At 41.5% G+C, this 120,593-nt stretch overlaps 1 protein-coding gene across 1 annotated transcript; it reads right to left on the bottom strand.

The window, feature by feature from the left end:
• Nucleotides 1-10,190: 10,190 nt before the first annotated feature.
• MUC2 (mucin 2, oligomeric mucus/gel-forming) lies at nucleotides 10,191-74,458 on the bottom strand. The gene is given in 49 exon segments (XM_043516367.1): nucleotides 10,191-10,629; nucleotides 12,018-12,147; nucleotides 13,203-13,242; nucleotides 14,139-14,267; nucleotides 14,925-15,023; nucleotides 15,515-15,634; nucleotides 16,276-16,316; nucleotides 16,934-17,038; nucleotides 17,248-17,428; nucleotides 17,799-17,830; nucleotides 17,966-18,066; nucleotides 18,409-18,478; nucleotides 19,204-19,382; nucleotides 20,031-20,232; nucleotides 20,397-20,580; nucleotides 22,628-22,875; nucleotides 24,006-24,174; nucleotides 25,784-28,068; nucleotides 30,069-30,932; nucleotides 32,932-33,109; nucleotides 33,112-33,794; nucleotides 35,795-35,966; nucleotides 38,231-38,288; nucleotides 38,748-38,898; nucleotides 39,756-39,884; nucleotides 41,014-41,170; nucleotides 43,010-43,249; nucleotides 46,090-46,269; nucleotides 46,532-46,639; nucleotides 47,202-47,340; nucleotides 47,919-48,070; nucleotides 48,581-48,699; nucleotides 48,956-48,999; nucleotides 50,064-50,319; nucleotides 51,166-51,292; nucleotides 52,268-52,362; nucleotides 53,488-53,652; nucleotides 54,406-54,543; nucleotides 58,038-58,107; nucleotides 59,211-59,321; nucleotides 61,006-61,144; nucleotides 61,479-61,596; nucleotides 62,444-62,569; nucleotides 63,001-63,217; nucleotides 63,593-63,702; nucleotides 64,366-64,456; nucleotides 65,099-65,213; nucleotides 71,276-71,540; nucleotides 74,389-74,458. Coding segments are annotated over 49 exon segments (10,170 nt in total). The 3' UTR covers nucleotides 10,191-10,361.
• Between the last annotated feature and the right edge of the window lie 46,135 nt (nucleotides 74,459-120,593).

Here is a 120,593-nt window from a genome sequence, read left to right as displayed (position 1 = left end):
TGCTTCTCAATGTGAGTAAGATCATCAGAATCTGGCCCGAAAACATTAAGCCAAGGGGAGAGTCATTCTTGAACCCTGTATGTTTGTGAACGTCTATGGACAGTGATTTCTCTTGCAACAGTTTTCCCTGCTGTTCCAGCATCATTAGGGTCAGAATCACTTTATTCTCAATTAACTCAAGACTGTGTGTGACACTTTACTTATGTACAAATGAATGTGCCCAGGCGCTAATGAACAGAGCTGGGTGAATTTGTTTGACAGAAACGTTTTCAACAAAAAGAATGCAGGTTCGAGGACCCTGAAATATTTAGTGACTGAGTGTTGAATTGTTTCAATCAAAAAAACTAACAAATTTCTGAAAAAAATGAAACATTTAATTCCAACACTTTTGAAGCAAAATATTCTGATTTGAAATGACTTTTCATTTTGAAATTTTCTTTAATTTTATTTCAAAAATTAAAAAACATTTAAACCTCAAAATTGAAATGAAATGCTACAGATTGAACAAAACGTTTCATTCAACCTAAAACTAGGTTTTTTGACTACCGATTTGCTGAAAATTTTGAAAAATTTGGTTTTGGTTTGACCAGTACGTCCCTCAGCCCACGCCACTTCCCGCAGCCTCCATTGGCCGGGCACAGCGAACCGCGGCCAGTGGGAGCCGCGATCGGCTGAACCTGCAGACACGGCAGGTAAACAAACCGGCCCGGCACGCCAGGGGCTTTCCCTGAACAAGCGGTGTCCCAAGTTTGGAAAACACTGATCTAGTCTGTTCTCCTGCACCTCTCAGGCCACAGAACCTCACCCACCCGCTCCTGTAATAGACCCATAAACTCTGGCGGAGTTACTGAAGTCAAACCATGATTTAAAGACTTCAAGTTACAGAGAATCCGCAATTTACTCTAGTTGAAACCAGCAGGTGACCTGTGCCCCATGTAGCAGAATCTGCAACAAATACTTTGTGGGAGCTCAAAATCTGAGATTCTCAGCCCGAACATAAAAGAGGGTACAGTGGTTTTAAATTGGATTTTTTCCCAACATTCATTCTGTTTATATCATTCTATCTATACCATTCATTGTATCTATCAACATGCATTATACCTATAGCTGGATGAATAATTAATCATTTATACTTTGTCAATCTTTCCACTTTCTCTCTTTGCTAATTTTCCATAAACAGATTGTAACTTTCTTATCACACTTATTTGTTGTGCAAGGTTATTTCCTGTGACTAACTCTTGGGCTTGATTTCTTGATGTTAGGACTGATTTACCCTACTCTTCCGGTACAAAACTGCCTTAAAAGCTGGCTTACCTGCTCACTGGAGGATATCCTCAACCATCATAATAGCACTTGTGCTAGCTGCCCTCCCACCCAGCCAATCCCAGCTGCTGAGATGGCGCTGCATGGCATGGGTTCCTTTACAGTTGGCTGCTAGAATGTCTTTTTGGGCCTAAACTTGAGCCAGAATGACCCTAGAATTGGGAAGCATTTTGGCCTCACCCTCATTTAATGCCCCTTAGCCACAGCTCAAGATAGGGGCACATTGACAACACTGAATTAAACTCTTGTTCAGTGTGCAGTGAACAAGTCCTTGTGTACTATGTTATGGATGCTTTACCAGACTCTTTGGCATATACAAAGTTAAGCATCCTAGATCAGGCTCTTTGATTTCTTACTGCAGTTTCCCTGAAAGGTTTATGGGCATTCAGTGAATAACTCACAGAAGTGCAGGTGCAAGTCTCTGCCAGATGAAGAGTTGCTGCTGCTGTTGCTTTTAAGGAAATCCCGCACCAGCAGGTGAGCACATTGTGCAGGACATGACACATGGGTTCACATTACCCCTTTCCCACTGCCTGTGCCCCATTAACTCCATTGTCTGTCAGTCACAATTAAACCAGAGCCCTTTGGGAGGTAAAGTCTGTTCTTGAACCTTTGCCATTTTGGCTGCTGCATAAAGCTGACATTAGATTTGATGGAACCAAGGATGGAACTGCTGGATTTCTCTCCCTTTGCCTTTTAAACACAGCTCTTCTTCTACTCCATGCCCACCTGAACACTTAGGATGTCAAACCACAGAATTCCCGATAGATAAATCAGAGTAAGAGAATATGCGTTAACGGATATTCATATGATCCTAATTCCCCTTTGTTCGATAGGGTACTATTGTAATAATCAGGTTCAGGCTTTGGTCAAATGATGCTCTGAGTGAGCCAGAATTGGATCTCCCCATATGTATTGAAGGCCATGCGACTGCTAGCGGTGATGACATTAGGGAGAGGTGATTAAACCAAGGAGAGACTGTTCCAGACTCAGTGGCTCACACAGACTGATATTTCATGGGAGGAGCTATATCAAAAAAGGTGTGTTTGGCCAAGGGTGAGGAGGGGATGCTGAACTTGGCTGAAACCTCCCCAGTAAGACCCAGAGGCAAAGTCCTGGCATGTTGGTGTAGGCAGGTATTGCCTCCATGGCTACTGCTCAGGTATGCTGCAGTGAGGTGAGGGAAGGAAGAGGAGGGCTCAAGGGGCCAGATTCTCAGCCCTGCTCCTTTCCTTTTATATCGCTCAGGCAATGCAAAGGCAGCAGCAACCTCCCGCGAGCTCCTTGGTGAGGATACCCCTAATGTGGGGGAGCACCCAGCATAATTAGAGCTAACAGAGCTAATTACTGCAGCTTCCGCCCTGAAGCCCCCATGCATGGGGTGTTCTGAGGGCATGTCAGAGATGGCAGAAGGAGTGGATGGTATGTGACTTGCTCCAGCAATCGCCACCTGGTAAATGTTCCCTTGGGAGAATATTGCCAGCTGGCACAAGTTAAAGAAACCCCCACGCTGCTTCTAGGGAACAGGGCTGGGTGGAGAATCAGAGAGCTGTGAGCACTGCCACCCACCTTTGCTGCATTCAGCAAAAAAATTGGCTTAAGTTAGCTGCCATCCTTTCCTGGGAACAGAACAGAAGCAATTTGGAAGGCTTTTACTGCCTCAACAAAAAGGAGACCCTTCTCCCTCTTCTTCCCCTTTTTTCTCTATCTTGTCAGTTTCCTACCTGTGCTTGGGTCCTCTCTGTCTATTTTCTGGGAGCAACATTTGCTGCCAGTGACAGATGAGGATGTTCCATTTCCAGCTCCTCTCCAGAAAGATGCTCTGCCACACTCTCAATAATCACTAGAGTCAGCCACACACTGGGAAGTGATTTCAGGGATGCTGATATAAGGGATTGAAGTAGCTTTTCGTAAGCCGTCTCATACCAGCAAGGAGCCTGTGGGTATACTGAACCCACAGCACTGAACCAATACCACTGCAGGCTTTCAACATATAACTTTTGCCTCTGTAACAATATTAGAATTAATAACATTTCCCTTTATTGGGCCCCCTGGCCTAAGAGGCAGTTGATCTAAGCTTCTTGCTTTCCACAGATGTCCAGCCAAAGTATAATTATCTTGGCCTTTTTACAGCATATTTCATGGATCATTTGCCATTGAAGGGCAATTGTTTTTAGTTAATACAGTAGGTAAATATTAACTCCACTTTTTATCATATACAGAGGAAACACTTTTGTGGGCCAGATTCACTCATGCCTTACTGGAGATTTGCTGGCATGGAACTGGAGTAATGAAGGAATAAATCACATCCCATACCCTTTTCTAGACACTTGTTAATGACACACTTATGCTGATACTTATTGAATAACAGGGAATTAATACCATCCATCTCCAACTGCTTTGGACCACAGTACTTAAGTTCAGCACTTGCATTCATATCATTCAGTTGTACTGAAGGGTAGTCCTGTATGGATTATGTAAATGCTGCAGCTAACCGAGATTTAAGCAATAAAGTACCTTGTAACTTGTGCCATTATGGAAATAGTTTGCATGCTGGTAGGATTCTCACTGAAACCTTCTGACACCCCAGTTAATCTCGGATTAGAGAAAGTGTGGCTTTTTTAACATAAATATCACCATAAAACACTGGGTTTATCCAGTCCTCTATTGGATAATGAAGTTTATTTAATTAACAGTGGAAGGTTAGCCAAGATAGAGTGAGATTTGCTCATAGTCTCATTCCTATGAGTGTAAACCATAAACATAAATTTGGCCAAATCGAACTAGCAATGTCTTTAGGGTAAGTGGTTGTTACATTAATTTTTTTATAGTTAGTTACATTCTAGTTTACCAGTAGTGCACAAGTACAAAATGGGAAGAATTAATCCCTGGTATAATTCCAGGGAATTTACACCAAAGATTAATTTGGCCCACTCTATTTGGGTCCGATCATAATCTCAAGTCCCTGGTATAAAAGCATTTTGCTTAAAGGTGACCTGCAAAGTGCGAAAAAGTGGGGTTGTGTCCTTGTTTGCTTCTTTATGATGAACAAAATAGGAAGGATTTTTTTTAATTTAAAAAAAGAGTTGGGGTTCTTGTTTTTTTGCCTTAGAACATCAGAAAGTTAAAATTCTACCCACTCAGATTTTGCCATAGGGTTTGCTGAATCAGTGATAAGAATTGGGAAACTTCGTTAGCCCTTAACTGGAAGGCTGCTGTCAATGGAATCAGGTCCTCACTTCCGTAAGGAACAAATTCACACAGTATTTTTTTAAAAAGATTTTTTTTTTTACCAATGTCTGTATATAGTAACAATTACATTGTTGGCTGGTGCTGGCATTTGCACGAAAACACCTACAGATCTCAATAGGCTTTAGGCCGTGCTGTGTGAATAATGGATTTTTCAGTTCACTGGCAGTTCCGAAAAAAATCATTACAAATTTGTCCTTTCAGGTCAACCCAAAACCAATTTTTTTCAGAATTTTTGATGAAGCAAAAAAAAAAAAAAAGAAAAAAAATCATTTTGGGTCAAACAAAACATTTGACCCAAAACAAAAACTTTTGTTTTAGATTTTGAATGTTTGATATTTTATAAAATTAAAGGAAATTTTGAAAAGAAAAGTTGAAACATTTCATGTCAAAATGAAACGTTTCAACTTTTTCAATATTTTTAGGGTTGGCTTGTTTTTTTTACCAAAATTGATACGAATTCGCAAAATGTTTTGGTTGACCTAAATCAGCATTTTTTGCTGAAGGACTTTTCAGTTGAAAACTTCTTCCCAACTCTAGTTGTAGCACCTCCCTAAGTGAGGAGAACTCCCAGCACAGGAATCAGTTCCATGAGGAGACTGATGCCTTTTGATCATTTTTTAGCTAGAAGGTTCTATTTAAACTTCCTTTATAAGAAAGACGAAGCATGCAACAAGGCTGAATGAAGAGATGAGCCCGATGACCTGTGCCGGAGTCATATGCTGAAATCAGACTCTTTTTATTTTGCGCAAAATGTTTCTCTAGCCCTCATGGATGTGACGAAGAAGCTTAATAGCATGGCCTGTCTGCATCTGATACCTGAGTTGGCACACAGCCTGAAACAACAGCTCCATCAGTAGCAACCTATTCATCTTGACTGAAAACGGGTGCCGTGCTGTCACCTGGTTAACCGTGCAAAGACAGGCCTGGAACCTGATTGCCTGTATTTCTGGTGCAATGTGATTGTTGTAGCCATGTTGGTCCCAGGATATGAGAGAAATGAGGTAGGTGAGGTAATATATTTTATTGAACCAACTTCTGTTGGTAAAACAGACAAGCTTTTGAGTTCCACAGAGCTTTTCTTCTTCTATTTATGGGGCTCTGTGCCATATTGAGCTCTGAAGCTGAGCACAATGGGCTCCATGATGAAATTCTAACACAGCCAACGTTGTCATTGGTTTAAGTGGGAGTTTTGTCCGGGGAAGACTGTAGGATTTGGCCTACAGGATCCATCAATACAAGGAACTGAACATGGAAACAGAGTACACTAGGTTAAAGCAACCTTATAAACCATAGGTATAGTTTTAAACACTGCTGATAGGTTAATAAATAACCGCAAATAAGGAATTCACTTGATGATTACCTGTTCTGTTCATTCCTGCTGAAGCACCTGGCATTGGCACCTGTCAGAAAACAGGATACTGGGCTAGATGGACCATTGGTTTGACCCAATATGGCCATGTTCTTCTTTCTTAAGCTCTTCCCTCCAAAGAGGAACCTATGATACTGTCCAGCTTCCCCTTCTCTCTAAATGGAATGCCTTCCACCAAACAGGAATCCCTATAATTAACCAAGAGTCCTCCTTATTCCAAATATAAAGAATCCCATTAATCATTCCCACTTCCCCTAGAAAAGAACCCTTATTGATGTGATGAAACCCCAAACTCCCATTACTGCCAAGAGTCCCTCCAAAGAAACGTCCCAGTTACAAACTGTCCCCCCCAAAAAGGGAACCACATTACAGCCAGGAACCCTCCAAAGATGGACCCCCCTTCATTGTCATATCCTCTACAGAGTAAACCCTGTAACAGGCAAAAGCACTCCAAATGGGATAGAGTCCCCAAAGAGATAACACCTGTCTCTCACACTGCAAAAAGGTCTATACCACAGAATCCATTTCCATCCTCAAAAGATAAGCCCAACTACAACCAGTAACCCCACTTCCATAGTACAGCCAGAAATTCTATTACCTTGGTGCAGTAGTTTTCAAACTGGGGATGTGCCCCCCCGGGGGACACAGAACATATTCTGTGGGAGCATAAGCCGTTCTCTGCCCTCAGATCTGGGCAGCCGGACAGCAGCAGCTGCTGGCTAGGCACCCAGCTCTGAAGTCAACGCCACCACCAGCAGCAGCGGAGAAGTAAGGGTGTCAGTGCCGTACCATACCACCCTTACTTCTCCGCTGCTGCTGGCAGTGATGCTGCCTTCAGAGCTGGGTGCCCAACCAGCCACCACTCTCTGCGCTGCCTTCAGAGGTATATGTACTTGTATGGCAGAAGTGGGGGGAGGGGCATGTAAATGACTACAGACCCTAAGAAGGCGGGTATGATCAAAAATAAGTTTAAGAACCACTGCGTGCGTGTATCTTTAATAAGGTCTGACACACAGGTCTGCTGGTAGGAAATGATTTTTTATTTCCTGGCTCCAGTCAGGGTTCTGAAAGGATCTGGTGAGCAAGAATGTTGGACTGCAAAGACCAACAAACTGCGCAAATCTGTATCTCCTATTGCCACGTTTTGCAGAGCCTGCTGTGGGGGTGCATGGGTGTACAGATGAATATCAGGGCTCATTAGAGTCAAAACTTAAACTCCATACTGAGCAAGGGATAAACTGCTTTGTGTCGGATGAAGTCTGTGTGGGCAGCTTGCTTTCTGTCCCTTAAATAATGATGCATTCTTGGCATCAGAATTTCCTGTAATGATGAAGCCAATACCATTAAAGTGAGTCACAAAACTTTGCTATTTAGAAATATTTGTGGTGGGAGAGGAGGGAGTATTTTTTTTTTAGGTGAGGGGAAGAATCAATGCAAATATGAAAGGGTGGCAATGAGAAAAGATGTTTAGTTCTCAAATATAAACTTAGCATGTATTAAATTCAAACATGGTGATGTGGAATATATATATTTTAAAATGACAACTCCTTTTTCCATCCTGTTAGACAAGGGGTGGGCAAACTTTTTGGCCCGAGGGCCACATCGGGGTTGTGAAACTGTATGGAGGGCTGGGTAGGGAAGGCTGTGCCTCCCCAAACAGCCTGGCCACACCCCCTATCTGACCCCTCCAACTTCCCATCCACTGACTATCCCCCTCAGAACTCCCCACCCATCCAACCCCCCCCCATCCTTGTCCCCTGACTGCCCTCTCCCGGGACCCCTGCCCCTAACCACCCCCGGGATCCCCATCACGTATCCCTGTTCCCATCCCCTGACTGCCCCCCCCCCCCGAATCTCCACCCCATCCAACCACCCCATGCTCCCCGTCCCCTGACTATGCCCCGGGATCCCCTGCCCCTTATCCTCCCCGGCCGTGGCCCCCTTACCATGCCGCTCAGAAGAGCATGTCTGGCAGCTGTGCCACCCCGTGCCACATGCTGCCACACTGCCCTGCATGAGCGCACAGCCCCGCCGCCAAGAGCGCTGCCCACGTGGTGGCATAGCTGCGGGGGAAGGGGAACAGTGGGGGAGGGACCAGGGGCTAGCCTCCCATGCCAGGATCTCAGGGGCCAGGCAGGATGCTCCCACGGGCCAGATGTGGCCCATGGGCCATAGTTTACCCACCACTGTGTTAGGGGGAGATAAGCATCTGATCCATGGACTCTGCTTCTCCAATGTAGCCAAGCATTTAAGCCCACAGCTCAATGTACATACGAGTCCTGTACCTCATTTCCTTCTCTTTCTATATGCCATCCTGTAGGCTTCCACACAGCCAAACCAGGTTGTGTATTATATTAATTCATGATGAGTAGGTTAGGCAGATGTTACACAAACATAGCTGGGATAGGATAGCCACTTCTGATGTTGCACAAACAGGCATTACCGACTTTTTCTAACTCCTCACCCCCAATTCAGTGCCAATTAAATTAATGCAAAGACTCCTGATGACTTCAGTGGGAGCTAGATTGATCCTTATGGGAGGCGTGTTGTATGCAGTGTTGTGTAGCTGTGTTGGTCCCAGGATATTAGACAGGCAGGGTGGTTGAGGTAATATCTTTTATTGGACCAACTTCTGTTCCTGAGAGAGACAAGCTTTCTGGCTACACAGAGTTCTTCCTCAGGTCTGGGGAAAGTACTCAGAGTGTCACAGCTAGATGCAAGCTGGGACAGATTGTTTAGAATAAGTAGTTAACGACTATTTCAAGGGACCATTCAAGGTGAAGTGGCTAGTTAATACTGTTGGCATGTTGACATTTCTATCATATCAGGGTTAATCTCAGGACTCCTGATACCCACTGCAGTGGTCTTTTGTAGCTCATCAATGTTCCATTTAAACATCTGGTCCTAAATGTGTAATAAAGTAAAGCAGCGGGGTTTTACCTCCTTATATTGGGCGTCTAAGTAGACATGAAATGGATAATGATATCTTGGCCACATGAAATCGTATCAGGAATGGGACAAAGTTTAACATACCTATTGCCAGTCTAGATGCAAAACCTTTAATTGCATAAATTATTTAAAACATTGTTATGCCTAAAACAATGGAAAGAGATCACCAGCTCTATGTCTTGACATAATTTGAGGTGCCTCTTTTTATAATAGTTATCCCAGAAAATGTCTGGTCTGGGGTAGAATGGTAAGAGAAAGCAGTGTGGGTACGAATGGTGGATTTGCATTTTTTCTCCATGTAATATTTTGTCATGGTATGAGACCCAAGAGAGGGTTAATTTAACTCTCAATGGTTGACGGGTGCCAGTGGCCAGCCCTAGAGTAGAATCTGTCAATGAAACTCTTCTGATGATATAAAGCTTCTGTCTTGTGTCCCATTTACTATACTGTGTATCCTTGGTGATGAATGCCTGCTTAGATGACATGCACTTAGCAGGCCAAAAGATGGGTGGAATAGATGATACATAATAGGATGGAAGCTAACTTTTAGCATACAATACACCATAACTACAGAGGTTGACTTCTATGTCATTAACTCTTCTGCTTTATTTGGCATGGATGCATGTATTTAAACTATGCCCATGGCTGGTATGCACATACAGATTTATTCCAAATTGCTAGGTGGGTAGACTACAATTTCTGCTTACCAATGAGTGTGCACATATTGCCACAGATTTCTGCTAGATGCACTTTTCACACACAATGTAACTACATGGCCCTCAATTTTCAATTTCCTGTGAGTAAGTGCAGCTATTTTTATTTGATGACTGACTGACTACTGGATCATCATTAACCGGAAGCAGCTCTTTGGGCATTTCTAATGCATAAAGAACAAAGTTGAAAACAGAGAGGCCCTGATGATGGGCTACAGAGAATATGTCTGAAAATAACCCCAAATCGTCTCAAAATGGCTGATTTCTAGTAAATTAAACCTGTTCTTTCCCATGTTTTGTTTCAGCAGACATAGCATCATAATCCTGGTACAGTAGAGCCTAGCCTGTTGGGACCCAGAATCTAGACCTCTATAGATTCCATCACTTAGAGAGCTAAAATAGTTATTCAACTGACTTAGAAAATCTGGCACTTTGCTGCTTAGGCCAGGAACAGATCTCTCTTCCCTTTAAAGCTCTGAAGGCTCAAGAGTGCTGGTGAATAAACACAAAGAGCTCTCACGTCTGAAATGAGTCTTTAATCGTGCAAAGCAAAAGAAACTACGTTCAAACTAAACAAAAGAGACTCTCTCTTTTGTACACAAATAAATAGAGCACAGTTACAAATGGTCAGAGAGGGCACAGAAGAGGAGGAAGTGAGAAACGGCAAAGCATTGATTTATTTATTTCTTGGAAAATGGGACTGGTGCAAAGACCCTCCTAGTACTTTTTTCTGTGTGCCATTACTTTTCTCCTCTTCATTTCAATATTTTCTGAATGGCCCGCTTGACACGTTGGATGGTACTCTGTTCTTCACTTTCCTTGGACTGTTCGTTGCTCTTGGAATTTTCTGAGGAGTTGAATTCTGTGCACTTAGTGCCAAGACATTCACAACGGTCCACGTGCAGGTAGCTGTGCATCACAGATTTCCCATTGGGGCATTGCAGAAGAACTTGCCTCTTGCTAGTCGCTGCCTCCCTACAGCAGGTACACTTGTGCTCCATGGAGTTGGCCTCAGCAGAGTATCTGTTTGTTAGTGTGGAAAATGATACCGTTACACTTTGCCATAAGCTGGCATGCATTAGAGAGAGAAAGAGAGAGAGTGAAATGAAGTACAACAAGCAATTTTGGTGAATAAGCTGCTGTAAGGAATTGGGAATAATATGTAAAAGGGGCCCTCTGATGGTGAGAGTTAGGGGAGCTGCTCTTTTAGCTCAGCTGGCAGAATGCTAGGCACCCAGGTTCAAGTAGAATGTAGTCTGCTGTTTTAAAAACCAAGCCATCAAGGGTAGGATTTTGAAAGGGGCTTAAGGGAATTAGGCACTCAACTCCTATTGGAAGTCACTGGGAGTTGGGTGCCCAGTTTCCTTAGGCCCCTTTGAAATCCCTGCCCCAAACCATTTAAGTTGAATACTTTGTGTTCACAGCAGATCAGACGTAGTGTAGCCAGCTGCAATATAACCCTCCCTGCATCATCCTTCCAATGAAACCAGCCCTAACCATCCTATAAGGATCAGCCTAACTTAGACTGTAAACTCTTTGTGTCAAGGGCCGTCTCTTTATGTTTATATACGGTGGCTACCCCAACGGGATCCTGACTGGGGCCTATTGGTACTGCAGCAGTACAAATAAATAATCCCCATGAGAAATTTGTGATTCATTTTCCACATTGACTAAAAACGGGTTTTCCTCCAGATAAGGGCTGCCAATTGTATTCAATGATAGGCTGCAAAGGATCATTCCAGTGGGAAATTCTGGTGATAGACTTAATTTGTCAGATGGTGTTCAGGAGCTGTATTCCAGGTTTCTTGCCAGGTTTTAGCAGCTATACCTCTGGTTTCTTCAAAGTTCTCTCATTCCAGAGCAATAATTCTGACACCATTATTTCAGGAGTCAGAGACAGCCCTTGAGCTCACATCTTTTCAGTTCTTTATCACACAAGTGTCTCCCTCTGAATCCTTCTCACAAAGTGTATTTAAATAAAGCGTCTCTCTCTCTTCCCTCCTTCCGTTATATGTTCATCATTGGAAAGTAGCTTCTCTGCTGTTGAAGTTCAGACATGGCTACCATTAGGATATTTCTTGCAATGGGAATGAACTCAATGCCACATACCCAAGTTGCTCTAACACAAATGACAAATGAGCTGACTCTCGCTTTGTAGGCAATAAAAAAAAATCAACATAGCTCTCTGGAAGCAAAGATGCAGCCCCATTTGTCCCTTTGCTTTGGACTTCATCAACCCTTCAGCCACTTTCACCAAACCAGTTACAAATTTCAGTACTCATGAGCCTGGGTGTCGAGCCAGTTCTCGCTCTTCTACCATTCTTCAGCCTAGCTAGGTATTGTCCCTTTTATAGAAACAGTCTATATGTCAATTAAATTCAGCGTCTCCTTGCCTGATTCACTTTACTTACATTGAGAAGGTTCCACATGATCCTTCACATTGAGTCAGATAGACTTTGTCCACAGAACGGCAGCCCTTATGGGTGATATGGTCCACGATTTGGGTGACAGAACACGGTGATGGGCTGTCTCGAGGTATGCCTGTGGGAGAAAAGAGTGGGAAAACCCTTCAGTCAAATGGCTCCAAAAGCACCATGCTGCTTCATCACAGGCTGTGAGTCACTGATGCTTTGAAATAACTGTATAAAACACAAAAGTAGCCAGAAAGGCCAAACACCTTAGCACTCAGCTTTAGCCCTTAATCTTTAGCTCTCTATTGATTGCCTGGAGAACAGACTATCTACTGAACATGTCCCTTATTGGAGCCGCTAAATGGCAAAGGAAATGATGAAACAAGTGAGGAAGAGAGAGAATGGCTCATTTATCATATATTGTTTAGGTTTACAGAAAATCAAAGTATGTGAGAGTGTTTGGGAGTCTGTGGAGGGAAAAGTGAAGGCTGATTAAATCAAAACAATGATTTCAGAATGATTATTGTTTGGTGCTATCAATGTTACTAGTGTCCAAATTAGTGCTCAAGCCACATGCAGTAGCCAGTTATTAGAGACGTGTCAAATAAACTGCTGGCAGGAATTGTAATATACCAGCTTCCAGGGCAGAGTTTCAAACCCAAGGCCAGAAAGAAAATTCTTATAATTCTTATCTAGATATTTCTATGGCCCACTTCACTGCATTAGGCACTGAACTCAACAATTCAGAAGGGAAAGTACACAAACCCTCCCGAAACATATAAATTCAATAGGTGAGCTACATTAGGAATGTCTTCCGATGCCATTGAGTTAGGTCCTTTCCTTCACCTGCCTTTCCTGTCTCAAAAGGCACTTTTGCTGCAAAGCCCACTGTATGGCAGCATCGATTTATTAATAACAACAAAATCTGCTATGTGATCACATACTCCGCCAAGACTTTTGCTGTGTAAATAATTTACTTTTCTCATCTTAGACTGAAAGCTGCTTGGGGCAGAGTCAGCATCTGACTCTGTTCTGAGCACACTTTATATACTCCACAAAATAACTAGTATGAATTTATTTGCATCTATTTAAATTAATATATATTAGCAATAGCTTTCAGATAGGAAAAAACGGTCCCCATTTTGTTTTGTAGTGACTATATGAACGCTGCGTAATTATACTCACATGTTTTACAGCAACCATTAGGCAGCAGTGTAACAGTGCCCTGAAAACAAATTAGAAAAAAAAATGTTACCTGTATTTTGACATTTTCTGCATGCACAGTGTGGAAAAATAATTTGTTCTATGGCATGAATTACTGGTTGAAATTGGGTGGCCTGTGTTATGAAGATGGTCAGATTAGAGGATCATGATGGTCTTTTCTGGCCTTAATATCTATGAATTCACAATGGAATCTCTTGCAATATGTAATTCTCTGAAGGAAATGCTTGTGACATACAATGGTCACCACTTACAAATTACTGTTTACCATGAATTGCACGCTGTTTTATCTGACATACCACCGTATTTCCTAATACTTTCAATAGGAAATAAGTGTGGGGTAACCCTTATTTATTGCAACCACTGTGTCTACAGGATACTCATGAAAATATGCTGTCTCATACAAACAGGATCCTGCAGACTATAGTGTGATAGGCCCTTATAGCCCACTACTGGTCAATTTTTAAGCCATGGGACACTAATTACCTACTATAAACCTCAGAACCCATCAATAAATATGTAGTATTTGCACCATATGACCCTTTTGTCGGATGGAAGCGTGCTTCAAGTAAATTAGTACAACAAAAAATCATAACCCCCTCCCCCGGGCTTAAATTCTTATCTACTATTTCCCGGAGCCCCTCCACGCCCCTCCCCATTTGGGGCCCTGCAGGAGGTGCCAGGGCTTCCGGCTTCAGACACGGGGCATGCCAGGGCATGCCCCACAGGTTTGAAACTATTTGCCAGAGCTCCACTCCAGACAGCATTGGCTGAATTTGAGCCCCGATAATAACAATTATAGCAGCTTCTCTGCCCAGGGTCTTTTGAGAGTAAGGTGGCTGGATCAAACTAAAATGCATTGCCAAAAGGTATGAGAGTAAATGTCCCAAATTTACTTACAGCTTTACAATTCTCCTCATTGAACGATGGGCAGGTAATCTCTGAGGTGGAGGAGATGAGCTGACCTTTGATTGACACACAGCTATAAACGGTGCAGTTGTTTTTTGGATCGTTTTCCATTTTACCAGGCTGTATACAAAAAGGAAATTCCACATACTCAGAAGGATTCAGAATGGGCTTAGACAGAAATCTTCCTATCTTCTGAAAAAACTCTCCTCATTTCTCAGCATAAAAATACTAGATAAATAACTGGCTTGGTTAGCAGGGTAGTGACTGTATTGTGTGGTCCCATGGGTGGAGGGGATCTTTGGAGCTCCATAAGGAATTTTCCTTGGGAAAGAAAAAATCCGTGTGTGGGACCAAAGGATTCTGGAGCTAAGGAAAAATAAGTGGGTGAGATTTTGATTAGGGATGATGGGTAAACTGGTAGCTATTAAATAGGAATAGCCCTTTACTCAAAAAAGGCAACACAATTGAATCATGTTCAAGCTTTTCTGGCACCTTTCCACTTCTTGGTCAAAAAACTGCAAGAAAGGCTCTTCTCATAGTATTTCTGAGAAAGGTTGGAGATCTTATCAGATCAGGCTATCTTCCAGATCAGAGAAATTCAGATAACTTTCTTTCAGATGAGCAGCTGAACTTTTAAATGCACATCTGAACTTAACCACTGAACCTTTCCTTTCCCCCATCACTAATTGTTATGTCTTTCCTCCCAGTTAACACTTTGAAGAATACAATAGGAATGCTGCAAGTTTGGTAGACTCCTAAGAACAGCAGCACACTTACATTCAAGATGAGGACAGTGTTGTCATTCTTATTTACAACACACTTGGTCTGCACGCATTTTGGACAGCATTCCCCTTTCACATCTTTAAGTTCATATCCCTAGGAATTAAAAAAGCACTAGGTTAAAAGTGTCCTTGAGAAACAAACAAAAATGTAATAATCTGAGCACCAGATTAAGGCTCCCTATAAAAACCCAGATAAATAGCAGCACTGATTATGGTTTTAAGGATAATCTAGATCTGTCGCGTTTTCTAACAGACGGAGATCACCAAGTGAAGAGAAAAGGGATAATGAAAGAAGAAAACAAATGGAGGCAACAAAGGCATTATAATAACTACACTGTGCTTAGATGTCACTTTATCTTCAAAGCATTTTTTAAAACATGGTTAGCTAATCCTCACAACATGACTCTGATTCTCATAAGTATTATTATCATCATCTTTAAGATGCAGAAAATTGATTGCCCAAGGTGAGCCAGTGTCAGAGCTGGAATTAGGACCTAGGAATTCCCACTCATTTGTTTAGAACATACCTTCTCAATCATGGCTACTTTTCAAGAAAATGTGCATGAAAAAAATTTTGTTACTTACTGGCTGGCATACTTTAATGCATGGAATGTGCTTGCATGAGATGACATTCAGACCACTACTGTTCAATTTGTCAGTGCAGACACAATTGTGGCACTTATCAGCAAAGACTGGGGAACCAGGCTAGATTTTTTTTAAAAAGCAAGAGTTCTGGTATTAGCAAGGCATGATGTGTATGAGAGACACATTTCTTAATATCCAATACTTCTTCCCACAAACAAACATCCACTAGGGGAAACACATCATAGACACAGGGGACAAATATTCACCTTATGCATTATGGTGCATACGAAGTGGGTAACTTAATATCTGTCTGTATTAAATAAATAAAATAATTACTTGAGTGAATAGAATTATAGGGGGTGTAAGTCAGTACAGAACGTGGCCCTTACCCATCCCTCTTTATTTGTGACAGCAGGGCCTTAATATTGTGCAGCAAAGTGCTGATGTTAAATGTGCATTAATTTTTTAGGGATATGTACATTGTGTATTAAAAACAAATCTTTATATCCATGGTGCTGCTGCTTAGAACAAGTGCTTCATTCTCTCTTACATGCAGCAACTTCCTCTGAAAAGTGTGATGCTCTGTGTAACAGCTAAATCCCTGACTGCAGCTTGGGGTGTGGGGACGGGGGGAAGATGTCTCTAAAAATGAATTGTACCAAATGCAAACTGCTTCAAAGCAGGTAAATTAAAGGATGCTCTTGGGACTCAAATGTTTCTTGGGACCCAAGAGTCCTTCTCATGAAGAAATGGAAACTTACCAAGTACTCAGCATTCTGAAGCACACAAACCTTCTTGGGAACTGTGAAATAAGGCAGAAGTTGTATGGTTATACATGCAAGGAAAGTGCCAAATTTTATTATCCCAGTCATGCAAATTTCCTCCACAAATAATCACAACAGAAATGTTAAAAGTGTCATGCAGATTCTCTTTTTGCAGTGCAAATTGTGCAATATATGGACACAAATATTATAAGGTACAATCTGCACCCACAAAAGAGAAAGGCTGTCTGGTTTGAATATTTATATCCCAGGTTTTACATCTCAGGATGTCCACTGGACAGTTGTAAACTGTTTCCTGATATGTTTAGTTGGAACTATCCAGGAACGATCATGTGCCTCTCCTATCGCTAAAGTTCATAGGGACAATTTCTTATGGGAGGACTGAAGTCCCGGTCAACAATCCCACTATTCTTACATAGGCATATAACCAGAAATATTTGACCTGTCTAGGGTGAGCTATCTCTCATCCACCTTGCACTACCATTTTCGCAGCTACTACTTGGGCTCGCCCATGGTAGCAACCTAGAATCTAAGCCTGGTTTTGTTGCCTCCGACAAAAGAGAAACAAAGAGTGTTGGCTACCAAGCTTAATGCTCAAGCAATACTGACTGTTCTCATATATTTAAAAGTGACTTACCGCACTCATACGTAGGACAGCACTTGCCAGCGGGAATATCGGAAACAAGTTCGTAACCCAGTTTACATTTAGGAGGAATGGTTGTGCAAAAGGTCACATTGCATCCTGCAAAGGGAAAAAGCCAAGAGAAATGTAAAATACCGGCTACAGAGAGAAATATGCCACTTGGCTGGGCTCAGTCCAAGCATTTAGCTGGCCTGGGCTTCACAGACTAATCTCAATTAATTTAACACAAATGAATAATGCAACCATTATTGCAAAAGAAAGTCTGAGGGGCAATAGAGTGCTGTAAATGAAGCAAATGGGGAACTTACTGCAGGAAGTTATGCTGCAGCAGATGTTGGCAGGATTGACTTCAGTGACCTCGTAAAAGCCTTCATCACTGCAGCTTGGTTTATCCTCTTCTTCTGAACATTTGAGGGGCTCACAGATAATGCCACTTCCACCCTCCAGGCAAATGCATCTCTTACAGTCAAACTCAAACATTTCCCCAAACTGTCATTAAAGAAAGAGAAGAAAGCAATTGAATGAATAGTTAGTGAAGAGAAAAAACATAAATCTGTTGTTTTCAATGGGCTGGGCTGTGTGTTTAAGTGTAAGCATGTGTACATGTACGTGTTAGGAGGGAGCAGAGTGGAATTATAAATTAACTATTTTGTAGTCTGGAAACTGATTATCAGGAGCTGTCTAAAGACAATATCTCCCACTAATGTATAAGTCAAGCTGAGATAAAATCAAGGATTTTCAAAATTCCACTCACCTACCAAATAAGTGTATAGATGAAAACCTAAGAGTCTTTACAAAACAGGACTTGTATGGAGGAGACACAAAATACTTGCAATGGAAAAGCAAACGTGTAACATACCTTTCTTGGTTTATTATCTGGTCCAACACACCCTGCAAATAGAGCAAAATAAATCCATTACCACTGATATGATGACAGGTAGCCAGATTCAGAACTATATAGTATACATGACCTGGCAACAACAAAAATGAAATGTACATACATTTAAATATGGTAACACAACCTACCACAGGTTTTTACACAGACATCCACACCATCACCATAAGGCATTGTTCCATCAGGACAGAAGCAGCCTTCCACATGACTGGTTTGGTTTTGTGCAACTTGGCTGTACAAGACAAAAAAGACCACCATTATCATCAATGACACACAGTGGAAGGTTGGCCAAATATATGTTATCCAGAAATATATGGGCAAAAGAAACTGCATATGTGAAATTTACAAATTGTAAATCATCCTGATTCTAATCTTAGTTTATTCCACTATACAGTGTATTATTCAGTTGTATGAGAGGATACCAGGGCAGATACAACGATAACCAGTTAAAGGCTGTCTCAAAGATTTCTATTTTAAATCAAGATTGTTAAATTGGATATTCCTCACTTCTCTGTGGATTATTGATCAGTGGGTAGTTGCATGGGACCTGACTGGCAGGAAAGTTACTATTTACCTTGACTTACAGGTCACCTCTTCAATAGGACCACATGCTTTGTATATTTTGTGTGATGGGCACTTAAGAGCTTGAATGGAAGAAATACAGAGAAAGAAATATTTCAGCAAGACCATCATAAGCAGACCCAGCAAGTGTACACCTTTGACAATCTTCAAACAAACACTGGAAACAAATAGATTTAAAAATATTTCAGACTCGTTCAATAACATTGAAGGTCCAACTGAGAACCATGAAAATCAAGAAACTCAGATTTAAGAGAGAAAAATCCATCCATGACCCCTCCTGCAAGTAGACAGGTATTGCAGGGCCCCTGGGTGGTAGGTGATTTTATATTAAGTAACATATGCAAAGCAACATCCTATCCTGTTGTGCCAGGGTAAGAACGGGATTTGACCTTCTGAATACAAATACTTCTGTTTGCTAGGGTTTCTTACAGCCACATTTTTGAAGATGGGAATGCCCCCACACTGCACCAGCAAAAAAAAGTTGGTCTCCCATTAAATATGTAAATGCACCCATTGTGCCTGCAAAATCCACATACTGGGCACACAGGCATTTGCTCAAACAGATGTAGAGCATTTCACTCACAATGAAAACACATGCATTTTTACAGGCTCATTTATTTCCCCCATCTTTGAAATCTGGTCTGTAAAATTATTTCAGCAAAGCTTTTGGGGTTTATTACAGTCATTAGCGACTTGGAGTGCCAAGAACCCATTAACAGAAGGGGAATTGAAATGGACCCTACAACTGGTAGTTCAAGTTAAATGGCAGAAAAATGTCTCTACTTACGGCAGGTATCACGGGTATGTCCTCTCCAATCAACACAGACACCCTGGTCTGCGCAGACGGCAGCGTAGCTTTGCAAACTTGCACACTCCAATTTAGAGTTGGGAAGAGCGCAGTTGTCGAAAATGCAGGCTGCATAGAAGTGGTCAGGGTTGACAAAGGGATGGCATGCTTTGAATGGGCTAGAAGCAGAAACATGTATCATCATTAGTTACTGAATGATCCGTGCTCAGTTTAATATGCTGTATGCCATATTTTAGCATGATGGGAGATTTGAACAGGACTCATCAATGATAGATAAACATTTCGCTGGAGTGCAGACTTCCAACACACTTAGACCTTAATCTTCAGACTATCAACCCACTACTCTCTCTCCAAAATACTGCTTTCCACCAAGTAGCTGGAGGAATATAATTGAGTGTTGCCATGAATTAGAGTTGTGGATAAAACTTGATTGGACTTTTCCTCTTTTTGAAGCCACATCCTGAAACTCAATCATGAGATCCCTTTGGGATCTTCAGGGGACCTACATCTACTGCTGAGAAAGCATGGTAGAGGAGCAAAGTGGAAAGAGATGGAGAAGGCCAAGGGAGCCCAGAAGAGTACAAGAGGGCCAAAGAATCATTAAAGAAGGCTGAAAGGCAGTGAGCAAGTTGCAAAGATTAAAACAGATTAGGAGGGAAGCTAGAGAGAATGGAAAAGAGGGAATGGAAGAGAGAAAAGGAGCAGAAGCAGCTGCAAGAGACGATGAAGCAATAGCAAATATTTGCATTTCAGTTTGCCACTGAATTCCAAAATTAAAGGTCTGTACACACTTCTAGTATATTTACCCTTCTTTAATGAGCTTGCAGAGATCAGATGGTTTGCAGGATGGTGGGGTGATAGGAGGTGCCTCTGTAGTAGTTAGGGATGGAGAGCAGTGTGGCTTTTCGGGGTCATCAATCACCCAATGATCTGCCATGGTTTCACAATTACCTATGATCTTTCCACCTGGTAACATGCAGTCATCTGCTGTGTTGTTGGTACAAGTTCCTAAAATTGACAAGAGGAAGAAGAATTCACACACAAATCTTCACTATCAAATAATAATTGTATTTCCATCCATCACAGAGGACCAGCAACACATCTCTCTTACTGCCAGAGCTTACATTTAACGTTTTGTATTTCATTCTAAAAGTAGAAAAATAGATCCTCACCGCACTGTCCTTGGGTGTTGTTGCCAAACCTCTGGTAGGGCAATCTAATTGAGAAAGCCAATCCATTGTAGGTTACGTTTACCCCAAGTCTAGAAATTTCCACTACGTGATTTATGCCTGACTTAAAGACTCTCACGCCGTATTTACTGTAAGGTGTAGACACTTCCTGATTGTTTACCATCACCTAATGTGTAAAGGAAAACGGAAGAGAGACATTTTTTATGATGTTCATAAAAACTATCTATCAATCAATAACTTACATTGGAGATACAATGTAAAGGAAAGTAATGTTATGTTTATATCTCAGACCTTCCTTGCTTTCTATTTCTAATGAGCTATATGTTTTTGCATATGTGACTGAAATGTTGAACTCTCTCTCTAAGGCCCAATGAAGGGGTACATCAGCCTGGGGATACATTTGCAGAATTTTGGAAAAATGAGGATGGAATTTAGAATGCAGCCCCCCTTAAATGTAATAGGAGATGCCTGCTAAATTTTCACTGCACCTGAGCTGAAATTTTCTCTCTCTCCCCAAAATGCTCCAAAGAAAGGAAATGATCTTTGATCTACATTTGTACAAAAATGGAATTGAATGAAATATGGGGAGAAATTTTTTATCATTTACTAGTTCAAAACAAGGTGGTGGGCCTAGTGTAGTGATTCTCAAACTATGGGGTGGTATAGGAATATGTCAAGGGAGGTATGTGGGGACAGAGGGTGTTGTTTGTTTTTTAAGAGCTTGGGCTGTCAACCCTGGGTGGCTGGGGCTTGTGCGGAAGGACTGTGCACACCTAGGAGGCAGGGATAAAGGGGACAGCCAGAGCCCCACTGCCCAAGCTCAGGCTCCCACCTTATCAATCCCTCACTGGGAAGGAGCCCATGCTCACGCTGTCCCCCTGCCCACCCTCCCATCCCTTACATGGAGGTAGTGTGGCTCAGGCTTTCAGCCCTGGAGAAGCAGCACTGCACCTGTCAGCCCCGGGGTGGCGGCAGCAGTGCAGAAGTAAGGCTGGCAATGGGGCACTAAGTCTGCAGTGAAAAGTGATAACAATTATCACTTTTCACATTGTCTCCCTTACTTCTGCACTGCTACACCTTTACTTCTAAGTCTGCTGTGAAAAGTGATATTGACGAAAATCACTTTTCACATTGCCACCCTGACTTCTGTGCTGGTGCAGTGTTGCCTTCAGAGCTGGGTGCCTGGCCAGCAACTGCTGCTATCCACTCTATCTTCAGAGCTGGGTGGCAGTACATGTACTTGTGGGGAGGACACATAAATGACTACAGACACAAAGAAGCTGGACCCGATCAAATAAGTGTGAGAACCACTGGCCTAGTGCATCTCCCTTAAGCTCATTTAGGACTGATAAATTTTGCTCAGTCTCAGAAGGCAATGGGGAATTTAACCATATGTTGTAGTCTTGCAACACTTTACCTGTAGTTGCACCTCTAAAATTCCCCACCTTAATAGTCCAAAAGTCAGCAGAGAGCTGCTGATGGAAAATAAAGAGGTGAAGAATCCTAAAAGTAAGTACTTCCAACACATTTTGAAGAAAACAGATTATATTACATGCCACAGCCTAATCCTTGGAACATGGGGGCTAAACGATGACATAAAACTGATGACAGCCCTTCACTTGAAAAATCAAAAATGGAAGCATCTTAACCCATCTTGAGGTGTGACTACTATCACCAAGCCATTGGCCTGTTGAGGATGTCTTTTAGAAACATTTTGGTCTACCACTTTGATTCCCATCTCTAATTCAAATGTGTGCTCTTGTTCAAACCCCAGAATGATCCAATGCCCTCCCTCAATCCTGCTTTACCAAGACAATGGGATGATCCTTGCTCATTGGATATACTATAACATTTATTCCTGAGCGCTGTTATCTACATTAAAATCCATAAAAGACGTAATACAGTATTAATTTTATGTTGTCAGCTAAAATGGATTCTTCCTATAATCCATGTTTTGAAGGGTCAGGGGATTGTAAAGATCTGAGTTTAGAAATGGGATGAGGGGGATAATCTCTTTCTATATGCAGATGAAGTGGTGTCCCAATAAAACTCCTTCAAAGCAACCCACAGAACAATTATCCCATTTTCCTAACATTGCTGCCACCAAAGTTATCAGGTTTTAGTGCCACTAGCAAATAAAGATGTGAATCCGATTAAGTGAGCGCAAGTGTAGCTGAACATGTACATTTGGTTTATTAGTCACTTTCCAATACCTTTATTTTGAGAGGAATCATTGTGAGAGTCCTTATGTGCACTTCCTGGGTCTCGTGTTTTACGATGAGTGTGCGTGGACAGGACACTCTGTCCTGTGCAATGCAGTGATAGTTGTCAATGTAGACCCCAAAGTTGTCAATCTTTTTGTTAATCTCTTCCACCAGGACATATGTACAATTCCCTTGGTAGCTATAGTAGTGTCCATCAAACGTCACATAATGTGGGTCTCCCCAGCCAGTGCAATAGCCTACCAAGAGATTCAGAGTTAGTTTAGCTGTGTATGGTAACATATAGAAGCAGAGCTGGACTATGAATAAAGTCTTTAGTAAGTGGAAGACCAATTTACCCTACTAGCATTGGAGTCAAATAGGAATGAGAGAACCTGAATGAAGTGAACTATAGATAAGTAAAGAGAATTAATCTAAGACCTCAGTTGGACCCAAATTGGAATTTTTTTCATATTTAAAGAAGCCGATCTTTCTTTCTTTCTTTCTATGTTATATTCTCCATTTTCTGGATCTCCAGATTTCAGACAGGACGTCAAACATTCTCTGAAAAAGGCTGCTGTTCTGCTATTTCCTACCAAGTTGAAATCAGTAAGTGTCATTAATCTCACAAGTAGGCCTGTGCTTGTGAGAGCTCCAGCCCAGTTTCTGGATCAAAGAGTTCAAGATAATTTCAAACAGCTGGCTCAGGATCCAAATTTAGCAGCTTGGACTCATCTTTAACATAATCATATAGGGCCACATTCCACCACTCTTCTTCTGCCATGTAGTACTTTATGCCAAATTATTTCGATGGGACTACTTGTGTAGTAAGCTACCAGTCAACATGAGTAACTAATGCATCCGATGAAGTGAGCTGTAGCTCACAAAAGCTTATGCTCAAATAAATTTGTTAGTCTCTAAGCTGCCACAAGTACTCCTTTTCTTTTTTGCGAATACAGACTAACATGGCTGCTACTCTGAAATCAGGTCTGTGTAGATTATATCATAAAGATAAAATTGCCAGAGCCAAACAATTTGAAGAACAAAATATGAATGCATTTTTTCATTGTTAACCTTAATTTACATCAAGGGTTCATACATATTAATTTGTAATTGAATAATTCAAATAATTTAATAGAATAAAAAGCTAAAATGAAAGACTGAAGAATATAGCATTTCATGAAACATTGTTAAAAGCAAGTGCTGTTGCAGAGCTGGGGGGAACTCAGGACTAAGCTAGCAAGTGGTACTACAGTTAAGACTGAATTGCATTGCTAGGGATATGAAGGGCTAAACTTGCACAGCACTTGCCCCCCCTACAAATATTGTAGCTCTTGTAACTATTATTGGTCCATCAGAGATAAAAATATCCTTCAAACTATATACTCACAGTCACACTCCCAGTGCCAACAGCATTCACCCTGCACCAGCACTGGAGCGAGCCCATTGGTACAACTGGGCTTAGGAGGAAGTTCACATACAGTTGAAACCAGCTCCCATGTGCTGTTGGAAATGCATATTGCCTTGGTGCAGTTACATGGCCAGTAGCTTTCACCTGGCTGGATTTAAGACAGAAGGGGGGCGGGGAATGGTGAGATCTACAATGAAGCACTCAGACTAATAAAAGGAAAAAAAAGGATTTCTGGATATTTTAGACAGCTTTATATTGCCAACATCTTTATTCCAAACAAATATTTGAAAGTGAGAATAAAGCACGCCATTCAGCACTGTCATCAAGGTCTGTAAAATGAGATTGCTGCATTGATAATTATTAACTGTAAAGGATTTATTATGAGCACAATGCCAGTCACCAAGGTTTTATTCTGATTTCCCTTCACTGGGTCACAGTGTAAAATGACAGCTGCACCAGAGGTATTGACTACTAATTGTCTTTTTGGAAAGATTATCATCAGTCCGCCAATAGATGGATCCAAATTTATTTTGTATGTCAGATTTCACATGCCAAAAATAAAGGTGCAGGTGAATATGCTGTGCCTGTAAAAACACTGTACTCTTTAATAAGTCTTTAGTGCAGTGATTCTAACTTTGTGCTGCTGGAGGCAAATACATCCCCGTCAGAGCACTTCATGAGGCGCTAGCTAAATTTATTTGATTTGAGCTCCTCTTGCTATCCCTGGCTTCAGAAACCTGCAGATCAGATGAGTGGTCCCCATGCAACCTGATACATGCAAAGCAGAGCACAGTGGCAAAAAAGAAAATGGACTGGCATTGCCAAGACCCCTCTTTGGCCCTACAAGAAGTGCCTCAAGTTTCTTTCCAAATGGAAATAGAAATGGAAAAAGATTGGAGTAACGCCCTCCTTCCCAGAAAAAAAGAGCCAAAATGGAGGGGAGATCTGATCATGTAAAATGGAATCACAGTGAGACACAAAGTAATTCTGGTGCAATGTCCTGAGATGTTCACATCCATGCACCATGACAATACAGGATGATGTTACATTGTCAGTATGTCACAGCTTGATTATTTTTGTCTCCCTGCAGCTGCATTTGGTTGCTGTCTCTATAAGGCTGTTTTAGAGCAAGACATTTTCAACTGTTTAGAAGAGAGCAGCCATGAGCTACAGATTGAGAAGTTATTGGCCAATCTAGAGAGGGGCTGAGCTATGACTTCAGTGGGAGTTCCAGGTTTTCAACACGTTCTCTATGCTATTCAGGATATGGCCCATTAAATCTAATCAGGGATACAGTTCATGACTGTTTTGGATTGGTAAATGAGTTAGTACTTTGGCATAATCATTCTGACAAATACTAGAAAGATAAAGAGGAAGGCATGGAGGGTGGAATTTGCTTCTGGTAAGAGACCTTGTGGTCACCCTTTCACCAAAGCTCCTTCACAGCTCTGCATTGTGATATAATCCCCTGAAGAAATGCTGCTTGAGAGCTTATTTCAAAGAATTCTATGAGTGTCTAAGCTACCATAATGAGAGAAAGGGTCACTGAGTGCCATGAAAATAGCCAAGAAATTAATATGACTATTAAAATTAATAATAGATGGAAAAATCTTTATATACCCAGCATAACAGAGGACCACTATGTTAATGAACGAATTAAAATATCACCACAAGATAGCATCCTCTACATTGCATATAGAGTTGTACAATATAGTCTCCGTTCACAGACAAATAATAAAAATGTGAAATTTACTTACTTGAATAGTAGTATTATTATTAGGTAAAGTACATGGGGGTATGGCTGGGGTTGAAGTTGTCTCTGGAGTAGTCGCTGATGTCATGGTAGGTGTCTCTGGGGTAGTCGCTGATGTCGTGGTAGGTGTCTCTGAGGTAGTTGTTGCTGTGGTGGTGGTGGTGGTAGGTGTCTCTGGGGTAGTCGTTGCTGTGGTGGTGGTGGTAGGTGTCTCTGGGGTAGTCGTTCCTGGGGTGGTAGGTGTCTCTGGGGTAGTTGTTGCTGTGGTGGTGGTGATGGTGGTGGTAGGGGTAGGTGTCTCTGGAGTAGTTGTTGCTGTGCTGGTGGTGGTAGGTGTCTCTGGGGTAGTCGTTGGTGAGGTGGTGGTGGTGGTAGGTGTCTCTGGGGTAGTCGTTCCTGGGGTGGTAGGTGTCTCTGGGGTAGTTGTTGCTGTGGTGGTGGTGGTGATAGGGGTAGGTGTCTCTGGAGTAGTTGTTGCTGTGCTGGTGGTGGTAGGTGTCTCTGGGGTAGTCGTTGGTGAGGTGGTGGTAGGTATCTCTGGGGTAGTCGTTGCTGTGGTGGAGGTGGTGGTAGGTGTCTCTGGGGTAGTCGTTGCTGTGGTGGAGGTGGTGGTAGGTGTCTCTGGGGTAGTTGTTGCTGTGGTGGAGGTGGTGGTAGGTGTCTCTGGGGTAGTTGTTGCTGTGGTGGTGGTGGTGATGGTGGTGGTAGGGGTAGGTGTCTCTGGAGTAGTTGTTGCTGTACTGGTGGTGGTAGGTGTCTCTGGGGTAGTTGTTGCTGAGGTGGTGGTGGTGGTAGATGTCTCTGGGGTGGTCGTTGCTGTGGTGGTGGTGATAGGTGTCTCTGGGGTAGTTGTTGCTGTGGGTGTGGTAGGTGTCTCTGGGGTGGTCGCTGCAGTGGGGGTGGTGATAGGTGTCTCTGGGGTAGTCGTTGCTGTAGTGGTGGTGGTCGGTGTCTCTGGCGTAGTTGTTGCTGTGCTAGTGGTGGTAGATGTCTCTGGAGTAGTGGTTCCTGGGGTGGTAGGTGTCTCTGGGGTAGTTGTTGCTGTGGTGGTGGTGGTGATGGTGGTGGTAGGGGTAGGTGTCTCTGGAGTAGTTGCTGTGCTGGTGGTGGTAGGTGTCTCTGGGGTAGTTGTTGCTGTGGTAGAGGTGGTAGGTGTCTCTGGGGTAGTCGTTGCTGTGGTGGTGGTGGTAGGTGTCTCTGGGGTAGTTGTTCCTGGGGTGGTAGGTGTCTTCAGGGTAGTCGTTGCTGAGGTGGTGGTGGTAGGTGTCTCTGGGGTAGTCGTTGCTGTGGTGGTGGTGGTGATGGTGGTGGTAGGGGTAGGTGTCTCTGGAGTAGTTGTTGCTGTGCTGGTGGTGGTAGGTGTCTCTGGGGTAGTCGTTGCTGTGGTGGTGGTGGTAGGTGTCTCTGGGGTAGTTGTTGCTGTGGTGGTGATGGTAGGGGTCTCTGGTGAAGTTGTGGGAGTTGGAGACTCAGTGGTTGTAGTTGTCGTGGTTGTTGGTGTGCTGGTTGGAGGCTCAGTGGTAGTGGTGGGAGTGGTTGTTTCTGTGGGGGTTGGAGTGGGGGTTGGGGGCTTGGTGGTAGTTGTGGTGGGTGTGGGGGTTGGGGACTCGGTAGTAGTTGTGGTTGTGGGAGTTGGAGTCTCAGTGGTTGTAGTTGTCGTGGTTATTGGTGTGGTGGTTGGAGGCTCAGTGGTGGTGGTGGGAGTGGTTGTTTGTGTGGGGGTTGGGGGCTTGGTGGTAGTTGTGGTGGGTGTGGGGGTTGGGGATTCGGTAGTAGTTGTGGTTGTGGGAGTTGGAGACTCAGTGGTTGTAGTTGTCGTGGTTGTTGGTGTGGTGGTTGGAGGCTCAGTGGAGCTGGTGGGAGTGGTTGTTTGTGTGGGGGTTGGAGTGGGGGTTGGGGGCTTGGTGGTAGTTGTGGGGGTTGGGGACTCAGTGGTCGTTGGAGTGACGGTTGTAGTTGTGGTAGTGTTGATGCATTTTTGCCCGCAGCAGTAAACCCTGATCTCATAATTGAGGCACATAGGTATCGGCATCATGTCCCCTGGGATTTGGTCTCTATTATTACAGATAAGCCCAGTGGAAACATCACATTTCACTTTTTGTCCTAAACCTTCAATAGGGTAGTCAGGCAATTTCTGAGCTCTGCATGAAACATCTAGTGGCTTCTCACATATCGCTGAGGAGTTCCATTCTCTGATTTTGTCATAGGTTTCATAATCACCACCATCTGGGCCATATTTTGGGTAACTCACATCAATCCAGTCAGACCAACAACAATATACAGTTGATTCTGCAAAACAATAATGGAGCAGAGAATTTAGAAACATGGATGATATGGTAGTGATGTAAGCAGTGCTAAGAATGATGCACTGGATGTTCATTGGTCCAAAACAAATAATTACTGCAACCTACAAAGATTTGGCATGAGAGAAAGATTATGATCTCAACTACCCCCAGTTTAAGTCACAAGTGCTTCAGTGCAAGTCAATAATGAAGTAGCAAAAAGTAGTGCAAGATCAGAATCAGGCTGGGAGTGTGCGGAATTGGTGCTTCTTATGCACAGAAAAAAATGTAGCATAAACAGTTTCATATAAGAGTGGAATGTAAGAGGAAGAAAGAGCAGGTAGGACCTCCTGACTTTATCTCACATCTTCCTGTTAGTTGTTTTTTCAGCCACTTGCATCTCAAGTTCTGTTATTGCTAAAGTGAATTGACCGGTACAGCATAAAGAACCTGAACGAAGTTGCCATAAAGCAGTGATTCAGCCCCCAAAGTAGACCTACAGTGGTTCATCAGGTAAAGGGACACTATGCTGAGGTAATATGTTAACAGGATAGAGAAGTATCCGTGAGGCATAATGAGATATTGCAAGCTCGAGCCTCAGTATGCAATCGCTGTGCCATGCATATATTTAAAATATCATCAGTAAGGCCGGCTGCCAAGAGCCAAGCAACTATTCATTCATGCTTTTATGGAATCAATACTTCTTATAGTGGAACTTGTATTTGTTACTGAGGGATATGATACTGGGTGGGGTGGGAAAATAGATGTAAATATCCAAATAATTTATAAAAACATATTTAAACGTAATAAATATATATGCCACCTGACACACATATTGCTTCCTGTGATAATAAACTACCTGAGAGAACCCAAAATTTGGTAAGTTGTATAAAATACAGACTGTATAGAACATCCCTCATTACAACACAAAGGATTCTATCCCGACCACTAAAGTCAGAGCAATTGCTGCAGAAGGGTGAGGGTGCAACCTGCCTGGATTCCACAGATGCATTCTGGCTGACTCAACTGGAAAGCCACTAGGCATCTGGAGGAGAACATGGCAGACTGGAGGACATAAAACCCACCAAAATAGTGTAGCACCTCCTCCCTATATGCAACCTTGCTCCACTGAACTGTGCGAGGGATGCAGAACAGCAGAACCACATAGTCCTCACTTTGGGATATGTCCAGTGTCAGTGACAGCATTAGACACCTCTGATCTTTGTGACATCGTTCTCTTTTGCCCAGATGTACAAGGGATGATGGATCTCAGTGTCACCAGCCCTATACCTCTTTGTGCACTTTTGAAGGGCTAACCACAGTCTAGGGAGAAAGGCAGCTCTTTGATCTCCACAATACTGCAGCACCACACAGTGTAAATAAGAGCACAGGGATCCTTTGCCCCCTCTAACCTCCTCCATCCCTGCTTTGGTTAGGCACAATAACAATCCTTTCACTCTTTTCAATGAGCAATATCAACTCATCCTCACTCTGCACATTCTACATTCTACATTTTTAAAATTCCACCTTTGCTGCCTGGAGGTTGTGTCTTTTTTATAAAAACATCAGTACTATTCAGTGGAATTCACACTATAGGACAGAAAATCACCTCTAGGATTCGAGGACTGCATATATCGAGGAATACATGCTATTATGATAAATATTATGCATACCCAGGGAAGCAGTAATCATGCTTCCTGCCCAAGCCTTATATGTGGGAGAGAGTGATTTTATTCAGATAATGCCATATTCCATAGAATTTTGTGACATATTCTGGAAGGCGAAAGAAAGTAGAACATATTAAATGAATCTCTGCTAGGGTTGCCGTTGGTTGGCAAGGTTGGTTGGCTGTATTCCTAGAGGTTTCATCACATGACATAATCTTTAATTCCTGGGGACTCCAGGACAATCCTGGAGGCTCCAGCACAATCTTGGAGGGGTGGCAACCCTAATCTCTGCTGTTAAGGCAATTCTGCCTATAGCTTATAGTTGTTATTAAATTCTTACCTGTTGTGGTCCCTGCTGAAGTAGTTGATGTTGGCACAGTGGTAATTGTAGTGGTTGTTGGCGTGGTGGTTGGAGGCTCAGTGGTGGTGGTGGGAGTGGTTGTTTGTGTGGGGGTTGGAGTGGGGGTTGGGGGCTTGGTGGTAGTTGTGGTGAGTGTGGGGGTTGGGGACTCGGTAGTAGTTGTGGTTGTGGGAGTTGGAGACTCAGTGGTTGTAGTTGTCGTGGTTGTTGGTGTGGTGGTTGGAGGCTCAGTGGTGGTGGTGGGAGTGGTTGTTTGTGTGGGGGTTGGAGTGGGGGTTGGGGGCTTGGTGGTAGTTGTGGTGGGTGTGGGGGTTGGGGACTCGGTAGTAGTTGTGGTTGTGGGAGTTGGAGACTCAGTGGTTGTAGTTGTCGTGATTGTTGGTGTGGTGGTTGGAGGCTCAGAGGTGCTGGTGGGAGTGGTTGTTTGTGTGGGCGTTGGAGTGGGTGTTGGGGGCTTGGTGGTAGTTGTGGGGGTTGGGGACTCAGTGGTCGTTGGAGTGACGGTTGTAGTTGTGGTAGTGTTGATGCATTTTTGCCCGCAGCAGTAAACCCTGATCTCATAATTGAGGCACATAGGTATCGGCATCATGTCCCCTGGGATTTGGTCTCTATTATTACAAATAAGCCCAGTGGAAACATCACATTTCACTTTTTGTCCTAAACCTTCAATAGGGTAGTCAGGCAATTTCTGAGCTCTGCATGAAACATCTAGTGGCTTCTCACATATCGCTGAGGAGTTCCATTCTCTGATTTTGTCATAGGTTTCATAATCACCACCATCTGGGCCATATTTTGGGTAACTCACATCAATCCAGTCAGACCAACAACAATATACAGTTGATTCTGCAAAACAATAATGGAGCAGAGAATTTAGAAACATGGATGACATGGTAGTGATGTAAGCAGTGCTAAGAGTGATGCACTGGATGTTCATTGGTCCAAAACAAATAATTACTGCAATCTACAAAGATTTGGCATGAGAGCAAGATTATGATCTCAACTACCCCCAGTTTAAGTCACAAGTGCTTCAGTGCAAGTCAATAATGAAGTAGCAAAAAATAGTGCAAGATCAGAATCAGGCTGGGAGCATGCGGAATTGGTGCTTCTTATGCACAGAAAAAAATGTAGCATAAACAGTTTCATATAAGAGTGGAATGTAAGAGGAAGAAAGATCAGGTCGGACCTCCTGACTTTATCTCACATCTTCCTGTTAGTTGTTTTTTCAGCCACTTGCATCTAAGTTCTGTTATTGCTAAAGTGAATTGACCGGTACAGCATAAAGAACCTGAACGAAGTTGCCATAAAGCAGTGATTCAGCCCCCAAAGTAGACCTACAGTGGTTCATCAGGTAAAGGGACACTATGCTGAGGTAATATGTTAACAGGATAGAGAAGTATCCATGAGGCATAATGAGATATTGCAAGCCCGAGCCTCAGTATGCAATCGCTGTGCCATGCATATATTTAAAATATCATCAGTAAGGCCGGCTGCCAAGAGCCAAGCAACTATTCATTCATGCTTTTATGGAATCAATACTTCTTATAGTGGAACTTGTATTTGTTACTGAGGGATATGATACTGGGTGGGGTGGGAAAATAGATGTAAATATCCAAATAATTTATAAAAACATATTTAAACGTAATAAATATATATGCCACCTGACACACATATTGCTTCCTGTGATAATAAACTACCTGAGAGAACCCAAAATTTGGTAAGTTGTATAAAATACAGACTGTATAGAACATCCCTCATTACAACACAAAGGATTCTATCCCGACCACTAAAGTCAGAGCAATTGCTGCAGAAGGGTGAGGGTGCAACCTGCCTGGATTCCACAGATGCATTCTGGCTGACTCAACTGGAAAGCCACTAGGCATCTGGAGGAGAACATGGCAGACTGGAGGACATAAAACCCACCAAAATAGTGTAGCACCTCCTCCCTATATGCAACCTTGCTCCACTGAACTGTGCGAGGGATGCAGAACAGCAGAACCACATAGTCCTCACTTTGGGATATGTCCAGTGTCAGTGACAGCATTAGACACCTCTGATCTTTGTGACATCGTTCTCTTTTGCCCAGATGTACAAGGGATGATGGATCTCAGTGTCACCAGCCCTATACCTCTTTGTGCACTTTTGAAGGGCTAACCACAGTCTAGGGAGAAAGGCAGCTCTTTGATCTCCACAATACTGCAGCACCACACAGTGTAAATAAGAGCACAAGGATCCTTTGCCCCCTCTAACCTCCTCCATCCCTGCTTTGGTTAGGCACAATAACAATCCTTTCACTCTTTTCAATGAGCAATATCAACTCATCCTCACTCTGCACATTCTACATTCTACATTTTTAAAATTCCACCTTTGCTGCCTGGAGGTTGTGTCTTTTTTATAAAAACATCAGTACTATTCAGTGGAATTCACACTATAGGACAGAAAATCACCTCTAGGATTCGAGGACTGCATATATCGAGGAATACATGCTATTATGATAAATATTATGCATACCCAGGGAAGCAGTAATCATGCTTCCTGCCCAAGCCTTATATGTGGGAGAGAGTGATTTTATTCAGATAATGCCATATTCCATAGAATTTTGTGACATATTCTGGAAGGCGAAAGAAAGTAGAACATATTAAATGAATCTCTGCTAGGGTTGCCGTTGGTTGGCAAGGTTGGTTGGCTGTATTCCTAGAGGTTTCATCACATGACATAATCTTTAATTCCTGGGGACTCCAGGACAATCCTGGAGGCTCCAGCACAATCTTGGAGGGGTGGCAACCCTAATCTCTGCTGTTAAGGCAATTCTGCCTATAGCTTATAGTTGTTATTAAATTCTTACCTGTTGTGGTCCCTGCTGAAGTAGTTGATGTTGGCACAGTGGTAATTGTAGTGGTTGTTGGCGTGGTGGTTGGAGGCTCAGTGGTGGTGGTGGGAGTGGTTGTTTGTGTGGGGGTTGGAGTGGGGGTTGGGGGCTTGGTGGTAGTTGTGGTGGGTGGGGGGTTGGGGACTCGGTAGTAGTTGTGGTTGTGGGAGTTGGAGACTCAGTGGTTGTAGTTGTCGTGGTTGTTGGTGTGGTGGTTGGAGGCTCAGTGGTGGTGGTGGGAGTGGTTGTTTGTGTGGGGGTTGGAGTGGGGGTTGGGGGCTTGGTGGTAGTTGTGGTGGGTGTGGGGGTTGGGGACTCGGTAGTAGTTGTGGTTGTGGGAGTTGGAGACTCAGTGGTTGTAGTTGTCGTGATTGTTGGTGTGGTGGTTGGAGGCTCAGAGGTGCTGGTGGGAGTGGTTGTTTGTGTGGGCGTTGGAGTGGGTGTTGGGGGCTTGGTGGTAGTTGTGGGGGTTGGGGACTCAGTGGTCGTTGGAGTGACGGTTGTAGTTGTGGTAGTGTTGATGCATTTTTGCCCGCAGCAGTAAACCCTGATCTCATAATTGAGGCACATAGGTATCGGCATCATGTCCCCTGGGATTTGGTCTCTATTATTACAAATAAGCCCAGTGGAAACATCACATTTCACTTTTTGTCCTAAACCTTCAATAGGGTAGTCAGGCAATTTCTGAGCTCTGCATGAAACATCTAGTGGCTTCTCACATATCGCTGAGGAGTTCCATTCTCTGATTTTGTCATAGGTTTCATAATCACCACCATCTGGGCCATATTTTGGGTAACTCACATCAATCCAGTCAGACCAACAACAATATACAGTTGATTCTGCAAAACAATAATGGAGCAGAGAATTTAGAAACATGGATGACATGGTAGTGATGTAAGCAGTGCTAAGAGTGATGCACTGGATGTTCATTGGTCCAAAACAAATAATTACTGCAATCTACAAAGATTTGGCATGAGAGCAAGATTATGATCTCAACTACCCCCAGTTTAAGTCACAAGTGCTTCAGTGCAAGTCAATAATGAAGTAGCAAAAAATAGTGCAAGATCAGAATCAGGCTGGGAGCATGCGGAATTGGTGCTTCTTATGCACAGAAAAAAATGTAGCATAAACAGTTTCATATAAGAGTGGAATGTAAGAGGAAGAAAGATCAGGTCGGACCTCCTGACTTTATCTCACATCTTCCTGTTAGTTGTTTTTTTCAGCCACTTGCATCTAAGTTCTGTTATTGCTAAAGTGAATTGACCGGTACAGCATAAAGAACCTGAACGAAGTTGCCATAAAGCAGTGATTCAGCCCCCAAAGTAGACCTACAGTGGTTCATCAGGTAAAGGGACACTATGCTGAGGTAATATGTTAACAGGATAGAGAAGTATCCATGAGGCATAATGAGATATTGCAAGCCCGAGCCTCAGTATGCAATCGCTGTGCCATGCATATATTTAAAATATCATCAGTAAGGCCGGCTGCCAAGAGCCAAGCAACTATTCATTCATGCTTTTATGGAATCAATACTTCTTATAGTGGAACTTGTATTTGTTACTGAGGGATATGATACTGGGTGGGGTGGGAAAATAGATGTAAATATCCAAATAATTTATAAAAACATATTTAAACGTAATAAATATATATGCCACCTGACACACATATTGCTTCCTGTGATAATAAACTACCTGAGAGAACCCAAAATTTGGTAAGTTGTATAAAATACAGACTGTATAGAACATCCCTCATTACAACACAAAGGATTCTATCCCGACCACTAAAGTCAGAGCAATTGCTGCAGAAGGGTGAGGGTGCAACCTGCCTGGATTCCACAGATGCATTCTGGCTGACTCAACTGGAAAGCCACTAGGCATCTGGAGGAGAACATGGCAGACTGGAGGACATAAAACCCACCAAAATAGTGTAGCACCTCCTCCCTATATGCAACCTTGCTCCACTGAACTGTGCGAGGGATGCAGAACAGCAGAACCACATAGTCCTCACTTTGGGATATGTCCAGTGTCAGTGACAGCATTAGACACCTCTGATCTTTGTGACATCGTTCTCTTTTGCCCAGATGTACAAGGGATGATGGATCTCAGTGTCACCAGCCCTATACCTCTTTGTGCACTTTTGAAGGGCTAACCACAGTCTAGGGAGAAAGGCAGCTCTTTGATCTCCACAATACTGCAGCACCACACAGTGTAAATAAGACCACAAGGATCCTTTGCCCCCTCTAACCTCCTCCATCCCTGCTTTGGTTAGGCACAATAACAATCCTTTCACTCTTTTCAATGAGCAATATCAACTCATCCTCACTCTGCACATTCTACATTCTACATTTTTAAAATTCCACCTTTGCTGCCTGGAGGTTGTGTCTTTTTTATAAAAACATCAGTACTATTCAGTGGAATTCACACTATAGGACAGAAAATCACCTCTAGGATTCGAGGACTGCATATATCGAGGAATACATGCTATTATGATAAATATTATGCATACCCAGGGAAGCAGTAATCATGCTTCCTGCCCAAGCCTTATATGTGGGAGAGAGTGATTTTATTCAGATAATGCCATATTCCATAGAATTTTGTGACATATTCTGGAAGGCGAAAGAAAGTAGAACATATTAAATGAATCTCTGCTAGGGTTGCCGTTGGTTGGCAAGGTTGGTTGGCTGTATTCCTAGAGGTTTCATCACATGACATAATCTTTAATTCCTGGGGACTCCAGGACAATCCTGGAGGCTCCAGCACAATCCTGGAGGGGTGGCAACCCTAATCTCTGCTGTTAAGGCAATTCTGCCTATAGCTTATAGTTGTTATTAAATTCTTACCTGTTGTGGTCCCTGCTGAAGTAGTTGATGTTGGCACAGTGGTAATTGTAGTGGTTGTTGGCGTGGTGGTTGGAGGCTCAGTGGTGGTGGTGGTTATGGATTTGGTAGTAGAGGATGGAATGGTTGTTGAAGGACAGCCTGCAAGAAAGAGCTTCTCTGTGAAGTTTTTCTTCTAAGAAATGATCAAGAGCAACAACATGCTAAGACATGTATGAAAGTGCCTAAGGTAAATCTGATCTTTCTGGTTTCAGAGTAGCAGCCATGTTAGTCTGTATTCCCAAAAGAAAAGGAGTACTTGTGGCACCTTAGAGACTAACAAATTTATTAGAGCATAAGCTTTCGTGAGCTACAGCTCACTTCATCGGATGCATTTGGTGGAAAAAACAGAGGAGAGATTTATATACACACACACAGAGAACATGAAACAATGGGTTTATCATACACACTGTAAGGAGAGTGATCACTTAAGATAAGCCATCACCAGCAGCGGGGGGGGGGGGGGAAGGAGGAAAACCTTTCATGGTGACAAGCAAGGTAGGCTAATTCCAGCAGTTAAGAAGAATATCAGAGGAACAGTGCGGGGTGGGGTGGGAGGGAGAAATACCATGGGGAAATAGAAAAGGAGTACCCGTGGCACCTTAGAGACTAACAAATTTATTAGAGCATAAGCTTTCGTGAGCTACAGCTCACTGTAGCTCATGAAAGCTTATGCTCTAATAAATTTGTTAGTCTCTAAGGTGCCACGGGTACTCCGTTTCTTTTTGCGAATACAGACTAACACGGCTGCTACTCTGAAACCTGTCATGGGGAAATAGTTTTACTTTGTGTAATGACTCATCCATTCCCAGTCTCTATTCAAGCCTAAGTTAATTGTATCCAGTTTGCAAATTAATTCCAATTCAGCAGTCTCTCGTTGGAGTCTGTTTTTGAAGCTTTTTTGTTGAAGTATAGCCACTCTTAGGTCTGTGATTGAGTGACCAGAGAGATTGAAGTGTTCTCCAACTGGTTTTTGAATGTTATAATTCTTGACGTCTGATTTGTGTCCATTCATTCTTTTACGTAGAGACTGTCCAGTTTCTGATCTTTCTGAGTGTGTGAGAGGTGCAACTCTAAGAGCTATACCTGAAGCTAAACTATGCAAACATCATTAATTTATATTTGCATTTAGGAGGAAGCTAAGACATATCTAATAAAGCCCTATCTAGGTGAGGTACATAAACTAATTAGCAAGAATAGAAATTTCATTTAGAAGCAGGGTTACTAAAATACTTCCTAATACAGTAGCAGATCTAACATAATAATGAATCTTTTATAAAATATCACATGTTCTTGAGGGTTAAGTGGCTTGAGCTGAAAATTAATAGTTAGGATATTGGGGAAGGGGCATTGTTCTAACACCACCAAAAGAAAGGGGCAATTTTTACACATTGATCTTAAATCAGTCTAATTCACTTATTTGTCATATCCTTAGATGTGTGAGTGATGACTGTGAGGTTACAAAGTGTTACCCAATTTTTCTTTTGTGCAATCCTGGCTAGAGCTGCAAAGAATCATTCAAAATCATTACTAAATCTCCCATGGAGACAGATGGAAGAGATATGTGGAATTCCTTTTCTTTCCCTTTCCAGTTTGCAAAAAGAATAAAATGCAATTTACCTGGGACAGGGCTGCACACAATATTTCCTGGTGAGATGCAGATACTAAAAGAAAAAAATTCAGTCAAAATGAACATTTTTGCAAACCAACAGCAGCCCCTGCAGTAATTTCTCATGAATCCCTGCAATTAATTTATAGCACACTATTTGCAGGGGCTAGGAGTCTAAAAACTTAAAAACAATTTTATCACTCTAACTTTACCTCATGAGACTGGATATTTCTTTGGCAGTTGTTTGCTCTAATATTGACAATTGCTATTTCCTCCCGATACAACTACTGGCTTTCCTTCCTCCAAACACTCTTCCTTGAGATAATTAATTATCCTCCATCAGGAGCAGGGAAAATATAATATGACTAACAGCCACTGCTCCCTTAAACCATTTTGCTCCATCTCTGCTACACAGATCCTTATTACCGATTAGGGGTATACTGAGGAGGGCTGAGGGTGTGAGGGAACATGGCCAGAGACATTTGTACTCCAGTGATCCCCCAGCTGATTCTATCTGGCAACACTTAGAACAGTGTAAGGACTGCGCTAACTTTAATTTCCAGATATGACATTTTAAAAGTAATATTTAATGCCATTATCAAAGGATTTATTAATGGGCCATCATCAACATGAAATACAGTCAATTTCAAAACATGGGTTAAAAATAGTTTCAGGCACTACATCTGCTCCTGAGATTTCCTGACAATTTTTGAAGTTTTACAGCCACATGTTCCTATTTAAAAAAAAAAATCTCTCCTCTGCTGTTGAAGAGACATATATGAAAGACATACATGAACAACAGGTACAACTGACTTTAGTGAATAATTGAAAATGACTATACACAATGTCCTGTTAAATTCACAATGTGAATAAGTTCGAAAAATATAGGTACTTTTATTTCTCTAGTCTCTCCTAGTTATAGCAATCTGTGGAATTACTTCTAACAATTGCAGGTAAAAAAATGCACACAGAGAAATGTGAGTAGAAATAGATGGTGTTCCTTTTAAATCCAACTGTATTGTAACTATGGTGTTCCCCTCACCCACTATTTTTGTAAGGCAAGATCTTCATCTGGGGAAAATCAGCATTTATATGGAGAAGGGCCAATTCACACCAAGGTTCTTGCAGGTAATCTGTAATATTACAGCCTTCATTCAGGAGACCATGACAGCATGGTCTGTTCACAACAGCAGTTAAGCGTGTGCTGAAGTCCCATTGAGGTCAATGGGATTTAAGCATGTACTTAAGTGATTTCCTGAATCAAGGTCTAAATATGCATTGCTCCATCACTTTTGTATTTCCACATACCATTTCAGACAAGGGTCTTCTGTGGGTATTTGTGTGCCATTTTCATAACGAATGTCATTTTCAATATAACAGCCACATTGAACTTCAGTTACACATTTTCTGAGGTCTTCATCAAAAATGGGCTTTTCTTCAGGGCATCTGGGGTAGCAACCTGTTGACCACAAAGGGTCCATTTTGTAGTATTAATACAAAAAACTGTTAACTTAGTGATTACATTCTCATGAGGGACCTGATCTAAGGCCCATTGAAGTATGAAAAGACTCCTTCTGATTCTACATGAGGCCCTGGATGATGAGCACTTCCAAAAGTGGTGAGTTATTCATTGTAAATCCTGAATATTTCCCATTGAGCCATCCATTAAGAGGCCAATATTTACCAGCACTACAATGTCTGAGATATCAGTTATTTCTTTTTGCAAGGATACAGAATGCTGCAGTATGTCAGTTACAGCAATAAGAAAAGCAGTACTTGTGGCACCTTAGAGACTAACAAATTTATTAGAGCATAAGCTTTCGTGAGCTACAGCTCACTTCATCGGATGCATCCGATGTCTCTAAGGTGCCACAAGTACTGCTTTTCTTTTTGCGAATACAGACTATCACGGCTGCTACTCTGAAACCAGTTACAGCAATGTGTAGCTGACACAGAAAAAATAAATAAAAAGTTTAAAAGAAATAATTAAGCAATAAAATTCTACTTTTCTTTACCACAATAAGAATCTTTTCTCCCCCTTGAGGTACTCTTAAAATGGTATTGACCAATGGGGATGGTGGATCGATCTTATACTACAATTCAGGAAAATACTGCATGTGCTTAACATGTGAGTATCATCCCACTGATGTCAATAAACAGTATGTTACACCATACCAAATGCTTGTGTATGATTATAGATTTAGGAATGGCCAGGCAATCAATAGATCTCATTAGCTAATAGTTCCAACTCCATCAAGTAACATTTCAACTAAATCTTCATGATATGCTATACAAAAACAATTAGGAGTCTCTTACCTTCCAGATATGGCAATGAGAAGTTGGAAGTGACATTGTTAATGATCCTGCAGGTCAGAATTTGACGGCCACAAGGCTCGTAGTGCCATTCGCACTCATTACGAGGGTTGTAGTAATCACAAAATATTGCTGATAGAAAACAGAAACTGATCAAAAAAACAGCCGACATAACAGAATCCCATTCCCACCTCTAACCATGCCAGCCAAATGACCCTACACAGTGCACCAGCAGCAATATTTCCCTTGACACTTGGGACGTTTAACACCACTATTGCAGAAAACAAATGTTTGATTAAAATCACACAACTGCTCAGAATCAATTTTGAATTCAAGCTGTCTGTTGAAGTGTTGTGATTTTTTACTTTTTTTATTTTTTTTTTTTTTACTTCTCTGGACATCTGCAAACTCTTAGGGCTGATGGTGTGTGTATGCTGAATTCAAAGTTTCACCCAGATATATCATATGGAGCAGTCACATGGTGTTCCTCCAGTAAACCCACATGGATATGCACAAACTCTTCAAACCTGAACCTTGTTTATGGGTGCATAACAAGATGTGAATGGGGGAAAGCTTAACATATTCAAAACCAAATTTCTCAGACCATATGGCCTATGAACCAGTGTGAATTGCCACATGGCTGCAGAATAAAATGTGCAAGATTTCCAAGATGAGAAGTGATGTACTGTGTGTAAGAACAAGTCCACACTGTGAAAAGCTTAGTTACTGCTCCTACTGGTTGGATTGGTGGAAATGTTACCCATAACTCATTTAGTATGATCACCATCCCAACTTGACTTTTGGAGTCAGTAGCTATATGCAAGAGGCACATACAACAGCCTAAAATGAAGTCAATGGGATTTTATGAGTATAACTTAAACACAGTTTGGCCTAGGGGGACTAATCACAGGCGAGTGTACTATACACAAAATGTAAAAAAAAAAATACTAGTAACAATTCTGGGTGGGAGATTTTGCCAACTAGATAAATATGCTGGGAAGGTCAGACCACCAGTTGGCACACAGAATGGGAAGGATCATTTGAAATGTCATTTAAGGATCAACCCACAGTGACAATTTAAATACACTGAACTCATTATTACAAAAATGGGCAGCTGCTTATACTGAGATGATGAACCCTTTCCACTGTGGGCCATAGCATACAATCCTGTGTCAACACACTGCTGCAGTGATTAAAACTTTGTGATATCGTTCTGATAAGTCCAGTTGTACTCAGTGGGGAATATTTAAAGGTTACTCACGGCATATATCAGGAGTTCTCCAGAAGACACAAGCTTCAGCCTTAATGCACTCTTGGGCATAAGCAGCAACTGCAGAACAGAAGCACTCACAGTCTCCACCAGTGTCGCAGGAGCAGGCATCATGAATACAATTGTCATAGAATGGAGCTGGGTCCACCTGTGGGGGAAACACAAGGGGCAGCTGTTAACACCAGAGCTCTGTTTCCAATTTGGAATCTCAGATGGAAATCCTTTAGACCAGAAGTTGCTTACTGTCTGTCAGGTAGCAGATCTGAGCTAAGTTAATTTCCATTACTTTATCTTAATTTCTTCTAATGTGGTTATGGGGGAAAATGTAACTAAAAGAAGTGTCTTGTGCATTGACCATATCTTCTGATATGCATCATTTTAGTTTAATGACAAAAAAATTATTACTCCCAGCACAGGACCACTGTACCAATGTCAATGCAAAATTTTATTCTATTCTGCATCCTGCATTATCAACACAATTATCAGCTGAGTTCTGAATCCAGACTCTTTATCAATAAATATGATGCACAAAGTATAAAGAAACACTTTATTGAATTTACAAAGCTGGTGATTAGAAAAAAATGTGGTTTGACTGGCAAACTGAACTATTTGGACATGGAAGTTGCTGATGGAGAATAAAAATAAGACAATTTGAGGTCATTTTTACAACTGCTCTTCTAAACATAACCACATTCTGAAAACAATTTTGTTAAGCCTCCCTTCTAAACCTATCTGCTATTAGGATAGTATACTTCAGCTTTCAAAAAAAAAATCCCTGCACTTAAATTATCTTCCTTTTACAAGCGCCTAGCTTGGACACTCTTCAGGGTGCCATAAGTACCTCACTCAGGTTCTCTTTTTCTTCTTCTTTAAAGTGAATTAATCTGCTAACTGTATCACCTTCTCCAATCTACTGTACTTTATGGCTGCTGATACTACTGCTGATCTAAAAGAAAATTTGATTGAAGTCAATGAAATTTTCTCTTCAGTTAGTTAACCAGCCAGGTGGTGTACATCTGCCAGACATACCATCTGGTAGCAGAGAAGAAGCAGAGACAGTTCTATACCTGCCTAGTGTTGGTCCATCCTATCATACATTAGCAAATGTTTTTTTCCACTTTGGATGATCAGAGGGAGAACCCAGACTGGGTTTTATGCCCCCACTGAAAGGGGCATAAAAGAATATGCTAGAACAACAGGAATCACTACTCTTTGTGCTTCTTCCTATACTTATAATGTGTGTAAAGCACTTTGAAAAACTCTGGTAAGTGCAAACTATTATTATTGTTAAATTATTATTACACTTCAATTGAGGGTCATGGCTTAAATAAATTACATAACACTATGTATACCTTGAGCCTAGAACACTGTGTTTTGTTATTATGATTTGGATGCATTTTAATATGAGATAGGGTGATGTAAGCATGCTTAAACTATGAGCTGATTGATACCAATTATCACTTAAAACAAGGAGAATGCAATGCAACAGATGGAAATATCTAAAGTCTGTCCACAGTCAGAACCACCATCTGAAATTGGAGAGGGGGAGGATCCATAAAAACCCAGTGACGTACTGGATAGGGATCCCAGTCTGCACACTAGAAAAGAATCTCCATTCTATATTTAAACAGAGTGTTACTTCTGTGGGGCTCACAAACAATACCACGGCAGGGAATGTCTCCCAAACTAAAAAAAATGGATGCTTCAGTCCAATCTATGAAAACATACCAAATCCCTGGTTTGACTATCCCAAGGGATAGCGCATGCCTGAACATCTTACTTGGAAGTGTAGTACCTCTTCTTATCAGGGGGATGGACCTGATGATCTCAAACTTATTGAGATCCTTATTGAGAAACTTTACAGTTTCTAACTTCTGAGGCTACTATGATTAACTGTTCCCTCACTCAGCTGTGCAAATTCAGCCTTCCTCCTTCTTCTTGCACAGAGGTTCACTTGTAGGTAGTAGCCACCGACCTCTCTACTAACCTTGTCATGACAAACTTTAAAGACATTGCTCCGGATGATACTGCACTCCTTCTCTGCCCAGGACTTGCGGTGAGGTTTCAGATTGCAGGGCAGGATCTCTTCCACCACATCAGGGCAGGAGCCAGACAGTTTCCAAGAATTACCAAACTCCAGAGCTTTGGTCACCAGCAGCCTGCTCCTTGTTGTGAAGTCATTGTTGGACTTGTCATCAAAGTTGCCACATAAACCACAGATTTTGCCCTGAAAAAGCAAAAGTTGTTTGATTTCAGAACGTCATCAGATTTTCAGTTTGCCCAGTAAGTGAGCACCAGTAGAGTTAGAACCAAAACAAAGATACAAAGTGAGGGAACAATTTCTCTCTGTAACTTACTTATTTTCATCTTTACTTCAAAATCATGTGTATAAGTTAAACTTATTTTTGTTTAATGACAGGTTTCAGAGTATCAGCCGTGTTAATCTGTATTCGCAAAAAGAAAAGGAGTACTTGTGGCACCTTAGAGACTAACAAATTTATTTGAGTATAAGCTTTCGTGAGCTACAGCTCACTTCATCGGATGCACTTGGTGGAAAATACAGAGGGGAGATTTATATACACACACAGAGAACATGAAACGATGGGCTGTAGCTCACGAAAGCTTATGCTCAAATAAATTTGTTAATCTCTAAGGTGCCACAAGTACTCCTTTTCTTTTTACTTATTTTTGTGTGTTTATCACCCTGGTTAGCAAGCTACCGATAGCCCAGGCAAAGAACCTGTGTCTTCCCTTTCTGCTACATACAGTATCTAGTAACTATATCTATATTTCTTTGCAGCCTCCCATTCAATTTATAGGGATCCAAACAGTGGCTACACTTCTCTCACCTGACAACAAGCCATCTCTTTACAGCGCATTGTGGTATGCAGCAACTTAGCTGCATAATTCCTATTAATATAAATAGGAGGCACATGACTACATTTTCCCTTACACAATGCACTGCAAATTTAGCCCTACATCTATTAAATGTTAACTGTGAAGAGTTGGCTGATCATCTTTGTCATAAAAATAAAGGGAAGGGTAAACACCTTTAAAATCCCCCCTGGCCAGAGGAAAAACCCTTTCCCCTGTAAAGGGTTCAGAAGCTAGGATAACCTCACTGGCACCTTACCACAATGACCAATGAGGAGACAATATACTTTCAAAGCTGGAGGCAGGGAGAAACTAAGGGTCTGTATGATGCTTTTGGTGGGGACAGAATAGGAATGGAGTCTTAGAACTTAGTAAGTAATCTAGCTAGATATCCGTTAGATTATGATTTTTTTAAATGGCTGAGAAAATTAAGCTGTGCTGAATAGAATGGATATTCCTGTCTTTGTGTTTTTTTGTAACTTAAAGTTTTGCCTAGAGGGATTCTCTATGTTTTGAATCTAATTACTCTGTAAGGTATTTACCATCCTGATTTTACAGAGGTGATTCTTTTTACCTTTTCTTATATTAAAATTCTTCTTGTAAGAAATTGAATGTTTTTTTCATTGTTCTTAAGATCCAAGGGTTTCGGTCTGTGGTCACCTATGCAAATTGGTGAGGATTTTTATCAAGCCTTCCCCAGGCAGGGGAGTGCAAGGTTGTGGTGAGGATTTTGTGGGGAAAGGCATTTTAAAACAACGCTTTCTCAAAAATAAACCCGGTGAGACGTTTGGTGGTGGCAGTGGAAGTCCAAGGGCAAAAGGTAAAATAGTTTGTACCTTGGGGAAGTTTTAACCTAAGCTGGTAAAAGTAAGCTTAGGAGGTTTTCATGCAGGTCCCCACATCTGTACCCTAGAGTTCAGAATGGGGAAGGAACCCTGACAATCTTTAAGACAGATTTCCATCATTTTCAAAGAGTAAGATGGAATAAGGAAGAAATAAAGCATCCTTAAATAAAACTTAAAAGCCAGTACAGTGGCTTCAGTGGGTTTTGATTGGCTGGCATCCTTCTAGTCAAGATGTGTCTGCAAAAAAAATTAGGAATCTTTTGCCTCACTTTTTCTCCTCCCTCCTTTTTTTTAACCCTACTCAAGCTACTTCAAGGTTTCCAGCAAAGTGTCATGAAAACATCTACCCTCTTAGGAAAACAAACTAAGCAGAGTCATAAATGGGCACAAGCGTGGGGTCCTAAAATGTGTGCACAGCACCCAACACTACAAAGGGCTGCTTGAGTCTCTTGTTAAATAAGTCAAATGTTTTATAAGGGAAGATGTCCGGGTTGGAAGCGTTTCATCAATAAAGAACTTTTAGTTTCTTTTCAGACAGGTCCCTTACACAGAGGCTGTGAGATGTTGCCACTCTTTGCACTACTTGAACCACAACTGCATTTCCCCAAGGTAAAATATGTTGCATTATTGTTTGAGAGCTGGATTTATTCTGTGGCAATCTTGTGATTTTTTGTTCTGTCTTCTATTGGGGAATTACAATGTTTTAGCCATTTCTTTGGTATTAAGGGTCATACATATATAAAATACACATGTACACTATACTATTATATATAATGAATAACTTGTGATCTAATAGTGAAATGCCTCCAAATACAAGTTGGCCTCTACCACTGCTTGAGAGATCAAGCCTAGCAATATAGCTCACTGTCTGGAAAATAGGGCCCCTGTTTTGTTTTTCCCTTAATTTACAATATAGAGCAAAGTTTTGGTTTATAATGATGAGAAAAATGATGCCTGGGGTCCCAAGAGTTTATTCTTTTGGGGCCTGATCCAAAAAGCACATAAAAGTCAACAAGAATATTTTAATGAACTTCAGTGGGATTTGTATTAGAGCATTTTAATGTTTACAACTACTGGAAAACCACAGGCAACTGCTCATCCATATTGCAATAGTACACAATACACCCACTGGTATTGTTGCACTGGATCATACCATAAGAAGCAACATACAATGGCACCTGCCATCATGGATAATGCAAGATATATATGAATCATCAACATAAACAAGATTTAGGGACACTATTAAGAGTAACAATTAAACATCATCCATATTTACCTGCATTCAATTATTCATAATCATATCAGCCAATTCCATAATATTTTAGAAAAAAGGCCTGGAGTTGCTCACCTTATAATTAGGAGTCAGCTTTATGAAAATAGTAGTCTTCTTATCCCAGATGAGCATCACGCCATTGCTGGCCTCAATAACAAGATACAGCCCCACTGTACGATTCCAATACCGTACATGATCGCCAACATCTCGCTGAATTTCTACATACTGCTTCTCCTCCAACTTCAATTCGGTTCTCTGAAGGACAGAAAGAGAAGGGATATAACAGCATTGGCTTTATAGTGAGGCAAGCTATTGGAATGATGATGCTGATGGACTTCATTGTGAAACTAAGACTACGAAACCACAGCCTAAATCCTTAGCAAGTGGAAATCACCATAGTTCCATTCACTTTAATGGAGCTATACCAATTTTTAGTTTCAAGGAACATGACTACAAGCAAAGGGCAGTTTTGATCAGCTGCATTCTAGGGCTGAACCCATCCATGGCCACCACTCACCCCTAGAAATACTTTAATAGCCTTTGAGCAGGTGACTCCGGTGGTTCCACATGGAACATTCACTGTGACGATACTAAACGAACCACTGTGATCCTCGCCACAATAATCCTGTTGAGAGTGGAATAAAGAAACATAAGTCAATGAAAGGAACCATATTATTTATTTTGATTTCAATCTAAAATAATTTAAATTTATTCTTCAAATTCCATTACACACACACACACACACACACACACACACACACACACACACACGTGCCATTTAACTCTATGTTTACCAAATACTGGGAAAGAAGTGGGACAATTGAATTAAACAATAGTTATGTCTCAAAATATATGGATATTTATTTTCCAATTTCAGAACCAGCCACTTGTTTTGGAGTAGCATTGAGCTGACAACTTTCATTGTTGAGCTAGCCCAGTTGTGTACAATCTGCAACATCAGCAGAAGAAATGTTCACTCAAGTGCCATTAATTTCCTTGCACAGCTGGGATTTGTTGCAAATATCAAATTTAACTTGGCAGAAGCTGCAGTTGCCACAGAAACGGTGATCTTTAAGAAAAAGGGTCTAAGAGAGGTGGTCCAAGAACCAAACTGATAGCTATGTTGTTGTAGAACTTTTCATTCATTTTAGAAGATCTGTCTGCTCACTGCTCCCATTGGACATTACCTGGGCAGCCACATATTCACAGTGTCCATCAAAGTCATAGTATTTTCCATCAAAGCTGATATAATGGCCACTTCCATATACAGTACAAGTCCCATAGCACACATGATTGGTGCAAGTCCATCTTCCTTTTTGGCAGGTACTAGGGAAAGAATAAAAGAGTTGGATGAAATCTGAAAAGGCAAGTCTGAATGCTGATGTATGCTGCTTTGAAAGCTGCAGGATAAATCACATAGCTGGCTGACACAACATGGAATACATCATGTGCATAATATTATGTTACAGGGTATTATAAGACACCATCTCTTCAACAGTCCCCACGTGGAATGGGCCCACTGACAAACTTATAGCATGGTTGTTAGCTCTGCACAGCTTCCTTTTTTGTTCTCGCATCAACACTACCCAAAAATTACACTATTGCCCAATCAGAGATGCCCCCAACAGAGAGATGGATTCTGAGCTCAGTTACAGTGATCACCCTAAAAACCTGTCAGTTTTGCCTGAGATAAACAGAGACAATTACCTTAATGTTTTAGTATTACCTAAATTTACACAAAGGGAGTCATACCAGGTCACAAAGAAACCAGAGTGGAGCTGAGAATCAAGGCTTGTATACCTATATCCTGCTCATCACAGTGGTATTTAAACCATTTCATTACTATTCATTTACTACAAGAAACATACATCAAAAGGAAAGAAGAGACCTTTACAGCATCTTACCATTTGTTGCAGTCCACTTTTACGTCCTGTCCAGGAGAATAAAACACCTTGTTATGAATACATGGACAGTCCTTCTCCTTGACACAGCCCCCTCTGCCATCATCAATCAGTCCATGAGGACACATGCATCCTGAGACACACTCTGTCTGGAACTAAAGAAGATAAGACAAAAAAATGTATTATTTTATAAGAAAACATGACTTCTCTGTTATCCCACTTCTTCTACAAACATTCATCCCATGTGCTTCATTCCCTGTTTTATAACTCAGCCATTTTTATTTATTTAATTCCATCAGTCTCATCTCTCTAGTATCTGAGTGCCTAAGAATTTCCTTGATATTTTACAAAGATATTAAGTTCAGACTATCTTACTTTTGTTCTACACAGAAAACTACATTGCTGCATTGTAAACAAAATGTCTATCCATCTAACCCATGATTTTCCTACTGAGAAAAGAGAAGACAAATCAGTGAAAAGAGAAAGGATGGCAAAAAGTAGTGGAGAACTAGAACAAAAATGATGAAAGAAAAGAAAGGATGGAAATAAAAGGAAAGAAGAGAGAAAAGACTAAAAGATCATGTTGGTCAGATTTGTACTGCTTCATTTAGGGACTAGGAGAAAGAAGAAGCCATGCCATAGTCAGAGGTAAAATGAAAACGTACATAGTCAGTATCCAGTGTATGACAGCTTAGCTGCAGAGGGGTTTGTGAAGACCAAGACTTGACACTGCTGCAATCAAAGTGAATTTTGGGGGATAGACACTCTGTAAAACAAAGATACCATGTTAGATGGGTGAACTTTGAAGATCAAGAGAACAGAAAAGACATGGAGCGGTATTAGATACTGAGACAGAAACAGCAGTGTGTACCCCTTAAAATAATAAATGAAAATATCGTTTCTAATACAAGGTAAAATCCTTGGCCAAAAGCAAAGTGAAAGGTGGTGACTGTTTCACAGAAGGGAACGAGATACAAGAAGAAAATTCAAATGAGAAACTGAGATGTTTCTCTCTAAAGCATTTCACTTACTGTCATCTATTATCTTCACTTGAGTGCAATGGAGAACTGCATTTCGGCAAACACTACAAAGGGTGAGAAGATAGAAATTCATAGAATGTAAGCCTAATGTTTTCAATTGATAAACATCTGAGAACAATTTGCAGAGGCATAAATGAACAAATGAGATTATTACTTCTGCCAGATAATTATTCTTTTGGACTGTCAAAATTTCCCTATTGCTGTGGTATGTTCTTAGGTGATAAAGTAATAATGAACCCATTAATAATGATCTATTAGTGGAATAATATTTAGTAGTGGCCTTTGTGAAATATGTGCCTTGGGGATGAAGTCCCACATGATTTCAACAGAGATTTCACAGTGAGCTTGGGGAAAAGTTCTGCAGAACTTTTGAATGTTACATTATAAATAGATGGTAAATTCATGATTTTCAAAGAATGGCCACAAATTATCCTGCAAATCCTCAAAATTGTACTTTTTAGCAATCAAGGGAATACACAGTCATACCCTTTCAGAGCATGTCCTTAGCCTCCAATAAATACATGTAAATACATTTCACCATTTTATGCCAATTCCAGTCAAATGCAATAACCTCATTGGCTAGTACTCTTATCTCCTAGTTCTCTCCTCTTTGAAAGGCAAGGAAATATTTTACCATTCACAGCATGAGTCACTAGAGTTCATGCAAAAGACTATTGCTTCTGGGAGCCTGCATGTTGGTTTTGGAACTCCACCATCTTGATTAAATGGGTATCAATTAGTAACGGTTACAATGCAAAATGAAATGGAATAATCTGTTTTCAGTGAGAACTGCTAATTGCTCATGTAGCTTCATTTCCCCATTGCCTAGCAAAACTCCCATTGACTTAAGTGGTGCAGGATCAGGTCCATGGTTACCACAAGAGGCCACCACACATCTCATAAATAAAGAGATATGCCATACATATTAATAAGTTAACTCAAAGCAGTATGATGTTTTGTTCTGCTAGGGTGGTGGCAGGTAATATATACCTTTTATCTACATGGTATCACCATAGATATCAATATATGGTATATTTAATAAGCAAAGATAAAAAGTGGGGACTTTCACCTCCACAATCCACAAATGATAAGCCATAAAATAACCTACCAGCGTTCTTCTTGTTTCACGATGACATCCCCAGGTTCCAGGTATGACCCTTTATAGTAGCATGTACACTGGGAGATGGGCACACAGTTACCCTTCTCATTCATATAGGTGTTATCAGGGCAGCCACAGCCATCAATGGGAATGAAGCCCTCCAAGCAGTGCTTTTCGCCATCAGCAAGGGAGCGACAGGTATGTTGACATGTGGTCAGATTGTAACGAAAGACCTGGGATGCTGGGCAAGAGGACACTTCTTTGTCTGGAGAGGAGGAAAAAGACCAATGGTTGCTATACTGGCAAATAAAAAAGCCCTGATTGGGCATTATAGAATTTAAATATTTCTTTCTGATCTCTGCCCAGGCAGTATATAATAGTAAAAATGAAGGGACTCCCTCCCGTTGTATTATAGAATAAATTATGGCAACTAATAAATAGCGTTGCCTTCACTTTGTCCTACCTTTCAAATTACCATCTAGGAGGTAATACTATTTCTATTCTAAAGGGTATATTCTTCCTTTAATGAACATGCATAATTTCTTTTATTATAAATGGGAGTTGAGTATATAGAGGAAGCAATGAAAAGATCCATTAAATACACGTAGCATTATTTCTTTTTCTTTTCCCTTTAGTTAACTGATCTTTTGCTATTGGAATTTGCTTTCCAATAATAATATCTTTTTCTCTGTTGCTTCATAGCCCTATAACCCTCCAACAGAAGCACAATTTAACAAAGCCCAGTTCCCAGTGTTGATGATACCATTGATAATGCTAGTATACACCCAAGAAAATAAATAAAATGGAAGAGCCACGATGGCTTATATTCCACTGGACAAAGAGAAGACAGATCAGTGTTTGTGAAGTGGTAGAGGAGATGATGATAGGGAAAATAATTGCTCCCCAGTTCATGAAGTTGTCCTATAAACGAAGGACATTTAAAGAATACAGCTTTAACTATTCAAAATTATTGACACTGTCCCCTTAAATTGTATTGGGCATCTCCAAGGCACTTCTAAACTCTTAACACTGAGGTTAATGTAACTGTAGTCAGGTACACTCTGTCCATTCCTATGATTGATTTCAAGGGGATTACAGTGTCATCACTTACTGCAGACGGTTTGTCTCCAGCCCCCAAGCATGATTCCTTTGAAGGCACAGGCCCTTGCATAAGAGGATAGGGCTCCACACAAGCATTCTTCACTGTTCTTACAGCTGCAGGTGTCATATTTACATCTCTGAGACAAATAAGAAGGAGGTTGTTAACAAGCCTGCAGAAGGAGGATTAGAACCATAAAAGGAAGACTGTGAAAACTGGGGCTCCAGTACAGTAACTGTAGAACACCCAGTACCTTCTTTCCCATGTGGCTTTCATTCACTCCCATAATCAGAGAGCACAGCAGATGAGCAGAGAGCTGAGGGACAAACCCCAAAAGGCTCAGAGTGTGTTTGATTAAGCATGAAAAATGTGGATAGTTCACCAGCCCTTATCTGAACAGCCAAACCTTTCGAAAGTCCAATGTTTAGCCAGCTTCCTAACAGCAGCCTTTTTAAAGGGAACTTAGATACTTTTATTTCCTGATCAGTCACAACTCAGAAATGTACAAGCACACAGAAATTAAAAATAATAAAAGCAAATAAATTAGCTGAATGGGTTAAGAGCTTCACAAACGTTCAGCTCAGACCGAATTATAGAAATGAGTAAAAGTGAGGGGGTTCTTTCTTTTCTCCCCAGATTGGTTTGTTTATCCCTCCTCAACAGAACTGAAAACAGAGGGAAACAGACCAGGAATAAAATGACACATAAATGGGTTGTTGTTTATCTCGGGATCAAGTAAACTCAAATTATCGTTTATTAAACCACAAAATAGATTAATGGTTAAGGGCTGGCTTAACATGTGACTGTCATGGCTCAGTATTCCTGCCTCTCTTGAATTCTCATATGAAAATGAGACTCTATAGTGCCCTTTCACCACACACAAGCCCCACCGCCCAAAAAAGCACAATGATTTCCATCTTCTAAATTAGCATTCTATGAGAAAGCCTATTGTAGGAGATCAGGGATGCACTCAATGCCATTGGACAGGTAATCATTACAAAATTTGAACCAATTTTTATGGCCAAGTTACAATAATCCCTTGAACATATGTATATGTATTAAGACTTGTATTAGACCAATGCCAAAAGGTGTCAGTATAGTATAAAATCCACACCTTATAATATTCCACAGGATCAATGACTGAGTGACATCTGGCAAAAGGAGATTCTGAATTTTTCAGTAAGGAACACCAATATTCAGCATAATTTTCTGTAACAAAAGGAGAGAGAACAAATATTTTCCTTGCATCATACCCTGTTTCACCATATTGTCACATTACAGTATGCAAAATAATCTGACCCAAGCAACAAAATGATAAAAATGAGAACCCTAAACTTTTCTGGGAGTGGAGAGATCACACAGAACCACTATAAATTTGGCCCACAGTCTCTGATTCAAATACCTAACGGCAAACACATAGTGGAAATCATATCCTATTAATGTAGTCTGCCTGCACAGAATTGTCTTCCTCTAGCCTCCAATTGTTTGAGAACCCATGATCAGAGGATCACAAATCCAAGCGGAACATAAAAAGAAGCAATAATGCTAAGAAAGGTGCACCACTACTCCAGACATATATTTTAATATATTAACAACTTTTCTTCTGTGTCTTTCAACACAGGGTTGCCCCTGCAATTTCCCACTGAACTGTCCATCTCTTTTATAGAGTCACAGATTCAAAGGCCAGAAGAGGCCATTATGATCATCTAATCTGACCTCCTGTATAACACAGACCATAAAACGTCCCCAAAATAATTCCTAGAGCAGATCTTTTAGAAAAATATCCAATATTGCTTTTAAAATTATCAGTGATAGAGCATCTACCAGGAGCCTTGGTAAATTGTCCCAATGATTAATTACGCTCACTGTTAAAAATATTCTTATTTCCAATATGAATTTGTCTAGCTTCAACTTCCAGCCATTGGATCAAAACCTATGGCCTGAACAGAAAGCTGAACACTGGACCCTCAGATTAAGAATCTGATACATTGCCACGTAAATTCTCCAGAGTCCCATAAATGACTAATGGCATTTTGAAATAACAGTCTTATTTTATATTTATTACCATCTGAAACAGGCAGAGCAAGGACTTAACCTTGGGTCTTCCACAGCCCATTTGCATGCCTTAACTACAGGAAAATCAATTACTCTCAAGGGGAAGCATCTGTTAGCTGGCATGTGCAAGCCCACAGTACATCAGACAAGCACACACATTATTAACTTGTCAGCCTTAATCTAAATAAAGATTATTATTTTGAGACTGCTATTTGATTGACTGTGTATGAGATATAGAATTTGGAGGAAAGAGGATCTATGAAAATGTAGTATTCTTACCGCTTTCAAAGCTGAGAGCACAAGGGTCTTCCAAATGATCCACTTGGTCTTTACAAGTGGCTTGTGCTTTCCAAGTGTTAGCAAAGGCAGATCCTGTAGCTTCTACCAGCCCACCAGCTGTTTTAAAATCATCATATTCTATGCCATTGAAATTCCCACAAAGACCTGTTGAGAAAAAAATGTGTTTTTTAAAAAATATTATTATTCATTCTTCTTCTAAAAGAGCAACAAAAGAGGAAAAGGATGATTTACCACATGACTAACAATCAGAACATCAAACAGACGGCTCCTCCAACTAAGTATTAAAATTGCAATCACAAAAAGTAGGCATTTGGGGGGGTCTCACTTTAAAAATCCAAGTTCTGGGGCAGGTGGTCTTCAACTGGTGTTCGGTGTTTTGGGGGATTCTCCCTATCATTCTTTTATGGAATAGTTTCCCAAGACTGGCCACTTTTAAGTAATTTAAAACTAGACTGAACAAAGGAGTGTGGAATATATTCCCGCGATCCATTCTGCATTGACAGGGGGGTGACGGGTTTATTTAATCTGTAATATCAATAATTCATCTGTAAAATGTGTGAGCTGTGGGGCCATTCTCTCATGAAATTTTGGATTCTGCTCTCATTCTTTCTATATTCAACCAGCTAAGCATTTCTGTCTCTAGAGCCGGTGCCCTTTAAAAAATATGTATCACTAAATATGAAAAAGTGTTCATTCCTTAAGTCTATATTAGTATCTTACAGGCACACAGTTCCCTTAGTATCTTAATTAGTATGGAAGAATTCATTAGCTCACAATTTCTTGCTATGCCAGTCACAGACACATCTCACCATCAATGTTAAGAACACACAGCATTTCAGTTGTAATTATTTTGGCTGCATCTTTCTCCTTTAGAAGTAGACATAAGTAGGCACTTACCTTGCAGTTTTCCTTGGGCAGATTGATCCACAATCACAAACAGCTGCATGATTGGAACCAACTGGATTTGTAGCTTGAGACCAAAATAGGTATGCACAATGAGATGGTATGAAGTTGGCTGGAAAATTGAGAAGCTTGCTGGAAAAGGAAAGAAAAGTCATGTTTCCCTGATTTTTTTTATTTGTTTTTATCACCTCTTTCTGTTATCATCCAGAAATGTCACAGACAGGAAAACATTAGCCTGCTGAAAGCAACACTTTACATGAGCAGCCTGAGTCACCATCTGACCTGAAAACAGCAACAGGCAGAGGACCAAGGATCAGATTCTGATAGATCCAATGCTATGAAAACACGGAATATTCAAAGACTATTGTATCAACTTTATAAATGTTACATTTTTCATTATGTGCTAGTTAGTGATTGTATTCCTGGCTCAAAGGATGCTTCCCACAGGAACTAAAGACACTGGATAGTAATTAATGCAAATCCCCAAGACCAAAACCATGCAGGTAACAAATCTTGTAAAGTTTTGCACCCTCTGGGCAATAGCATCTACTGGTTTGACCTAGTTCAAAAAGTCTTAACAGGCAGAGGACTTGAAACTGTACAAAATGACAGCCCGGACCTGGGAGATATTCTCTCCCACATGATCCAAGAACTTGCATGAGTCTGTGTCCAGAGACAGACTTTGTGAGAGGGCCCAAAATACTTTAAAACCTACCCGAGATTCCATGTGGAAGATGGGTGATTGCTTGGTGAGCCAGACATGCATATAAACTGTTCAGAGTTTTAAAGATAGGGGTTTTTTTTAAATGCTTTTGTTCTGAATAACTAGTACTTGGCTTTATGAGGGCTGGCTGGTCACTATTAACCCTATCCTCACTGTCACTGAGAGAACAGCAGGTGCTGGACTGAAGTCAGATCTGCTGAGGTAATCACAGTTCATTGCAGAAGTCTGCAGCCTAAGACCCCCTCTGAAGGGAGAGGGTTGTGGGGGATCCTGCCCCAGGAAAGGTGATGTCTGGATGCCTGAGACATAAGTGGGGTGCCCTCCCAGAGCAGGAGAAGGTATGAGAGGTACAGTTAACTCAGGACCTGTGACACAAACCTCTCTTATTTTGCTCTGAAGAACACTGACTGCTTAGCTATAGTGCCAGCCCCTCCTATACTAACAACCCAGCTACTTATGATGACTGTGTGGGATCAGGAATCAAACAGATCTCCGCCGCTCTGTGGCATGACGGCTCACAGGGCTGAGTTATATACTGCTGTATTAAAAGCTTTTTCGAAAAATCACTACCTCTGCCTATAACAGTATAACAATAAGTAAGAGTCTCCCTCCCTATGCCCCCCCGCTTAACTACCATTTGTTCCTGTTTCTGTTTGAAGACCTCCTTGTTCTTTCCACTTCCTCCGTGGGCTGGTCTATTTACTTAAGGGTTTGGTGCCTCAGATATCACAATGAATGCTGGGTACAATGAAATGGACAGCAGTGATAGTGACTTAAAGGGGTAACTCCCACTATCCTTTTGAGAGGAGAATGATGGTGACTCATAAGTTTCTGCCACTGTAATGACAAGCTATTCCAGTCAGATTCCTGTTTTAAAACCAGTTCAATCTAACACAAGATATCTGGAGCAACTAATGATAAGACTTTGGATATCCCCCCAAATAGAGAGAGGAATTGCCATACCAGAATAGACCAATGGTCTATCTAGTTCAGTGTCTTCTCTCCGATATTGGCCATGCTGGATAGCTCAGGGAAAGATGTTAAATCCCTGTCATGTGCAATACTACACTGCAGGGAACATTTCTTCTGGACCTCACCCAGTGATCAATGTACGCCCTTAAGTATGGAGACTGAGATTGCTTTCCTCATTTTGTTCTACATCCATAAATCAGTGTAGGAAAGGATTGTATGTCATATTATATCAAATGGAAGCACTACTCAATTGTAAATCTTAAAAAGAAGTAGCTCTTGAATAAAAGTAGCATCCCAAAATTGAACTCCCTATTAAACGTTCCTGGCTTCTAATATACAAGTACTGAACTTAATTGATGCTTGAGTTGAAGTCAAATCCAAAGAACAAAAAGAAGAGTTGTTTTTGAAGCTACCCATATATTTTTTAGCATAGGGTTTTCCAGTCACCTGTATTCCCCAGAACTGGGATTTTCAACCTAAGTCACAAACAGGTTTCAGAAGTCGTAACTACCCTGACCTTCCCATATTGCTAAATGGGAGAGGAGTCCCACTATGGAAAAGAGTGTCACAATATGGAAAGGTTTGAAAACCATAGCTGTTACTGATTGTGGCTGTGGCTATTTATCCCCAGGAACTGAACTGGGTGAATGTTAAACCAGCTCTCAGTATGTGCCAGCTGTTCATAAAACACTCAAAAACAGCTGAACTCTGACACACTTGAAAATATTATATATAGGCAATACAGCATTATCAAGCCTGAGTGGAAAAATCAACAGAACAGCCCTACAAAATAAATAAACTGGAAGAGCCAGGCCCACTGGTGCCTCTGTGATGTTGCCCAGAAAGAGTCGTATGCTAAGGTGAGGCTATTTAATATGTGGCCTGTAGATTATATTGTTCATTCTGTAGAGTACTTTGATCTGGATCCTTTCTACCAGGCAATTACAAACTTCTCCTTCCATGTGTGTCTGTCCTCCCTCCCCTATATCTATGCAACTGAATAGAAGGGGGGCAGTGCCTGAGAAGTGGTGCTGATTATGGAGCTGGTAACTCTACAGTTTAAACATTCACAATAAGCAGCACTAAAAGGATTTACAAATTTGGGGGAGGTTACTTCAAGATCCTCTGTTCTCTGTTTACTGATCTCCCACAACAACCCTCACAGATTCTGCCTCACTGCAAACATCTTTCTAGCGGAAGAAAGCTAAATGTGACTCTTTCTGTGTGCCATCAGCACTGATCTGCGCAACGCCACAGGGTGTTGTTTGACACAAATATAAAGTAACTGCCTCATTAAAGCTCCATACCCAAAATATACCTCCACTGAGCTTTCTATCCATGTCAGCTCAGCGACAGAGAGACCTAAGATCAGTCCCCAAGACCGCCAGCCTTGAAAAGAGTACTTAAAGGGAAAAGAGGAAACAAGAGGAAAAAGATCCTCTTGTTGGAATTTAAGTGATAGATACAAATCAGAAATCTTTTTCTCTCTCCTAACCAAAGTATACGGGTAAAAATTACCTGAGTTAAATATGACATTCCTGGTCCTATACAGAACATATGCTGGCAGTGAAGTTCATTTCTATCTATTTGTGTGAGGCACAGGCAGATTAAGCTGTTTGCCCAACGTCATACGGGAAGTCTGTGCAGAACTGGGGCTCAGGCCAGTGCCTTAATCACAAAACCATTCTTCCATCCTTACTGATTAACCTCTGTACACAGAGCCACCATCTCGTGGTTAGGTCACACATTCCTCCATGTATTTTCTCAAAACCCCTTCCTCTCAAGTTCTTTACATTGCAATCCAGTTCATTCCAGCACAAACATTCAGGAAATGCTCTCTGCCTTTCTTTCATCAAAGGCTCTAACACATAAAGAGCTTGCTTTTTCCTTAACATCAGATGTGCATTGGAGAGGTGGTCACATTCCTTACCTGTAACATGGGGCAAGTGCACTTCCAGTTCATTCAGCAGCACAGTGCCATCTGATCTGAAAACCAAGATCTGTGTGCAAGCAAAGAGAACTTGTTTAAATTACTGCAACTTCACGTATACAGAGGGAAACAGACCACAAACATTAACCTTAAAACTGGGGAGACAAGAAGGGATCACGCTACTTTGTGCAGACAAACTCAATATTCTAGTCACAATTTTTAAAAGGAGCAATCTAATTAGCTACTGAAGATTCTGTCTGCCCTAGCGTCCAGTACATGTACAAAGCTTTGGGCTTGATAGACAACTTTGTAATGTATACTAAAACAGTATCTACTAGAGAAAAAAAGCTTCAAGAAAGTCACTTATTCTGGATACCAATTTTGCCAGGTGGCTGAAGGCATTTGGTGCTTGACAACAGTGTGTGTAGGGATTTGCTATGTGTTATTTCTTACATAATTGTACAGCATTGATAGAATCATAAGGAAGTGCTTCTGGAAATTCTTAATACAAATTTTAGTATGTATTTTTGGGAACATAACTAGTTTCACAAATGTTACTGTCCAGATCCAAGAAGACCAGAACTATATGGCAGGAAAGGAGGAGAAAAAACTCACAGAGGTCTAGATATTATGATGATGGGAGCATTAGAGATAAATTAGAGAGACAGAACAGAAAAAAATAGATTAGGCAGAAGGGCAGATTGAATAAGAGTGAGAACTTCCAATTTCCCCCCTCACTATTAATCATGAGTGAAATTCAAACAGTTGAGAAGCTTGGCTTGATGAGTATTCAAGAGTTTGACTCCTAATCAGAACATCTTAGGTCTGCAAAATTGGACTTAAATCTCAATAAAATAAAATATCAAGGAGTTCTTATTTCCAAACAAACTGGAAATGCCAAGAAAGAAGACTCACAATGCTTCCAGCACTGGGCAGAACCAGAAAGAGCAAAAAGAAAGAAATAAGGAAGAAAAAGTCAAGCAAAAACTTTTAACTCTGAACTTCTTCAGACTGTGCAGTGCCGGTCTGATTTGTACAAACATTTGGACTGATTTTTATTTTTTCTGTATTCAACCATCCTTACTCAGGATCCCCAGAAAAAGATCATCAAAAGGGAGTAGAGAAAGAGGAATCAGAATCCACTCATCCAGCAAACCTCCACACATCACTTACATTTTTCTTGTTGTCTATTAACAGCACAACAGTCTTCAGACAGGTCTGTTTGTCTGTGGAGCCACAGGGAGACAGCTCTGCCAGGAGGGCATGAATGTCATTTATACCTCCCTGCAGTCAAAGTGGAAAAAACATAAATTAGTACAGTATGATGGGTTGTATAAACCCCACACTGGTTGAGAAGGGGTTAACTGGAGCCTGAGCACTCTATTACTCACACATTATTACACCTGGAGTATGTGTCAGGCTCAGGGATGAACAGGGCTGGATTTAGGGGCAGGCAACCTGGGTGACTTCCTGGGGTTCCAGGCTTGGGGTGCTGTTTTTGTTGTACAGATCCTAGCATGCAAATTTACTGTCTTATATGACATGGATAAATCATGCATACAAATTGTGAATCAAAATCATGAAATGGGCTATAAATGCAATAAAAAGTAAGGTATTCAAAATTTTAACAAATGGAGGGGGGGCGCCAAAGACGCTCCTCGCCTGGGGTGCCATTTGGTCTAGGACCAGGTTAAAAGGAAGGAGTTCAGTGTAGCTGGAAGAAGGAGAGAGATGATCTGGACTTCCATCTCTGTGGGAAGGGCCAGGTGGGATCCCCGCAGAGAAAGAACCAGGCGAAGGCTACAAGCATGCAAATAACTCCTAGGGTGAGCCTTGAAAAAGGAGCAGGACTCCAAAGAGACCACCATGTGGATAACAGTTCCACAGGAGAGCGGAGAACTTGGGGAAACCTAAGATAGACTAAAGTCTGAAATGGGTAGAAGTTGCTTAGTTTGTGTTTTGTCTGTTTTTAGGGTTTTACTGGGGGATTCCAGGGAGAAGCCCTGAGACCTTCTGCTCTGGAAGTAAAGTGAGACTGAAGAAGAGTCCAGGTGAGGTGGAAGGCATTATATTTGCTACCATTATTTTGTCAGACATTGTTTGGGACAGTCATACTTCAGAAGGGATGGAACTATAGTGTGACCTGTCTGGAAGGCCAAGTCATCACCAGACCAGACCACTAATGTCCCTAGGAAGAGAGCTAGGTGGAGTTGCTGAAATGCTGTTTCATGCGACACAGGAGCATTGTGGGACAGTGAGTCTATGACACACAGGAAGCTCTTTCATATCCTGAGCTGATTTCTGTCACAGAGGACTGAAATCATTTGTTAATCTAACAAACACTGTACAGCATTGCTTTTGAGAACTTTCTTTCTAGCACCACCACTGGAACTAGGACTTCCTTTCAAAGCTCCAGTGGCAAGCATTCAAGTGTTGGTAAGTCAGATCCTTGTTCTCTGGAGCAATGGGGACCAGGCACTTCAGGGACAAAGCGATGACATAACTCGCTGTGCTCTCCCCCACCCCTCCGATTGATTCAATATCACCCGAACACAAGCATAGGTGTATTACAGATTAGGTAGGACACTTCCAATCCTCATTTCAGATCTATTAGGCAGAGCTGAGTCCTTCAAGTTGCAGGACCAGCCATCTGTTCCCTAGCACCAATGTGCTCCTCTGGACTCTTATAAGTGAGACTGGGTTGGGTAGCATAAACCTGTTCCATAATCATCATGAAATTGGAAATGACTAAGGCAGTCAGAGTCTAGCAGGTGAGCACAAACCCTCACTACCACATCAGTGGACATTGGGGATCATGACTCACTTTGAATTCTCTGGTATAGACTCTACAGTGTCCTCCTTCCCAGGCTCAAAAAGTATAATGAAATAGTGATCTACAGCCACTAAATCAGAAGGCAGATGCATCTATATTTGCTATCTGAAAGAAGAGACCTTTAATACACGATACCTTGGACAACACATAGTAACAGTCTCCGTGGAAGGTGTATTTCTTCCCATCAAAGGTGGTGATGTGAGCACCTCCTTCCACTAAGCATGAGCCTGGACAGGGTAACTGCTTGCACACCCACCTGCCTGAATCACAGGTGCTAGAAACACAAATAAATAAGGAATCAAAAATGGGGTTAGGTGTCAGAGGGATGGAAAGCACTGTAAAACATCTGTATACAGAGTACCATTGGGACAAAGTACCCCTAGGTGCTTTGAAAATTTGTCATTGGCTGCTTATTTAAAACTCTCCTCTTCCACATATTACAGACTCAAGATGCCATAAAATTGGCTCACTATAACATCTTGGCATTGCCACACATGTAAAGGCACCAGGACTTTTGCAGCAGGACATATACAAATAGGTAGCAACTCTACTGACAGACCCATGCACAGCCATTCTGAGAGCAGTGTAGAGTGAATTGTAATCCTTACCATTTTTCACACTCATTGGTGATATTTTGCCCAGGTGAATACAGAGATCCATGCTGTTTGCAGTGACATTGGTTAATAGACACACAGCCTTTCCCATTGATGTCATCATACACAGTTCCTACAAAAACACAACCATAGGTTCTCATAGTTCATGTCAAAATACCTGCACCAACCAACCTAGGAGAAGCTCTTGGAGCAGGCACACTCTCAACCAGACCCAAAATTAATAGTAATTGAGGCTATCAAAAGGGGATTAGGCCACAGAGCTTCCATTGTTTTTAATGCTTAATTTAATATTTTAATGGAAGTTATGTGGATAAATCCCCTGGGCCACTTTGAAAATCTCAACTTAAATCTGCACATTCTAAATGATTGGATTTAAAATTCACCTAAACTATTGTTGTTGTGCTATCTCTGTGAAGGTATTTTCCAAGGTTGGCAAGAGGATCTTGAATATTACATTTGAGCTCATTGTCACATATTATTAATAATATCTCCATGTAGATAATATATATGTAATTATGCCCCTTCTCTGGGTTACCTACAGAGTCTGAATCCAGAAATTCTACATCTAAAAACATGCATGGCTACTGCTTAACCCAAAGGACCAACTCTCAGTTCAGAGACTGTAACAGTCTCATAAACTATGTGGCCTAGCCACAGACAGAAATAAAGAGCCTAACTGGGTTAATGTGAGTTAAATAGAGCCAAGCTAATGCATGACTTTTGTAAACATGCTAGAATTTTATTAATTTACAGGAACAAATTTACTCCACTGGTAAAATGTATTCATTTCTAAAATGTAACTTGCTTTATGCTGAATATTTCAATCCTGAATTTCTTGCTGGTTTTTTTAGTGAAGGTAAAGTATAGATAATACAGCCTTTTTCAGATACATTCTGGAGTATATGAAGAGACTTGAATCCAAACCTATTGTCTCATATAGGACTGAGAGAAACACCTACCTTCAGGGCAGAAGCAGCCATCCATGAAGTGCTCCTCACAAAGGCTGCTGATCTCCAAATGGGAACAAGTGCTTATGCATGGTGAGCTGCTTTCCTGGTAGATCATGTTTCCAGGGCACCTCTTAGCTAAAATAATGAAAGAAAAGATCAGTGACTTGAATATAAACTCTGCGTTCCACAGAAACCAAAGAACATATATTGGATCCAATGAAATCAGTGGAATTGACTCAGCTGCCTGCAATCTGGCCAAATGTATTTAATGTGTTTGATTTCTGAACCGCCTTTTTTCTTCTCTACATTCTTTTCTTGCTTCTTGAACAGAAGACAGTGATCCTAATCATGCTTCCACTGTAACTAATGGCAAAAAATCCCATTACTTTCACTGGGAGCAGGATCAAACCACATGGCTTTCAGTTGGAACATAATTTCTACTTCCAATAAATGTCCTTAACAACAAAAGCAAGGGAGGGGGAAACAGGAAATATACAAGATGAGCAGTTTTAAATATTTCATCCAGGATGAACTGATTGCTCTGCCAAATTTAGGAAGATGCTTACGGCAAAATTCTTCTGTCCTCCAGCTTCTAGGCCGGCCACCAGCATGGGAACATTGGCGAGAGTACTCAGAGATGGTGCTACAGAGACAGAAGGAATCCTTGGCTCCCTGGCAGGCACACTTATCCTGCATACAGGCTTGAACATACTTCTCCAGGTTCAGACGGAACTCACAGTCAGCGAATACTGAAGAAGTCAGCAGACTCAGACACTCATCACGCTAAGGAGGTGGGGGGGGAAAGAAAAGTTTAAAAGGCATCCCTGACACGCGAGTTTCTAGAGAGGTTCCTTTGTGCTAAAATGGTGCTTGGCTTCTGGACATTGCTAATGGTTGCAAAAGAGAGATGGGTCCAAGTCTTAGGTAATCTCTGGATAATTCTGTGTCAGAAACAGCGCACATGCAACTAAGATCTTTCATCAGTTCCTCTCCTCTTTTTAGAAGGCATAACAATGTTAATGCCTTTGGAGTTAGTTAGCGACACGGTATGTGCCTTGGAAAGTTCCGGCTCTTATCCATCTCCACACTCAGTGGTCTCCCCATATTGTAGGAAATCCACCTGCCAGCTAAGTAAAGTTGACCACTATGATTACTCACATGCTGATTACAGGTTGAGACAGTCTGTGTTTCATCAGGGTCCTCACATACTGTGTTGGGTTTGTTTATCTTTTGCATATTTCCAAATGTGATGGGATTGAAGATCATGTCTGTGAGGAAGATGTAAAAAAGTCTTGATAAACACAGCAAACTTAACAATACACATCTGATTCCTGGCACTCTAGTGATCTAGCAAGCTGTTTATTATATATCAGGCACTGTACCGACTATTTTAATACTATTAAGAAAATCCATTTCAGAAGAACATGAAAAGCTCACTAATATTCCAACAAGTGAGAAAGTCTACACCAGGAGTTCTCAAACGGGGGTCGGGAGGTTATTATACGGGGGGTCATGAGATGTCAGCCTCCACCCCAAACCCCGCTTTTCCTCCAGCAAATTGCTTCTGACCCTAATAGAATATCAGGGTTGGAAGGGACCTCATTTACTGGTGATAAATATATTTAAAAGTGTTTTTAGTTTACAAAGGGGGTCGCACCCAGAGGCTGGCTACGTGAAAGGGGTCACCTGTACGAAAGTTTGAAAACCACTGGCCTACACCACCAGAGACTCCACAGAATCAGCTGATTCACTTGGAATATAGTACACCATTAATAATTTATCTCTGTATCTCTTGGCAATCCCTGGAAAATCTCAGATGGAATTTAAGTTCCTGTACTGTAAATTCTACCTTTGCCCTCTTTGATGCTTCCACGTACAATATCTATAAGCGTGCCTTATATGGTATTTCTATATACTATCAGACCACTTACCATTAGAGAGAAATTCATTGTAGAGCTGCTGTCCATTGTAATCCCCACAAAGACCACACGTATTGTTGTTAAACTTGGCATCCAGCTCCAACTAAATAATGAAAACAAAACCAGAAAGAAAATCAGCTGTAGCACTAAAAAAAAAAACATTCCCAACAAGAATAAATTCACTAGGAGGAGAAGTTAATAGAGGAGAGATAGCGAATACCTCTCCATTGTAAATTAGGTTTCAGTACATCTAACATAATAGTAGCACCATCCAATGCAAACAATTACCAGGGGAAAATAAAAACATATCATGGAAGAATGTGAGACATTACTATACTATGATGGTGCCTCTTGTCAACATTATGTCAAAGCTTAGGAAGAAAGTGTGCTTTAAATAAAAAACTTTTCCCCTTAAGGGGTGAATTTATTCCTTGCTGGGAAGCTGAATAACAGAGCACAGCAATTCAAGGGACAAACAAATGGATTGCAGATCAGAATTTGTTAGGATTTTTAACCAAAATATTAGCTGTTTCTCATTCCCGTCTCATCTTCTCTTGAGAGTGAAGAAATGTTCATTTCTATGCCCAACTCCAGTCACATAATGGACAAAGGAACCTTCTCACCTGAGAATAAACTATCTCCATTCCTAGTTGGAAGAGGCTGCTTAACGCAACAACTCTGTTCAGCCTATGCTAATTTGTTAAAACCGAATAGTAGCAAAAGTAAAGTTTAGTGTCATACATACCATCAGTGAATCTTCACGGTTCCACATTAGAACAAGGCCCACTCTTGCATAGATTTTAGTGTAGATTTCACTGTTCTCAATCAGCAAACCAGAACTATAGTATGGTGTTGTTACACTGAGAAGAAGACAGTCAGAGATTTGGTATTAGATCTAATGTAGAAAACAAAAAGCAGTAAACTGAATGTCTTAGGTGCTGCAAGAGGAACATCAAAGTGCATGGAAGAACCAAGCTCTGCAGATTACACTTTTCTGGCCTCCATCGCTGAGTCCCACACAGCTGTTCTCTGTTGTACAGGACAGACTGTATTTAGCGGGGAATTAAATCCCCTTCCTCTCAGATACTTGCTGAGGTAAGATATATTTTGTTTGACCTGGTTTAAATTGCTCTAATCAGCATTTATTCCAGTTGGTCATAGAAATCCAGTTCAGATTCTTCCTATTTCAAGGCAGTTTTGAAAACTTCACTGCCTGATGCTTGCACAGACTTCATTAGATAACAATTATCTTCTGTGGCCATCACATATAAAATTTCAGACTTGACATTTTGATGCCATCTGGATTTTACCATGACAAGGCAAGGCAATCTCAGAGCCACGGGCTCCTTAAAGGGATAGATTCACTATCTCAGGCTAGAAAAGAAGGCAAAATGCCAGTGAAGAAATGTGATTCAGTTAGTAAAAGCAAAAAACAAAGAATCTGAACCTGGGAGAGCAAATATTCACTGCTCACCCATGATTGAGGTTCACATAGCAAATAGGCACAAGAAACTGAATAGTGTCTTTCATTTTCCAAAAATCATATACTGTTCCAGGAGACTGGATATCCCCTTTAAATAACCTTTATTTTTTGAGAGAATGGCTTCATGATTTGGGATGGGGACAATGCAGACATGGGGCCTGATGGTCAACACAGGTGGGAGAAAAATGTGGGGAGAAAAGAGCTTCTTAAAAGCATCAAAATTCAATAATCTAATCATAAGAGATGAATCATTAATAGAATCAGCAGAGGGTATTAATTTGACCCAAGTATCTCAAAGAGGATTGAGCAAAGATGCTGTTGACTGATAAGAAGCTGATCCACTGACTATCCACCCCACTGTTGCATGACTCCCTTATGCTCACTGTGTACATAAGCCACAGTGCAGAACTTAGTTCTGTGATAAAAATATTCCCGCAAACAGCTTCTTACAATAAAACCTAAATAGCTCAATACTTGACCAAACAGAATTAGTTACATTGGAATCCAGCCAAACCAATGAATATCTATTTCCTTCTCTAAACAGTTCTCAGAGCAAATGCTATTGCTAGTTTAATGGTGAGTGCACATGCATATATCCCCTCTCACTAATTTCTTTCCTAGCCTTTCACAAGGGTATTTGAAATCTTAATTTCTTGGTGCCAGAGCTTTTCTAACTACTCATCTTGCACATTTCTAATGCATGCAATCACTTTAGCTAGGGTCTAGACACTAAATAGAAACTAGAAAAGGAGTACTTGTGGCACCTTAGAGACTAACAAATTTATTAGAGCATTAGCTTTCGTGAGCTACAGCTCACTTCATCGGATGCATTTGGTGGAAAAAACAGAGGGGAGATTGATATACACACACAGAGAACATGAAACAATGGGTTTATCATACACACTGTAAGGAGAGTGATCACTTCAGATAAGCCATCACCAGCAACAGGTGGGGGGGAAAGGAGGAAAACCTTTCATGGTGACAAGCAAGGTAGGCTATTTCCAGCAGTTAACAAGAATATCTGAGGAACAGTGGGGGGTGGGTGGGGTGGGGTGGGGGGGAGAAATAACATGGGGAAATAGTTTTACTTTGTGTAATGACTCATCCATTCCCAGTCTCTATTCAGGCCTAAGTTAATTGTATCCAGTTTGCAAATTAATTCCAATTCAGCAATCTCTCGTTGGAGTCTGTTTTTGAAGCTTTTTTGTTGAAGGATAGCCACTCTTAGGTCTGTAATTGAGTGACCAGAGAGATTGAAGTGTTCTCCAACTGGTTTTTGAATGTTATAATTCTTGACGTCTGATTTGTGTCCATTCATTCTTTTACGTAGAGACTGTCCAGTTTGACCAATGTACATGGCAGAGGGGCATTGCTGGCACATGATGGCATATATCACATTGGTAGATGCGCAGGTGAACGAGCATCTGATAGTGTGGCTGATGTGATTAAGCCCTATGATGGTGTCCCCTGAATAGATATGTGGACAGAGTTGGCAACGGCTATCTTCGAGACACCACTGACTTCCTGAGGAAACTACAGTCCATTGGTGATCTTCCTAAAAACACCATCCTAGCCACTATGGATGTAGAAGCCCTCTACACCAACATTCCACACAAAGATGGACTACAAGCCGTCAGGAACAGTATCCCCGATAATGTCACGGCTAACCTGGTGGCTGAACTTTGTGACTTTGTCCTCACCCATAACTATTTCACATTTGGGGACAATGTATACCTTCAAATCAGCGGCACTGCGATGGGTACCCCCATGGCCCCACAGTATGCCAACATTTTTATTGCTGACTTAGAACAACGCTTCCTCAGCTCTCATCTCCTAATGCCCCTACTCTACTTGCGCTACATTGATGACATCTTCATCATCTGGACCCATGGAAAAGAAGCCCTTGAGGAATTCCACCGTGATTTCAACAATTTCCATCCCACCATCAACCTCAGCCTGGACCAGTCCACACAAGACATCCACTTCCTGGACACTATGGTGCTAATAAGCGATGGTCACATAAACACCACCCTATATCGGAAACCTACTGACCGCTATTCCTACCTACATGCCTCTAGCTTTCATCCAGATCATACCACACGACCCATTGTCTACAGCCAAGCTCTACGATATAAGTGCATTTGCTCCAACCCCTCAGACAGAGACAAACACCTACAAGATCTCTATCATGCATTCCTACAACTACAATACCCACCTGCTGAAGTGAAGAAACAGATTGACAGAGCCAGAAGAGTACCCAGAAGTCACCTACTACAGGACAGCCCCAACAAAGAAAATAACAGAACGCCACTAGCCATCACCTTCAGCCCCCAACTAAAACCTCTCCAACGCATCATCAAGGATCTACAACCTATCCTGAAGGATGACCCATCACTCTCACAGATCTTGGGAGACAGGCCAGTCCTTGCTTACAGACAGCCCCCCAACCTGAAGCAAATACTCACCAGCAACCACACACCACACAACAGAACCACCAACCCAGGAACCTATCCTTGCAACAAAGCCCGTTGCCAACTCTGTCCACATATCTATTCAGGGGACACCATCATAGGGCCTAATCACATCAGCCACACTATCAGAGGCTCCTTCACCTGCGCATCTACCAATGTGATATATGCCATCATGTGCCAGCAATGCCCCTCTGCCATGTACGTTGGTCAAACTGGACAGTCTCTACGTAAAAGAATGAATGGACACAAATCAGACGTCAAGAATTATAACATTCAAAAACCAGTTGGAGAACTCTTCAATCTCTCTGGTCACTCGATTACAGACCTAAGAGTGGCTATCCTTCAACAAAAAAGCTTCAAAAGCAGACTCCAACGAGAGACTGCTGAATTGGAATTAATTTGCAAACTGGATACAATTAACTTAGGCTTGAATAGAGACTGGGAATGGATGAGTCATTACACAAAGTAAAACTATTTCCCCATGTTATTTCTACCCCCCACCCCACCCCACCCCCCCACTGTTCCTCAGATATTCTTGTTAACTGCTGGAAATAGCCTACCTTGCTTGTCACCATGAAAGGTTTTCCTCCTTCCCCCCCCCCCCCCCGTTGCTGGTGATGGCTTATCTTAAGTGATCACTCTCCTTACAGTGTGTATGATAAACCCATTGTTTCATGTTCTCTGTGTGTATATCAATCTCCCCTCTGTTTTTTCCACCAAATGCATCCGATGAAGTGAGCTGTAGCTCACGAAAGCTTATGCTCTAATAAATTTGTTAGTCTCTAAGGTGCCACAAGTACTCCTTTTCTTTTTGTGAATACAGACTAACACGGCTGCTACTCTGAAACCTGTCAAATAGAAACTGACATTCCTACCACAAGCTACAGGTCACATCATGAACACTGGAGCATGAACATTTTTTAAAAAGAATTGTAAAACACTAGGCATCTACTTGAGAGCATGGAATCTTCTGGGATGAAGCTTTTTCTAATGCTGACTCTAAGCTAGGGAATCAGAACAGAAGAGTTTTGTAGCATTTATGGAACCAACACTGTAGCACCAAGCCTTGACATAAATAACTGTTCTTTCTTCTATTCTGATTTCCACCTTTGTACATTTTATTTCTTTCATTCTTTGATTTTATAATTGTTTCTTTTCTTATCTTATACAGGGTACCTGTAAAGTAGTAAAAATCCAATTCTGAAGATTGCCTCTGTGGAACATGCATCTATATGCAGATACTGGAGTTTGCAATGGGGATCCACACTTACTAGGATGGCTATGAGTACCTGCTATGGGATGGTGTTTGGCTTGCTTGTGAGTATCAGCTATGCCATTGAGATGCACAGAAGTGACATTTCAAAAATCTTTATCTGCTCTATGGAGCCCAAAATTCTGTGGCGATCCACAGAAGAACTAGAAAGTCTTAGGGTATGTCAACACTAGAAATGTAATATAAACTAGTAATTACTTCAGTGGTGCATGTTCACACTACCCTCCTTGGATCAGTGGTGCATGTCCTCACCAGGAGTGCTCTATCAGGAGAGCCCTCTCAGCTCCTCTGGGAGCTCCCTGCTGGGACCCTGGCTGCCCCACAAGCTCCCGAGTTCCCGGTGTACTGCCTCCTCTTCCATCCCCCTTCCCCACTGGGAGCTGCGGGAAGCTGCCTAGGGCTTCTTGCCCTCGGGGAGCGGGGTCAGTTGCCCCCGCTGCTCCCCACCCACCCCCAACCTTGGCACCCCCATCCTGCTCTCCGCTGGGAACCAGGCAGCCTTGTCAATTTGAAATTGACAAGGCTGCCCCTCTCCCAGTGGCAGAGGGGAGGGCACCAAGGCTTCTTGCTGTGGCTCCCAGCTGAGAGCGGGGTCCGAAGCTGCCAGGGCTTCTCACTGTAGTGCAGACACTGACATAATTAGGTAGACATAAGCTGCCTTATGTCGACTTAACTGTGTGGTGTAGACCAGCCCTTAGAGACTCACTCTTTCCTGCCCTCTGCTGATTGAATCTCAGGACCCCTTTAAAGCTGCAGAAGTACTACCAGTGGCGGAGGACTAAGTCTGAGTGCTGAACTCAGACCCAGCCCATCTCCCCTAGGCAGAGCATGATCCCCAAATCATTCAATATTATAACTTGAAAAACAGATGTCACCAAATCAGCATCTGAAGAGCTATATGATTACCACAATATCCAGTATTAATTTTGTGTTGGTAGTCAATGGATTGGGTCCTCCCCAGGCACTTTTAAAAATTCTATAGCTTTCATTGCATTGGCATGTATTGGTATTTTATATGCCACTGAGACATGTGCCACGGGTATGGTTTAAAGAGTATGAAAGTCTATAGAACACTGAATCCTATATACAGTGAAAACCTGTTCCACAAGTCTTCTTTTATTAGGGTTTTATTGCTTTATGAACAATACATAGGAGAAGAATAGGTTCAGTGAATAGGAAAGCAATCTTTAAAGGACCCTAAAAAGCTGCTTGTGAATTTCCTTTTAACACTTTGGTGAACAACTAAGCAATCTCTCATTTTTGGCAGTAATATATGTCAAAAAACTTCATGATATTTCTGAATATATTCTGGCTTGGTGCCTGGAAAATAGAACATTATTTTCTATTCCTTAATAGGCATTCACTGGAGTGGGTTTGACAGTTTTTAATAAAACCTGAGCTCTAATTAGAGGCAGCAATGACAACAGAGGGGTACATATTTATTTGATCATGTTAAAATCTGTTAAACCTGATCCAGGTTCTGGCACCCTTACTCCAGTGCCAGTACCTTACCTAGTAAGGGTCTCATTTGCTTCAGTGGGTCTCTAAGCAATATTGTTGTTCCTTCCCCAGAATTTCTTTTGCCTGGTGAAGGGCTCACAATAGATATCTTAATGCTACATATTGTACAGTTCTGTTTGTCTATGGAAGTATCTTACTGGACATTCTTTCAAGAATTATAATACTAGAACTCACATTTCCTTATCCACCACAACCGTATTTTGGGTGAGGTAGATTACAACATCCTTTATGGTGATCAGGACATATTGCATTTCAGGATGTCCATTTTCATTCACAGCACGCTGGACATGGACTGAGAACTCCTGGTAAGACTCTCGGCAGTCTGAAGCAAAGTTGTAATCACAGAGGCCAGGGAACTGGTAGAAGTCTCCATCAAAAGTTTTGAAATGATTGTTCCCCCAGGTACTGCAGACATAATGGCCATGGTTTTGAGTTCTGCCTGTTAAGTGATGGAGAAGGGATGAAGAAAGTGAAATAAAGTAGCTAGCACCCATTGATAATAATCAACATTACACAACAAGACAGCTAAGGTATGATACTTAAACTATTCAGCTATGGCATACTACTAGGTTTACACAAGAAGATAATCTGCTATGTATACAGAACAAGCCATTTATAAATATATACTCAACAATTTGCCAAAACACCAAATCCTCAGTGTTTGAATAATAAACAAATGATATGTGCATCTCTCTGGCTAAGAGTCGTGCATTTTTACATGCAGCTGGAGCCTGGATACCTCTTGGAGTTCTGACTGCATGTGTGATGGATGAGAGCACTTGCCTGTCGAAACTGAGAAGCAGAAATGTGCATGATTGGTTGCACAAATAGTTTATTCACTGAAAAAAGCAGTTTCAGTAAGCCCAAAACTATTTCTGAATTTGAACAAAGTTGCCAAATAGGTTTGTCTCAAATAATTTAGGGAGGTTCTATTCACAAAGAGACTCAGGCTCCATTCGCAGAAGAAGAAATGGTGGCAACTCCTTTATATCTTAGAACCCTCAGTGGTTAGGGCACTCCCCTGAGATGTAGGAAACCTAGGTTCCATCTCCCCACTCTGCCTAATGTAGTGCAGGGACTCGAACTTGGGTATCCCACATTGCCAGAGTCTGCCATAACCAGGCTAAAGTGTCATTGGCATACCCTCTCTCTCTGGCCCAATGACTAGTAAAGTATTTTATACAAAATGGAATAGCTTTAACAGAAGAAACTGAGAGACCCTCCCCCAGAATAGCTGATAGCCCAGCGATTAGGGAACAGGCCAGGTGAGTGCCCTAACCACTGGGCTGAAGGAGGCTCCTCTTCGGCCTTTTTATGAATCTAACCCCTTAATTTCCCCTGCTTGTTATTGTTAAAATGTCCAAAAATGAAACCTAATGCTCTATTCAACTTAAAATAATTTTGTTGACTTTTTTGATTCACTGATTTTTTTCAGAATTTGACATTTGGTTTGACCCAAAGCAATTTTGTTATTTATTTATTTTTCAGAACTGCAAGTGAATAAAATAAATCAGTTATTTTCCCAGCTCTACTGAGGAGCTTTAACACTCCTGTCATATGACACTCCCATACCATTAATGTAGGCTCAGGCCAGGATGGCAAGTCTATTAATTTAGTCTAAATATTTTTTTCACTTTTCCAATTTTTTTGCAAGATACTTTCTTTATAGGAATGAATCCCTTATGTAATCCAAATTCCAAATGTGAATTCATTATTTCCATTAAAAATAATGACTTGGAGTACCATCCATATTCACAAGAACTCAAGATAAGACAACAACTAAATTATGTCAGGAAGGTAAGAAGAAAGCAATAGCAACCAAATGTTTGGAAGTCTCAAACTCATTCCACCACCATTTGTCCACAACAGAAACTGACACAAATTTAGCAAAACCTACAAACTATTCTCAAAACTGGAATTGCAGGGATTGTTGTAGATTAGGTTTGAGGTTCATTGTCAGAGCTATGTGTGGTAAGGGAAGCAGCCAAGCAAGCATCAGCACCCCTCACACTCAAACACTAACTTTTTTTTAAATTGAGTGAACAAAACCATAGGTCCCCCTGAAGAATTCATATTTAAAGGCATCAAGATATGCTGTATGTAATACACAGAGCAGAGCATCATATTTTCAGTTCATGGTCTACTTTGATGCTCACTTTCTCCAGAGATCTATGTGTAACACTGACAGACCCCGGTTGTCGGTGGGCGGGATCAAACCTGGGGGGTCTGGAGCATAGTGAATGAGCCTCTACCACATGAGCTAAAAGCCAACTGGGCATTAGCTAAGACTAGTGCAGACTCAATCTCTCTCTCTTTACATGGTCTCGGTGCCACTTGATGGGACAGAACACTACACCCAAGAGGTGTGTGGGTTACATATAGATATTGTTTGCTTTGGGAGAAGTGCAGGGATCCTTTAGATCTCCTAATTTCTCTACTTTCTACTCCATCCAAACAAATCCTTGTGTTGCAGCATCCCCCTCTTCATTTAAGGAAGGTTCACATCCATCCTTCCAAAGCCCATCAACGCTGATTCTTGCATCCACTAGAGAGTGGAATTGGAAAGCAATGCAATGTGTTCCCTTCTTCCCAATTACTAACATCAAGTGCTCTCCTAGCCATAGCATATTCAAGAAGGGACCATTCCCTGGATCCAAACCCCTGATCACCTGCACAGGAAAGCATCACCCAGCTGTACCAAAATATTTGCTATTTTTCAAAAATACATATTCATCCTAACACCTCAAGCAAATTAAGTTGGAGACTCATTCTTTTAGAAAGGTAGATTAAGAGATCATGGACTAGGATTGCTGAAGTAATGGGTTAAAAAATGAGCTAGTCCAAGTGTTAACAATATATACGTCTTTTGGACAAGAAAGCATATACTGCTTTTTCTGAATAGCCCAAATGCAGAGTTTTCCTTTATGACACTCATCCCCTTTCTCAGTTGCTTTTGCTTGGTACCTGCCGAACTCATGCAAACCTTCATGCTAGGCAATTGTTACTTCATCACATACATCAAGCTAGAGATCAACATAATGGATTCAGCCAGCCACAGAGCTCAGAAAGAAAATTATAGAATCTTCCACCAAAAGAAGTCGCATCTATTTCAGCTTATACATTTGGTCTCAGCATTTGAATGTTAAAAATGAAGGGAGGATATTTGATATCATAATATTCCCTTTAATTATTTCATTGCATGTTTAGCTTTTTCTTAACTGCACTAGTTAAATCTTTCCACCCTTTTCCAGTGGGAAATTCCTCACCATCCCATTTCTAGCTCTTACCTTTTTTAATTTCGTTCGCACAGGAAAGAGCCAGCCACAGTGCAAAAAGGCTGGCAAATCTTAGCCCCATGGTGGCTAAGCTGCTTGCACTGAGAACATCTTCAGAAAACCTCTCTTTATATAAGGCCCTTTGGTACAATTAATGCCATCACAGGGGAAGACACGTAAAGTGAGAAGAAGGAGCAGGAGGAAATAAAATGTGTGCAATGTTTATTGAGATACGAAAGTAAACAGACATCATTGTTTTTCATAGTAAAATTGGGAATCCGGCATGCAGGATGCAGGACAATATTGATTCAGTTATCATGCAACTGGAATTTTATTGTCTTTTTTATACTTTTAGCTCTTATAAGCTTAACCCACAATAACTCTTGGCAACAGAGAGTGAACATTTTGGGGGCAGTTGAACAACAAGGGAATCCCTTAAATGAAGCTTAACCTGGGATATCCTTAAGTGTCTGCTTTGAAACCAAGAGTTTTTAATTTTGCATTATTGTTCAGAGGTATTTATGTACAAATTAAATAATGTTTGTAAAGAACCTTGAAGATGAAATTGGCACTTATGGGTAGGGCCCGACCAATTCACAGTCCATTTTGGTCAATTTTACATTCATAGGATTTTAAAAATCACACATTTCATGATTCCAGCTATTTAAATCTGAAATGTATGGTGTTGTAATTGTAGGGGTCCTGACCCAAAAAGGAGTTGTGGGGGAGTTGCAAGGTTATTATACAGGGAGTTGCAGTACTGTTACCCTTACTTCTGCACTACTGCTGGTGCCTTCAGAGCTGGGCAGCTGGAGAGCAGCAGCTGCTGGCTGGGAGCCCAGCTCTGAAGGCAGAGCCACCGCCAGCAGCAGCACAGAAGTCAGGGTGGCCTGGTATGGTACGGTATTGTCACCCCTACTTCCGGGCTTCTGCTTGCAGAGCTGAGCCCACAGTCAGCAACCACCACTCTCCAGCCACCCAGCTCTGAAGGCAGCAGCACAGAAGCAACAGTGGCATGGAATGGTATTGCCACCCTTACTTCAGCACTGCTACTGGCAGGGCTCTGCCTTCAGAGCTGGGTGCCCAACCAACATCTGCCACTCTCCAGCCACCCAGCTCTAAAGGCAGTGCAGAAGTAAGGGTGGCAATACCAAGCCCCCTGCAGCTCCCTTTCTGATCAGGCCCCCAATTTGAGATATGTTGGTTTCCTCCATGAAATCTGTATAATATAGAGTAAAAGCACACAAAGTACCAGATTTCACAGGGGGGAGAACAGGTTTCATGGTCCATGATGTGTTTTTCATAGCCTTGAATTTGGTAGGTCCCTACGAATGGGCTAAGTGTTATTATTATATGTTATCTGTTGCGAAATTACTGTGCAATTAACTGTTGGGATTTCAGTTCTGGGATTCATACAGCGCTAGATCCTCAGATGGTATAAATCACTGAAATACACCTACTGAAGATCTATCCCATAAAGTATATTGTATTGAAAAGTATTTAAAATCTGTGAGGGTGATCTCACGCAACTTCAGGTACTCCATACCAAAGGCAAGGTCCACAAAACAGCTCTGCAGTGCTACAAAGCCCACCAAAAGTTTATGGATGGTCTCACAAAGCAAACACCACTATTTCAGGCTTTAAGTAAAGAAAGAAGAAGTTGTAGTCCAAACCCATCAGCATTAAGCCTAGGCAATGCAGGTTTTCACATAGAATGCCCCCTGCACCATTTATTTTTGTCATAAATAAATTGCTTACGTGCTGCTTTATTGATAATCTGTCACTCCCTCTTATTCCCCTAGCCCGCAGGCCAGCTGTTTCAAAACACTGCATCATGAAAAAGACTAACCTGCTGGCTCTACTTAGTACAGACACAGGAGAGAAAAAAAGGGGGGATTCTTGTGAGAGTTACAAAAACTGAAATTAGTTCATAGCATTGCTACGGAAATAAGTGCCTTCTACATGAACTTTCTTCTCTCTCTCTCTCTCAACTAAAAGAAAAGGAGTACTTGTGGCACCTTAGAGACTAACAAATTTATTTGAGCATAAGCTTTAATGCATCCGATGAAGTGAGCTGTAGCTCACGAAAGCTTATGCTCAAATAAATTTGTTAGTCTCTAAGGTGCCACAAGTACTCCTTTTCTTTTTGCGAATACAGACTAACATGGCTGCTACTCTGAAACCTGTCTCTCTCAACTGTTCCTCATCACAAAAAGTTTCCCTATAACCTTCCTTAGCAGGGAAAAGACACCCTCTCATTTCAGTTTGTTTTTAACACTACTGCTTCTCAGCACTCACAGGCTCTTCCTAGTCCATTCTCTTTATAATCCCAAGCAAGAGTTTCTCCTTGCAGTTTCTCTACATAAACCTCTAACCTTTCAGCAGCTCATTCTTTGTCTCCTTCTAGTTGCTCTAGTAGAACTTTTAAACCTTTCAAAACCACCGGGGAAACCAGACTGTCTTTTAAAAAGTGTCTCAAAAGGGAAGGAATAAATACCAAAAAAAAAGAGTCAAGAGTGAGTTTTGGAATAGAATATTCAAGTAAAGAGGATATAGATCCTTAGACTAAGTGTTCCATTTCTAGTCTTTTCCCTGACTGGCATCAGATATAATAAATCTCTAAAAATGGCATCTGTGTCCTGTGCGTTGCCTGTGTTCAAGAAACTTTCACTCAAGTGCACAGCAGATACAAAATTAAATATGAACTCTCTAAGAAACGGAACACTTGGGGCTCTTGGAGGACTTTAACAGCCTTAACAGAGACATGTTGTTTGGCTCCACAGCAACCTGAGCATAACATACTTTATACCAGTGCTAGGGCATTACCGGTATGTACATGATTCACTACCAAAAAAAGCGTGCAGTCACACCCTAACAGAAGGAAACCAAGAGTGACCAGGGATCTGTCCCCTGATGTCAAAGAGAAGGATTACACTGAAAAGAAAAATCATATCCAGTCTCTCTGCACCTTCTCTTTCCCCTCCACAACTCAGCTCACAATAGATTATTGATACTGAAAGTACTATGAGGTAGTGGCAGAGGGGTGTTTTGGGTGGTTTTTTAAATAAACCATTACATGTTCCATAATAGAGCTTAAATACTTTGAGAAACTTCAGTTTGGCTTGTCACTATATCATAGTAATGAAATTACATTGTTCAGGTTTCAAATTTTAAATTATTTTAATTACTGTCAATGGGAGTGACAAGATTCCCAGTGACGGACATAAATTGAATATACTGACAGACCATCTTAAGCTCCTTGCCAGAGTTTGATCCAGGTGGTGCTCAATCCGCACCCTTTGGGATTTGCCATGATGATGATGGGTGGATGGATCATGGGCTTGGCAAATAATGAGTTCAATCAGAAATCTGTTGTGTAAATACACCAACTCTCAGGCCTGACCCAACCCTCCACCCCACCCCACCCCGGGGATCTTACCACTATTTTTAAAAAGTGAATTCAGTGTTGTACTAGTGAAAAGCTCCAATGACTGCATAATCATCAATGTACTTGGGACAATACCTGTAGGTTTCCAAGAGAATGATCCTGTGGAAATCAGTTCTCCTTTGCCTCTGCCCATTCGCCAGCCAGCCATTCCCATACCTAAATCACATAGAACCCTGAGCATAGAGAGATCACATAGAGTGAATCCTTCCGGATGGGTCGCTACATTGCCTGAAGACACTCTTCCCCACTCTCATATTTTGACCCAGTAGATCTGGTTTTCCAGATCTATCCTCAGTTTGGGAAAGATTGGAAAGAAGGATATGATTGTGTGTCTTTGGGAGTAGGGAGGTGAGAAGGAGTTCATACTTCTTTGAAGAAGTTATTTTGGTGATATGGTTCAATATGGAGTTGGGGAAAGTGCAAAATAGAGTCTGCACAAATAAGAACTTATTTTCAGGTTGGGCTTTACCTTTGATATTATTTTCAGTATCAAAGATGTTTGAGGTGGGGAAGTGAGGAAGTATCCAGCAGAACCGGAAGGTGTTCTACTTGTCTGTAATTCTAAGTTCTGAGATATTAATGTTTTCTTTCATCTTTCTACCTCTAACCTCATTGATACCTTGTCACAAAAAAACTGGGCTGTAGTGCTCCAGCTCAAGTCACAGATGGAAGTGTTACTCTCTATGCACATCCCTCAGTTTTGCAGTCATATGCAGATGACTTTTGGATAACACTCCAGCAATCATACGTACTCCCTGGTCATTAGAGTGCACTTTGGTCCACACTCCTACTTCAGGACATTCTTACTATAGCCATTCTTCTATTGAAAGATTATGATTATTTCATATTTTTCTGGGGAGGTTTATTTTACAGCCTAACTTGCTGACTGTAGACAGCATTTCTATTTAGCTCACAATTTCACAGGCTTAGGATCAAAGATCAATATTTAGGTAATCAAATCATGCTCATCTGAGTAATTTACATAATTATTCAAAGTCCTTGCAAGAGACCACAGAAACCTTGGATGGGATATATATTGAGATTCTGGAGACAAGCATTCCATTTTTCACTTCCTAGCCCTAAACCTGTACTGGATTTACAGGGCTTACAGTACACTTTTCATCTTGTCAGCCATTGTGTACATAAATAAATCCATAATTTATGGTGCTCACCATATAGAGTGAAGAGACAGACAACATCAGATACAAAAATATGCCTAGCTTGTATCTGAGTTTTCCAGCTGTTACACACATTTTCCAGGACAATAGCTTATCATTAAACTTTCAATCATCAGAAAATACATCACAGATAAACACTGAACCAAAACAGAACTTTCGTTTTTTCTTGTTTTTATAAGCATTTTATAAAAATAGTAGTTGGACAAAGCATTGGAGAACAAGCACTAGAAAACATACCATAGAGAAGAGTCCTGACATGGCAAAGGAAAGGAGGAAAAAATTAGTTAACCTAATAAATATTTTCTACCCCTTATTTCTGTAATTTTGTGGTTTTAATGCCTAAGGACCAGCTTCTCAAAGATATTTAGGTGCCTAATCCCCACTGATTTCAATAGGAGTTGGTACCTAAGTATTTTTGAGGACCTGGGCCCAAATGTATAAAAATGTATATATTCAAGATGTATTATATCTCATTGGAGTACCTACCCTCAGTTTCCTGGAATCACCCAATTCTCTAGACATTGGAGTAATATTACAAACCTTATCAGCTTCAAGACATAGGCAATGTGGAAATGGATAGGAAAAAGGACAGAAAAGATCAGATGTGACATTGATTGACGCCAGCTGAGAATCTGGCCCTAAAGGATTAGAGATAGCATTGCTAACATTTAATATCCAGGAACAGGCTAGTTAAATGCATAACCTTTATTTTTAATGTACATTTTTCATAACACAAAATAAAAATAAAATAAAACCAACACTCTTACCTAATTTTTCTTTTTTCCTATTTTTTATTAAATGTTAGTTTTGCAGATTAATTTATTTACCTTATTAGAGGCCCAAAATAGCATCAGTGCCCAGTAGCATTCAGTGCTGTACAGGCACATAGTAAAAACTTTGTAAACTCTTCAGAGAAAGGACTATCTACACTCACAATATAAAAGGGTGGGAAACAGAATTATTATGAACCTAAATTACATAGAGGGAATGCAGGCAGAGAAAAATAAGTGCCTTTGTAAGGTACTTATGTGACCCCATTATTGTAAGATCTGAGCACCGCAAAACCTTTAATGTAGGTATCTCTACAACATCTCTGTGATGTAGGGAAGTATTATTATCCCCAGTTTGCAGGTGTGGAGTTCCACAAGACGAAAGCAGGCATTCGCTAGAGAAGAAAAGGAGCCATTAAGAGACCAAGCAAGAGAAAGCAGTGGAGGAAGGGCCCCTAATTAACAGCCATTCTGAAATTGACTTTCACCGTGAACGTGTTACTCCAGGGATATATAGACAGGCTGCATTTTACTGGGCAGTGCTGCGCCACATGACTGATGAAGTGTGCATGCTTTGAATGGGCATTCTGCAAAGCCCATTGAAGTCAATGGAAAGACTTGTGTACTTGGTTGCATTTACCAAGCCGGCACATACACTTTTACAACTGCTGCTTTTCCTGCTAACTACTTGACGCTTTTCACCGCTATTCTTTGCTTAGACTTGTTTACATTTTGGGTGGTTTGTATTTTATCTTCTCCATTTTTGCCCCTTCTCTTCCAGTCACTCTGAAGATATAACGCCCATTTCCCCGGAACCATACATAATACATCGTCTAGATTAATCTTTTGTCAATATTAAATTAATTCCAGGATATTCTGGTTAATAGTTTCTTATAATTTACTTTGTGCATTGCTTGTATCATAAGTAAACCGTGTTCCACAAATGCAGGTATACAATGTGTGCCACCTAAGTATATAGTACTGCAGAAATAGACCTTGGCATTTTAAAAATAACTTCAATACATCCGTAATAAGTGAGGGTGCACAGAATTTTTGTATAAAACCCCTTCCCTTACCTCATTAAATAGCCTCTTGTATGTTTAAAAACCAGTTTATTTATCTCTTCCTCATGTTTATTATATTCCACATTGTTGATGATTGCAAGTGGCTTTCATATAAGGAACCTAGAAATTAAAGGTTCATTGTCAACTTGAAAATGACATTTGTCTGACAAATTTCTATCTAAAATATTTACAGGTAACTCTTAAAATGACTAAAACTGAAATAAACTAGCAAAAAACAAAACAAGTCCTGTATATAGTTAGTCTGTTCCTTTTGTGTATTTGACAAAATTTTGTGAGTTCTCAGTTTCATTGTTCCCCTTTACAGTTGTCTGTGAATTAGGGCCAGATCCAAAACCCATTGAAATGAATGGCTTGAATAGAGACTGGGAATGGATGAGTCATTACACAAAGTAAAACTACTTCCCCATGTTATTTCTCACCCCCCCACCCCACCCCCCACGGTTCCTCAGATGTTCTTGTTAACTGCTAGAAATAGCCTACCTTGCTTGTCACCATGAAAGGTATTTTTCCTCCTCCCCCCCCCCCGCTGCTGAACTTAAGTGATCACTCTCCTTACAATGTGTATGATAAAACCCATTGTTTCATGTTCTCTGTGTGTGTATATAAATCTCCCCTCTGTATTTTCCACCAAATGCATCCGATGAAGTGAGCTGTAGCTCACGAAAGCTTATGCTCAAATAAATTTGTTAGTGTCTAAGGTGCCACAAGTACTCCTTTTCTTTTTATTGAAATGAATGGGAGTCTTCTACCCAGATTTCAAGATGCTTTGGATAAGGTGTCCTGAGAGTTTGTTCCTTGCTTGTAAAAAATTAAAAACATAAAAATAAAAATATCAGCATCTAGTATTGAAAATATGCTGTATCAGATTTTGGAATTTGTTGAAACTAGACAATTAAAAATCTGTTCAAGTTAGTATCCTTTTTACTACTTGTGTTTAAGAGGGAGATTGGCTGAAAAGACACATGCATCCTTTGATTCACACATCTGAATATCCACAATATCCTGCATGGAAAAGAAGACCACTTCCCCCATAAAGAATTATAAAATTAGTAGACAGTAACATTACTTGGCTCATGGAAAATTTTCAGATTACGAATAAATGTGTTAAAGCATCTTCAAGACATTTTTGTTTTTCTCATTCAGTCTCTCCCTTTCCATTGTTGTCCAGCCAGGGAGTCTTTAGTTCCTTTTGATAATCCTGTATCCAAATCTGGCCATTTAGCCTCATTTTGTGTTGTCAACTCAATAATTTTTAATGAAGACGATAGATACAGTGTAGAAGAAAGCCCCTCTTGTTGCCATCTGAACAGAAAGTTATGGGATTAATGAATATGTGGCTTCAATATGTGGGGTCTGAATGGCTAAATAAGATGTCTGGCTTGTAGAAAATTATCTAAAGCCCTGATGCTGGAAGAAACTTCATGCAGGTGGTTTGTAGAAAATTATTTCCAAGCCTAAACCTTGATCCTGGAACGGATTTCATGCAGATGTACTCCCACTGAACCCATTGAGATCTGAGCAGGACAAAGAGTTCACCTGCATAAGGATCATGTATTTAAAATGTCCTGAATAGGGATGCTTTACTGAATTGGAACCTCGGGTGTGGTCCTGGAGCCAAAGACAATCAATTTACTGCCAAAATAATATAATCTGATTTCACCTGAGCTTTTACACAGTATGTGTCAGTACTCAGCTATTCTGAATGAAGTCTCAGTTATAGAAACATCCCTTACAGAGTTCCTGAACATTACCATTACACTGCAATTTTTCTAGGAAATTGATTATCAGTACATTTCCAAAAAAGGGTAACTAGTGCTTGAGTTAGGCAGAGAAAATTTAGTATATGCAACTGCCTATTTGCTTTCAAATTTACCATTTTCTTATCTCTCTACCTGTCCACTGAAGCACTGAGGATAGTTACAATGGTATCATGATGGATTTGAATCTAGTTTTATTATTTAAATGTTTTTCTTTTCCTCTAATATAAATCCAAATATATCTATTAGGTGGAATCTGGCACTGAACAGACTTCCTGTATGATCGGGGGCAAATTACTTTGTCTCTCTGTACCTCAGATCCCAACCTGTAATTTAGGGTTATAAAAATTCCTTTCCTCTCTTCTTTAAATTGTGAATTTAGATATTCCTTTTCCTAAAGAGGTAACAATATTTTTGGTATGTGTCTTCACAGCACTGAAAGCAATGGGTTCTCTATATCATTATGGACCTACTATAATGTAAATAAATTAATGTGCAAAACACATTTAAGAAGAAGAAGAAGAAAAAAGAAAAATTAGGGAAGACTAGAAAGTTGTGTTTTAATTTGCCATTTTATTATTTTTATCTTTATGCTATCAAAAGTTACCTTACAATTAGAGAAAATGAGGAGTACTTGTGGCACCTTAGAGACTAACAAATTTATTTAGGCATAAGCTTTCACGGGCTAAACCCCACTTCATCAGATGCATGGAATAGAAAACACAGTAGGCAGATATATATATACATAGTACATGAAAAGATGGGAGTTACCTTTCCAATTGGGGGGTCATTAGTGCTAACAAATCTAAATAAGAAAATTCAATTAAAGTGGAAGTGGGCTATTCTCAACAGTAGAATATCAAGGGAGGAAAAATCACTTTTGTAGTGGTAATGAGGGTGGCCCACTTCAAACAGTTGACAAGAAGGTGTGAGTAACAATAGGGGGAAATTAGTATGGGGAAATTAGTTTTGTAATGACCCATTCACTCCCAGTCTTTATTCAGGCCTGAAACCATTAAAATTTGAGGTTATGAATTAAACTAGCAAATGCCTGGAAATTAATTGTTAGCGGTGATATCCTTAAGCCTTTAGTGTATGAGGCAGCTGGAAGACCCAGATACAAGATAGGCATAATTCTGTCTTTGATGTCTTTCTCCCCACCCTGTTTTGTGAGTACAGTAAATTATAGATCAGGTTCTGTACACAATGGCTGAAAAGAGAAGAACCTACTCTACGTCCTGTAAATCCAGATAGTACTGTTCAGGGTTAGGAAGAGAAAAAGGGAATGCTCTTCTCCAAAATGTGAATGAATAACATAATAAAGGTTTCCATGATCTCTCACAAGGAGCTTGTGTAATTCTGTTGATAGCTGAGATATGCAGAACTTGATACCCTAAATATTGTTGTTCTGCATCAGTTAAGTAGAAATGTTATCCATATGCAAGAAGAAAGAGTCATAAATTCTTCACACAAGAATGGTTAGAGTGAGAATTTACTGAAGTAGGAGTGTAATATATTACTTCTGCCCCAAACTCAGTTGTAATATGCTAAAAGCTGATGTTCGACAAAGGTCTTCAATTTATTTGAGGAAACAAAACTTTCTCAGACAGAATCAATAGCTCTCACAGAGTGGTCCCTCAGGGTGTGAATAGAGCTCTTAATGTGCAATGCTGGAACTATTCACCTGTGATTGCTCTGCCCGAACCTGTGTTTAAGAGTAGATATGAAAACTAAGTAGTGGTAGAACTGGACAGGAGTGGAGAGAACAGGCAGAAAGAAGTAAGGTGCATATAATAATTTTCTTCTGCTTAACACAAGCATTAGTTATCCTGATAAATACATTGGCAGAAAAATTGCAGAGGAAAGGTATTTTTTCATAAATCTGTAAGGGCTGTCTGTATAACTAAGACTTCATCCAGTATAGCTGAGTACAGCCATGTAGTATAAAAGCTCATTGATTACAATATTTTGGTAGCAAATTAGCTTTCCTTAGATTTAGCCTCTTTGTGACCCCCATTCTGGAAAGTATTCCTTTTCGGGACACCACTTAAATACATGCCCTAAATAGGGAAGCACTTAAGCATATAATTTTTCATAGATTCATAAATTATGAAGTCACAATGGACCATTGTGATAATCTAGTCTGATCTCCTGAATAACATACATAAAGCATAGGATTATCCTGAATTAATTCCTGTTTGAACTAAAAGCATATAATTTTAGAAAAACCACCATTCTTCATTTAAAAATTTCCAATGATAGAGAATATATCAGAACCCTGGGTAAATTATTCCAGTGGTTAATTGCCCTCACTGTTAAAAATGTATGCCTTATTTCTAATCTGAATTTGTTTAGCTTCCAATTCCAGCCATTGGATGTTGTTGTTTGTCAGCTAGATTGAAGAGCTCTGTGTTATCAAATTTTTGTTCCCCAAATAGGTATTTATAGACTGGGAACAAGTCACCCCTTATTCTTCTCTTCAACAAAATAAATAGATTCATCTTAATTCTTCCACTAAAAGGCATGGTTTCTAATCCTTTAATCATTCTCTGAACCCTCTCCAATTTTCAATATTCTTCTTGAATTTGAACTTTGGACACTAGAACTGGACACAGTATTCTAGTAATGGTCACAGCAGTGCCAAATACACAGCCAGATATAACCTTCCTACTTCTGGTTGATATTCCCCTTGTTTATAAATCACAGGCTCATACTAGCCATTTTGACCACAGTGTCACATTGGGCGTTCAGGATCATCTGACTATCAACTGTGAACTCCAAGTTTAGCAAAGTGGCTGCTTCCCAGAGAAGAGCCCCCATTCTTTGTTCCTAGATGTTCGTAGTTACATTTAAGCACAGTCTTTATGTGCTAAATTATTTAAATTCTTTCCTGAATCAGAGTCCTGACTTCTTGACCTGCCCAGAGCCCCACTCATTTCATTGGATTTCCACCTGCATCAAGTCCCTTCCAGCATCAAGGCTTTAGATAATTTTCTATAAGCCAGACTTCACACCTAGTCATTTAAACTCCACATATTGAAGCCAAATATGCACACTCATCCAACAACTTTATGTTCGGAGGGCAAGGGCTCTATCCATATCTTCTACACTGTATCCACTTTCTCCATTAAAAAGTATTCCATTCAGCCCACAAAATGAGGCTAAATGGCCAGGTTTCAGAGTAGCAGCCATGTTAGTCTGTATTAGCAAAAAGAAAAGGAGTACTTGTGGCACCTTAGAGACTAACAAATTTATTTGAGCATAAGCTTTCGTGAGCTACAGCTCACTTCATCGGATGCATTAAGTGAGCTGTAGCTCACGAAAGCTTATGCTCAAATAAATTTGTTAGTCTCTAAGGTGCCACAAGTAGTCCTTTATTTTTGCTAAATGGCCAGGCTCTGATACAGGATTACCACAAGTTACTGATGGCTGGACAACATGGAAAAGGAAAGATTGAATGAGAAAGACAATCAGCTCTTGAAGAAGATGCTTGTCATGACTCCATGTTTCCTACTCCCTGGGCTCAGGTAACTGCTGCCATTACCAACCTTCAGACTTGGACACTTTCTCATGTCACCTCTCACTCTGCTGCCTTATTCCAAAGACCCTGTACCCAGGGATGTTTCTGATAAATGCATTAGGTGTTTTTCAAAGGCTTGCAGGAAAATTCAACTACCACAGCTCCCCTTCAGACTTTTTTTTTTTAACAAATTCTTACCTTATTAATTACAAGCAAATCCATGAATGAACTCAGTTACTGTTCATATATATGTGCCCTCTTTACCATCTCAAGCACAGGAAAGTCTTATTTGATCCCAGCTCAAATTTCCTTTTCAGTAGCCATTGGGTCCTATGTCCTCCAAATTTGGTCTCAAAACCACATTCCCACTAGCCAGGAAGCAGTCCATGAAGACACTAGTCTTGGGTGTCTTTAGGGTTTATCCAGTCACCTTTAGCCAGTAAAATTCACCTCCAGCCAGCAACCCTCAACTGTTTCTTCCACCAGTCCTCACTCAAATGTCGGCATTTGAACAAAAATTTTAAAGTGGCTCCTAGCAACCAAATTGGCTTTTACACAGTTCTCAGATGTTAAATCACTGTCTCATGTTCAACCATGGGTTCTACTTCCTACAACTGTATACATTAAATAACAGTAACTCAACAAATTATCTAATGTTCTCCACAGTACTATATGACATGTATTAGTCATCTGAAAAATGCCTTGAAGCCGACTACAGTTACTATCCACAAATTTTCTAACTCTTTATGGAAAGGTTTTCCCATTCAATACATTTGTGTAAATTCAGATGTGTGAATTCATAGACATGTATCTTTTCAGCCAATCTTCCTCTTAAATACAGGCAGTAAAAGGATACTAATTTGAATAGTTTTTAATTGTCTAGTTACAACAAATTCCAGAATCTGATACAGCATAGTTTCAATAATATATACTGATATTTTTATGTTTATATTTTTAATTTTTATAAGAATCTTTTCAGCAAGAGACAAATTGTCAGGACAACTTACTCAAAGCTACTGAAATTAGTGTGAAAGACCCCCATTCACTTCAATGGCTGTTGGATCAAGCCCTACCTGGCTGGCAAATGTAAAGGGGAACATTTTTGTTAACTTTTTTCACTTTTAGTAATGTTAGGCATTACTGATAACCTATGTCGAAATTTTCCAGACAAATATAATTTTCAAGATGACAATAACCCATGAATTTCCTGGTCTCTTACATGCAAGCCACTTAAAATTGTCAGAGAAAAACTATATGGACTATAGCAAATATAAGCAAGAGATAAAGAACCGGTTTTTAACCATACCAAAAGATAATTTGCCTATGTACAGGGAAGGGATTTATACAATAGCAGCATGCTTTCTCACTTATCACGGATGTACTGAAATTACTTTTAAAAGGCCAATATCAATTTGTTTCAGCAATGATTTATACTTTGGTGACACATACTGTATACTTTCATTTGTGCAATACTGTGTACTTAGGTGACACCCAATGCACAAAGGAAATTTACCAAAAATTGTAAAAGACAGTATCCTGGAGTGAATTTAATATTGACAAAAGATTAGTCTCTTGTACTGGTTAACTTAACATGCTCAAGGGGTTTGTGTAACTTACTAAGAAGGTGTATCCTATATATATTATGCATGGTAAATAGCTATTATCTCTTCAGGGTAGTTCAAACAGGGATAGGTGCTTTTAGACAAATAATCTATTTCCCTCAGATTCAACCAAGACACAAGGATAGAAACGGAGAAGAGTAAAATACAAAGTAATGAAAATAAAGACAGAAGACCTAGCTTCCAAATTGTGTACACAGTCCAAAATTAATAAAATGTTTGACAAAGTGGACTGTATTAGAGCAAGACCAACATATCAGGGATGCAATTGAAAAAATATTTTCCTCGGGTGCAGAAATAACATACCTGATGAAAGGTCTTATAAAGCCTTTCATCATCATTACCTACCTACTCCTGTTCCCCCAAATCCATCTGTTCACCAAGTTCATCTCATGAAATGGAATATACATATGAAACCACCTAAAATATAAACAAGATTAAGTAAATAATAGCTGTGAAAAATAATGATTCGTTAGCAGGAAAAGCAGCAGTCACAAATATGTATGTGCAGGCTTGTTAAATGTAACCAAGCATACAAGACTTTATTCAAAGCTCACTGAAGTCACTGTGAGTGTTTCCATTGACTTCAGTGGGCTTTGTATCATGCCCATTCAAAGCATGAGCTCTTCAAAAACTAAGTGAAGTAGTACTTCCCAATAAAATGCAGCCTTTCTATGTCACTGGAATGACGTGTTCATGGTGAAAGTCAGTTTCAGGATGACGGTTAACTATGGGCCTTTCCTCTACTTCTTTCTCTTGCTGGGTCTCTTGTTCACTCCTCTCGTGAGTTTACCTTGTACAACTCAGCCCTCACTGGAAAAGGACCCTTTCTTCCTTGGCTTTGGACTGAGACAGAAGTGGAGTGCCCCAGTTTTCAGAACTCTTCCCTTAAACCCCCATTTTTAGGTAATCTGGGTGTTTTTTCTTCAGCAACAAAATTGCAGTGGAGGTATTTGAAAAATGGCTTTCTCCATCCCCTGTTCACAATGGAAAGTGTTGCTGATAACAAAATAAAATTATTTGTAAAAACTTTCCATAAATAATTTGAATTTTTAAGAAAAAACCTGAAAATCAAACTTTTCTGTATTCAAGTTTTTAGTTTTTTGATCAAAAGTCAAAGCAGACACTTTGCAGAAATATGATAGTGAAAAACAATTTTGACCGAGTTTTTTTAAGCATTTAGACATTCCAAAGTTATAACCAAATTCCCTTGCAAAATAAGATCTTTTTAAAAAAAAAGAGAGAAAAATACTTTAAGCAAACATAAATTATTGTCTCATATCAAGATTAATTTATCCCAAATGCTAATTAGATTTTAGATGAAGTTACAGAAATATGGTCAAAGGTAATTCCTTCCATGGTACATAGAGCAATCTGGCCTTCTGCCCTCTACTCAAAAGACAATTTCCTCCTCTTTTGTCTCCTGCTTAGTATGAGTCTCTGCTCCTTTAAGAAATCATTCTTCCCATTTGTTACAGAGCTGCCTGAGCTCCCCTAATGGCTGGTCACCAGACTATGATAATCAGACCCAACTCTGGATCCCATGTGTATCCAAGCCAGCTGCACCTAAGCAGAGTCCAGACACTGTTTCTAGCTCTGGCCTCCAAGACATACTGCCTGGGCAGACTTCCTGTCTTGTTCCCTTCCTTGATTTGTGGGACTCATCTGTCTAACGGCCCTAGTTCCTGAAACCAGTGCTGCACCTCCAAGAACCCCCAATTGCTTGTGCATGCTCCCCTTAGACCCATCTCCATGGGCACTTGGTTTATAGTTTAACTTCAGGGACACATGACAAGTAAAATATGGTACACAGGCTTGGCAAAGAAACTTCTTAAATACAAAAAGAAAAGGAGTATTTGTGGCACCTTAGAGACTAACAAATTTATTAGAGCATAAGCTTTCGTGAGCTGTAGCTCACGAAAGCTTATGCTCTAATAAATTTGTTAGTCTCTAAGGTGCCACAAGTACTCCTTTTCTTTTTGCAAATACAGACTAACACAGCTGCTACTCTGAAACCTGTTCTTAAATAGACACACTTTATTCCTGGACAGCATAGGAGCGTTACACATCTAAGCAAAACAATAAATGCCTGAACACAATCTGCCCATGAGAGACACCACTTTTGAGAGAGTGTGGGTTTGGAGAGTGTCACTGAATGAAGGCAAAGCTCCTCCTCTCCCTACTTCTCCAGCTGTATCTTCTGTTTCTGGTAATAGATTGTCTCCTCTTTTGTTTAAAGAGCGCATGTCACTTTTAAAAGCAGCCTCTGACACATTTTCTGTTTCTTTTCTCCTGCTGGTGATTTTCTGTGCTTCAACCTCTGCCATTAAAATGCAATGGCTCTACCAGTACCAACCCCATCTTCCCACCAGGTGTTGGTCTGACCACACCTTACCCCTTAAGTGTATGCATAAGGTGTTAGGTGTTGTCAGAACAACAATATAAAAGAGGTTTCCTGGTAAGGTAAAAGTAGGAAGACCCCCAGGGGACAATTCCATGAGAAATCTCATGATCAATGATCATCTGTTAAAAGATGATAAAATGAACTGATTGGCTCCACAGGATAGGACTATTGAATGTTGATTGCCCCTTGATAGCCCCTTTTCAGCTTCCCAGACACAGTCAGTTTCTGCTAACAAAACGGATGTTCTAATCCACACTGAAAGTTACAATCATAAATACAACAAGGAATCTGGTGGCAGCTTAAAGACTAACAGATTTATTTGGGCACAAGCTTTTATGGAAAAAAAAACCACTTCTTCAGATGCATGGAATGAAGATTACAGATACAGGCATAAATATACTGGCACATGAAGAGAAGGGAGTTACTTTACAAGTTTCAGAGTAGCAGCCGTGTTAGTCTGTATTCGCAAAAAGAAAAGGAGTACTTGTGGCATAAATTTGTTAGTCTCTAAGGTGCCACTTTACAAGTGGAGAACCAGTGTTGACAAGGCCAATTCAGTCAGGGTGGATGTGGTCCACTCCCAGTAATTGATGAGGAGGTGTCGATACCAAGAGAGGGAAAATTGCTTTTGTAGTGAGCCAGCTACTCTCAGTCCCTGTTCAAGCCCAAATTAATGGTGTTAAGTTTGCAAATGAATTGTAGCTCTGAAGTACAAAACAGAAAGGAATTCATAAACTGACATACACGTATTTCCCAATCTTTCACATTGTTCTTTCATTACACTCCAGCAAGAATCTATTAACATAATTACAATGACCTATGCTGGCTGCAGATGTATTTCCTGAAGAGGCAGCCCATCTCTCTACCCTAGTCCAGTTTTACCAGTCCTTAGTTTGCATATCTACTCTTAAACACTAGTCGCAGTGACATTTGGGCTCAGTAAACACAGGTGAAGAGTTCTGGAACATAGTATTAAGATATTTATTCACGCCATGATGCCCCCCCCCGTGAGAGAGATTGAATGTATCTGGGAAATTTTTGTTTTCTCAAGGAAAATTTAAGCCTCCTGTCCAACATGAGTTGTTAGGATATCTAACTAAGTTTAGGAGAAGAGGCATATTATCCCACATCACACATCTAAAATATGATTAATAATTGGTAACATTGACACAATAACCAAACACTGCCATTAATATATTGAAAATTGAGAAGTCAGCTGTGCTCAGCTTTGGGAAAGCCTGTTCTGTACTTGACTTGTTTCACTATGCAACATGACCGTAAGTGCTAATGACGACATGGTGACAGATTTAAAATGTAGTTTTGCTCTGAAAGGTGATTCTAATAACGATCTTACTCCACAGGTCTGTTATAAGTATTAGCTTTTGTAGCCAAAGTAAGGTATTACTGCTTTTTTACTTCCGTTAGCCATGTAGAACCAACACAGCTAACTCTGAATGACTGCAGATTGAATTCTGTCATCTGAATCATCAACAGAATTGACCAGTAAGTCCTGCTCAGTTATACTTGTGCAACCCTACTATAGAAAATAGGTTTGCGCAGGTGTTGGTGAAAGTCTAAATCATTATTACTCATGATGATGCATAGATTGGGGAAAAGAAGCATGATTCTCAGAGTCCACACTGAATTTGCAAGGCGGAGTTAGAAAGCACATCTATTTGTAAACTAAGCACATCTAATGCAGAAACAGAATCAATAATAACACCTCTGTGGTAGATAAACATAGCCAGATATTTGCCACTGGTAGTCCAGTTAAAACAGAGCCCATGATATAGTCATGAAACATGTGCTTCTTTCTTACTACTCCATTTTATGTTGGTTTTTTTTCTCCCATTTGTTTTGGTAGTTTTCCCTTTTTCATGCTCTGTCCATGGTGCAGCAGATAAAACCTTTTCTGATCTCAGGCAGACATTTTCTGGTAAGCTGATTTGTTTGAGTACCAATTACCTGCTCACCCTATGGAAATTTGGGGCCAAATCTTCAACTGGTGTAAACTTCACTGCAATTAATACAGCTACACCAATTTACAACATTCAAGATTCTGGCCTTTAAGATCATTTATTAAGTGACTGATTTTTGGTCTCTGGTCAAGATTTTCCAAAAAGGAAGTTCTGACAATGATGCATGGTATTTTGCATATGCAGAACTTCATGTTATGGGAATAAGAGTGCTTCAAGAAATTCATGATGACTATGTCAAATATTTCTCCCTGTATGTTCACAGTCAAGAGTGTTGCTTTAGAGACCTCTAAACAGTACACTGTGATATTCAATGTTTGATGGGTCAATGGTATATTACATAATATTCAGGAACTCCCTTTGTTGAAACACTATCCTAAATTAGCCAGAATGAACAAAGGTCCCATTGCCAATATGAATATCAGCTCCATGGATGGGAGGTTGAAAGCATGCAGTGTGGGCATCAGGTAAGCATTCATGGGAGGAATGTAATTAGCAGCATGACCACTCCTCTCTCTCTCTGCAGCCAAGCAGCCCTCCCCCATGTTCTTCCTCCCCTTGGCACTGTATGTTTGTGAGAGGGGTTTGGCTTGAGGACTTATGCAGCAGATATCAACTCAGTGGAAGGATGGTCAAATATTTTCTGTCCAAAATTTTTTTTTAATGAAAACTGTAGTTTGATTAACTGAAAATTTTCACAAAAAGTATCTGCTTTCCTTGGGAATTTTCATTTTTTCAGCAAAAGATTTAGCAAAAACATCAGTTTTGGGGGGATTTTTTTTATCAGCTCTATTAGAAGGCCAGTGGGGGAAAAGCAGGCTGCAACCTGCGACAGGTCTGGTGGAGTGGTGGTCCTTCAGGCACATACACTCCTAACCTGCTGTTAATTTCAGAAGCTCAGCTGACTGATGGAATATTTTCAAGTGATGAGTCTTCAAGGGTTCATATAAAAATGGAGATAAAACATACATTTTGGGGACAGTCTGGGTGTTCCAGGACACATTGTCACAGTGTTCCTTGTTAAATTTCTCCCTCCCTCCCATTTCTTCTCACTTCTACACCATATTGTCTGTCTCACTCCTTTCCTCACACTCCCCTCTATGTTGGCTCTCTGTTGTCTGATCTCTTCCTCCCCCACAACATTGTCACCCCTTCCACCCTACATTTCCCAACTCAGGACATGATATCATCCCTAAAAAAAAGGATCCAGGTTTGTGTGTAGATTTAATACAGTCCTTGTTCCTGCCCTACAGAAAATGCTGGCTGCTGGCAAAATCACCAATCCCACTTCTAGCAATTATTTGAGAATTGGCATTATGGGAGAAGGGAAAGGCACCCCATGTTTAGCACCCACACTTGAGAGTTAATCTAGCCTTGTATACAACCACTATCTAAGTAAATTATTTTGAAATCTTAACTGTGGCCGTCTCTCTTCATATCAGTTTCATAGTGAGTGGACTTTACGTAATTAGTAGGTACTCAGCTGATTTCCCTTATACAATTCATTTTCTGATGGGAAGGATTTGCTTTTTCACCTCTATTTCTTTGCTACTTTGCACATAACCTTCCTACAAACTCATCAGCCTATGTACACTGTATTTTATAGACACTAGCAAAATGTTGTTCTCATGTTGTAAAAGTTATTTCAACACACAGGAAAAAGCAAATAAATGTGACAAGAAAGAACAATATACTACTAGTTATGCAACTTCTCCCAGGGAGATCCAAATACTGATTGTGATGAATATAAACAAACAAATGTGATTCAAAGGAATTGTTTGCATTTGAAGAAAACAGAGTTAGAAGATATTCATCTATTCCCCCTGCAATTGCAGGATTTCTTCCTACAGTGTATTTTCTACTTTTTCCAGTCTATTTGTAAGTGGCTCAAGTGATGGAGCTTCCATTCCACAGAATAGTCACATATACAGCCATAATTTTCCTTTCTGCAATTTCATTCCATTACTACTGGACCCCAGAAATAAATTGATTGTCAAATCCGCTTTAGTTGTCATCTATCTAAGCTACAGAGATGTGCCTCTTTTTAATTTTTAATTATTCCCTCCAGTACCTTAATTATTTTTCTCTTCTCTTAATTTCCTCCATTTTATGGACCTCTTTCTTGTTTTGAGGTGCCCAAATTATAGTGGGGTCTCTATTGTGAAGAGAGTTTAATAACACATTCAGCAAGCATACTGTGGTTGCCACTAAGAAAAACAACAGGTATAATTAGTTAATTGTTGTGTTGTCGAGGACAACACAGTACTGTCCAGTAATTGTAGAACTGTGGTGAATGAAATATCATAGTGTTGTAATTATTGCTACATTTTTATTTTTTAAATTGACAAATTTTTAAATTACCTGCCTTTTCTGTATGTATGAACTATAGACTGTCCATTATGTACAAATTTCATGTATTCTGGATTGTATAACATAGGGCTTGTCTACACTACTGCAAGCAGCAATCAATCCAGCGGGGTCGATTTATTGCGTCTCGTATAGAGGCGATAAATCGACAGCTGAGCGCTCTCCTGTTGACTCCAGTACTCCACCAGGAGGAGGAGCGCAAGCGGAGTCGACAGGAGAGTGTCAGCTGTTGACTTACCACAGTGAAGACACCGTGGTAAGTAGATCTAAGTACGTCAACTTAATTGCGTATCTTAGATTGACCCCATGCAGTAGTGTAGACAAGCCCCTAGAGTTCATTGTATTCTACAGGGCATAAAAAATTTGAATACAGCAACTAGGATGGGAGTTGAGGGTGCAGTTGGGGGGCAAAAGGATATCAAAGCAGCTAAGCCTCCTGCTGTTATGCCATCTAAAAGGCAGGGAAACGAGTATTAACCCACATACACCTAGCATAGAAGGAAGCTCAGTAAGTCTGGCAGTCTTTCTAATGATTGTACATAAAAGTAAGGCATGACAGGGGGAAAGGTTAAAAAGAGAGATGGCTGAGAAGGTTGCACATAAGGACTACATGGATCAAACAGCTTACAATGCATTTATACTGGGAGAACTAGATTCTAAAGGACTGTTAATGTGATCTGGAGACTTTTTATATCTAGGTTACCAGTTCAGATCAAACCCAGATCATGGCAGTGACCAAACGTCATTACTGTATGTTGACATTTCAGTGGTCTATATGACATCTACATGGTGTTTTCAGTCCAATTCCTAGTAGCAAATGTCCATCTCAGTAAAATCATAATCACAGCTAGCATTCATTGATACCCAGGTGTTTGTTTCAGTAGAGATATCTAGGATTGAATGGGCATGAAGACTGAGGTTGCCCTTCCAATCCTAGAAGTTGTTCCACTATGTCAGGACTGAGATACAATGGTGAGGCGAGGAGGAGAAGCTTGAACTGCTGCTGCTTGTACTCTACCTGTTCTGTGGATATATGAGAGCTTCAAACATACAGCTTCCATCATATCTTGTGTTTCAGAATGCGGTCCTCCCAATATGTGTTGTAGATGTGTACACCTATGTAACACCACAATCATTTTCAGAACAGTGTTAAAAATTAGTGGAGAATCACATACTGTACATACAGAGCTCATGATTTCCATTCCTGATTTTAACTTCATTATTACTGAACAAAATTTCTATATTAATACACAAAATCTTTGTTGTGAAACAATTTAGGGTAATATACAAATACATACCTGATACAAAATCCACAAAAGCAAAGAAATAAAAATTTGCACCTTCTAGCAGTATATACCTTCAGTTCCTCCTTTCATAGGCACACAACTTACCACTACTACAACTACCCTACTACACAGCCCACACATCACAACCTTAAATCTGCCCTCCCCTGGAGATGCCAGCTTATAAGTATCCCCTTTTATTAAATACTCTCAAACATAATCAAAAAATAAATGTACTTAAAATTTTCACCTTTAAGCTAAGAATAATAAACATGACAAAATTTAAACTTAAGCAGATTTGTTTGGAAAGCTAGAAGCAATAGCAAATATTATATAATTAGATCACAGATTCAAAATTTCCATACACTGAGCCCTCACTCAAAAGATCTTGACAAAATACACAGAAAGGAATGAAATGGTTCATGCACATTTTTGATGCATCACTCAGCTGTGATATTAATTTACTCTTGGATCTGAATAGCTTAAATATTTTAAAATGTCTCCAAGACCACTCAGATCTGGAAAATGACATGTCTTTCTATGATAGAGTTAAGTACAGGAGTCTTACTAAAAAAAATTATAATCCAAAGTAAACAGGCAGGGTAAGGAATTCCATCGTGTGTCAGTGGCCACCTAGTTTCTTAAAGGAACAAACAATAAATGTTTCAATCTGCATTGAAGGAATTGACGACAGCTGCTTACCATGAACTGATAAAAACTAGCTACGTTTATGTGGTGGCAAAGGTGTGTTCTGCACCTAATTTCCCCAAAGCTTTTTCGATTTATGGCAAGTTCCTGTTGTAGACTAACTAAACTCCGGTTTACAAGCTATTTCCTTATTGCAGCTCTATGAATATAGGGGAGCATCATGCAAGGTAACTCATTTTTAACTTCAATCTGAAATAGACCATTTTCATGTATGGTTACATGGCAACTCCATGTCCTTCATATATCCATCAGGACCAGTCACAGAGGTCTGACAATGGTACTTTTGTTCTGAGCTGCTCCACATCCCATTGTACAATATGTTTTATTGTGATTAGAATGTTAAAATGAAATGACAATGAAAATGGCTCTGTGAGATAATAATAAATCATAGAAGCATATAAATTAGAAATGGAAAACAAAATTAGGTCATTTATATTCCTATAAGTGCAGGCTTGATCCCTACAATATATTTCTTAGTGTTTTATTAAATACTTCTTAATCTCTAAATTTCTATTTTACATGTATTATAACATTTATTTATTATTAATTATTATTAAAATTTAGTGTGAGATATTTCAAAAGTGTTTAGCACTGGTCTAATTCTATCCCCACTGAAGTCCATGGGAGTCTTTCCATTAACTTCAACAGGAGCAGAGCTCAGAGATTATAAAACCAGAAGGGACCACTGTGATCATCCAGTCTGACCATCTGCAAAGCACGGGCCATAGAACTTCCCTGAATTAATTCCTGTTTGAATTAGAGCATATCTTTCAGAAAAATATCCAGTCTTGATTTACAAATGGTCAGGGATGGAGAATCCACCACAACACTGGGTAAGTTGTTGCTATGGTTATTATCCTCATTGTTAAACATTTGCACCTTATTTCAGTTTGAATTTGTCTAGCTTCCACGTCCAGCAATCAGATTTTGTTATACCTTCGTCTGCTAGATTGAAGAGCTCATTATCAAATTCTTAGTCCCTGTATAGGCACTTATAAACTGTGATCAAGTCAACCCTTAACCTTCTCTTTAATAAGCTAAATAGAATGAGCTCCTTGGGTCTCTCACTATAAGACATGGTTTCCCATCTTTAATCATTCTTTGGACTCTTTTCTGAACCCTCTCCATGTTTATCAGCCTCCATCTCAAATTGTGGACACCAGAATTGGACACATGATTGCAGTATCATAGTGGTCACATCATTGCCAAATACAGAGGTAATGTAACCTCCATACTGTATTTGATAATCCTGTATATATAAGCAAGGTTTGAATAGCACCTAGAGCTCATGTTCAGCTGATGAGCCACAATGACATTCAGTGCCATTCCTTTCCAGAATCTAGTCTACTAAACTCTATTTTTTCCCTACATGTAATTACTTTACATTTGGCCATATTACAACATTTCTTGTACCTAGATTACTAAGTGATCCAGGTCACTCTGTATAAGTAACCTGTCCTCTTTATTATTTACCATTCTCCAACAAACTTTACAAGTGACGATTTCATGTTTTCTTTCAGTTTATTGATAAAAATGTTCAATAGCATAGGACATACAACTGATCCCTGCAGGACCCCATTTGAAACACACCCACTCAATGATGATTCCAATTTACAGTTAACATTTTGCTACCTGTCAATTAGTTAGTTTTTAATACATTTAATGTGTCCCATGCTAATTGTGTATTGCTATAGTTTTTAAATCAAAATATTGTGCGGTACCAAGACAAATGTCTTACAGAAATCTAAATATATTACATCAATACTATTATCTTTAGTAACTAAACTTGGAATCTCGCCAAAAAAGATATCAGGTTAGTTTGACAGGATCTATTTTCCATAAACCCATGTTCATTGGCATTATTGCTATCACCCTTCTTTGATTCTTTACTGATCAAGTCCATGTCAGCTGTTCCATTATTTTGCCTAGGATTGATATCAGGATGACAGCCCAATAATTACCCAACTCACCCCATTTATCCTTTTGTTAAAATTGGCACAACACTAGCATTCTTACAGTCTTCTAGAAGCTTCCCAGTGGTTCCAAGATGTATTGAAAATCAACATAAATGGCCTTCAAACTCCTCGGCCAGCTCACTTAAAACTCTTGGATGCAAGCAAGCTGTACCTGCTTGGTGAACACCAAGAACTTTTGAAAATCCCACCCTTCCTAGAGGTCTGTCCACAAAGTTGGGGCCCCATTGTGCTAAACACTGTATAAACATGTAGTAAATGACAGTTCCTGATTTGAAGAATTTATAATCCAATGTTGCAAAAGGGACACTATACTTGAAGTTTAGATAATATTTTCATTCTATATCTCTGATTTTTAATCATATTTATAGTGGCTGATGCCACTGAAAAGTTCAGAGACATTTCTACAGATTATCCATATAATCTGTGAATTCCTGATCTGTTACAAGAAATTGTCCTCTTCCAGCAAGAATGAGTTTTGCACTTTTCAAAGATAACCATTATATCTCAGGCACTGATGTCCCAATTACCAGCACTTCAGTGACCTGCTCCACAATGACAGGTTTCAGAGTAGCAGCCGTGTTAGTCTGTATTCGCAAAAAGAAAAGGAGTACTTGTGGCACCTTAGAGACTAACAAATTTATTAGAGCATAAGCTTTCGTGAGCTACAGCTCACTTCATCGGATGTATTTGGTGGAAAAAACAGAGGAGAGATTTATATACACACACAGAGAACATGAAACAATGGGTTTATCATACACACTGTAAGGAGAGTGATCACTTAAGATAAGCCATCACCAGCAGCAGGGGGGGGAAAGGAGGAAAACCTTTCATGGTGACAAGCAAGGTAGGCTAATTCCAGCAGTTAACAAGAATATCAGAGGAACAGAGGGGGGTGGGGTGGGGGGGAGAAATAACATTGGGAAATATTTTTACTTTGTGTAATGACTCATCCATTCCCAGTCTCTATTCAAGCCTAAGTTAATTGTATCCAGTTTGCAAATTAATTCCAATTCAGCAGTCTCTTGTTGGAGTCTGTTTTTGAAGCTTTTTTGTTGAAGGATAGCCACTCTTAGGTCTGTAATCGAGTGACCAGAGAGATTGAAGTGTTCTCCAACTGGTTTTTGAATGTTATAATTCTTGACGTCTGATTTGTGTCCATTCATTCTTTTACGTAGAGAATGTCCAGTTTGGCCAATGTACATGGCAGAGGGGCATTGCTGGCACATGATGGCATAGATCACATTGGTAGATGCGCAGGTGAACGAGCCTCTGATAGTGTGGCTGATGTGATTAGGCCCTATGATGGTATCCCCTGAATAGATATGTGGACAGAGATGGCAACGGGCTTTGTTGCAAGGATAGGTTCCTGGGTTAGTGGTTCTGTTGTGTGGTGTGTGGTTGCTGGTGAGTATTTGCTTCAGATTGGGGGGCTGTCTGTAAGCAAGGACTGGCCTGTCTCCCAAGATATGTGAGAGTGATGGGTCGTCCTTCAGGATAGGTTGTAGATCCTTGATGATGCGTTGGAGAGGTTTTAGTTGGGGGTTGAAGGTGATGGCTAGTGGCGTTCTGTTGTTTTCTTTGTTGGGCCTGTCCTGTAGTAGGTGACTTCTGGGTACTCTTCTGGCTCTGTCAATCTGTTTCTTCACTTCAGCAGGTGGGTATTGTAGTTGTAGGAATGCATGATAGAGATCTTGTAGGTGTTTGTCTCTGTCTGAGGGGTTGGAGCAAATGCGGTTATATCGTAGAGCTTGGCTGTAGACAATGGATCGAGTGGTATGATCTGGATGAAAGCTGGAGGCATGTAGGTAGGAATAGCGGTCAGTAGGTTTCCGATATAGGGTGGTGTTTATGTGACCATCGCTCTAATAAATTTGTTAGTCTCTAAGGTGCCACAAGTACTGCTTTTCTTTCTGCTCCACAATATATGAGATGCTTCATTTACCAACCACCCCAAAGCACACACTCTTATCACCAGTCCTCCAGTTTCAGTGCTGTGGTCAATGGCACAGGAGAGGGTCCACAGCTGAGAAAGATCATAATAGAGACCAAGGTCAAATGTGGTAAGAAAGAAAAATTAAGAGTTTGGGTGGGTCTAAAGATCTCTTGAAAATAACTGCTTATCAGAAACATAGGGTATTGGGAATCTATGAGGGAAGATATTTTTCTTTACACCCTTACAAATATGGAAGAAACATAAAGCAATAAATGGTTAACGCCTACAGAAAAACCTTCAATAAGAACCATAAGCATCTAATTTTAAATAGCTCCAAAGTTTCCAAAAGAATTTAATTCAGCTTTTATCTATAGACAAACAATCAGGCAAACAATTTATCTATCAGGCAAACCATTTTTGTTGATACCTTCAGCAGATACTTAAACAGGTTTCATTGTAATGCAGTAAAATAAAAAAGGGGTACAAAAGGGTGAACTATATTGCCGTACAGTTGTAACTTCATGTGTATTGAATTTCATGAGGCTGAAGATCAATTGTTTCCAACCATTCAAGAAGTGTAACTACAAACAACTGAAAGCATTTTATTGCGATTATAAAACAGAGTGGGGTTGCTATAGAAATTGACAATGTTTATTTTTTGTATGCAAGTGTTGTTGTAGCCATGCTCATCCCTGGGTATTAGTTTATTTTTTATTATTTCTAAATAAGGTTACAACTGTAGGACAGTATAGTTCACCCTCTTGTGCCCCTTTTTTTTTAATTGCATTACAGTGAAATGTGTTTAAGCATCTGCTTTAAGGTATCAACAAAAATGGTTTGCCTGTGTAGCGAGGCGGTGTGGTCCCCCACCGCCACGGAGAGGGACAAGCCCCTCCCGACACCAAAGTGGGCGGAGCCAGTGAGTCCTGCGCCAGTCCCCAGAGGTCAAGGTGCAGGACAGGAAGCATAAAAGCCCAACCCCTGAGCCCACTGGAGGAGCAACCGCAGGAGAGGCCAGATGCCTGCAGCCTAGCTCCCAGTTGGGAGACCCTGGCAACAGGTGGCAGACCAGAAGACTGACCTGCCCGACCAATGCCTGACACTGACCAGAGCTCCAAGGACTGTCAAGCCTGCCCCTTGCCAGTTACCTGGGCAAGCCCATAGTGCTCGACCCCCTGGAGGACACCCTCCGGACCTAGATACCTCTAGAGGGGGAGTTAGGAAGTAGTAGGAAGGAACTGACCAGTCCCTTGCCGCACTGCATGTGGCAAGACATCAAGGAGGAAGTACAGGCTATGCCAGACCTGGGAGTCATCGAACCATTGCAGAGCGAATGGCACAGCCTGGTAGTGCTGGTACCCAAGCCCGATGTAACACGATGCTTCTGTATCGACTTCCGATGCATCAATGCCATTTCAAAATTCAATGCATATCTGATGTCCCGTGTAGATGAACTGCTGGGCCGTTTAGGGGAGGCCTGCTTCCTCACCACTCTCGATCTGAGCAAAGGATACTGGCAGATTCCCCTCAACCCCGCCTCCAGGGAAAAGACCACATTTGCCATCCCCAAGGGCCTCTATCAATTTATTCGGATGTCCTTCCGCCTCCATGGGGCACCAGCAACATTTCAACGGCTGACGGACCGCATCCTCCAACCCCACCAAGACTGCAGCATACCTGGATGATGTTGTTTACAGCCACCATTGGGAGGACCACCTAGAGCAGGTAGCTGCAGTCCTGAGGTCCCTGCGGGCAGCCGGGTTGACAGCCAATCCAAAAAAAATGCCACTTTGGATGGCAAGAGACCACATATCTCAAGTACAACATCAGGAGAGGACAAGTGAAGCCCCTTGTGGGAGAGGTTCAGGCCCTGCCCACTGCCTACCATGAAGCACCAAGTGCACCAGTTCCTGGGACTTGCCGGCTACAATTGGCTTTTTATTCACTGATATGCGTCCATTGCAGCCCCCTTGACCGGGCTTTTGACCAAGGACAGCCCCCAGCATGTAGTTTGGACACCGGAGTGTGAAGACACCTTTCAGACACTCAAAGAGAGTCTCTGCCACGAATCTGTCCTATATAGCCCATACTTTGACCAGGAATTCATCCTTCAGACAGACAGAGGTAGGACTTGGGGCCATCCCGTCCCAGGAGATCGATGAACACCCGGTCTTGTATATTAGCCAGAAATTGTTTTAGCAGGAGAAGAACTACACGGTGGTAGAGAAAAAGGCCTTTGCGGTGAAATGGGTTTGTGACATCCTATGTTATTACCTCCTCGGGGGCCCATTCACGTTGATCACCAACCACACCTTGCTCCAGCGGCTGGCCAAAATGAAAAATAATAATACAAGAATAATGCGCTGGTACCTGGCACTACAGCCATATGCTTTTACTGTTTGCCATAAGACGGGTAAGGACCACACGAATGCAGACTTTCCATCCTGCCTGGGAGGTATGGAAGGGTCTGGCCCTGATGAGCGGGAGCCAGACTTGAAGGGGGGCAGTGTAGAGAGGCAGTATGGTCCCCTGCCATCCCGGAGAGGGATGAGCCCCTCCAGACACCAAAGTAGGTGGAGCCAGCGAGTCCTGTGTCCGCCCCTCAGAGGACAGGAAGTATAAAAGCCCAACCCCACAGCTCACTAGAGAAGCAGCCGCCGGAGAGGCCAGATGCCTGCAGCCTAGCTCCCAGTTGGCAGACCTGAAGGCAGGCCCGCCCAACCAACCCTGATGCTGACCAGAGCCCAGAGGATTGTCAAGCCTGCCCCTTGCCAGTTACCCGGAGGAGCTGCCAAGCCTACCCCTCGCCAGTTATCCATGGTTGTTGACCCCCTGGAGGACACCATCTGGACCCACGTACCTCCAGAGAGGGAGTTAGGAAGTAGCCCAGGGACAGCCGACCCTAGTCTTGCTACAGCACTGCCGGAGTGTATATCAGTGTATTGTGGTCAGGATACCCACTGACTCAGCAGCGGGTCTTCTGCCGCTGCAAGGGCCTCGAGCTGGGACTCAGTGGAGTGGGAGGGTCTGCATCCCCCTTGCCACCCAACTTGTGGGTGGCAGTCTGTCCCTTTCCCAGGCCCTTCTGAGCCGAGAGCCTGGGCTGGTTGTTTATCTATGTTTGCTCAGCCCCTGGCTGAGGGCCTGAGCCACTGACTCTCTGCTCCACTGCCCTGAGCCAGGGCCTGGCCCTGCTAATTATTTAAACTGTTGCTCAGTTCCTGCCTGAGGACCTGAGCCCTGGACTCACTATTGCCCGCCGACCACAGGCCAGGTGTGAATAACTGTCTGTGTTTGCCCCTACTGCTGCCACGGCAAGAGACTCCCATGGCTAGGCTAATTCCCTGTCAACAACTGGAAGGAAGTACTGAGGCAGCGTGGTCCTGCACTGCCCCAGAGAGAGACGAGCCTCAGCCAAACCCCTCTACAGCCTGAGAGAAGAAGTCTGTAGATAAACTTCTAAATAAATATTCTGCTCAGCTCCGTGGGGTGGTTCACCCATGTAATTGCAGTACCATAAACTCACAGCTATGAGTCACACCATTCACCAGTCAGGTCATAATGGACTCCAGTGCAGGATGTCCATGAGGGAGTGTCTACATTTTGAACTGGGGGTATAATTCTCAGCTCAAGGACACACAACTGCACTAGCTCTGATCAAGCTAGCTTGCTAAAGATAGAGCATAAAGCGCTAGCCATCCCAAATATGTACCCATCCAAGATGCTAGGCACATACTCAGGGCAGCTAGCCCTTCCTGCTGCCAAGGCTACACTCTATTTTTAGCATGCTAACTCAGTCAGAGCTAGTGTATGTCTCCTCAAGCTGTGAATTACACTCCAAGCTCTAACTGTAGATGTACCCTGAGAGATGTGGTATGCCAGTTACTTGTAGGTATTTGTTGGCATGCTATGCGTACTACAAGCTCAAAGGCAAGGTGCTACATTCCAACCACTCAAACTTGTATTGAATAGATTCAGTGTCTTTACTGGTGCTGGCAGGAAATAAAGATTATAAATACTTTAGGCACAAAGAAGACTCAATAGAACTTTGTACCACCAGGTGGCCTAACTTTTATTATAACAAATTAGTTAAGGCCCCATTTTCCCATTAGCTCAAGACAATATTCAGTGATTGAAAGATGAGACTATTACGGTGTATATAGTTATTATAGCCTATACTTATCCTGACACACTCCAGTGAGATGGAGGAGCTTATTTCTGGGAGCAGAAAGTGTGTCCAGATTGGATAGAATGAACCAGACAGAAACTGGAGTGACCTGCAAATGTCCATGGGATTCACAGGGGTCAAGTCAGAAGTGGCTGGTGGGGCAAAACAAGGTAACAGGAGCTCCAGGGGATTCCTCATGCCTCCAGCCTCTTCATCCTTGTGCCCCAGTCTCCTCAATTGGACCCTCTCAACTCCCTGCCAGCAAGGTCTTGAGGCATCCAGCCGCCTTCTCCTCCTCCCTCACCAGTACCATGCTGGCTGATTATCTACAGGAGTGGAGAGCAGAGGAGGAAAAAGAAACAGTCTTCCTGCTCTCAGTGCTGGTACCACAGCACCCTCCAGTAGCAAGGCAGAATCACTGCAGGAGAAACTCTGCTGGGTACCAGGAGCCCTGCTGGATGTGAGAGAAAATGAAACTGGAACAAGGGAATCTGACAGAAAATTAGAGCTGGTTGGAAAATGAAATTTCCGTTCTGCAGGAAGTTCCAACGTTTTGAAATTTGTTTTCATTCTGAATTGGAATGAAAAGCTGAAATTTCTAAGTTTGCCATAGAATAGAAATTCTGAAAAATTTCCATTCAGAACCATTGAAACATTGTTTCTACAATGTCAAAATGTTTCATTTCAATAAGGTAAAAACATTGTTTCAATAATGTCAAAAAATATTTAATATAAAATATTAAATACAATATAAATATAATATAACATATATAATATAGTCTAAATTAAACATTGACATTATCAACATGAAAGAAGTTGAAAAACTGACTTGACATTATTGAAACACAATGATAAATTTGAAATGCACCATTTTAACTATCTTGCATCAAAAATTGTCAAAAGCGACACGTTTCTGCAAAATTTTTCACTTTTGACAACTCTGCATTTTCCAGCAGAAAATTGTCACTTTTTTAACCTTCTCTACATAAAATCCAAGCCAGCCATTCTTATTTTCAAGAGTTTAACTAAGGAAGTAAGACAACAGTTTAGGCCCTGTAGCTTGAGAAAACCTGCAAGAGCAGAGCAATATAGTACTTCCTAACTCATTCCCCAGAGCCAGTTCAATAAGGTGACACAGTGGTAACCTCACCACACTCCTCGGGCCTACTTTCTGACATGCCACATTCCCACCCTGGTTTCAAGTGTCCCATCAGCCAGAGTTCAATCCTGTGGTCTGCAGTCCCATAAGGAGCCCCTCTGTGGTACTTCCATCTTCCAGCCATAGTAGTAGCCTCCTGCTTGCAGGCTACTCGTGGGTTTCCACCTGCAGCCATCTTCCTGGTTGCTTTCCACAATCTGCTGCTCACATGCACATTCTCCCTCTATCGCTCTGCCTGTGATTGAGCCTAGTACCCTCTTGGTTCACTCAGAATTACAAAGTCCTCTACCACAGTGGTTCTCAAACTGTGGGTTGGGACCTCAAAGTGGGTCATGACCCTGTTTTAATGGGGTCACCAGAGCTGGTGTCAGACTTGCTGGGACCTGGGGCTGAAGCAGAAGCCTGAGCTCTACTATCCAAGGCTGAAGCCCATAGATTTCAGCTTTGGCCCACACACACACACACAGGGTGGTGGGGCTCAAGCTTCGGCTTTGTCCAGGCTACCAAGGTAGTGGGTCTTGGGCAGGCGCAGGCTTCGGTCTCCCCTCCTGGGTCATGTGGTAATTTCTGTTGGCACTGTGGTCAGAAGGGGGTCACAGTGCAATGAAGTATGAGAACCGCTGCTTTTTACCAGCCAGATATTGAACTGGGTCTCCCTATCCCTCACAATGGCCTGTGATATAATCCTTTTCTTTAGGAGGCGAGAGTATCACTATTGAGCCAGTGGGTTTGCTACAAGAGGAAAAGCCAGTTTCAAGATGGCAGCATCCCCTTGCACAGGTGCACAATATTGCCAACCACAAAAGTAAAAAAATCAAGTCAGACTATAAAAAATCATGAGATTGACCCTAAAATCATTAGGGTTTTGTTTGGGGGACGGGGGGGGGGGGGGTTGTTTGGGGTTTGTTGGGGTTTTTTTTGCATTTTATGTTGTTTTGTTGGGTTTTTTTTTGCATTTTATGTTGTTTTTAGTCTGTCTTTTGATTTTTGAAGTTCCCCTGCTTCCTCCACCCCCATGTGTGTGCAGCAATTACAATATTGCCAGGTCCCACAAATATAGGGAGTAAGATGATTTTGTCCCACACTGCAAGAGCTCTCAGAGCAAGATCAAATGGCAATGATTTGTATAAAATGTAGCCTGACAGTGTGGGGCATCCAGATTCTCCCTAAACCCCAAAACTCTAATTGTGTATGTCCCACCACCACAGTGCAGCTCAGATCCCCCAACTCTACATCTTCCCTTGCCCCTCAGTGCATCTCTGTTCCTCCTGTAGCTTCAGGAGATTCTTCACCCCTTCCCAGGCCTGGAAGCATTTGCAGCAGGATACCCATTCCCCCCCTTTCCAGGCCTTGGTGCAGGGGATAGCTCAAGCTTCAATCCGCCCCCATTCCCAGTCCTGATGTTTCAGGGATGGAGAGGGGAAGGGAGCAGAGAGTAAACTGACCTATTTTTCACAGCAGGAGTTCCAGAATGGAGCAGCCTCAAGCTGCTGGCCTCTTTCTCATTTCCTTTTCCCTCAAGTGAGAATGTTGTCTCTTCCCTAGCAAGCATGGAAGTGAGGAAAGTAGCCAATCAGAGCAAGGCTGAAAACTGTGTGTGGCTGGGGTTTCTTTAGTCTCGGTCTGATTATCTCCAGCAGGGGTCAAAATCACATTACTAATGATTAAATTGTGAGAGTTGACAACATTGGCTGCATCTGATGAGGATGGCTTTTTGCCTCCTTTCCCCCCATCCTCCCTCTTGTGGCCATAATCTAGCCTTTAATTATCAGAACTACAACAAGTTGACATCTCTCATCTTCAAAGCCTGCGCCATTTTCAGGTACTGTTGCCTTTTTGAAATAAATGTGTGTCACACAAGCACTGGTATGAAAACACTATTTCCTGGCACACAACAGAGACCTTTATCGACTGACTCCAGAAGCTAGTGTAGTTATACCATTCACTGACCTGTAAAGCAACAAAAACAAAACCCTGCCATATAGATGTGTCTGTTTCCTGCTTATCATGAAAGGAAACTGTCTATACTCACTTACAGGTCCTTTGCATCTGACGTCAGACACAAATCACTTTTTAATGCTCTTAGAACAAAATAAACTATTTGCTTAACTAGAAGGAAAGGCTTATAACACTTCACCAACAAGCTAAGCACTCCACTAAATTTGGAGAGGTTGATAATTAATGATGACACCAGAAATGTTGTTAGTTTTGAGGAGAAAGATGTAATGTTTAGCACACTTTAGTGGCCCTGGGTTGCCATTTATGGAAAAATATTTCCATAGCTTCCAAAGGACGAGTGTTTTCAACACTCAGCCCTGTGTGACCTACATAAAATGTGTAAAATCAGCAAAATGTAAACAGGAAATATATTCTCAATCTGGCTCCTCTGGAAAGAGGAAATACAGAATCATTTATCTTTTGCTCAGAAATTAACAAAGCCCAGAACCCAAGTGCGATTTTACAGGGAAAATGCATTTTGACAAATCCAATACTAAAAAGGAATAGATAGTTTACTAAGTCAAATTAAATATTAGATGCTGCTGAACATTTTAAATTTAGTTCTTATAAATATTTCTTTCTGGTATTTTCCCTTAAATTTCAGCTGGGTGTCTCTGAGTGCAATACTACCTATTAACAACATTTCATACATTCTCTGATGACAACTTAAGCACTGTAGTTTTAGGATTGCTGTTGTGATGTTGGTCAGGATTTGAGGAAAAGGAGGAGGAATAGTATTATAAGATGAAAAAGCAAGCCCAGAATGAAGAGGCGAGTCAAAGACTTTCTGATCAGCTAGAGAGATGTTCCTATCACTAGATTGCAGAAGTGAGCTCTCACATGGGGCCTAGGAAAAGTAGGAAACTAACATTGGAGTAGCACTGAGATTTCCCAAAATTAATTTCTACTTTTTAAAAAATTCAAAAATGTTGCTTCAAAATTCACATTATGCTAGGAACTGTTGTCCAAATACCTATTCGATATCCATTCAAAGAGGCTACCAAAATCCATTCTTGGCAGGAACATACACTGCAATAGGAATCTGTGTGACTCTCATAGGTAAAATACATTAGTTAGTGAAGTCATCAAGAGGACCATTATCATTAGTCTCAGGGAGACTCATCACTTGGCATAAAGAATGAAACATGAACTTCATTTCTCTGTCAGTCTGAATTGAACTGTGTATTACCCCCGCAGCTACAGTGGGAGCAAACTAGTAAAGAGTGAAACACACAATGACGTATTAGCCAGTCCCTTCAAGTGCATTGTGGTTGGACAAACTGAATCAGAGCAAAAAGTATTTCTACAGCCAAAAAACTATATCACCGACCACAGATCTGACCTCTTGTTCTAGTTTCCCATTCTCCAGTGACTAGAGGTTGAATTATGTTCACACCTGATGGTGGAATATGTTGCATCAGTCAACAGAAACCCACCAGTCAATTAAGAAGAGACAGGCACTGAGGTGAGTGTCAGTCTTGGCTAAAAGGATGGTGACTCCAGCACTGAGCCTTCAGAGTGGAGATTAAAACTTGCAGGAAATTGAGGCCTCCAAATGGGATGAAAGAGATACCCTGTGCCAGAGACAGGAATAGCAACAGATTAAACGTATTCAGCTATTTCCATAGGACACATTATACAAACATTAGTCTCATTGATTAAGAAGACAATAATTAATATGACCCTCATTACAATTTAATTAAAGGTCTTTATTAAAGCATGACCCCTAGGTATTTGGCAGGACATGTATCCTTCTGTGTGCCTTATTGACTTAATTCTTCATGATCCATGGATTGCACACAAAATTAATCACCTCAGTGTGACATTCATGCCCCAGATCAGTGTAGTAAACTTGACTAAAAGCATTTGTAACTCAACTGCAGATCATACATTAATTATAGGTCTTATTATGAGACCACTTACTTCCAGCAAAGGTTACTACCTCTGACAGCAAATGGCACCATGGCTTCTGTTTAGGGAAAGATAATAAACAAAAGACAAAAAAAAAATCTGTCTAAGTAGCAATAGTTATGTCCTCTCTTTATGAATTCTGCAACCTTTTTTTATAAAAGGCTGAAAACCCTTTTGAAAACCCTCTGTCTCAGATGTTGTTTGTTGTATTCAAATGGACAGCTATAGTTAAAAAACAAAAAAGACAATACACCATCTTACCAGTCCTGGGAGTCTGCGGTACAAGATAGAAATATTAAGGATTCTCCATAACAGTCAATTTTAAAATCAAGATTGGATTTTTTTTTAAAAAACATGCTCTAGGAATTTTGGGGGGGAAGTTCCATGGCCTGTATTATACAGGGGGTCAGACCAGATGATCTCAATGGTCCCTTCTGGCTTTGGAATCTCAGAAGAAGTCCTGGCCCAGTGACGGCTATAAGGTCTTACATGTTATGACTCCACTGGGTTAGATAAAGGAACTGTAAACCACAGCACAGAGAGTATTTTCATCTTTCTAAGTGCACATGGAGTACTTACTTCTAGGCCCTGGAAAGTCCCTAGATGCAGGACTTAAAATTTGTAACCATTTTATATATAGAAAAGCTATTTTCCACCTCTTTCTCTCTCTGAACCCCATTCAGTTAGACTCATGATACAGAGGTAGTCTGGCTTTATAGAGAAGGGATACAAAAGATAGTCACAATATTTTTAAAAACTCTAAAACATTTTTAAAATATTCTCATGTGTATGTGTGTCTGACATATCCAAAGTACATGATTGTGTGATGTGATATTAAGATTTGATTGGCACTCATTTGGGATGATCTACACAACTCATTTTTGGCTTCACCATTTGTGAAGTAATTTCATCACCCCACACTCATGTTGATTAAACTTTTATATCACATTGTAAGGCTCCTTGGGTCTCAGGGCCAGGGCGCCCCCTTCAACAGCAGCAGGAAATCAGTGTTTATGCCAGGAGGATCGATCTGGTATCCTGGATCACAGCAGGTCACTGGGCAAATGGTAGCTCAGGCCTCCTGGATGGTTCTAAGCTCATAAGCAGTCTGTGGGTTAGGGCTCATCCTAGGGTTCCAACTTTCTAATTGCACAAAACCGAACACCCTTTCCCTGCCCCGCCCCACCCCTTCCCCGAGGCCCTGCTCCACTCACTCCAGCCCCCCTCCCTCTGTCACTCGCTCTCCCCTAACCTCGCTCACTTTCACTGGGCAGGGACAGGGAATTTGGGTGCAGGAGGGGGTGCAGGGTCCATCCGGGGGTGTGGACTCTGAGATGGGGCTGAGACTGAGGATTTTGGGGTGTAGGAGGGGGCTCCAGGCTGGGGCAGGGGGTTGGAGTGTGGGAGGAGGTATGGGGTGCAGGCTCTGGGAGGGAGTTTGGGTGCAGGAGCGGGTTCCGACCTGGGGCAGGGGATTCAGGTGCAGGCTCCAGCCAGGCGGTGCTTACCTCAGGCAGCTCCCAGTCAGCGATGCAGCAGGGCTAAGGCAGGCTCCTTGCCTGCCCTGGCTCTGCACTGCTCCGAGAAGCAACTGGAATGTCCAGCCCTTAGGCAGAGGCGCGGCCAGGAGGCTCTGCACTGTGTGTACTGCCTGCACCCACAGGCACCACCCCCGCAGCTCCTATTGGCCACAGTTTGCAGTCAATGGAAGCTGTGGAGCCAGCACTCGAGGCAGGGGAAGCACATTGAGCTTCCCTGACCGCCCCTGTGCCTAGGGGCCGGACATGCCAGCCACTGCTGGGAATGCATGGAGCCAGGGCGGGCAGGTAGGCAGCCTACCTTAGCCCTACTGCGCCAGCAACCCCACTTTTAACAGCCTAGTCAGCAGTGCTGACTTGAGCCACCAGGGTCCCTTTTTGACCAGGCGTTCCAGTCAAAAACTGGATGCCTGTCAACCCTATCTTATCCATCCCCAAATGCAGGGCCAGGGGTAGGGAATCCAAGGCCCACCCTCCTCCACCAGGTCCCAGCCTAGAAGCAATGGGCAATCCCGTCACAGGGTCAGCAGGGAAGTGTGGGGTCATTGCTTTGTCTCCTGGCAACACAGCCAAGTCAATGTTTCAATTCCCTGAATTACTTCCGGTGGGAGGCTGGTGGGGCTGCTTCATGACTGCTGGAGCCTGGCTGCTCGTCTCCATGTTGAGGGCTCACTCTCTGCTTCCTCTCTGGATCTCTCCATCTCCCAGGGCAGCGGCTGGCCTTCTCTGCAGGCTGGCTCAGGGGAGTCAGTCTGCCCCAGCCAGTCGAGGGCTCTGCTGGTGCTTCAGCTCCCTGGGAAGGATATCTGATTCCTTCCCTGTTCTGGCCCCAACTGAGCTACAGGGCCCTGCTCTTATACTTCCTGCCACACCCCCGTACTTCCTGCAATGGGGGCAGAGCAGGATTAGCTGAGTCCAGAAAGGTGGGTTAACCTCATCTGTCCCAGAATGAGGCCACTCTGCCTCACTACACACATGCACCCCTCAAGTCCATCTCCGACTGAAGGTGGCAAATTCATCTTCCCCCACCTGGGAGAAAAAATATGCCTTGAGGGTGTCCTTCCAGTTTCATGTCCAACTGAGAAGGCGTATGGCTGGAGGGTCAGATAGCACCTCATTAACCGTGGGTTGATCTCTTTTGCAGTATGCAGCTACATCAGTGGAGAGCGGTCGGTCACTGGCATAAAGGGAGCTCCCAGCAGATAATATCACAAAGCTCCTACTGCCCACTTGACAGTGAAGGCCTCCTTTTTGATTGAGTAGTTCCACTTGTGGGGAAACAACTTTCAACTTATGTAAATCATGAGGAGCTGCTCTCCCTCTGCTTCTTGGGAGAGGCCCACTCCCAGCCCCGCTTCCGAGGTGTTGGTTTGAAGGATGAACTCACAAGAGAAGTTGTGGTTGAACAGCCCAGGTTCTTGCACAAGCAGTCTAAGTGCCTGGAAGATTCAGGCACACTCTTCTGTCCAGCAAATTCGTTGGGGGCTGTCCTTCTTCAGCAGTATAGTAAAGGGGCTGCAATCGATGAGAAGTTGGGGACAGCAGCGGTAATAGCCCACTAACCCCAGGAACTGTCTGAGGGACCTCAACTTTACCAACAAGAGGATGGACTTGGCTGCACTCCTGGGTGTATTTTAGATAGGTGGTCTCTTCCCAGTCTAGTTTCCATTTGATGGGATTCACCATGGGCTCGGTGGCGCATAGGGTTGGAGGACAGCTGCCACTTGGTTGAGATGGTCTCCCCTGTTACTGCTATACATGACCACACTGCCCAAGTAGGTGGCAGCATAAGTGCCATGAGGTTGTAGGATGTGGTCCATCAAAGTGCTGAAAGGTGACTGGAGCCCCATAGAGCCTGAAGGGCATCCTGTAAATTGGTATAGTCCCTCTGGGGTGGCAAAGGCCATCTTCTCCTTGGAGACTGGATCCAGCAGAATCTGCCAGTACCCTTTTATGAGGTGGTAATGTAGTGAGCATCACCAAGTCAATCAAACAATTCATCAACCCAGGGCATCAAGTATGCATCTAATTTTGATATGGCATCATCCTCCTAAAGTCTATACAGAACCCGAGGGTCTTATCGGGTTTCAGGACCAGAATGATGGGGCTGTGCCACTCACTCTGGGACTCCTCAGTTACCCCAAGCTCTATCATGGCTTGGACCTCCTTCTCCACTGTCTTTCGCATTTGCTGCAGCAGGGGCCAAGTGTTCTCACTGACTATCTTTCCCGACATTGTCAGGATTGTGTACTGCATGAAGGTGGTTTGTCCTGACTGGGCCCTGAAGGTCTTGGGGAAGGCTTTCAACAGACTACTGACTTGCTTCTTTTGTTCGTGAGTCAGAGTGTCTCTGATTTGGGGTTCCTCAGTGTCTGTCGGGATGGGAACCTGTGCACCAAATTCCAGTTTGGGGCTATATGGGACAATGAGCAGACCTCCTCCAGATCCTGCCAGGGTTTCAAGAGGTTTACGTGATAAATTTGTCATTTCTTTCTCTTGTCCAGCTACCATATTTCATAGTTAATGGGCCCCAATTGGAAGATCACTTCATAGGGCCCCTGCCATCAGGCAAACAGTTTTGACTGCTCAGAGGGGAGCAACGGGAGAACCCTAACCCCACGTTCAAAGGCCCTTTCCTGGGCCCTGTGGTTATAAGCCTGCTCCTGTGAATTCTGAGCATTGTAGAGTTTGTCACATGATAAGACACCCATCTTCTCCAGATGGTCCCACAGTTGGAGGACATACTGCAGGAGATCTTGCAAAGGGGAAGGTGCCTGCTCTCAGTTCTCACACACAGGTCCAGGAGTCCCCATGGCTGTCTCTCATAAAGCAGATTAAATGGAGAGAACTTGGTTGATGATTGGAGAACTTCCTGAATTGCAAATAGAAAAAGGAGGATGAGCTGGTCCCAATAGCAGAGATCCCTCGGGGAAAACCTCCGGAGCATGAACTTGAGGGTTCTGTTGAAATGTTTGGCTAAACTGTCAATCTGAGAGTGATACACAGATGTCTACATCATCTGAATGCCCAGCAGGTCACAGACTTGTTTGAGCAGCCTCAAAGTAAAGTTTGTCCCAAGGGCTGTCAAGATTTCTCAGGGGAGGCCTACTCAAGCAAAGACCTTGAATATCTTGGCCATGATAGCCCAGGCTGTGATGTTCCAGAGGGAGATTGCTTCAGGGAAGTGGGTAGCATAGTCCATGATCACCAAAATGTACCTGAAAATGGTGATGGTCTCCTCAAGGGGTCCCACGCAGTCCATGGCAATCCTCTAGAAGGGTACCCCCACAATGGGTAGTGGGACTTGATGACTTTAGTGCTCCCCATGGAGTGATGAGCTGGCATTCTGGGCAGGAGCTGCAAAAGTCTGTTATGTCCCAATGGATTCCTGGCCAGAAAAAGTGTGCCAAAACCATCTTTGCATGATACAAATGTCCAGCAGTGGAGATGTCATGGGCAAATCTCATGATAGCTCGCCTGTAGCACTGGGGGACTATCAAATGGGCCTGGGCTTCTTGCATCTATGGGTCGCAGTCAACTTGGGTACATGTCGTCCTCCTTTATCTCAAGCTGGGGGTACTGCATCACTCGTCAGGGCTCCATGACCCCTCCCATTTGCATAGGGTCTACTTACTGGTCTCAGCCAAAATCAGCTCCCAGGTTTGGCAGATCCTCCCTGTGTTGGTGAACAGGGTCCATCTCCTTATCCAGGTGGTTGAGCTCACTGTCCTGGGTTTCTTCGACATCAGTGCTGGTATTATCAGACGTATCCCACATTTCCTCAAGGAGTTCCCCCTCGAATGCAGGTTCAGGGTTGTCTGGCTCAGGAATTATGATGCGTAGAACCTTCACAAATCCTGTCCAATCACAGCCAAAGATGACCGGGTAGGCGAACTTTGAGACCAAGCCTACCATCATTATTCGGGTTTCGTCATTCATAGTCACGGCGACATGCACACTGGGGTATGGCTTCACATCCCCATGGATTCACTGTAAACAGATGACTTCTCCCTGCGGATTTGAGTTGGGGATGCAGCCTTAGCATGAGTGTCTGTCCACACTCCGAGGCCATGAACACAGCGATCTGTACCCCATCGATTTCCACAGGGATCATCAGCTTACAAGAGGGTTGTTTCCAAGCCTGAGACTTCCTTGTCCAGACTTGTCTGAAGTCACAGTTCATCACAGGGTACTCTCAGCAGAGGTGGCCATAATGGCCTCAGGTGAAACATAGGCTGATTTCAGGTCTCTTGGGCTGGTTTCTAGGACTTGTCAAGACGGTTGGGTTTGCAGGGACCCGGGTTTCCATCATTAGATTAGCGGGCTCTGGGGCCCCCTTGACGCTCTGGGCAACTGCTTCCAGTACACTGGATCACTCTCCACTTCTTCTCTGGGTCTCTCAATTGGTCCTGGCCACAGCCCTGCCCATTGTTCCTCTTTTGGTTGCACAGTCTGACGACTGGGCTTTTGGCAGCCATAAAGTTCTCCATCAAGTTGACTGCCCCTCTCAGGGGCCCCGGCTCATGGTGGAGGACCCATGCCCTTCCTTGTGGAAGTAGGATGTGAATAAATTGTTCCAGAATTACCTGTTCAGCAACCTCAACCCCAGTGTGCCGCTTGGGTTGGAGCCACCAGCAATAGGCATCCTTTAGATGCAGTGCAACCATCCACAGTCTGGCCCCAAGGGGGTACATCGCTCCTTGGAACCACTGCCAGAATATATCGAGCATAATGTCCAGAGTGCCAAGCATCGCGCTTTTCACTTGAGTGTAGTCTTGAGCTGTAGCTTGCACTGAGCTTCTCAGATATGGTGCTAGGAGGATGGTGCTGCCAAGGAGACCTGTTTGAATGTGACCAGAAAGGTCTCCAGGTCATCATCGAGCCCCAGCTTGGTCAGACATATGGGTAGATCAGGGACGCTCTGCCCTGGGGCCAGGTGTCGTGGCAGCTGCAGCACAGCAGCAGGCCTTGCTGCTGCAACTCCTGATGCTGGGGCCCCAATTCTCGAATCAGTTGCTGCTGTTTGTTGCCCAGCTATTGGAGGAGCTTCTGCTGCTGGAGGCCTATTGCTGTTGATGGCTCTTCGCAAGCCACTTTATCAACTTCTCTTTCTCCATCAGGGTGGGAGGGGGGAAACTCTCTGCCTCTCTCCAGCCGGTGACTCAGGTTCATGTTCCATCCATCTCCTCACGTCAGGGTGGGTTGTTGCCCACATTCTCCACCACTTTTGTAAGCTTCCTGGGGTCTCAGGGTTAGGGCAACCCCTTTGGCAGCAACAGGGAATTGGTGCTCATGCCAGGTGGGTCGATCAGGTGTCCTCGATCTCAGGAGGTCACTGGACAAGTGGTAGCTCAGGCCTCCTGGACGGGGCTAAGCCCGTAAGCAGTCTGTGGCTCAGGTCTCCTAGCCTAGGGGTTGGGGTCATCCAGCCCCAAGTGCAGGGCTGGGGGTAGGGGAACCTGCGCCCACCCTAATCCACCAGGTCCCAGTGCAGAGCTTTAGAAGCAATGGGTGATCCTGCCACAAGGTAAGCAGGGGGTCACTGCCTTGTCTCCCAGCAACACAGCTGAGTCAAGGTCTCACTTCCCTGGGCTACTTTCTATCAATGTCTGGTGGGGCTGCTCCATAGCTGCTGGGGCCTGGTACCTCATCTCCGCATTGAGCAGCTCATTCTCTGCTTCCTCTGTCGGTCTCTCCATCTCCCAGGGTAGCAGGGTCTTCTCTGCAGGCTGGCTCAGGGGAATCATCGTCTGCCCCAGCCAGTTGAGGGCTCTGCAAGTGGTTTGGTTCCCAGGGAAGGATGTCTGGTTCCTTCCCTGGTCTGGCCTCAATTGAGCTGCAGGACATTGCCCTTATACTTCCTGCTCCACCCCCATACTTCCTGGAAGGGGAGCAGGTCTGGGTTAGCTGAGCCCAGCAAGATGGATTAACCCATTGTGTTCTGGAGTGAAACCACTCTGACTCACTACACACATTACTATATATGCCTTTTTCATATAATGTAAACCTCGGGCCGCCCCAATTTTTTTAAAGGCTTGGTTTTCTAGCTAAATGGAATATTAGTATTAGAAGAATCCCCCAAACAAGGCTGTTTCAAGCATGTACATATATAATACACATATACCTATGCGTGGTAGATATATAGATTTTTTTTAATTGGAAATTTTCTGTCTCCACCTCTCCGCTCCTTTTTCCATAATCTTTCTGTATTTGTTTTTCACTTCAAATGCTCTCCACTCTGTTTTACTCTACTTTTGCTAATGGATTTTTCATTGACCCTTCTCTTGCTTAAGCAGAGAGCCAAATCAAAAACATTCAAGTTCAAGTACAAATTAGGAAGTGGTAGTGTTTTTTAAACTCTGTGCTGATACGTTAAACAAAATACATACACAACCTGTGATTCAGGTAAACTGACCTAAGATTTGGATAGCAAATCTATATAAAAAGGAGAATGTGACTGTTAATAGTCCTGTGCAAACAATACATTCATCTACCTTCTAAACTTCTTCTCTCTCTACATTTAAACTGCATGTGTAAGAGACACTAGCTTTCCAATGGTGGTGGAAAGATCTGCCCTAGGATAATCCACGATAATGCACCCAAACACAAACAGAATGGTTGGAAGCCCATTGCAAAGGGTCAGAAACTCAGGACCTACAGGGATGGACCTTGCAGAGCACACAGGTCTGGGAAAGTTCAGGATCAAGGATGTGTTGAGGTCACCTGCTAACATTAACCAAGTCTGATAAGACAAGAGTGTGTCTGTGATAACTGCTGCTGGAAGACTGTTGATTTCAAAATGTTTGAGTCAGAGTTGTACAGCGTACAGAACATGAAGTGCATGCTAACTACTGCTGCTGTATGTGTCCCAGGCAGGAAGCCACAAGTAGCAGAAACATTTTGGGGCACTCAGGGTTATAACACAAGCGATGACACAACTTCTCACTGGTCTGAATTGCAGCCTGGAATGTGGGACACAGATACTAAGGAAACAGGATATAGCCTTGGCAAGAGTAGATCTGCAATTCAAACCTGCTAAATACTCTAAGTTATTTCAGGCCTTCCAATATGCATTACAATATGATAATAAGTCATATAAAGTGTGAGGACACATTTCTGCAGTGTTGCAAAATCATTGGTATGACATTTCCTGTTTCCGTCTTTGTAAAGAAGAAAACTTAAGAAATGTCTTGTGCAATGGAATAACTACTACATAAATCCCATAATGGATAAGGAGGGAAGAAGAAGAGAATTACTTTAGTTTGAAAGGTAATTACATTTTTATTTAAGTTGTGCCTATAACAAAACAAATTGATACTTTAAACAGTGATAAGTCACCATGACCAGACGATATTCACTCAAGATTTCTGAAGGAACTCAGAAATGAAATTGCAGAACTACTAGCTGTGGTATGTAACCTATCACTTAAATCAACCTCTCTATAAGATAACTGGAGGGTAGCTAATGTAATGCCAAATTTTTAAAAAGGCTCCAGAGGTGATCCTGGCAATTACAATCATCCTAAATTCAGTACCAGGCAAGTTGGGTGAAACTACAGTATGGAACTGAATTATCAGACACATAGATCAACATGATATGCTGGGGAAGAGTCAACAAGGCTTTTGTGAAGGGAATCATGCCTCACCAATCTACTAGAATTCTTTGAGGGTGTCAACAAACATGTGGACATGAGTGATCCAGTGGATATAGTGTACCTGGACTTTCAGAAAGCCTTTGCAAGGTCCTTCACCAAAAGCTCATAAGCAAATTACACAGCCATGGGATAAGAGGAAAGGTCCTCTCATGGATCAGTAGCTGGTTAAAAGATAGGAAACAAAGCATAGGAATAAATGGACAGCTTTCATAATGGAGTGGGGTAAATAGCTAAGTCCCCCAGAGATCTGTACTGAGACCTAAGCTGTTCAAAAAATTAATAAATGATCGGAAAAAGGGAGTGAATAGTGTGGTGGCAAAGTTTGAAGATGGTGCTCAGCTGAACCCTGAGCATATGGGCAAGATTCACCAGTCAGATACCCAGGAAAGAATTCTTTGTAGTAACTCAGATCCCACCCCATCTAGCATCCCCTCACAGGTCATTGGACCTATTTACCATGAATATTTAAAGATCAATTAATTGCCAAAATCATGTTATCCCATCATACCATTTCCTCCATAAACTTATCAAGTTTAATCTTGAAGCCAGTTAGGTCTTTTGCCCCCACTGCGTCCCTTGGAAGTTTATTTCAGAACTTCACTCCTCTGCTGGTTAGAAACCTTCATCTAATCTCAAGTCTAAACTTCCTGATGGCCAATTTATATCCATTTGTTCTTGTGTCCACATTGGTACTAAGCTTAAATAATTCCTCTCCCTCTCCGATATTTATCCCTCTGATATATTTATAGAGAACAATCATATCTCCCCTCAACTTTCTTTTGGTTAGGCTAAACAAGCCACATTCTTTGAGTCTCCCTTCATAACACAGGTTTTCCATTCCTCGGATCATCCTAGTAGTCCTTCTCTGTACCTGTTCCAGTTTGAATTCATTCTTCTTAAACATGGGAGACCAGAACTGCACACAGAATTCCAAGTGAGGTCTTACCAGTGCTTGTATAATGGTACTAAAACCTCCTTTTCTCCACTGGAAATACCTCGCATGACACATCCCAAGACCACATTAGCTTTTTTCACGGCCATATCACATTGGCGGCTCATAGTCATCCTGTGGTCAACCAATACTCCAAGGTCCTTCTCCTCCTCTGTTACTTCTAATTGATGCGTCCCCACCTTATAACTAAAATTCTTGTTATTAATCCCTAAATGCATGACCTTACACTTCTCACTATTCAATTTCATCAGTCCCAAAACTGATCCCTGAGGAACTCCACTGGTAACCTCCCTCCAGCCTGACAGTTCACCTTTCAGCATGACCCGCTGTAGTCTCCCTTTTAACCAATTCTTTACCCACCTTTCAATTTTCATATTGATCCCCATCTTTTCCAATTTAACTAATAATTCCCCATGTCGCACCGTATCAAACGCCTTACTGAAATCTAGGTAAATTAGATCCGCTGTGTTTCCTTTGTCTAAAAAATCTGTTACTTTCTCAAAAAAGGATCAGGCTGGTTTGGCACGATCTACCTTTTGTAAAACCATGTTGTATTTTGTCCCATTGACATTTACCATTGACCTCAATGTCCTTAACTACATTTTCCTTCAACATTTTTTCCAAGACTTTGCATACTACAGATGTCAAACTAACAGGCCTCTAGTTACCCGGATCACTTTTTTTTTCCTTTCTTAAAAATAGGAACTATGTGAGCAATTCTCCAGTCATACGGTACAACCCTTGAGTTTACAGATTCATTAAAAATTCTTGCTAATGGGCTTGCTATTTCATGTATCAATTCCTTTAATATTC

The sequence above is a fragment of the Dermochelys coriacea genome, chromosome 6, assembly GCF_009764565.3.
Source record: "Dermochelys coriacea isolate rDerCor1 chromosome 6, rDerCor1.pri.v4, whole genome shotgun sequence".
NCBI lineage: Eukaryota > Metazoa > Chordata > Testudines > Dermochelyidae > Dermochelys > Dermochelys coriacea.
This window is presented reverse-complemented; position numbering and strand designations above follow the sequence as displayed.